This window comes from Watersipora subatra, chromosome 7, assembly GCF_963576615.1.
Source record: "Watersipora subatra chromosome 7, tzWatSuba1.1, whole genome shotgun sequence".
NCBI lineage: Eukaryota > Metazoa > Bryozoa > Gymnolaemata > Cheilostomatida > Watersiporidae > Watersipora > Watersipora subatra.
In genome coordinates this window covers 33,273,432-33,381,445 of record NC_088714.1, presented here as the reverse complement: position 1 = coordinate 33,381,445, position 108,014 = coordinate 33,273,432, and the positions used below count along the sequence as shown (strand labels likewise).

The 108,014-nt window shown below is 35.9% G+C and overlaps 3 protein-coding genes across 5 annotated transcripts; all 3 read right to left on the bottom strand.

Annotated features, from left to right (window-relative positions):
- Positions 1-22,813: 22,813 nt before the first annotated feature.
- LOC137399805 (transcriptional adapter 3-B-like) lies at positions 22,814-57,428 on the bottom strand. 2 transcript variants are annotated; one of them, XM_068086033.1, is made up of 12 exons: positions 57,289-57,428; positions 55,383-55,552; positions 48,813-48,962; positions 43,570-43,683; positions 43,156-43,276; positions 42,837-42,978; positions 42,331-42,443; positions 39,651-39,770; positions 39,274-39,303; positions 32,651-32,780; positions 27,252-27,336; positions 22,814-23,295 (listed from the first exon to the last, which is right to left on the bottom strand). In XM_068086033.1, the coding sequence occupies exons 1-12, from the start codon at positions 57,383-57,385 to the stop codon at positions 23,161-23,163; spliced, it is 1,407 nt and encodes a 468-aa protein (XP_067942134.1). In that variant the 5' UTR covers positions 57,386-57,428; the 3' UTR covers positions 22,814-23,160. The 2 variants fall into 2 exon arrangements, with proteins under 2 accessions (XP_067942134.1, XP_067942135.1); XM_068086034.1 differs by lacking the exon at positions 39,274-39,303.
- A 1,872-nt stretch (positions 57,429-59,300) lies between these two features.
- On the bottom strand, positions 59,301-74,480 carry LOC137399764 (transcriptional adapter 2-beta-like). The gene is made up of 9 exons (XM_068085983.1): positions 74,264-74,480; positions 73,462-73,521; positions 72,401-72,548; positions 69,209-69,524; positions 65,464-65,669; positions 63,997-64,068; positions 63,546-63,774; positions 60,706-60,904; positions 59,301-60,003 (listed from the first exon to the last, which is right to left on the bottom strand). Exons 1-9 carry the CDS (start codon positions 74,351-74,353, stop codon positions 59,878-59,880), a joined length of 1,446 nt encoding a protein of 481 aa, XP_067942084.1. The 5' UTR covers positions 74,354-74,480; the 3' UTR covers positions 59,301-59,877.
- Positions 74,481-81,276: 6,796 nt separating this feature from the next.
- Positions 81,277-91,295, bottom strand: LOC137399985 (paired mesoderm homeobox protein 2A-like). 2 transcript variants are annotated; one of them, XM_068086271.1, is made up of 4 exons: positions 91,187-91,295; positions 86,849-87,126; positions 84,028-84,224; positions 81,277-82,304 (listed from the first exon to the last, which is right to left on the bottom strand). In XM_068086271.1, the coding sequence occupies exons 2-4, from the start codon at positions 87,120-87,122 to the stop codon at positions 82,002-82,004; spliced, it is 774 nt and encodes a 257-aa protein (XP_067942372.1). In that variant the 5' UTR covers positions 87,123-87,126; positions 91,187-91,295; the 3' UTR covers positions 81,277-82,001. The 2 variants fall into 2 exon arrangements, with proteins under 2 accessions (XP_067942372.1, XP_067942373.1); XM_068086272.1 differs by having other exon boundaries at positions 91,191-91,270.
- Positions 91,296-108,014: the final 16,719 nt, after the last annotated feature.

Below are 108,014 nucleotides of genomic sequence, written 5' to 3'. Positions count from 1 at the left end.
CTGAGCTACATAAAGTATTATATGTTTAATCACTTACTTACAAACAATTCTTACATATTCATGTCAACAATGTTGTCAAGGAATCAATTCGCTCTTTTAATCTATAACCTATTTCAAAGGTGCGCACAGCACTGTCACATTGCATAATATGCTATGGAAATGCAGAGGTAATATTTTTGTAAATGTTTGTATGCAGGTTTCTAAAACATCTGAATTTGCAAGAATACGTTTACAACCATACGTAGGTTAGTGTTTTGCCCTTTAAAAGACGCTATAGTAATAGTTTTGCCCGAAGGGAACCAGCTGGCTGATATTGATCACCGTGTAACGTCGCTTGTTTCCTGGTATCATGGTGTTTCAGTGCCTTGTTTGCAAGTCGGTAACATCTCTTTGAACTTTGCCCCCGGCAGCTGTGCTTCCTCAAAGATAATAAAGCTAGGCACTAGTTTTGCAGAATATCTGCCACGCGCAAGTAACTGATACTTGGAGGGTTCCTTTGCATTGGAAATATTAGTTGGTTGGAATATGATGATATTCACAATATTCGCTTCAGCATTTTTCTCTGGCATGATATTTGTATGAACCACTTTGCGTTTGTCAAATAAAATAGTTGTTTTTAATATAAGAGAACCTACTGTTGGCCAGAATAGTCTGTTGTTCAACCAAAAGAACCAGCACAGCACATGTGACACTAACAAAGGAGTGCTTGTTGTAATATGACACTAAGAAGTACTTGATGTATCATGACACCAGCAAAGGAGTATCTGCTGTAGCATGACACTAACATAGGATTAATGCTGTAGCAGGAAAGTAACATAGGAGTACTTACTGTTGCGTGGCACTAACATAGGAGTGAGTACTTGCTGTAGTATGACACTGACCTGGGAGTATACACGCTGTAACATGATACTGACATGGGAGTACATACGTGTACTTGCTGTTACCTACCACTAACACAAGAACACTTGCTGTTGCATAACACTAACATAGGTATACTTGATGTTGTATGACACTAACATAAAAGTACTTGTTGTAGCATGACACTAACATAAGAGTACTTGCTGTAGCATGACACTAACATAAGAGTACTTGCTGTAGCATGACACTAACATAAGAGTACTTGCTGTAGCATGACACTAACATAAGAGTACTTGCTGTTGTATGACACTAACATAGGAGTACTTGTTGTTGTATGACACTGACATAGGAGTACTTGCTGTTGTATGACACTGACATAGGAGTACTTGCTGTTGTATGACACTGACATAGGAGTACTTGCTGTTGCATGACACTGACATAGGAGTACTTGCTGTTGTATGACACTAACACAGGACTAACCAATAAACACTTGATAATTATTAAGTTTGAATGCCCAGCGTTGCCTGAGTAATAAAAAAGTCGTTAGACAGAAAATTTATTTTCAATTAACATTTGCAACATTTACCATTTTAACATTTAAACTTCATTTCCATCAAAAAAGTGTTTTTTGCGCAGTTCAAATGAATTAAAAGAAAAAATAAAACAACTGTGAAAGCTATCAAACCTTTTTCAAACATCTGTAACTTTTGAATTTTATATCATGAAAGAAGTGTTTTGTTGAAATAATTAGGAAAAGAAGTATATACTGTAAAGGTGTTTAAATGTAAATGTGACATTATTAGCAGTATTGGCTAAATATAGCCTGTTTTGATATGATTACAATGAAAAATTATTTGGTACACAACTCTATGATTTTAGTTTGTTTCATGCAGTGTTTGCATCATAAAGCGAAAATATTGTATAGAATGGTATAGAAACCCATAGTAATTGTCTAATCCATTCACCTCCTGGTAAAAATCATCAAAATCATCATCAATAAAAAATAGTAACAAAACATTATGTTAACCTTAGTAACTATAGTTACTTACAATCACTTTAGTGCATTTTGTGGTTGATTTGCAAAAAGGTAACATTACAATGTACTACGTGCAATGTGTACCGTGGGAGTTACCTTCGAGACAGGTGTGTAACATAGACGCTGAATCTAACTTGAATGAATTTAGCTTACTAAACACATTATTAAAGAAAGTTTTAGTACGTATTTTAGAAAAACTTTTAGCTAAAGTTTTGTCACTTATTTGTTTGCGAGTCCATTTTTATTATAATGGATAATATTTATAGCAGCAACTTATATCTCTTTCCAGCGTTGTGGGAGATACTTCGGCGAGTGGCATATCGACATTTTTGTAATTTCATCGTAATCAGTACACCAACTGCCCAATCGTAAAAAATTTGTCCTGACGAAAAAATAAAGAAAAAGCATCGTGTTTCATAGAGTTAGGTGAAAAATATTTTATAACAGGGCATCGTAACTCGTTGGCACAATTTATCAATTAATATGTCATTTAGTGTGTGCAATCGAGAAAAGGGTATACAGTATATGATAAGAGCAATTGAATTGTAAGAACAGTGTAGCTTGGTGGTTAAATGCATGGTAAAAAATTTGTGGTTGCAATCTTCAAGGTTTCAAATCCAGCATGAAGCAAGTTTTTCATTCCAATATTTTAATACCTATAACTGGACAGGCAGACATCTGAACAGACTACGATGACAACAAACTTTGAGGTTTATATATAGACTACAAACGTATTGGTTATTCATTGGTCAATTAGTTTCAAATGGGAAGCTGATTGGTTGAGACACTAACCATGTAATATTACTACCTGTATCATGTCATGGATTTTAACTTTCACCACTCCTAAATTAGAATATTTGTCTTGTTAGATGTTTGACATACAGCATCATTAATACCTAGTAACCAAATGATAGCCCTCTAGCATCAAAACACACAAACCAATTCTCGCCTCCATAACCTTGATTTCTTAGAAGGTTACTTCACTAGTGGCATACAAAGCAGCCAAAGTGATTCAGCGTACGTAAGCCATGTGCACAGCATCATGTTCCTAGAAAAGGTGACAGACGTGATGACAGAACTCCTGTGGGCATCATTAATCAGTCAGCTACATGTAGCAGCCAGATAAGAAAATAGGGACTATTATAGTTTCAAACACAATAGTGCAGGACTTAGATAATGGTAGATAAAATGATTTACACTCATTTTAAAAGATGTAACATATCTTTGTTTTTCTTTTTATTTCAGTTTGGTTAGAGTTTCTTTGTCGCTTGCATTTTGATAAATGGCTTAAGGTTATTCGTGTTCCAAGTTATACGGTTATCCCCAGAAGCAAAATTGCTAGGTAATATGTCTATTTTAGAGATTATCAATATTTCCCCACTTTTCACGCCTTCGATATAAACAGAAAGAAGCTGGGTCTAGCAATACACTACTAACCTATTTTAGTTCTCAGGTAACCAGCTGTATAAAAATAAATACATTGTAAGAATGGTTTAACGTTCAGTATATCTACCCCTGACTCTCTTTGCTCCGCTCCTGTCACAGGAGTGGAGCAAAGGGAATGGTATCACAGTTTTATTGAAATCTTTTTATTACATTACACAGCTTCAACTTAACATAGATGAATTATCAAAAATATAAAATTTACTATTGACCAAAATACTTCAGTAGACAATTTGAAATTATAAAAACTCACAGAGAGAAGACAATGGCCAGTAGTTTCTTGGTTGCTCAAGTATAGTTTAGTTACTCTATATCTTTACAGGCTTGGAAAAAGATCTACCCGAAATTCTAACAAACAAACACTCGGTTTATCCATGAAGGCAGTCTCTATAGAAGAGCCTCACCACCTTTCAGAGTTGCTCGCTCTTGCACGAGCAGGTTTTAGCTTTTCATTAGGAAAAAATAACAAACAAGAAAAAACAGAAAATTTTCAAATGGTAAGTATATAGGGAGGCATACAAGTGTTTGCATTACAACAGTTGCTGTTAGCATGGTTGGAATATTAACTGGAACTCAGTTCTTTGTAGTAGTTATTTCTATTTGCGCAATTTTTAATTTATACTATTGTGTTTATTTTTTTAATTGTTAATATTGTTTCTTGTTAGGGTTAGAAAGATGGATTCACTATACTCACCACATAGTTAGCTTTTAATATAGCGCAGACATATTTAGCTGTCAGATTCCTTTTAATAGCTCCTCAGTCCTTTCAGGGCGAGAGTTCTAACCTTGGGGCTATAATTGTTTTTTATATATTATTATTAGACCTGCAAATTATATATTAACTATTTATATATATATAAATATTATATATATATAACTAACTATATATATACATGTATATATATATATATGTATATATATATATATATATATATGTATATATATATATATATATTAACTATTAACTACTTCTTATCAATCCCATTGCTTTTACCATATATTGTATATTATTTTTGGATTGCACACACTAAATGTGCACAGTGTATTACACAGTGCGCCCCATTATACGATTTTTTCCCTTTGCGATTTGGAGAATGATTTTATTTTTACTTTCACCAAACGACATTTGTTTCGTCGTATGATATCCATAGAAAAAAATTTCAAAATTCAATTTTGGCAGTCTGTGTGCTGATTACGCCAAAAAAACAAAGATGTGTATACGCTATTTGCCAGAATCTCTCTCACAACACATGGAAGAGATACGATGTTCCCTCTCTCTCAATTCAGGATTATTCATTATTAGTTATAGATAAAACGAAACTGGAAACAGATAGGTGATATAATTTTAACCATTTGAAGTTTAGTAAAATACATACTAAAATTTAGCTTTAAGTATGTGTTTAGTAAGCTAAAATAAATTTAAGTTAAATTCAACGTGTATGTTATACGTCTGTCTCAAAAATAAAAACTCCCTACGGTATGAAGTGCACACGATTCATTGTAATGTTACATTTTATTGCAGATCATAACCACTAAATACACTAAATACATTAAAGTTATTATAGATAACCATAGTTACTAAGGTTAACATATTATTTTGTCACTAGTTTTTAATATGTTTGGTACGTAAATAAAATTTTGATTATGGGAGTGTTTGCATTAGATAATTACTATGGGTTTCTATAACCTCTATACAACATTTTGGCCTTACGATGCCAACAATTGAACGAATTAAAATCATATGGCGAGGGTCCACATGTGTAATGATTAATATTACTTTTTGAAAAACCAGTTATTTTAGCATTAAAACCTTTTTTAATTTGTTATTTTTAAATGTGCTTCAATTTCAAAGGTGCCATTACACTCATATTGTCGGTTTCAATTTCAAAGGTGCCATTACACTCATATTGTCGGTTTTGGTAAATCAGTAAAAGCTAAGTGCTAATACATGGAAAATTGTATTATCTGGAGTAAAAATTGTCTCTACCTTCTCTTTCCGTTCGGCAGACAATGTATCAGACAAAGAAAGCCTGATATCTCATTTTTACGTCTGCACCAGTATCGAAAGGTACAAGTATCATTCATCAAAACTTTGAATACAACGAGCTTCCGCTGCAACAGTAACCTTTTTATACAAACACTTCCATATACTCATTGTTTATTTTTTCCTGTAATTTATTTGAACTGCACAAAAAACTTTTTTCATGATATGAAGTTTAAAAGTTCGAATGGTAAATGTTGTATATGTTGAATAAAAATGTTTTCTGCGCAAAAACTTTTTTTATTACTGATCAACACTGGGCATTCACCTAATTATTGTAAAAAGTTTTCATCGCGTGCAGGAAGTAATGTAATTTTGTATGAAGGTGTTGATACTTGCTTGAAGCACTAGCTTGTCAAGAGGAAAAAACTAAACATGTTCATAAACACATTTTTTACATCATGCGTCTTATTCACAATTCTGTAAACTACCTATAAACAATAAGGATATGGTCTGCATCTATGGATGTAAAACAAGACCTTTTTGCAGTAAGTTCATGGATTCTAACTTACGCCAAAGTTTAAATTAGAGTGAATTTATCAAGGCTAAAATAAAGCTCTTATTATTCTCATTTACACTCTCACATCGTGGTGCTTTTATTATGACCTGTATTTATATCTATATTTATGTTTACAGTCATACCTTGATATCTGAGCTTGATGCATTTTGGGACTAAGGTCGAAGGTCAAGTTTCTTGTTTCTCAAAGCAATAGCTCCTTTATAAAATAACTAACTATAAATTAATCTGTTACCATACTATGAGAAAAACTATCTAAAATCAGGATGTTACGTTGGAAAAACGTGCTTCTAATTGTTGTAATTCACAGCCCACACTTACAAAATAACAAATACTTATTTAAAGGTTATGATCTGCAATAAAATGTAGCGCTATTATGTACAGTACTGTATGGAGTTCTTACCTTCGAGACAGACGTATCGGCTAACAGTGGTGAGAAAGAGACTTGGTAGCAATCCGTTGAGTACACTAGACTTTTGTGACACTACGTAACCCGAACTTTAAATTTAACTCCAATGAATTTAGTTTACTAAACACACACTTGAAGTTCAGTTTTAATCTTTTACTAAACTTATCTTTAATTTTCTCTTCATTTTATTTTTTTTATTATTGTTTTCCGGTTTGGCGCTTTTTAACTCGTTTTCACTATAATTTTTAGCTAGCCTTTCAAAAGATTTTTCAAATTAATTCGACGAAAAAGATCGAGCGATACTGTTTTTAAAAGCCGCCTTTTACATACTTGGCCACTTGGTAGCTGCACAGAGAACGGGCTCATATCTCAAAGTAAAAACTTGCTCGAAATTTTGCTCATATATCATTTTTCTTGTTGTTGGAGCACTGGCATGTTGAAATATGATTGTATATATCATGGACTAGTTACATTCTAAATTGTTTTCTTTTTTTAGCAAACTATCTCAATCGATAAATTGGTGACAAGACAGCCGAACAACAAGTAAGTTCAGCAACTATTCTTGGTATTAGTAAAAGTTTAGCTTTTTTTAATTTGAAATACATGCTTTAATACAACGTGCACTATATTATTATTATGATAAAATATCACTTTAATAATATTGTACTGTTATCATTATTGTCAATTTGTATTACTGTTTTCTCTACTTAACCATAAATCAAAATTAAAAACTTACAGATGTTACATCTCATATTAACAATATCAGCCAATAACGTAATGCTTGCCAATAAAGTCTCAGAAAACCATATTGACAATACTTGCTTTTAACCACTGGCCCAGATTATTCGTGTGTATCATTCTTGCTGTTCTTTTAGCATCTACCCCCAACTTCAAACACGCATTTAGTTTTTAGTTGGCAATTTTCTTATTGTAGATCACACACAAAGAAAGAAAACAAGTTACTTTAAGAAAGGAAGTTACTACAGATCTAGATGTAACAAAAGCAGCAACAAATTCGATTAAAAGCTTTCTTCAAAAATTATTATTTGTGAGAAAAAAAACTGCAAAGAAATATTTCCTGCTAAGAATTATTATATGCATGTTAATTTTAGGAAATATATAACTTATAGGATTTCTTCCAAATTTTAGCTAAAATTAGTATGCAGCTAGTGGTTTTTGCATTTTCTGAAATACTCAACTATTGATGCATCACAGGTTTTTTGAGTGCAGTTTTGAAGCGATTTTTCACTGTAGCAATAATTTTGAATAGATAGTATTTGGGAGAATAAATCTGACATTCTGACAAAAAACTGGTTTTGCGTTTGGTTAGAGACACTCATCTAAGAGCACAGAATGCATAACATCAAATCTTGCATAAGATTACTGGCCATTACTGTCTAAAAATTACAACAGTGGGTAGTGGCACTATATTCTTGGAGTTGTCTACCCTGTAAACATGCAAAATAGAACAGAATATTACTGATTACGTTATATATTATGGAAACGTTATAGATTACATCTGGTGTTGAAATGAGATGATGGTTCAAGTTGTACTTAGGCTGAGCTCCAACAAGAGCCAGTTCAAACAGTAGGACTAGGCAAATAGAGATCCACAGTAAACAGGTTATACTAAGCTAGTCAGGCTTTTATTCTCATGAGACCTCAGGCTAACTTACCAGTTGTCGTTGGAACATTTTTCTTTAACACTTTTATTTGATGGTATTCAATGCTATTTACAGTGAGTAGAGTATGCAGGTGTGTTGGTATGAACTCCACAGTTGGAGCAATTACACAATTGAATGGATCATTTACATAATACATGAGAAGACAACAAATAAGCAAATAAATGAATGGTAGACATAGAGGCCCCAGTGACAGAGGCAGGCGGCATAGAGACAGTGGAGACAGAAGCAGCATGTGAATTTTAAATATTATGATGCGTATCAGCCAGCGTAACAACCTACTAAATGTTTTTGGTCTATAAATCAGTTTGAACCTAAAAATATAGACAGATAAAAAAGATGAGTTTTTTCATCAAACGTTGTTGTTGGAAGTTGCTTAGATAAGACTGTATGAAGATGTCTGCAATGCAAAACTTTTGAAGTAAAAGATGACACTCGGTCTGTTTCTAACTTCTGCATCAAAATATATTTCTGAATATCCGAAGCTTTCTCAATAATTACCAAAAGTTTATTTGAACTGCCATTACAAACATGTTTCATATTTTAATAAACACTGCAGTATATGACTTAATAGTTTGTGTCATGTAATTAATTTCTGTAATTAGTCTTGCAATTAGGCCAATTATTGTTTTCTTCTAGTAGTCTTGCTGACTCTTATTTTGTTCTACTTTTCATACTTGCTCGAGTGCAACATACTTCCAGAGCCATGTAGCGGAGAGTCCCGTGACCAAAACCGGAAACATGCCCACTAGTTTCCAAACAAACAAGCCAACTTATATAATCTCTAACAAAGAGACAACAACATTAACAAACAGAAATAATTTCTATTTCCAGTAACTCTAAAATTGTTTGTTTGAAAACTAGCAAGCTTCCATATACACTTCCATTGATTAGTCAACTCCCCGCTACATAGCACTGCCCACTTTGACTTATTATGTTGGGCGTTGAGCTCACACACTTAGCATGTCTGTTAATACAATACATCTTTTAAGTAATTGCTAGTGAGAGCTTCTACCTTGACCAATAAAAAGAACAGATTGTCCAATAACCAAATTGTTAGTTTTTTTCTTACATTAATCTTGTTTACTTTGAGTAGCTTTAGAAATTATCAACAGTAACAAAAAGCAATAAGTGAAAATAAAAAAATCGCTCTCTCGACCTCAAAAGTTGGCCTCTCAAAGACTTGGTAAGATAATGCTTATTATCCATGTTTTTAACTTCTAAAAAGACAGTTTTACTAGCTAATCGTTCATTTATGGGATTCGTCTCCACCTAAACCTTCGTACAAATTCACTATAAACTCCTGTTTGTAAATTCTATAATTTAGATGAGACAGGCAGTGCCCTGCTTCAAGCGCATTGTGAGTAAAAATTGATGAAAAAGCCTGTTATTTATTTTACCAAAGACTGCATTACGACTTGCGTGTGATATGTTTTATTTCTCAAGTACCAGATATCAACGTTGTGATGATTTTAATTTGTTCTTACCAAAATATACACTCAACAATTATATTGCTAATTCTTTTAATCTTTTGTCAAACTAGATTAGATTTAATCATAAACTTATTAGTTTCAGGTCTTGTATAAATTTTTGCTTTTTGTTTATGACACCACGTGGTAATACTATTGTTATTATTGATCTTATTTATTTTATATCTGTTGGCACCATATGTAAAACATGTTTTTGTACAAATGACTATGGAATGCCCAATAAAAGATAAATAAAGATATATATATTCTTATACATATATATATATTCTTATACATATATATATTCTTATACATATACATATATATATATATATACATATATATATATATATATATATATATATATATATATATATATATATATATATATATATATATATATATATATATATACATATATTTCTGCATTCTGGCTATAGCTATTATTAGAATAACTGCAGCTGGACAACAATGCAGACACAATGTCATGGAGTACCGTAATTAGAAGCCTAGCAGCTTACTGCAATTTTCCATTGGCAATGTGCCAGGCTAATAGTTTGAAAGGTACAGTTGTTTGACAAAGTTTTAAAACCTTTACAGTTGTTTTCATTTTTATCTTAATTTACATCAACTACACAAAACACTTCTCTCATGATATGTAGTTTGAAAGTTAGAATAGGAAATGTTGTTATATGTTAAATACAAATCAATTTTCTGTTCAAAGACTTTTTTATTACCGGGGCAAAGCCGGGTGGTACAGCTAGTATAATATATATATATATATATACGTATACATGTTTTTGTATATATATATATATATATATATACATGTATATATATATATACAGTAAAACATGGATAACTTGCCCTCGGATATAGCGAACACATGGTTAACTCAAATGGATTTGCTTGGTCCGTTCCCACGCAATGATAAATGGCTTTATATAACTCGACCTCGGCACCGTTAACTCGAACAGTTTTTTGCCGAATTCACAAACAGTTTCCGTTCAATTTATTTCGAAGGAGTTTCCACTATTCGCAGAGCTGAGACGACTCTGCTTTCTTAACGAAAGCGCTTTTTATACGCGTATAGTGTACATATAATTTCCCCCGTACAGTATAATGGAACCAAAAAAGAAATCGTATAAAAATGATTAATAGGGTCGCTAAGACGTTCGCTTAGTTACGGCCAAGCTATAAACGTTGGAAGGTATTAGCGATAAAAATTTAATAAAGATAGACACAGCATGCAAAAAACATATTGTAACAGTTATTATATGCGGATACATAAAGATAAAATGTCACAAATAGGCTCGTGGCTTGGCGTCCGCTACAACAGACATCCGCTTTACGATGGCATCACCTAAGCAAAGAAAAGCGTAGAAACCTTCTGACAAACTTAAAGTACTCGAGGAAATCGAAGCAGGACAAAAGCTATCAGCATTATCAAAAAGAGAAAATCTTCTAAAAAGTACAGCGTCAACATGGATTAAACAAAAAGAAAGAATAAGATCGTTATGTGACCAAAATTCATCAAGTTCATCAAATTCATCAAGAGATCGTTCAACGTCACACGATGATTTGGATGGTGTATTATTGACTTGGTTTAGACAAGTGCGTAGTGAAGGCATACCTATTGATGGGCCAATTTTGTTAGAAAAGGCTAACAAGTTTTTAAGGACTATAATAACTGTTTAAAATCTATTTCTACAATAGATCATACTGTTGATCTTTGTCAAAAAAATACCTTGTCACAGACTACACTCGATAAGTTTTTTAAATGAAACAACTGATCAGATGTAAAGCATGCTTTTTTGCATTGGTCATAAATGTTTACTTATGTCCAGTTTTCAAAATTATAAGAAAGAATAGATATTTTTCTATTGGGCTGAGATTTGTTTGCAGTTTTAGGTGATGTGACTGGCAAGACGTTTTAAGATTAAAATTGGCAAAATTGATCTCGAGTAAAACATTCAGAAGAAAAAATGTCTTCTGAGCGTTTTAACCGCAATTAGGTTTTGCCAATTTTAATATGAAAAAGTTCTGGCAGTCACATCACCTAAAACAACACACAAATCTCAAGTGTATAAAAATATCTATACTTTCTGATAAATACTTTAAAACTCTACATCAGATGTCCTTTAACTTACAGCAAACAACCTATACTTAAGTTTTATATATACATGTAGTTTGTATATGTATCTACTGATAAATACATTCACTTGTGACTGTGCTCTGATAACTTGAACGCTCTGATAACTCAAACACTTTCACTCGGTCCTGTGAAGTTTGAGTTATCCATGTTTCACTGTATATATAACTTATAAAGATATAACTTATATATATAACTTATATATATAACTTATAAATATATAACTTATATATATATAACTTACATGTATATATAGGTATAACGTTTTCAAATTAGAAGATTGTGAAGTTGCGCTCTCTTACCATAGAAAAAGCAACTCCTGTTTTGAGTATGTTGATTATTGATCTCATTTGCTGACAAAGGCTTTTGTAAGTTTGACACCTAAAAATTTTTTCTTTTGAGATGTCATTTTCCATGTTGCAGCTTTTGCTTGCTTAAATGTTTTTGATAAGATTAGGTCAGCATTTGCCATAACTAAAACATGGAGTAGATATCTTATATAACTCAACGGATTTGATGAACAATACATCCTTAAAACATTTTGAAAAAGTTGAACAAAAACTAGGAAATGTAGCAAAACCGACTATCAATCTATATTAATAGTATACTATAAAAATATATCTATATAATAATAGAACCCACTTTGTCATTGTGTCTGTCTGTTAGTCCGTGTAAACACTGCGTTTCCATAATTTTGTGCTGATTTCATTCAAATTCCACATGCATGTGATTCGTGCTTTCTGACAGGTCGCTAAAATATTCGGCTTCAAAACTCTGTCTGGCTCTGGAGAAACACCCTCTTAAACTCTCATATGTTTAGAGACTTGATAGTGCGCCATCGCATGCATTAAGGGCAACTGTCCATAATGCATGCGTTCGTATTTGATGTCATGAAAATAGTGTAGCAATTTGTGTTGAAGGTCTCTATGTGTACTGCGGGCTATCTGTTTAAAAATGAAAAAATCCCAGAAAATACTGAGCTCGCTGTTATAAAAATCTGCAGCTAAAATATAATATAAAAACTATAGAAACTGATAATTTATAATATAGGCTATTTCTATTTTGATAATAAAAACATTATAATTGAAGTTGTGATATCTTCAACAGAAATATGTTTGGTTGCGGGTTACTATATTAAGAACACAAATCTTTCAACTTTGGCAACATTAACATCAGTAGCTGTTAGAAGGACTCTGGGAGATAAGGAAAGGCAAATGATTGACACTGTTTGCCATGATATAACTTTGCCAAATGTTGTTTAAATATGCTTTTGCACAAAATTTTAGTGGACTTCATCAGAAAGTATCAGATTTTTTCTATCACATGAGATTGAGAGATCTACAAAACTTGATTGCGGTTAACATGCTCAGATCAAGCGGAAGTTTGATTATGACTTCTATAATTGCAAAGAGACCGATAGAATAGAGACGCATAATGTTGAAACTTGAACACAAACAATATCAACTATAGCACCGTTATCAACTATAGCAACGTTATCAACTATAGCAACGTTATCAACTATAGCAACGTTATCAACTATAGCAACGTTATCAACTATAGCACCGTTATCAACTATAGCAACGTTATCAACTATAGCAACGTTATCAACTATAGCAACGTTATCAACTATAGCAACGTTATCAACTATAGCAACGTTATCAACTATAGCACCGTTATCAACTATAGCAACGTTATCAACTATAGCAACGTTATCAACTATAGCAACGTTATCAACTATAGCAACCATAACAACTAGTGATGTCACTGCATGCCTATTTTATTCCGAGTTTTGACCGCAATGAAGTTCTGTCGATTTTAATCTATAAACACCCTGACAATCAGATCAGCTCAAACATCAAAAACAATCGCAAATGATAAAAAATACTGATACTTTCTGATAGAAACTACTAAGATTTTGTGCTAGTTTATCCGTAATTGATCTTTTTTTAATTTCTTTGGCATGATGCAACATGGCATGACGCCGAAGAAATTACATCATGTCTGCTAACTATGCTATTGTTTGATTACTCACGTCAGAAGTGAAGAAGATACTAAGTTGTTCCAAGTTTGTATAGTAATAATATTAGTAATACTAGTAATTATGCTAACGGGCTACTAGAGTGTGATGAAAAGTAATGGGAATTTCAATGAACAGTAATTATGTGCCGAAGTTTGACTGGCCAGCTTAATGACCTCCACTGATACTGCGGGCAGGAATAATATCAATATTTAAATGTGTAGGGGCCATATATAAGGCGAGAGAGTCAGCGTGTTGTCATATCACATCGGGTCGTTCCATCTAGTGACAAATCCTGCTGACATATACCGTATACGGACACATAGACACCTACGGTGAGCTAAAGTGACTTGTGTAAAGATTCGCTTCATGAGATATCACTACGTAACTAAAGGAAAATCTTTTTAATTTTCATTGTTTTAGTTGGTTATTGTCACTGTGTAAACAGATAAACATACGTTAGGTTTTTTAACACTAATTTGTATATATAATTTTTTGTAGCATATATGAATAAGGATTTTTCAAAAAATGATTAGACAATTTAAAGTTAAAATTTTATTAGACCAGATACTTCTTTATCTTTTTACTACATTCGCATTCGCAGGTAAAGTTTAGCATAGCTTTGCTTATGCTAAACTTTACCTACTAGCTTTGCTTATGCTAAACTTTACCTACTAGCTTTGCTTATGCTAAACTTTACCTACTAGCTTTGCTTATGCTAAACTTTACCTACTAGCTTTGCTTTATCAAACTCAAATATGCAACAAGCGATAGCTGGAGAAGTTATGTAATAATTTTTATAGTTCAGATAGAGAGCTACAAGTGCAGTTTGCTAAGAGAAAACTTTCCACCATCATTCCAGCGATGCCATGATGTTCCAGCTAGCTTTCATATTACGTTTATTTCTAGAAATGCTGAAGGCGAAGGCACAGACCGTATTTATCAGCTTCCTACTTCTCACAGTGATTCAAGCGTCTCACGGGCAAAATCGGAGACCCCAGAAGCCTGTTAAACCGTCAGGAGGCTTCGCTAGTCCAGAAGAGGTGGAAAACTATTTAACAGAGCTCCGTCGGTACTATACTGTAGTCAGCAGGCCAAGGTAAAAACAACTTTGCACTCGTTTTTGCAGTTAATTAAATAGAAGTCGAAAAATGCACGAATCCCAAAGCATTCAGAAAGCCAATTACAAATAGCTCAGAATTCAAACTTTGCTATCAAACCTGTGGATACTTTCAGGTTTCAAAAGCATTTTAAGAAATCAATATAAAAAAGATATCATTCTATATTAACTTAAAAACATATGCTAGTCATTTGGTCTATTTATAAAATACAACGTTTAACAGAAAATTTCAAGCCTGAATGTCATCACGATCATTATATCAAGCCAAAGCTTTAAAAATTGTAACTAAATCATCATTCATTGTGATTTTAAAAGCTATTTTTTATTGTCTTGTTTGGTTGACCAATACGTAGCAACAGCAGCATTAAGAATATTTCAGACAGCATGTTAAAATGCTCACACGCTGACTTTCAATTAGGTTTAGCTGAAAAAAGTTAGAAAGCCAATAAGCTTATTGCCTGCCTTGCTTGTTTATCATTCAGTTTTGTAAGCTAAGGAACATCTGGTATGAGCTAATTTTTTTAAGAATCAGATGTAAAGATTTAATAATTTAAAAATGCAATAAAAATCAGTACATGCACCTTAGTCAATTTAACTTACAATGTCCTTGAGGCAGACCACTGCCTGGCTAATCTAAAATAGAGAGTTTATAGACTGAAGTTCAATACTCTATCTCTCAAACTGTTGAAAAATATGTAATCTTGGTTAAATGCTAAAGTTAAATGCTAAGGTTAAATACTAAGATTAAATGCTAAGGTTAAATGCTAAAGTTAAATGCTAAGGTTAAATACTAAGATTAAACGTTAAGATTAAGTGGCCTTCTGCTTTATATGAACCTCATTGTAAGTCATTTTTGTTTTAAATGTAGTCTAACTTCTAGAACGATTCCTTCAGCAGGCAGATGAATATGTTATATTTCAAGGCGTTTACGGTTAATGGCCAATATTGATATTTTCAACTGAGACTATCAGTGTAGTTGGTGTCACTACGCACAAAAATGGTATGAACAGCGCGAACTCACTAAAATCTATAAAAAATTTAAAGACAGAAGTGTTGTTGTTACATGTTTCTTTTGAAGCCAATCAGTGCCATAGACAAAATCGGAGTAGAAATAACTGAATCAATTTGCGATTTCAAGATTTGATACACGATGTTTATCCGTTGCAGCCGACAACAGTTGAAGCTCTTATAAAATTCATTTGCATTTTTGGTTTCCTGCCAAGAAGTCCGTCACATATTAGCTCAAACGCAACCAAATGTGTAAAAATGCTATTTATAATGAGTTGTATTAGAAACACGAGAAAGTTATTGATGCTGGTTTTGCACACCTTGTTTTCTTTGACTCTTGACACGCGGCATGACACACACGTTGTTACTGAATAGCTGCATAGCATTATATAATAACTACCCGCTGAATGTGGAACAAAACAACTAGCGAAAAGAGTACAAAGCTTACACAAACCATAAACAGAACACTGAGATATACGCACAGATAATAATTCTTGCACCAATCACCTTACAGAAACTATGTCTGATGTGTTACAAACTGATCTGCAGCAAAACATTCTTTATCAAAATGTTGCAAAATATGAAAACCTTTTGTCACTAGCATATAAGAAGATATGTTTTTCTTTTTCTACCCATCTACAAGAAATCAAATTGTACAATAGATTTGTTTAAAAACTTACTAATGACCAGTTTGACAAGAATGGTTTTTCATCAATACTATTAGTCATCTAATTCTACTAATACAAAATGCTCCAGTCTTGAAAGAAAATTTTTTTAGTATCATAAATATAAAAATATATATACATAACAAGTCCGATAAAATAGATGTTTGCCTGATTTTATACGAAGTGCTCACATGATCAGAAAAAGCCCTTACAGATTGTCCGTGAAGTTTATTGGCCGTAAGAAGTTTTAAAGGTGCTTTAAATATGAAAGAAATGCGTCACCTCACATTGTCGTTCTATAATGTGTAATTTATTGTAAATTTAATTGCTGATATAAATACATAATATTGAGGATCAAGAGTAACTGCAATTAATCTTGTTGAAAAAAACTTTTGTTGGCAAAAATGTTAGATTTTTATTTCAAAAGTTTCTTAGAAGCTTCAAGAGTTTTTAGAAGCCTTAAAATAAAAACTTGAATGGTGACCTTCAACTTTGACAGTAAAATTACTAAAAGCGAGTAAAGGAGGAATGTGTAATAAACTTATACCATATATATATTATATATATATTTATATATATAAATCTCAAGGTTTATTGTTTGTCTGTCTGTCATCCGTGTGTCCAGTTATAGCAATAAAGTTTTAGGAACGAATAATACACTTTGTACAGAAATTGAACTCGCAACCTCCAGGTCTAGACCACTAAGTAATACAGCTACATTGCTATACAATGGAATAATTGTGCATATCATACTTATTACACCTGTCAATCTTTAAAGCCAACTTGTTAAACACTCATGCTTCAGCTAGCATGCTTAAAGATCCTGATTGCGGAAGCCATTACACAATCTTTGTTCCTAACGCTGGCTTAGGTTATAATAACGGTTCTTATTATAGTAAGATTAACTAGCCTATGTTACTCAAATTCATTGGGTAAAAACTTGGCCAATTAAAAATAAAGTTTCCATGCAAAAACTTTTTTATTACCTGTGCAACACCGGCCATTCAGTAGTATCAGAATATGTCAGGGTTCTCTAAAGCATTAGATATGCTTATTCTCAGCACATGGACACATTGTTATTACGTGATGAGCTACCTCGGAGGTTGCATGTGTTTGACACGTGAAATAATACAGCTACAAGTGAAGAGTGATGATTTAATCACTGTATTTAAATGTATTTAAATGTATTTAAAAGGTTTGGTAAAAGAGCCTCAAATGAGCAAATGCCAGATGAACAAGAAGTAAACAGTGATTACTATTCAGATGATGACAAGTCGAGACATGTGCTTCAGTTCCTGAGAAGATTAGCAGCAACAGAGACTGAGAAGTAACTAGCATGCTTGAGTAAGTAACAACTAAACATACTGTTTGAACATTATTTAAAAGGCCTTAAATATTATTTTATAGTTAATCCATTAAATACTACTTTATAATTAGTATTTAATATATTATTTCAAAGCTGATATTCTAGGTATTATAGCAGAATTATCATTTCAAATAATACTTTAAAGTTGGTATTTGAGATTTAATACTTTAAACATTTGATGATTATACTATTGTAAATACCATTCTAGAGATTATACCTTAAATATTCTTTAGAAAGCATTCTTATGAGTATTTTATGATATAAATTATAAATATTATTTAATTTATTCACATTAACAACAAAAGATTTCTAAGTTAATACTTTGAACATTTTTCTAATTCATATTATAAATAATATTTGAGATTTGTTTTTTGATGTACCCCTTGTTACCATTTACATGGCATCGTGTTGATAGACCATTGCATGGTTGCTGGTAGAGACCTGTAGCCTATTATTAAAAGAAAACTTTACTATAAGAAATGCCCATTTAGCATGATCACTTTGACAGTTGCTTTTGTATATTTTTTGATATCTTTTTAACTTTTCCCTGAAATATTCCAACATTTCACAAAAACTATATTATTAAAAATAAGGCTAATGAATGTATAATAAAAGTATTTCATCAGACAGCAAAATCTTAGCAAAATTATTTTTAGGTTTTCCTTTAGATTATTTTATGCCGAAAGGACTAATAACATGTATTCAATGTTTGGTCAACGTGAATATGGACTAACAATGTAGTTTGGTTGTAGGTGGTCCACTTCAACTGCCTCTGCTCTTCCTGTGACAAACTTAAAGCCATAGCTTTGAGAAGCATGTAATACAGAAAACTGACGATTTCGTACCAAAATGTTCTAACAAGAAAACTCTTATGAAGAATATTAAAAGAAAGTATTTTATTCAACGTTGTATTACGTGTAAAATTTTTGCTAGAAACATTAATTATTATTCTTTATTAAAGAAGAAGTAAATATATACTTACTCTACTCAGACAAATTTATAATTGCATAGCAGTGCAGCAATAAAATGTTATAAAAATAGTACTGAGCATTGCGTTACTCTCAGTATTTGGTGCCATTTGATAATTGCAGCAATGGGTATGCACATGTAACTAAACCTGCCGAGCTATAAGCCATAAGTCAATCTAGTGTAGCTTTTATGTTGCACTTTAAAATTTAGACAAAAATATTATCATTCACAATAATTTACAAAGCAAATTTTTAAAAGCAAATCCACCATATTCCATAATTTTGCGATTTGATCAGAAACTACTATTTAAAAAAGAAGCTAGTTTACACAAAACCTTTGCCATGTGACTTACACTATTAGGCAGCAGTCATCAAAAACTTGTTGTCAGTATAAGACAAGGCCTAATGACTCAAACTCTCTGGCATAGCACGGTTGTCAGCAATCATTTCGAAGGCTGTCATTAAACTGATAAGTCATGTCTGTTCTAACCAGTCATCGAAACTGACCTGGTCTGCACTTGAAGCAGCAGCCCTGCACGAGTCTTATCTATTAGAAGTAGTCTGCTGTATCTCTATATTACGTCTGGTTCATGCACGTTTTACAACCCAAAATAAAGCATACACCGAAACCTAGCAGTTTTTTGTCGCTTATAGTGTGGTTCACCAGCCACGGAGGCTGCAGAGAAACATAAGTTAGAAACCCTCACTTATCAGAAGTTTTAAATAGTACACAAGTGGAGGCATGTGCACTTTGTGAAGGCTGTTCAATGAGGAATCCCTTGTGCACAACAGAAAGAAAAATATATTCACAAAGCGCAGAACATTTTGTATGTCAAACTTTGTTAGTTGATGAGCGATAGTTCTTTGCTTACGAGCAGCGTTGACATGAATCGTCAGCGATGCAGAACTTTGTGAGTTCTAAAGGCTGGTTCAAACTATGTCGGTGTTGTCCTCTCATAGATTACTCGTGGATTACGCAAACACGAAACTGAAGGCATCGTCAAAGTACTACAGATATTTAGGGAAAGATTTCAGCTGTCAAACTTTCCTGACACGACAGCCTCCGCAATGTGTACCATTTCAGTGATGGTGATTGGCTGTCACAAATTGCTCGATCCATATTTTCTTCCATGGCAGTTGCTGCTGGACTAGTATGTCGCCGTTTTCGCGACTGCATTGTATAATGAGAATGCTATGCCATGGACTATTCGCTGATATAAACGCAGATGTGTTTGTGATAGTGTGAACAGTATTATTACAGACGAACACCGAAGTATTGTGTGATTAACATCGACATGCCGCAATATACTGTGAACCAGTTTTAGAGCGTGGTTCCCCATATCGACTGAAAGACCCCGGCAGTAGTCTTATGCAGCGAAGCACTTGCAGCGCTAGGCTCGGTGGCTCGTGTTCACATAAAGCTGCCTCGCTAATGATCGCATAAAAATGGCAGCTCACCATGCAGTTTTGAAAGTGCTGACCTTAGCCTGTACAGTGCTTTTTGGGAAGGTTTTGCCTGCAGATCCTTGCGAAAGTTGAATAGTGCTGAACTCTGAGCATAAGTTTCCGTTTCTCCGCCGATAGCAGTATGATCTTTGCACCAGTGCTTGAGGCGTATATGAGAACCATGCCTTAGTCTTATGCACTGAGATGCGTATTTCATGTGAGCGACGATTTAGATCGCAGGCCACCACTCGCTGGCCTATGAAATCTGAGAAAGTGCCTCTCAATTTGGTCATCAACAAGGATCTGTAACTTGCACTCCTAAATATTTTATAGTTTGTCAGTTTACTCAGCAGTCTTATAACCTATTATAAAGTTTCTTGGCTACAGGTAGAAAACCTGTCTGTGACAATCATAAAGCCTTTCAAATTTCGCTCGCAGCAGCAATATAACATCAAAAACTATATAGCTCATTTCTATGGAGAACAAAGCATTATCAAGGAAACCCACAGATTCTACCATTACAAGTGTCGAAGGCTGGGCTCTTTGATTCAAATGTCATTAACTATAAATCGTGCTGCAACATGTATGTGTCTAGTTTTTGTTATTAACTATTTTACAAATAGCCTTTGATCATAATAATGAGTCTGGTAAAAATTGATTATTGGAACTATACATGTAAGTTCTTGTAATCTTTACTATAATGAGAATGGTGTCTGTCTGTCCATCCGAAACCAAGATTAGAGGTCAGAAAAAAGATTCAGTGTTCGATGTAAGTCGAACTCATGACAAGTGGTTTGATAGACCGACACTCTAGCAAAGTGGTTCTCAACACTGGTTTGGTGAATCAGTCTCAGAGGTTTGGGCCTCTCAAAGGCAAAAGCATAAGTCACTCTGATTTGCATGGTCGTACCTTTATGAAAATATGTAGTTGGTAGTGACTTCATACCTTGTATAGGTTTTGTTCCTTGAAGACAGTGATGGTAATACACAGTTCATTTTTGCGCACCAATAAAACAGTCTTGAATTTGAAGCACCATATTTTATTTTTTAATACAAAAAAGGATCAGTAAAAGCGCATATGGCACTAGTGAGGTTTAGTATGTCTAAAAAGCCAATGAACTACTGCTCAAACACCTGCACCAATCAATTTAGAGTAACTGTGTATATATTTATTCTCTGCGCTTAACCGGCATTCCTGATGATCTCTCACGACACACTAGGCTGCCAGGGTAACGGTATTCTTGATTTGAATGAACCCTTTCTTTAAAATGATGTTTTATTCTAGGACAATTGCGACAGAAAGTGAGAAACAAACAATATTGTTTATATCCACAGCATAAACTATGTTACTTCCAGAAAGCCACAGAACCAGCAACGAAACCTAACATTGCAGTTTTACAGACTGTCTACATGTGGAGGTAGTTCAGGAGGCCCAACATTTTTTGTTTCATTCCAGTATTACAAAATCTAAATTGCAAAGAGTGATGTTATTTTTCCTTTACATATCAATTGCATTATGGGATAGGCCTATGTAAGATCGGATTAATCTTACTGTGGAGTGCTCTTTTGACCAATCAAATTGCACAATGGATTCAGTACTCAGCAATTAATTAGTCTTCGGAACAAATTTTATGACGGAATTCCCTGACAGGCCTACCTTCCATGACTGCGGTTTGTGCCCTGGATACTGTGCGGTATAGAATTCACATATATGACCTCTCAGAATGGTCAACGCAGGTCAACAAATACGATTGTGCAGTAAATTAATTCCTGTTTGATTGGATGTCATACACAAGTACTAGAAAAAAGAGAATTAAGGTATGTAAATGCTTTTCTCTATACAGTCTACTCTAAACCATAGGTACTACAGATGAACCAATAAATGGTGCATAGAAGCAGTGCAAATTATGCACAAAATGTTTTAATACCACAGCTGTTTGGTGTTTTACATAGCAAAATGAAGTCGAGGATTTACTATATTAAAATCAATGTACGATTTTTTTTCCCAAAAGGCAGGCATAGCAAAACCTTTAAAAGTACTACAAAATTTGTGGTAACAAAAATTTGCCTTACATTTTCCTTGGACAAATGAAGCGTATGAAGTTCCATGTCTTTTACAGTACAACTACCAATCGCAAGCGCAGGGTTTTGTCAATTGCTACAATTTCTCGCAACACAAATCCCGCACAGATGTCTGACCCTTGAGCTGTTGCTCTATTGAAACTGCCCTCAACACCCGACAATATATTCTAGGTTAACATTCACATAATAATGTGAATGCAGTTCTCTCAAACCACTTCTTCAAAATAGTCACTTTTAATATGTTTAGCATCATTTATTTATCCTAAAAAATTAATAGTTTGTGAAATTTAAATATACGGAGCATCTTAAGTTTTTATTTTTCATGAGGCTTATTGATTTTAATAATGGAAACATGTATCCGACAGACTTGGCCTATATGATTAATAACAGACCAACAGAGTTCTATGGCAAGGCCATCAATTTGTGAATAAAGCTGAACGTCAGCTTTCATAATAAACTCTATTAAATATAGGCGCGGAAAAGAACTCGGTGAACCTAATCAGTGAGTGAGACTTGTTACTCTATCAGAGCGGATTGTTATTCTCACCATAAGGTACAAGGCATACCATGTTGATCAGAGATACAGAAATCATTAAGCGTGTCTATACAGGAAGGTAATTATATTCAAGAATACTGAAAAAACTAATGGAAACACTACGATTACAAAGACCTGTCAAGCTAGTTTTACTCATAATATGTGGAAATAAACTTCAACAAAATGTCAATGGAAGTTTAATTAATTAATCCATGGCGGATAGGCTTTTATGGCGACAGACAGAATTGAGAGGCTCTCGCGCTGACAAACGTGAATTGCAACGATGAGTAAAGACTACATAGCTTATTTGACACATAAAACAACTATGTACATTATGGAAGAGCACTTAAAGGGAGAGTTGTACAGCTGGTCCTATGGAGTCTATCTGTTTGATGAGAGCATCTCTCTCCTTCAGGGCCTTCATCACCGTGTCCTTTTCTCTTTTTGTTGGAGGCCTCTTCTTTTGCCTTGCTGCCACAACCTACAAGTAAATAACATCAAATAGACATCATGATAAGGTGAAAGTTAATGATAACTGGAGCTGCACAACGATTATAAAAATTAATCGCGATTAACAACTGGTCTGAACCAGTTAATCGTCGATTATTCTTAGAATTAATCTTGCAAAAACCTGCATATTCAAAAACAAATAATACAGCTACATATAAATTAATTATAATTGTGACAATTGTTAGCAGGAGTACATGTTATGTACAATGTACATAAGTTACAATGTAAAATTATTATGAGTATGAAAACAGTCTATGAAAGTCTATAATTAAGTCAGCCAAGAGTTGAGGCAGCACAGTTTATTCACATTATCTGAATAAAGAGATGCCCTCTTCTTACATACAATATTGCCAGCTTTAGAGAATAGCCACTCGCAGGAGACAGTAGTTACTATAGTAGTTATTGTCTGCGACAGCTGGTGATGATTTTTGCGCAGTATGATGAGAATTAGTTCAATTATATCTTAATGATGATGTGCTGTGGTGGTAGGCAAATTCTTTCTGGCATATATTGCACTTCACTTTCTTGTTATGCTTCCAACAACGTACAGAAATGCGCTACCTAGTATGGAAGACATTTGTCTGCTTTCATGTTCCAATAAAGTGTCAATCTTATATTACTGATATTCTAAAGGTGAAATATGAGTGTGATTTTTTTGAAAAATGAAAATACATGTATAATTTACTCAAGAAAGTTTTTAAAAATAAACAAAAAATAGACTGTGAGATACATGTATTAAATACTACTGAAATCGCTTTTGTTGCTACTACCTAGAAACATGTTCGAACAGCTAACAACATGGCCGCTTACGGCTAGATCGGCACTTGCTTGTGCATTGTATAAACAAGTTAAACGTAAGTGACTTACTTTGTGTTTTTATAGTTGAGTGCAAAATAATTGTGGTTGTATATAATTGGTAAAAAAGTGTTGCTTGTCATAATATTTATTTGTTAGTAAATTAAATGGTAGTAACCTGCTATGTTATTATTATATATTGAACAATACAAAGGAACCACATCATGATCACCACCTCAGTTGTATTTAATTTGAAGATTAATTGGCTCAACTCAGTTAATCGTGTATTTGTATTGATCGGCGTTAATCGTTTAATTAACCCGATCATTGTGCAGCTCTAATGATAAGTATATATGGTCTATGGTGACAATATGTTTTATATATTCTTAGAATAATATCATTCATTAATACTGAATGTGTTTTATGGTGCTTGCTTATATATTAATAATGTAATCAATAGAATAGAATACCTTTGGAATACATAATTTTGGATATAGGGTTCAAATCACGCAATTTCGTTCATTTTACAAATCAACTATGGCATGTAATTTATAGCCAGAGAAATACGTCTCCAAATTTTCTGTGCTTCTATCTATATATACATTAGAGACAAGTATCTTAAATAAATATCTATCCATATTGATTATATGAAAATTATTGTTTCATGGGAATCTTAACAACTTGAAAATATTTAAAATAGTAATCTACAATAACACTTTCGATATGTTTATGTCAAACCTACCTTGGTCTGACCTTGTGTGATTAGATGTTAAAATGTTGACAGCTACGGATTTCACTTGCTGACTGCACTATACCTCATCAATGTATATATACCGAAAAATTTAAAACTGGTTGTTTTCATATTTTAGAGCAGCTGAAAATGGAACATTTCATATGCGTTGTTGCGGTTATCTAACTACGGTTCTTACAAATATTTGAGTAACAGAAACAATGCCTAAAGCATTGAATACTGTATATACTCATGTATACATAAGTCGGTCTCATATATAAGTCGATAGGTATTTTCAGACAAAAAATTGCATTATCATAGGTATTACTCATGTATAAGTTGATTCCGCTACTCCAGAATATTCCAGCATATTCTGGAATAATTATATCAAATCGAAACCAATTGTTGCTGTTTCGGAATAAAAACATAACTTATAAAATTCAAAGATTGTGTACTCAATATAATAAATTTGAGTTCTTCGACATCGGGTGTGTGACAAGCGGTATCTATGGAGTTAGGTCTATGTAAATGTATGTGTATTAGACCTTATTTGGCATTTACAGTTGTAAAATTTCACATAATATTTTCGATAACATACTCCTTGTTAAATTTACAGCCTGATGGCAGTACAGCATAACAATGGTGGTTACAATGTTATGATTGAGCTGTTATAAGCTTGTTTAAAATAATATATAACATATTTTTACTAATATTTGATACTGGTAATTCAGTAAAGTAACTTTAGCATTTACATAATGAAGTACCATTATTATGAGCATTTTCTAATGCTTCATACCGTGATGTGTTTATTACATGTGCAATAAGAGAGTTTTCTTTTTATATTTACATTCTATTCGACTCGGCAGCAAAGTGTCCATAAACATTACTCATGTATAAGTCGACCCAAAAAGTTTTCTATAAACCATTTCACAGAAACTGGAATTATACTTATACATGGTTACATACAATACTTTTCATTAGTCAAGCAAGTAGTCAATGACATAAAGATATTGTCATTGACCAACATTAATGCTCATATGTGAGATGGTGAATGATTATCATGTACTTCACAAACCAGCTTCCCTTGACTAATGTAAAGTTAAACCATAACTGTCACGTACAACTGTTATTGTATTTAATAGGTAAATCAGACACGCTGATTCCGATTTTGTACTCAAAATAAAGATTGGTCTACTAACTTTCAGAGTAATGAAGGCTTTTTTACAGCGTTTTAATATCAGTATCGAAAACAACACGATCGGCACAACAAGCTCCGCCCATAAATACGTGACGTAACCTAGCTTTTTAAGAACGAATGTTAAGTAGGGATGGCTTAGACCGATTTAGAATAATAGAGATGGGTGTTTTAAAATCCATTATTATCTAAATTCAGCCTTAAAAATAATCTTAGTCTTTTCTGAAAGGTAGATAAGCTATTTAACATTGCATATTTAAAAAAGCGCGGTAAAAACGCTAGCTTGTGGTAAAACCGCACTTTTTGAGCTCATTTTTCTCGGCGTCCAGCCTATTTAAACATCATGTAACAAGCTACGAGCAATTTTAAATAGTTTATATACCTTTCATAAAAGACAGATTACTTTACAGGCTTAATTTAGATTATAATGGGTTTTAAGACCCCCATCTCTATTATTCTAAATCGGACTAACCATCTCTAACTTCCGTTCCTGAAAAAGCTAGGTTTCATCACATATTTATGGGCGGAGCTTGTAATGCCGATTGTGTTGTTTTCGAGATGGATACCGAAACGCTTTAAAAAAGCCTAAATGACTTTGAAGGTTAGTGGACCAATCTTTATGTTGAGTACAAAATCGGAATCAGCGTGTCTGATTTACCTAGTAAATACGATAAAAGTTGTACGTGACAGTTATGGTTTAACGGTCTCATAATGATTTTTGTAAAATACCATAACCTTTGATGCTGTCAGACCCCTAGCAATGTGTAAGACAGGTTCACTATTACATCTAATTAAAAACAACAGTTCAGACGAGGAATACAGTCATGAGGGCAAATGACTAGCTGCACAATCCATACTATAATAAGTATAATTTATTAGTATAATATTACAGTCCGAAGCAACGGTTGAAAGTTGGAAAAAAAATGCATTGCACAGGAGTCAAAGTTGCGCAACATTAATGATCTGCCGGTATGGCCAATGACCGAACCGTATGCTTGTGAGGGAAATATCGTGCACACAAAAAGGTCAAAAAGTAGTGCTGGAATGGAGAGTCGCTAATAAGGACAGATGAATAGTTAGTAAGGCATGGTGAGTGATGAGTACTTGCAGACGATTGGTCCAGCTAAAACTACCATCCTTGTCTTTGGAAGCTAAAACCCGTCTCATTATAGTTTTTTCCAAGAGAACAGAATAAATTACATCCTACCCTTTTGTACGCCTCCATAACATCAGCATCAACAGTGGCAAGCTTCCTTTTTAGGTCCTGTTTAGCCATCTCATCCTTGGCTAGCCTGCAAGTGTATGTGCAAGCTCTGCATACAACCGAAGGGAGACAACTCTCTGTAATTGGCTGTTGACTCAATGTTTTACACAAATACTCAACCATAGTACAAAAAGTTTTTTGTTAAAAACACTAAAACAGATTGAATTTATCTAAATATGACGATTCCTGAACAACAGTTGTACATCTTCTATATGGCTGTTTAGAGTAAAGCCAATATTTACCAAGCACAGTTTAATAGTCAATTCAGGGCATGAAAACGGGAAGCATGACTGGGTTGAGAACGAAAGAGGCAAAGTCAATGCTAAATATCTTGAGCCGATCAGCCTCAGGACAGCAATATAATATAAAGCGCTTATTGGAAGAAATGGGGGAAAAATAACGAAATCGTCAAATTCTATTAAATGGTTGACAAACATTCTCAAGCTCTTGTATGACAGCTCATTCAGAGTGGACTTTCATATCAATAGACAGTACTCTACATTCATGCCTTAATGACGACACCACATATCGCTATATGTATTCAAATGAAGGAAATCCCTAAGGGAGAAAACGCCCTGGACTTTCATAGTAACAATAAAATATACGATACTGCTATATACTGCAATAACTCTCTAATTCAACTCATTTCAAAGCAGAAAGCGACTCCTACTTCTAAAAGTAAGTTTTCCTTATTAAATAAAAATGAAGAAACTCGAGGGCCACGGACAGAGCGAAGTCGCAAAGGAAGACTACCCACAACTTCCCTGCTTCAGTAATAGAAATGTCAGGAGATTCATACCTACACCGCACACACCTGCATATTCCGAAAAAAAACACTTTACGAGAAAATATAGCAATGGTTCAAGGAAGCCTGAGAGGGAAGAATGGCAATTCATTGACAGATGTTGAAACCCCCGTGGTGTTGGATGAATAAGGCGCCCTTACGTACCCAAGAGGGTACATAAATGGCAGAGAGATTACGTGTACTTTTACAGTAAAAGGTAAATTCTGAACACAACTGGTTTTTCGATATGTCGTTGGTGGCAGAATAAATCTATTGGCCTTTTGTTGGCTAGGAATGAGCTGAATCAATAAAACTAATCATGGTAACCAAGAGACAGCGTGATGCTCAAGATTAGTTATTTGATGCGTGAAATAAGGAAAAATTAATACATTCTTATTTCTTAAAGAAAGCTTTTTATTTATTTCTATTTCTTATTTCTTATTATTTCAAAGAAAGTATATGGTATGCTTCAAAGGTATCAGTTGTCTGCTCAGATGGAAAATTATATGTTGTAATTATATTGTGACCAGTTTTCTATAATGAAATACAATTTACCATAATATCTGCTATACAGTGTAAATGAAAATGTTAAAATGTTGAACTTTGACAAACTTTCCCGTACCGCTAGAACAATGAGACCATAGATGGCGTATAAAAGCTCCTTTGCCGATAGTGTTGCATTACATTTGGTCACTTGAAATTAATTTTAAACATTTCAAAATGTTTCTATAAAATAAATACATTGCAAACTGAAATTATTCTATATCTTAAGGTCTGCCAAAACTCAGCTGATTACAAAAAGCTTAAAAGCAGAAAACTACCAGTAAACAGGTATATCTGAAGAACTATTCTTCACATAGATGCCACAAATGTTTCACAACTGGTTGCCATTACAGATACCGTTTGTATAATCTATAACATGATATAATAATATAATTATTATATAATTTAAATATAGGCCCTAAATATTCAAGTTGTGAACAAAATTAATTCCAAAAGACTGACAGATCTTTATAATATCCTTGACTCTCCTGAAGCTATGCGCTAAACCTGGTGCTAAGGGAGTCCAGGCTAGGCAGTAGGTAGTTGAGAAGAATGTCCACTACGTCACTATATCCCTAAATACAAACACCACTCTTTACGCCAAAGGTGGCAACATAATCAGACCTGTTATTCACCATCCGGTGTACATCATTACTTCCATATCAGGTGATGTTATAAATAGATATACCTTTAGGCGGAAGACTACAATGGTCTAATTTTGAACTAGATGAAACAGAATTTCAGCCTACCGCTTTCCGCTTAATGGCAAGCATTTTTCAACACTGATGATATCAGCGTTTCCACACCATGGAGTGAGGACCGCAAGCGAATGTCGTAGAGCACTACTTGTAGGGCCAACTACCAAGTATCTATCTTCACTATTTGGGAGAATCTTGCATGACAAGAGCCACTAGTAAACTGTAAACCAGTCACATAGGACAGAGTTATTATTATTACTGGCTGATACAAGTTAGCGCATTACCTCCAGATGTAAATTAGCATTGTTATCTTTCATACTCCTTTTAAGCCTGGTTTCCATATCGATTGTGGAGACCCCGGCGGTTTCTTGTGCAGCAAAAGACTTGCGAGGCTAGGTGGCTTCTGTTCACATAAAGTTGCATCGCTAATAATCGCATGAAAAAATGTTCGCTCGCCATGCCATTTCGATAATGCTGACCTTCATATGTACAGTGCATTTCAGGAAGGTTTTGCCTGTGGCTCTTCGCGAAATTTGACAAGCGCTAAACTCTTGCGTTGACCGCCGGCGGTACTCGGCGCGTAGGTTCACATTTCACCGTTAATAGCCTGTGGTGCTGTCGCTTGCGGCGTATATGGGAACCAGGCTAAAGTGACTGCCAACTTTTCCTTGCAAGGCTGAGACAACCAGCAAAATATTGAGCGCGATCCACTGAAGAATGCAGGTGTTTACTCTGTCATGAGAGCTAGCGTATTCAGTAGGAGTGTTCGGCATTATGTCTGCCAGATTCTCATGATTAACTTATTGCTACTAAAGAGAGTTTAGAATTACATCCAAGAGTTTGATTTATAATAAACAAGTCAGTTGCTTTAAAATACTACAGCATAATACAGAATTAAAATTGAATTAAAAGTAAATTATTAGAAAACGTACAACAAAACAGTACAGCTTATGTTACAAGCAACATAATATACTGTAAATTTCTCAGTGTAAACTTCAAGGACAAAACTTCAAGGACAAAACTTCAAGGACAAAACTTCAAGGACAAAACTTCAAGGACAAAACTTCAAGGACAAACAAAGGTTCGACACCTGTGTGTTTGGCAGAGTAGGCCTAATCGTATTAGCGCACTTCGGAGTGTTTCTCATGTCATCCCTAGTATGCTTTGGCCTTTAGTCCCGAGTTTAAATTAAAACGGTATAGTGTCGAAAAACTGCCATATAACCTGAAGATAATAGCTATATAGCATTTATCTTGCTCAATTGCAGCAAACCACTCTTGGTTCGCCCATTTTGATCAGAGCCAGATGAATGACACGCACCAGCGACAGGCCAGTAAATATGCTTTACATGATGTGGAATTCAATCCTTGTAGAAAAAGTAATAGGCTGAGTGGATATTACAGTTTATAATAACTAAATGATGAGACATCCCACCTTCAATTCATATAGTCACAAGCCCGCGGCAGCTCCCACACTGACTGGTCAGTAGTTTAGGTCAACATTAAACAGGGGTCAACATTGAATAAGGGTCGACATTGATCAGGGGTCGGCATTGAACAGGGGTCGACATTGAATAGGGGTTGACATTGATCAGGTGTCGACATTGAACAGGGGTCGACATTGAACAGGGGTCGACATTGAACAGGGGACAACGTTGAACGGTGGACGACATTGAACAGGGGTCGACATTGAACAGGGGTCAACATTAAACAGGGGTCAACATTGAATAGGGAAAAAAGTATTGAACTTGGTTGGGGGACAATGCGCAACAAGTTTTCAAAATTATTAGAGTCTGTCGTGATTAATTTCACAATTTGACAGTGTATCAACTCCGACAATCAATATTGAGCCATCTCAAATCTCATACATCTTAAATGTCGAACAATTCAGAGTTTTCAGAAACAGTTTGAAACATTTTTTTTACTTCGGATACCAAACAAAAATGTGAACCTCAAACATACCTAGATAAGCAAGCTGAAGAAACTCAACGACATGGCTCAGTGGCCAACTGATAATCTCCCTCTCTATCTCTAGTATTCTTCTGTTGCGGACCGACTTGTTCATCTTGGTTTACAAAATACTGTCTAGACTCTAGATTTTTATGTTTGCATAGTGTATAGTGTATGTAATTAGTGATAAAGTAAGAATACATAAAGTTGCTATTGTTGCGTTACCTTAAGGACTGATTAACCAAAGTGTCGACTCGGTAATGCATAGATGTAGGAACATAACTTACTATAACTCAAATTAGGTCATGTTTAAATTGAATAGTATGACATATATTTGATAATTTTTATATTTTTTACTTTCTACTTTTAATTTTCATCTTTCTTTTCGTATTCACCAACAAAACAGCAATGACTTCTAGAAAGTTCTCATGTCATTTGTTTGAGCTGAGTCATTGTGTGAATCAGACATTTGTTCTATTTTATATCCTATGTAGATGAGACAACTCCTATTTTACAACAGCCATATGACTGCATAAACAATTATACATCTGAGCCTAATGACTCGCTTTACATTTAAAAAAAAACTCTGTTGTGAAATGAACACACATTTTTAGGCATAACTAGTGAATTTTTCATGTTAGAAATGCTTGTTAACCATTTGGAGCGGAAATTTAACTTGGCAATGTCTAAAAAGGTCTTCACGTCTTATAGCTTTCTATAGAATGTAGCTAAATCATGTTTTTTACCAATTCACACCAAACAAATAATTTCATTCAGCGCTTCTACTAGTGCAAATCAAAGACCTCCAACATTCATCAGAGTACAGCGCAACAAATGCGGAGAAATGATTGTCAATGAGGAGTATGCATTGCAATGGATGCCTGTCACGCAAGTCCAAAGAATTCCAAAGGGAACTCAAGCTTTAAGCCATTCTGTTGATGTGACATTTAACACTCTAATCAGGTGCTGTCACGTTGTCATGTAAACAGCTCGAGAAACAAGCAATATTCATTTCACCAACGGCTGGCGTCAACATTTAATTCAAACATCAATTCTAAAACATACGTTATTCCATCCGATTCACATACAGAGTTAGTTCATTATTCAATCAGTCAGCAGCGAGCATTGGCAGCAGAGCCAAAACTGTTACATAACAATTGATTAGACCTTGAATTAATACAGACTTGAGGCTACAAGTACTCTGTCTCACAGGACAGCCAAGGAGAGAGAGAGATATGTAGATAGAATGGTGATACCAAGATATCACTTGGCTAATGCTTTTGCAGGTGTCAAAAGCTAACATGTGACATTTTATCAGGGGCTGCCAGAGGGAAGTCGTTGTGACGCACATTACTGCGGAAGACCTACCTGTATAGCTGTTTCGTCATGTTGAGGTTGTGTTGTCCAACGGCCCTTAGTTCCTGTTGCTTCTGCTTCAACTCGGCCAGGATCTCATCGCCGTCCTCGCTGTCAATGGCATCCTCTGGTGACAATATGCCTGTGCATGGAAGGACATATCGGTAGTTTTATGACATGCATAACAAGTACCTGGACAAAAACTGCACAAGGTCACCGATGAGAGAAGACTGGTCGCTCTTCAAGTTACTGCAATCTTCTTGAATGTTTTTTAACAGCCCGAATGATACGAAGGTTCTATCGACTGCAACATTTTTGACACTTCTCATGTATGCACCAAAACTTACTACTATGATGCTCTCTTTAGACAAGGACATTAAAAAGTGGATCACCTTCTCTATGCATTACCATTCATAAAAACTTGCTGTATCGTAGATTAGCTGAAGTTCTCTATGGTAACATTTTTATGTGTAATTTAAATAAAATAGATGTAAAGGCATTGCGTATTCTAAGCTGACTACATAAAATATTATACGGTAATAAATTAACTCTTAACCTAAAATACACATTTCTTATGTAAGAACTGGCCCATTCCCAATTTGGCAATTCTTTTTACTGGATAATTATCTACTAGATCATTTTAACTTGGAAATTTTCTAATCCTTTCCTACACGCTCAGAGGTTTATTAAGCCTTATGCTTCATAGCTACAAGTTTCCTAAAAATTATATTTCACAGCTACAGATTTGTTAAACTTTATGTTTGATGTTTAAAGGTTTGCTAAGTCTAGTGATTCATGGTCACACGTTTGACATTTATTTGAATTTCAAAGGAGAAAGGGTGGGTCGTCACATTGTGGTAGTGAAAAAACACGAAACTGGATGGAGGAGCTGATTGGGAGGAAAACTCTAGATATGTTCTTATTAGTAAAGTAATTATTCCTGCAACTCGTGTTAGAGACTAGCGAACTCTAATACAGCGGTTGCCATAGCAACAATCAGGGTGACCTCGCTGTTTGTTTGTTCAGCGAAGCTCCACCCTACAAAACTGCTATGTTAGATTACAGTTCCCAGATGTAAGCCTACAAATCTCAAAACTGTTGTTATTAACTTTATATAAAACTGTTGTTATTAACTTTATATAAAACTGTTGTTATTAACTTTATATAAAACTGTTGTTATTAACTTTATATAAAACTGTTGTTATTAACTTTATATAAAACTGTTGTTATTAACTTTATATAAAACTGTTGTTATTAATTTTATATAAAATTGTTGTTATTAACTTTATATAAAACTGTTGTTATTAACTTTATATAAAACTGTTGTTATTAACTTTATATAAAACTGTTGTTATTAACTTTATATAAAACTGTTGTTATTAACTTTATATAAAACTGTTGTTATTAACTTTATATAAAACTGTTGTTATTAACTTTATATAAAACTGTTGTTATTAACTTTATATAAAACTGTTGTTATTAACTTTATATAAGATGTAATTGCTGGTGCTCATGGCAGGCTGGAGAAGTACAAAGAGGAACCACAAGCTATTACATAAATAATGAAAGCATCGAATATAAAAAAAACTTTTAAAAAAGCAATATCTGCAGGCAGTTACTTCTGAGGGAAAAACTTTCACATTTTTAAGCTGAGATTTCAGCAGTCTGATAGGCTAAGTTGTAAAGTTCTCCAAGTGTTTTTTTCACAAATGTTGGAAAAGAACATTCTGGAATGAAGAATTTAAATAAATCAGTGAAAAATGGAAAATTTAATACCACAAAATAATGGCTGGTAGTGCTGCTAGGGGGTTAGGATGCTGTAAAAATCCCACTAACTTCATGAAGGTTTCCATAACAATCAGACTGTCATTGTTGACATTGTATACTAAATGTTATTATATTCTTCCAAGCGGAAGATATTTGGGAGAAGATAATTTCCATTTCACATAAACTATACAATCATTTGAATTAGAGGGGTTGCATTACCAAGTTTTGGTTTACATAAAACTACTAAAAGACTTGAAAATTTATCTAATAAAGCACAATAATTCAAACATTCTATTGCTACCTTACGTTATCAATTTAAATTCTCAAAGCTTCTCAAGCAAGCCATGAAGTACAGCCAACAACGTTTACTGGTAACACTTGCGATACATAATAAGCACCAAGTTGTACCTTAAATACAAAAAAGCAAACTAGACATACCAAACAAGTGTGAAAGCGAGAAGAGAGTGTAGGTGGTTAGAAAGGCAAATCAGCCAAAATCAGATAGCCAGGGCATACCAAGCACTGCACTAATTCTATAATATTCCCCGGTGAATCAACTAGGAAACGAGGCTAAAAACAGTAGTCGCACCTTTGTTTGCCTAGTGAGAGCTTTCGCAACCGAATTCGTATCAGGAAATACAATTCCCTATAGGACCCAGAACAATGACAGGTCCTCAGGCTATAGGAGATGTTCAGCTCATGTATAACACTTATTTTTATGCATTTTATAGTTTAAATAAATACACATGACAGACAATGTATAAGGTTGTTCACTTTAGTATGCGAAGGCAAATCTAGATATTACTCACATTTAACTCCATTATAAATTTAGATATTGTGAGCAAGGTGAAATCTATAAAAACAATTACAAAACAAAATATTATGTTTTTCTCTGAAAATGTTGTTTTGGGGTTGAAACGATTTTGTAATAATATGGTGTGCATTTGTAGATCTGTGTGATGACAAGATATTAATTATAGGATGAACTATAGTAGATAATACTAAACGAGATAAGTGTGCTCTTGTACCAAACCAAAGTTGTTTAGTCTCATATTTCTAAGGGATCTCTATTGTCGGGCCTCTTCTCTATGTCGCTATTACTCCATTTAGAATGTCAGCAGAGCTCAAAACAGCCAAATATTTTTATATTAACCATGTTTAAAACGACAAGAATTCTCACTCTCAGGTGATACAAAAATCTGAAAAACTGTCTGATATTTTACTCTGTAGACATTCAGGCTGATACAGCAGAGTCAGCAACCCTAAAACATCGCTGTTAAGGCAGACTGACAGAAGCAAATCACCATTTTGATTTTGCATAAACTGAAGAATGAGAAACTTATTATTCCTTATAACTGCCTCTAATCTCCTATCACTCCTTATAACTGCCTCCAATCTCCTATCACTCCTTATAACTGCCTCCAATCTCCTATCACTCCTTATAACTGCCTCTAATCTCCTATCACTCCTTATAACTGCCTCCAATCTCCTGTCACTCCTTATAACTGCCTCCAATCTCCTATCACTCCTTATAACTGCCTCCAATCTCCTATCACTCCTTATAACTGCCTCCAATCTCCTATCACTCCTTATAACTGCCTCCAATCTCCTATCACTCCTTATAACTGCCTCCAATCTCCTATCACTCCTTATAACTGCCTCCTATCTCCTATCACTCCTTATAACTGCCTCCAATCTCCTATCACTCCTTATAACTGCCTCCAATCTCCTATCACTCCTTATAACTGCCTCCAATCTCCTATCACTCCTTATAACTGCCTCCAATCTCCTATCACTCCTTATAACTGCCTCCAATCTCCTGTCACTCCTTATAACTGCCTCCAATCTCCTATCACTCCTTATAACTGCCTCCAATCTCCTGTCACTCCTTATAACTGCCTCTAATCTCCTATCACTCCTTATAACTGCCTCCAATCTCCTGTCACTCCTTATAACTGCCTCCAATCTCCTATCGCTCCTTATAACTGCCTCTAATCTCTTATCACTCCTTATAACTGCCTCCAATCTCCTATCGCTCCTTATAACTGCCTCTAATCTCTTATCACTCCTTATAACTGCCTCCAATCTCCTATCGCTCCTTATAACTGCCTCTAATCTCTTATCACTCCTTATAACTGCCTCCAATCTCCTATCACTCCTTATAACTGCCTCCAATCTCCTATCACTCCTTATAACTGCCTCCAATCTCCTATCACTCCTTATAACTGCCTCCAATCTCCTATCACTCCTTATAACTGCCTCCAATCTCCTATCACTCCTTATAACTGCCTCCAATCTCCTGTCACTCCTTATAACTGCCTCTAATCTCCTATCACTCCTTATAACTACCTCCAATCTCCTATCACTCCTTATAACTGCCTCCAATCTCCTATCACTCCTTATAACTGCCTCCAATCTCCTATCACTCCTTATAACTGCCTCCAATCTCCTGTCACTCCTTATAACTGCCTCCAATCTCCTATCACTCCTTATAACTGCCTCCAATCTCCTGTCACTCCTTATAACTGCCTCTAATCTCCTATCACTCCTTATAACTGCCTCCAATCTCCTGTCACTCCTTATAACTGCCTCCAATCTCCTATCGCTCCTTATAACTGCCTCTAATCTCTTATCACTCCTTATAACTGCCTCCAATCTCCTATCGCTCCTTATAACTGCCTCTAATCTCTTATCACTCCTTATAACTGCCTCCAATCTCCTATCACTCCTTATAACTGCCTCCAATCTCCTATCACTCCTTATAACTGCCTCCAATCTCCTATCACTCCTTATAACTGCCTCCAATCTCCTATCACTCCTTATAACTGCCTCCAATCTCCTATCATTCCTTATAACTGCCTCCAATCTCCTGTCACTCCTTATAACTGCCTCTAATCTCCTATCACTCCTTATAACTACCTCCAATCTCCTATCACTCCTTATAACTGCCTCCAATCTCCTATCACTCCTTATAACTGCCTCCAATCTCCTATCACTCCTTATAACTGCCTCCAATCTCCTATCACTCCTTATAACTGCCTCCAATCTCCTATCACTCCTTATAACTGCCTCCAATCTCCTATCACTCCTTATAACTGCCTCCAATCTCCTATCACTCCTTATAACTGCCTCCAATCTCCTACCACTCCTTATAACTGCCTCCAATCTCCTGTCACTCCTTATAACTGCCTCCAATCTCTTATCACTCCTTATAACTGCCTCCAATCTCCTGTCACTCCTTATAACTGCCTCTAATCTCCTATCACTCCTTATAACTGCCTCCAATCTCCTGTCACTCCTTATAACTGCCTCTAATCTCCTATCATTCCTTATAACTGCCTCCAATCTCCTATCACTCCTTATAACTGCCTCCAATCTCCTATCACTCCTTATAACTGCCTCCAATCTCCTATCACTCCTTATAACTGCCTCCAATCTCCTATCACTCCTTATAACTGCCTCTAATCTCCTGTCACTCCTTATAACTGCCTCTAATCTCCTGTCACTCCTTATAACTGCCTCCAATCTCCTATCACTCATCAAACCAATAGCCAATAATGAATTTCTTAAAAGGAAGAGGTTTTAATAAAAAACCAAATTAGTCTGTAATATACCCAATTATTTAAAGCTAAGGGACAGTTTTGAGTCAAAAAGCTGTTTTTACACTTTTCTATGGACAAAGCTGTACTCAACATAGACAGTATTTTCGCATATATGACTAGCGATGTGTATGAAGAATAAGACACGAGCCTCGATCAAACAAAAACAACAACCATGATATATATCATCATCCCAGGTCTCTGATCCTATATAAAAACTAAAAGGCCCAAACAGTTGTTCAAATCTGTTCGTAATCAATGAGAAACTTTAATTTCTCTGAACTTCACAGCATAAAAATAAAATGTCGAAACGCAAGCCATCAGATATGCAAAGTCAATTTAGCAATAATTTGCTGCAAGTTTGAGGAAATAGAATTGTGTTGGAGATTTACACAAGAAATGACTTAAATGCAGCTGTATACAATATTACAACATTGCGCAATAATGGTGAGTTTGCTTAGAGTATCAGAAAGACAGTACAGTGGACCCCCGGGTTACGGCATCTCTGTCTTACGGTATTTTCGCTTTACGAGGTGGAACGCAGTTTTTCTGACCCTTGTTACAGCATTTTCTTCGCCATACGACATCAACAAAAATTTCTCTTGAAATTCAAATTTGGTAGTCGGTGTGCTGAAGACGTCGGAATAACAAAGATGCCGAGATGCTACTTGCCGAAATCCCTCCCGCAACGCCTGAAAGAGATACGGTGCTCACTCTCTTAGTTCAGCGTTCTTCATGTTTTGTAAAAACTTGATGTTGAGTGAGTGAAGGGATATTGAATTTAATGTGCATCTTAGTGTTTAATATAATATTTACTGTAAACTTTAAAATACTAAGGTTAATCTACTATTTTGTTGCTAATTTCTAATATGTAGTGTATATATAAAATTGTGATGTTTTTTTTACCAGGGGTGTTGGCATTAGATAATTACTATGGGACTCTATTATAATCCTCTATATGACATTTTCGTCTTCCGAATTAACCAGAATTAATTAATGTCGTATGGCGGGGACAAATGTACTTCTATTATCCTCTCATATCTATAAATCCTGCTGACCTTGCAGCATAAAACACTATTTATAGATTAGACAGCAGTTATGACTGCACGACTGAGTGTCTGCACAGCAGTGTGAGAGCAGAGGTGATAGATAAGTGAGACAGCGAGAGAGAGAGAGAGAAACGGGCAGCGACAGAGAGAAAATGGCAGCATAATAAAATCTAAACAATAATGATTCTACGTCAAGCAATAAATTTACGCAATCACCTACGCTGTGCCAGTCGGGTCTCATACGGCACCCCTATAAACATTAGCACTGATTGTATATCTCGCTCTAATCAATCGACTTAATATCTTCACAAGATGTATCAATCTTTTCAGTACTAAAAAAACAATGCCAAATTACGGAGAACAGGCAAATATCAATTAACAAAGTAAAGCTAAAAAAAATTCACGAATGTTAAGTAATACTCTATATCAAACAGCCTCCTTCAAAAGAAAGAACGCGACACATCAGAGGGAAGGACAGCCAAAGAGGAGAAATGCACCTAAGCAAAGGGTTCAAATACAGGGGCTGGAACATACGGATTAAACAAGAGGGTGACTGGCAATACAGCAAGATAGAATATAGAAGATTAAAAGGTCTACCTAGTTGCTCGAGCTCAGCTCGTATTCGCCGGTCCAGCTGCATGGCATTGGATATGTTTAGCTGTTTGGCAAGCATGCTCGGTGTCACCTGACTTATGCTTTCATCCATGGTTTTCATGCCTACAAAAATGCAGTCATGAGACTGATATGCTACACAATATATGGAACATGTCATGTGTTTGATAACTATGTCTCCTTGATGTGGTTAATCTGCAATTTGGGGTCATCCGCAAGATGAACAAGACATAAACCCGCAATTAAGGCGAGTTTTGTTACTCGCAAGCTTTTATCGAATGTTTCATGCTTGTGAAAGATGAAAAAGGCCCTTGTGAACAATGCTCAAGAAAATGCCGCGCAAGCTATTCCATTTTAAAATTTTAAACGTTTTCCACACTTCAGTCGGTCCTATTTCAAAGGTTCGCTGCTCAGGGAGACAGGAGTGCGTTGCTATGACCTCTGCCGTAGTTCCTTATCTTTCTTTAACAAAGCACCCACGTTGATCCACAACATGCGCATGGTTGCAAGAAAACACTTGTCACAAAGTAACTCAATGTGCGCACAACTCCCAATCTGTATTCGCACAATAGCAATATAGCAACTTTATTTATCATACAAAATGGAATGAATAGGAGCTAGCGGTGAGCTTGTAGAGAGCTTTTGACAACTTCAACTTATAAATTTTCCAACATTCATGTTTGGCAAAAGAGCATGCAAGCTGAACAAATATAATAATAGCAAAAATACAGCATGTTCATATTTAAAAGATATATTTGCAGCAATCGTTATTTCATCATAAAATGTACAGTAAATTCTGGCGTATATGTCAAAAATTTGACACCAGATTTCTAGCTTAAAAATCCATCCTCGACTTATATGGCAATTATATTTCATAACACGAATTCTAGTAAAATTCAATTTCAAAAAATCATTGCAAATCTAAATTACATGCTATGACATATAGGGATTTATTTATAACATAGTAAAATACTAGTAATCCTACTCAACACGAGATGGATCAAACACAAAGTCTCATTCTTCACCATTCAAATTGTTTTGTTCTATTGGCGAGGCGTGCCAATACGATGGTGAAGCATTGTTGTTTGTGCCTTGAGGTCTTCACTAGAACTGTCATCTCTCACTCTTTTGTTAATTGTTGTACGTATTGCCAATGGCACAAAAAACATGGGCATTTTGCTGATGGAGTTTTTGAATGCCATTTCTTCACTACGCATCACCCGCTTCTGATGCGGACTGAATTATTAGCGATAAAACAATTTGAGTCAGAGAAGAGGGTCGACTTACACGGCAGGTACATATCAAAACCAGAACTTTTAAACCAAACTTGAGACCTTGACTTGTATGCCGGGTCAACGTGAACACCGAAATTTACAGTAATTTCAGGTGAAGTTTTCATACACTCAGGGAAGAGCTTAGGTTAGCAAATATTTGAAAAATCTTTTCCTACTTTTACACATTTGTTAACCTGATTCGGTTGTTCATCTTTATGAATTCTTTCTTTTTAAAGTTATTGTTAGTAGTATAGGTGTGGCCTAGTGTTCTAGATTGCATAGGTGTGGCCTAGTGTTCTAGATTGTATAGGTGTGGCCTAGTGGTCTAGATTATATAGGTGTGGCCTAGTGTTCTAGATTGTATAGGTGTGGCCTAGTGTTCTAGATTGTATAGGTGTGGCCTAGTGGTCTAGATTGTATGGGTGTGGCCTAGTGGTCTAGATTGTATAGGTGTGGCCTAGTGTTCTAGATTGTATAGGTGTGGCCTAGTGTTCTAGATTGTATGGGTGTGGCCTAGTGTTCTAGATTGTATGGGTGTGGCCTAGTGGTCTAGATTGTATAGGTGTGGCCTAGTGGTCTAGATTGTATAGGTGTGGCCTAGTGGTCTAGATTGCATGGGTGTGGCCTAGTGGTCTAGATTGTATAGGTGTGGCCTAGTGGTCTAAATTGTATGGGTGTGGCCTAGTGTTCTAGATTGTATAGGTGTGGCCTAGTGTTCTAGATTGTATGGGTGTGGCCTAGTGGTCTAGATTGTATAGGTGTGGCCTAGTGGTCTAGATTGTATAGGTGTGGCCTAGTGGTCTAGATTGTATAGGTGTGGCCTAGTGGTCTAGATTGTATGGGTGTGGCCTAGTGGTCTAGATTGTATAGGTGTGGCCTAGTGGTCTAGATTGTATGGGTGTGGCCTAGTGTTCTAGATTGTATAGGTGTGGCCTAGTGGTCTAGATTGTATAGGTGTGGCCTAGTGTTCTAGATTGTATAGGTGTGGCCTAGTGGTCTAGATTGTATGGGTGTGGCCTAGTGGTCTAGATTGTATAGGTGTGGCCTAGTGGTCTAGATTGCCCACACACAGTTTCTCTTGTCTTAAATAATACCGACTTTAAAATAAGTTTCATTTTAGCGAACCGTCATGAATGGTTACTGCCGCATTCGAAGTTTTGAACAAAGACGAAAAGCTTTTGGAATCGTTGAAGTCTATAATTCCTATTGGTCATAGGATATTTGGAAGAACTCATTCTTCAACAGATAAACATGAGAAAATCTCTTTTGAAAAATCAAATCTTTGTAACTTTCTGAGTTCTAATGCATCAATGCATCGAAGGAAACCAGTAGTTACGTTTTATGTGAGACATAATTAGCAGCCGTAGGGTATGTTATGTATACATGATTACCATCGGTGTCCGTAGGTTCTGCGTCATCGACTGAACCCATAATGTTCTCCTCAAGAAGTGCAGCGACGAGTCTCTGAGTGAGTGGACCAAATGGAGATTCTTCCAAGTCATCCCTGCAAAGAGCCCAATCAAAAAGTTTCAATCAGAGAAAACCTCATATAAAGGACACTTTTTACTTTTTGCTGAATCACTGCAGAGAGTCTCAAATTGCCAATAGCCACATTCTGGACAGAACACTCTTCATCTAGCATCTCTAGTCTATTCTTAGATACAATTATTAGCATCTCTAGTCTATTCTTAGATACAATTATTAGCATCTCTAGTCTATTCTTAGATACAATTATTAGCATCTCTAGACTATTCTTAGATACAATTATTAGCATCTCTAGTCTATTCTTAGATACAATTATTAGCATCTCTAGTCTATTCTTAGATGCAATTATTAGCATCTCTAGTCTATTCTTAGATGCAATGATTAGAGGTACTACTCAATTTAAGACATTCACCCATCAGTTGGACTTGCGTTTCCAGCAGTTGATGCCTTGCTCGACATTTCTTCTACCGAAGAACAAGAAGTCTCACCAGTACTATCTAATCTTCTCTTCTGCCCAGCAACTAACATCTTCCGTTTTTCGTTAAACTTGGCGCCTGTCGAACATGACTAAAGTTACTCTCTATAGCCTAAAGAAGGTACTATCTGAAAATGAGCTGCAATTCAAAATCAGAAAACGGAATTGAAAAGATTTAAAAACATTCTTTATATTATTTAAATTTAATTATATATCGATGCAATAAAACAATAAATGGATGAGTAATGACACTTGCCGTCCTTCCTCTCTTGCTCTGAGTCTTCTGTCTGCCACTTGAGGGAAAAATGCTTGCCTAGGGAGGGTATCTTATAGCAGTCAACATCATCCTCGTGGGATTTCATCAGCTCTTCTAAAGACTACAAAAGATAATTGGTAATTGTCTACTCTCACCAGTTTCTAATAGGAAAGACAACTTTGAATTGACTGAAGTCAAGAGTGAAACCATTTTATAGTAGAATTATACAGAGATGTAGCTTCAAGTAATAAAATATTTATTTCGATGCAAACAAAAAAATTGTCGCCCCCACAAAAGCTGAATCTAGCTGTGGCAAGCACATATGACAATAATGTACCAGTGGTCATGTTTAAGACGATAATAAAGCAGTTGTTGCAAAAAAAAAACATGGATTGTAAGACACAAACTTCCTACCTTTGTATCATCAGGGCTAATATCGCTGCAGTACGGCTCAACTATTGCCCAAAATTTTTCTGGAGCATCGGATTTTGGCTGACGGCCCAGTGCCTCTGCAGCTGGTGGCTTGGTCTGAAGGCATAAAAATGACCTACTAAAGATATAATTGTACACTATAGTTGCTTGTCAATGCTTCTAGCGGATTCAACTTCCAATCAACTACATTACACCCTCAGGATACAAATCTGATCTGTTCCAGGGTTGGCATTGTACGGTGAGAAAATCGTATGTAGAGATATAGAAACTATAATAATTATATAATGCAAACATTCCCTGGTAAAAATCGTTAAAATTTTACATAAGTGCTGTACATATTAAAAATTAGTAACAAAACAGTATTTTAACCTTAGTAACTATAGTTACCTATAGTAACTTAAGTGTATTTAGTGTATTTAGTGAGTGTGATCGGCAATAAAATGAAACCTTACTATGTACGCGTATGCACAGTAAAAGTAGTACATACCGTAGGTAGTTCTTACCTTCAAGACAGGCTTACATATAACATAAACTTTGAATTCACCTCAAATAAGTTTAGCTTACTAAACACACACACTTAAAGCTAAGTTTTAGTATGTATTTTAAACCGTTTTACTGAATTTCAACTTTTTATCACTAAAATTTTATCACTTATCAGTTTTTGTCTGCGCTTTCACTATGACTTTTAGCGAGCCTGTTTAAAACCTTCTTCAACCTAAATCGGCAGGAAAGTCCGAACGATGCTGTTTTTGTAATGAAGTGGACTTGTGTTAGCAGGTTAGTGAAAGTTGTGTGACCTTCTGTTTAAAGAAATCGCAACTCCAACTTTGCTACTGGTTTTAAAGAGAAAATATTACTGTTTTACACACGAGAAATGCTGAACTGAAACAAATCGGTCATCATGCCTTTTTCAAGCGTTGTGAAAATATTTTCAGCGCTTAGCATTAGCGTCTTTGTTATTTTGTTGTACGTCATAAGCACACCCGCTGCCAAACTTGAACTCGGATGAAAATTTAGTTGAATTCGTATGGTGCAATAGGATTAGTATGGTGAAATAGGATTCGTATGGTGAAATAGGATTCGTATGGTGAAATAGGATTCGTATGGTGAAATAGGATTCGTTTGGTGAAATAGGATTCGTATAGTGAAATAGGATTCGTATGGTGAAATAGGATTAGTATGGTGAAATAGGATTCGTATGGTGAAATAGGATTCGTATGGTGAGGTGAAAAAATCATCATGTTCAACTTTGTAATTGAAAAATTGTACATCAGGGTAATCGTATCCTGAGGGTGCACTGTAATAGTGTAGAACAATAGTGTAGAGGGTGCACTGTAATAGTGTAGAACAATAGTGTAAAGGGTGCACTGTAATAGTGTAGAACAATAGTGTAGAGAGTGCACTGTAAAAGTGTAGAACAATAGTGTAGAGGGTGCACTGTAATAGTGTAGAACAATAGCGTAGAGGGTGCACTGTAATAGTGTAGAACAATAGCGTAGAGGGTGCACTGTAATAGTGTAGAACAATAGCGTAGAGGGTGCACTGTAATAGTGTAGAACAATAGCGTAGAGGATACACTGTAATAGTGTAGAACAATAGTGTAAAGGGTGCACTGTAATAGTGTAGAACAATAGTGTAAAGGGTGCACTGTAATAGTGTAGAACAATAGCGTAGAGGGTGCACTGTAATAGTGTAGAACAAAACAGGGTTTTACCGCTCTAATCCTATGATATACATAATATTATTGGGCAGTCCATAATCCATTTTATAAAAGAAATTTTTTACTTACGATGCCACGAAAAAAAAACAAAGAAATAAAAAGAAAGGCGTTGCACTATTTAGTGTCATAAATGTAAAAACAAAACTAACAATAACTAACAACATTACAAATAATAGCCAACAATAACATCTACTCTGTATACTCACACAGTAGCAAACTTGAAAACGAGCAAGGGTGTTTAATTTTGCACAACTGTCACATTATACAGTCTCTCAGACTAGCAATATCATTCACACTCCTTTCCGTCACACATACGGCTATAAAAAGTCAAAACCACCGCGGGTGCTTTCGGCTTCCAGGTTAACTCATCAAAAGAAATACATTAACCTCTACACATAGTATGGCATTTATATCATGTAGGTACGCGTGCTAGCCATTTATATCATGTAGGTACGCGTGCTAGCCATTTATATCATGTAGGTACGGGTGCTAGCCATAAGCGAGTCGTGTAAACACTATTTTGGAGCTAGTGGATTTTCCAAGTGTGTACAAATGTAAGCGGCTAACAATAGCAATGCAAATATTTGTTAACCGAAACATATGATAGAGACGAGAGCGTACGATATGGGCTTCGCTTCTGACTGAAAAATGTTTTCATTGAATTCGTCAACAAAACAAAAACACAAAATTAATTGTAACTGTAATCTAAATAATTGCACCATAAACAGTCTGGAATAAATGCACCATAATCAGTCTAGTAAGCCAACTGTATTTACTTTGGGAAACACTATTTTGCTTTTTACCATTCTCATGATCATATTATACTGGTCATGTGACACTTTGTAGGTTCTCTCCATTAATAGTAAAAGATTAAAAAGAAATTAACCAAGTTTTGATAAGAAACCTACATATCAATACTTCACAGTCAATAGCACAAACAGCCCACCAGGACTTTGATCACAGTTGCATCAATCGCCCTTCATGCAATATATGAGTATATACGTTAGCTCTATGAGAAGTTCTATTCGTCTATAGTTCTACTATCTACTCTCATGTTCCTCTACTGGTACAGTGACTCTAAACTCCATACCCGGCTTGTGCCAATGCCTCGTAATCACTAACAACTAACATTGTACATGTGAACGCAAGCATCTTTTTCTCATGTAATTCCTGCGAATTCAGGCCCAAGTTTAAAAGTATTCTATCTTCTGCTACATTTCCTAAGTGCTATATTTGAAAGCTTTGCACAAATAAAAGTTATGTAAGAGATTATTTAAACCAACATCAAATCATATCCGTTACATCACAAAAGAAATATAAAACACTAAATAATATGTAAAAAATAAACCAAAGGAACAATTTATAAAGATGTTTTAAGGCTTTAAAAAGAGGTTCAGTTCCAGTCTCATCAAGAAATTAACAATTCAATTGCCAATGCTTTTGCATCATAGATGTTTTAAGAATTGACTCAATTCAGTATTTAATTGTAAAACACAACAACTCAATTCTCAATTCTTTAGCTAGCCTAACTTCAATTAATCAGTTTAATTCAATTTACCCAAATAGATCAAATTAATTCTTACCAAAAAATTGACTCCTGGCAAACTACCAAAATGACAATGAACCACAATCACCAACTTAACTACACACATTGGTTCAGCCTCTTGAATATTAACTCTGTTGCTACAGAATCTTTTGCACATTCCAATTGAATTAATTCATGCCCAAAAGGTTTTGCTGACATAGACTCGGTATTTTAGCTGTAAAAGCCAGAGTTTCTGTCACAGAGCTTTGATTTTAAATGTTTTGGAATAAGCAGAAAATTTTGCACAAGAATCGATGCATTAGACAAATAAACATGTTTAATATTTTCTTTGGTTTAGTGAAACCGGCTGCAAAAACAACGCCATATTGTATGCAGTTTGACCAAAACGCAGATGCTTATTCTCTAATAAAACAATACAATCGCCAAAGAGATCACAGGCCAAATTTTGACGATTTTCACTACTTTAAACATGTTTAGATCGTTGTTTACAACTTTTCTTTTCATTCATCCTAAACTGGAAATAAAAATATGCGAAAACCATGATTTTATACAGCGATTTCTGAGTACAAAAAAATTATCCGGTTGGTTGTTTTACTAAAATGATAACCCACTATCCTAAACTTATTGCGGCAACACTTTGGGGGATATGTTAACTCTGATCCATGATCAATGTTTTGTATTGGTACTGAAGCCATTATAAAGGCTTTTAACAAAATGAATGATATACTCGAGCTAAACTTTTAGACCAACTTTTATTCCCAAACTTTTAAACTAAAAACTTTCTGCAGCGAAAGGGTTAAAGCGAGTATTTATAAATATAGAGAAATAAATATAAGCATGACAACATAGGCATAAAAATAAAGATGCGATGTGATTTCATTACCTTTATCAACGACAGCATATTTATTGAAGCATAATCATATTTAGGAAGCAACATGGAAAGTGATACAAATTCTTCAGAAAACGATGTGATAATAATTACTATAAATGTTTACAATGAACGAAAGGATGAAAAAGTAAACTGTAACAATCACCCGAAATATATTAACCCAGAACATGTGTTTGTATTGGTCGGGCGTTAGCACGATCCCCAGGCATTGTTGATTATCTAGAATGCTAGTTTATTATTAGCGCTCTCTGGGTTTAACAGCACCGATTGTCACAAAAAAGCGCAGCCTCAATGGCAGGGAAAGGGATCGACGACCTACGGCTAATTGCTAATTATGACATCATATTGTGGGAACCACAGCCAAGTGTTTTTTTATTGCAGGACATACTTTTGACACCCTGTTTTTCATAGTTCTATTATTCTTTGTGTATTAAATATAGGCTCATTCGGAAGCCAAGACTCTGAAGTACTGAAATATATGATAAAAGTACTGATATAATTGATGTGCTCTAAGGCTTGCTCAAGCAAGCATGTTAGTCAAGTGTCCATCTCTGATAATTAATAAAAAGGTTTTTTGTTGTTACTTCAGCCTAGAGACACACAAATGGAAGAGAAGGATCGGTGATGCATATAATCAGAGGTAAAGGTGGTGATAGAGAACACAACACAACTTATACTAACATACATTTAATAATTGTTAAGGTTTTGTACAACTTTGATTGGAGCCTGTTAAAAATTATAGCCAATTATTTATTTAATCTTGCATCGTCCGTTGCTAAATGTGAACGTTGGAGTAAACAAAGTACAGGTTTGAATGTAGTCTCAACTGCATCAATTGAGGGTTAACCAATACATAGTGCAATTTAGCTTTTCATATTGGACCAACTATATGAATGCACTACTAGTGTGTATAACGTCTAGAGCTCACGTTCAGGCATATCTACACGTAAAAACCCACCTTCAGCGGATGTACAACCCGCCGTCTAGATCCTAATGCATTACAATATTACCTCTCAAGCAAATGCATTTGTGAAGCTAAGAGGACAAGAAGACGCTCTTCAAACACCTACATGTTTCTCTTGTTTGTGCTTTGAGCGAGCCGGGGCCGGAGAATTCGTCTCCGATCTGTTGGGGGTGTCTCTGAGGTTTCGTGCTAGAGCCTTATCTACTACTGGTGTGCTCCGCGCTGACTTTGTACTTTCCGACACCTCTTCATCCAGCTAAATAAATAGAATATTCACATCCGCTTCACAGAAAAACTCTTGCCTTGAATCATTACCATCATGATAGCAAATGTCAACACAAGTTGAAATAAACGGTAAATCAGTTTGCTCAGACTTTGGTTATAAATTTATGAGCAAGCAAATCGTGGAATGAATGTTGGTTTCTAAATGAAGACGACATGACAATCTTGGAAAATCAGGAAGCAGAACTGTAGCAATCTGTGTAATTGTCTTCTCCTATGATCAAGCATAAGCCAATTAGAAGAGAGAATCTATAATATGACATTCTGATAGCAGTGGCATCTGTAAGGTAATACTGAACAGGAATTACGATCTGTATTTACGACATCACGGGCGGAGGAGATTAAGGACAAAAGAAGGAAGGGGATGTTTCCGGTGGAGGGAGATCGGCTGAAAAAAAGGGACCGGAGGCTACGACGAGAGCGGGATTATTCTGGGCGCGTTTCACGGAGGAGGAGCAACTGATGTACGCATAATCAAGTAAGATCATATAGCTTCATATGGTGTCAGAATATATCAAACCTACAAGCGTAATCGTGTAAAACGTTGCTGTTTGTGTGACGGTATTTTACAACGGCGAGCTCGACAAGGCACAGATTCTCTGGAAGCTGTTGCGTTGAGGCAAAGGATCGGATATTTGCTGAGATATCGCAGGAGAAGGCGTACTTTGTGTGAAGCAAAATTTTGCTACCCTGACTCTTAAAGACAATATAGTGAATTATACTGTCACTCTCATATATTTTGGTGTTATCTAACTTGTTCCCTGCTAATCACGATCCATAGTATCTTCTTGATTGTGGTGTGCTGCCAATAAAACTGTATAGAGTATGTCTGCTAGTGGTGAAACCAAGCCTGAAAAGTTTGTAAAGCCCTTGGATTTTTCCTCGGGCAACCTGGCTACCGCTTGGAAAGTTTTTAAAGAGCAGTTTAATATAGGTATATGTGATTGTGAAGAAACTAAGAGAACTCACTGTAGACGAACAGATCGGTCACATGCTTATGGCCATGGGTAGTGACTCGGTACCAGTTTACAATCAGTTCACCTTCGTGCCATCTGACGAAAACAAAAAGAAAACACTGGCCAACTGCATCAAATTTTTTGATGCATATTTTGAGCCTGTTAAAAATGTTATTTTTGAGCGCTCAGTGTTTAATAAGATGACTCAGCAACCTGGCCAATCTCTTCACCAGTTTATAGTTAAACTCCAAGTTCAGAGTGAGAATTGTGACTACGGCGATATGCGAGATGACTTGGTAAGGGATAGAATAGTGGTGGGAGTGCGTGACATCGAGCTTCGCAAGTACCTGATTGATGTGCCTGATCTCACACTAAGGTTATGCATTCAAAAGGCGAAGCAATATGTATCAAATCAGGAGCATGTAGCTGCGATGGCGTCTACGTCTGGTGCTCTGGGTCCCGGTAAAGAAGAGTATGCTGGGAATGTAGACTCGGTACAGCGATATAAACCCAAATCGTCTAAACAAATGACTGACACTGAGGAAAACAAGAGCAGTAACGCAAAGGACCAGCCATGCTCAAAATGTGGAAAGTGGAAGCATTTTGGTGGTCGTTGCCCGGCAGAAAGGTCAAGCTGCAACAAATGCAAAAGAAAAGGTCACCGGGCAAAAATGTGCAAAGGAGCCCAGCAAGTATCTGCACTGGAGGAAAATGACGATGGAGTAGATAGCTTGTTTTTAGGAAGTTACCAATGACTAAGCCGCATAAACTACATTGACACCATTGACACCATCTCGGAAACAGAAAATGCCTGGTACGTAGAGTTACAGATGAACTCAAAAAAAGTGAGATTTAAAGTAGACTCGGGTGCTGCAGTTTCAGCTATTCCAGTTAGTGTCTGCGATGCTCTTGGGTTGAAACTGACACCTACTACTTGAGAATTGTTCGGCGCGGAAAACGCTAAGCTTACAGTACCTGGAGCGGCTATCGTTGAACTATCTCATGAAGGAAGACGCCACAAAGAGAGGGTTTACGTTGTTGAAGGGCTTGCTAGTCCTCTGTTAGGCAAACCGGCCATCAAACAGCTGGGCATTCTCAAAGTGTCTGAAATTGCAGAAGGTTCGTCAACAGGTTGGAAAGAGATGTTTCCGTCATTGTTTTCAGGCTTAGGTACCATGAAATCCAGAGTGCAAATTCAGCTGAAAGAACTCCTTTTGCTCAATCTACTCCTACAAGAATAGCTGCAGCTCGGCGCCGGCTTTTACAAGAAGAGCTCCACCGAATGGAGAGGATTGGAGTTATCCAGAGGATAGAGGAGCCCACAGACTGGTGCGCTCCTTGTATAGTTGTGCCCCAGAAAGATGGGAAGATCAGAGTATGCATAGATTTTACCCGCCTGAATAAAGCAGTAAAAAGGGCTTACCACCCGCTTCCAGCCACTGATGAGACAATAGCCAGTCTGGGTAAGTCACGAGTGTTCTCGAAATTAGATGCAAACAGCGGGTATTGGCAGCTTCGGTTGGATGAAAGTTCGCAGAAACTGACTACTTTTATCACACCGTTTGGTAGGTTTTTCTGCAAGCGTTTGCCGTTTGGCATTTCATCGGCTTCCGAAATATTTCAAAGAGAAATGCAGAAGGCTCTGGAGGGCACTGAAGGTGTTTTATGTCAAATGGATGACATCTTAATCCATACGGAAACTGAAGATGAACACGTCAGTAAAGTGAAAGAAGTGTTATCACATTTGGCTTCTGCAGGCATTACTCTAAATGAAGAAAAGCGTGAGTTCTCTCGGACTCGTATCACCTTTTTGGGTCATGTAATAGACGAATCAGGTATACATGCAGATCCAGGAAAAGTATCAGCCATACAAGATTTCCCTATTCCTAAAAACAGGAAAGGCTTAAAGAGATTCCTTGGTATGGTCAATTATCTTGGTAAGTTTATGTCTACCCTAGCAGATGACACCATCAAGATGAGATCTCTCCTCAAGCTGAAAGATAACGATTGGTATTGGACAGCTGAAATGACCGAAGAGTTTGAGGTGCTGAAGCAAAAGATCTCCTCTTTCCCGGTGCTAGTCCCATTTGATATGGAAGCCGAGACCTGGCTTTCCACTGATGCTTCCTCCTATGGTTTAGGAGCAGCGATTTTCCAGAAAACTGTTGATGGCTTCAAGCCTATAGCATTGGCGTCGCGGGCCCTTACGGACACAGAAAAGCGGTATGCCCAAATAGAAAAGGAGGCTCTGGCCATGTGTTGGGCAGCAGAAAAGTTCTACTACTATCTAGCTGGCCGCGACTTTAAAATCGAAACGGACCACAAACCTCTGGTATCGATTATGGCGGAGAAAGAACTGTTCAAACTCCCCATTCGTGTTCAGAGATTTCGTTTGCACATGATGCGGTTTTCGTATGATGTCACATACATCCCTGGAGAGAAGTTGATAGTTGCCGATGCTTTGAGCAGAGCTCCAGCAGGAACAGAAAAAGTGTCAGAACTGGAGCCCTTACTCATTCAGGAAATGATGGAAGAGCTTCCGATATCTCGAGCCAGAAGAGAGCTGCTCGAAATTGCCCTCTCAACAGACCCTACAGCTAATCAATTAATGAGGTATATTCAAGAGGGTTGGCAAAACTACCGTGATCTGCCTCAATATCTGAAAAAGTACAATTCGTTCAAAGAGGAGTTGACTGTTGTGGGAGGATTGCTGTTTTATTACAACAGATTGTATATTCCCTTGAGTGAACGAGAGAGGGTCCTGCAGGACATTCATAGGGGGCATCTGGGGGAGAACCGCTGCCTCAGAAGAGCCCAGAGTACGATTTGGTGGCCAAGGATGTCTCAGGACATCAGAGAAATGGCTAAGCGCTGCAACACATGCATTCGCTTTAGGAAAGTACCCACTGAGCCATTGATCCCTACTCCTCTCCCAGAGAGACCCTGGTAGCAGCTTGCAATGGATTTCTGCACCGTTGATGAGAGAGGTGATGAGTATTTGGTTATTAGTGACTATTATAGTCGGTTCATGATTGCTGAAAAGTTTCCCCGAGCCACTGCTGCAGAGATGTGCAAAACTGTCAACAAGGTCATATGTACATTAGGGGTACCTCACATTATTGTAACAGACAACGGTCCACAGTTCATTTCTGAAAACTTCGCTCAACTAATGAAAAAATGGGACATTATTCATTGAACCAGTTCCCCTCGAAACCCCCAAGCAAATGGTCATGCAGAGAGAGTGGTGCAAACATTCAAGAAGCTTGTGGCAAAAAACGTTGAGATTTAATCTGCTATTATGTGCTATAATGACAGTCCTTTGCAGAATGGCTATACCCCTGCCAAGCTGCTCATGGGAAGAGGGTTGAATTCAATGGGATATCTCGTCAACAGTCCAGTAGATGTAAAGAAGTTTCGCGCTTATGAAGCTGACTACAGAGGTAGGCAGGCTCATACTTTCAATCAACGGCACAGGGCGGTTGAATGGGACCAAGTGCCTGTCGGAACTCGGGTGGTTCTCAACGACCCCTCAGCCAAACCATTGAGAGCTGTTGTGATGGCGTCCTCTGGCAGAGAAGTTGCGTTGAAGACTGACAATGGAGCCATGCTGCGCAGGAACAGAAAACTAGTGCAAGTTGATAAACCCATTGAGTCGTCCCCATCTGATGAGAGATGTATATCAAGAGAAGATAGCGCTCATCCTACACTGAACACTAGAAGTGAAGCGAGCACCAGTCAGATAACCATGTTACCTAGGAGAGAGAACTCGACAGATACCGGACCTCGGCAGGCGCCTGTGCCAAATGCACCTGCTTCCGCACCTCTGCAGTTACAGACTCCTCAAGTGAATAGGACCGTTGAGCGGTCACCTCCCTCGAAAAGCGGTTGTTCTCCGCAGGCACTGACTGCGGCTCCCACTAGAAAGCGCAAAGAGAGTAAGGGATCAACCGGTCTCAGTCTTCAGTCTCAGCCAGCACTCATCCCCTCTAATACTCATCGTCAGAGTGTACAGACCCATCAGACACGGGTCGGGAGAGTTGTAAAACCTCCAGATAAACTCAACCTGTAATGGGTTATTTTTTGTTTTGTAAATATTGTCTGTCTTTATACTCACTGACTTTCATGTGGCTAACATTGTTATTCTACTAATTTCGAGTTTTGTTCCCCCCATGATGCGGCGACGTCTTTAAAGATTTGCATAAATCTTGAGGGGAAGGTGTAAGGTAATACCGAACAGGAATTACGATCTGTATTTACGACATCACGGGCGGAGGAGATCAAGGACAAAAGAAGGAAGGGGATGTTTCCGGTGGAGGGAGATCGGCTGGAAAAAAGGGAGGACCGGAGGCTACGACGAGAGCGGGATTATTCTGGGGGCGTTTCACGGAGGAGGAGCAACTGACGTACGCATAATCAAGTAAGATCATATAGCTTCATAGCATCTACAAATTCAATGCCACTTAACACAGTCTTCATGTCTGGACACGACAAGGTGACATGAAATCAACTGCAATGTTCATACAGCTGTAGCTGCAAGTAACTTCCCGTAACTAGGTCATTCTTTATATCTAAATCACTTTTCATAACTGAGTCATTTTTCGATGTAAGTCACTGTTCATAACTGGGTCTTAGTGGGTTCACCCGATGACAACCTACGCTGAAATATGACATGCTAGAAACAATGCATCAGAAACTGTGCTGAAAAGGCATTTCATGAAACCGGTTTAATAAAGGACAACATGGGATAGACAACTCCACAAGAAATGTGAGGTTCATTAGTCAATAAATAGTTTAATCGTACCCACATAATGTCAAAGAGTGCATACATAATACCAAACAGTGCCCACACAATGTCAAACATAACCTAGATATTACTAAATAGAACCTACACGCTACTAAATAGCACCTAGTATATTTAGTAGTGTGAAGGTAGTTTGACAATGCATGCATTGCTACATACTACTACATGCATACATACGATTTAGTAATATGTATGTATTCCTACATGCTACTAAATGGTACCTCGACACTACTAAGTGGCGCCTACACTCTACTTTTACGAACAGGCAACTAAATATGACTAAATGCATCTATACGACACAATACAAACTATACAATACCCACCCACCGATATACAATACCTACCAACCGATATACAATACTTACCCACCGATATGCAATACCTACCCACCGATATACAATATCTACCTACCACTATACAATACCTACCCACCGATATACAATACCTACCCACCGATATTCAATACCTACCAACCGATATACAATACCTACCCATCGATATACAATACCTACCCACCGATATACAATACCTACCCACCGATATACAATAACTACCCACCGATATACAATACCTACACATCGCTATACAATACCTACCCACCGATATACAATACCTACAAACCATACCCAATACTGACCATAGAATGTTCACTTTTCTTTGCCTCAACCCACTCAGTCAAGACATCATGCTCTTGTGTCAGCGTAGCCACCCGTTCTGTGACTGATGCTAAGAGAATTTCAAGATCATCTTTTAGGGGTTCCAACTGCTCCAAGTTTAAATTGGATGGGCCTATCTCGGTGTTAGCCACTAAAAGTGAGGTATCATAGTACTCAGTATTATGAGACTAATAAAACTTTAACGAATACTTTATTAGAAACTTTAAACTATTTTAGTTCAAACTTTGAACTTTCCAATTTATTTTGAGTTTGCAGCAAACTGTGCAGCAAAACAGAAAACTGTGAGGCAAGCCTGTGAGCCAAGCATATAGGCAAAAGTATCTAGAGCTTTCAACTAACATGCAAAAACGTAAAGCAAAAACTTTCAAGCTCACAATGTAATTAGTTGCAGAACTCGGTAACTACAGTAGGTAAAAACAAAATCAACTTCTTAATCATATAATGAAGAGGTTGGAGAACTGCAACTTCAAATCAAATACATATCTTTAGAAATGTCAAACAAGCATATGTAATTCATATAACCAGATGTTATCAAAAAATCACACAGCTCGTTTCATGAGTTCCAGAAAAAACTTTTTCTCCTACAACGTAAATTAATTGATTGTTTCACAATCTGTTAGATAGGCAACAAGTTGGGCGTCGTTAAGGCATGGTGATCAAAGGGCGCATTGTATCATAGGGCGCACTGTATCATAGGGCACACTGTATCATAGAGCGCACCGTATCATAGGGCGCACCGTATCATAGGTCACACCATATCATAGGGCGCACTGTATCATAGGGTGCACCATATCATAGGGCGCACCATATCATAGGGCGCACCATATCATAGGGCACACCGGATCATAGGCGAACTGTATCATAGGGGGCACTGTATCATAGGGCACACTGTATCATAGGGCGCATCATATCATAGGGCACACCGTATCATAGGACACACTGTATCATAGGGCACACTGTATCATAGGACATACCATATCATAGGGTGAACCGTATCATAGGGCACACTGTATCATAGGATGCACCGAATCATAGGGCGCACCGCATCATAGGGTGCACCATATCATAGGGCGCACCACATCATAGAGTGCATCATATCATAGTGCGGACTGTATCATAGGGCGAGCTATGTCATAGGGTGCACCAGATCATAGAGCGCAGTCTCTATCACGTGTCTTTTTATGCACTTAATCAATATATTTAATTTTAAAACATATGTAAAAAACGCAAAACAGAGAGCTTAGTCGACTTTATTTGGATAAAATATTCACTCTTTTTCCTCAAACCCTCAGTTTTCGCCCTCGGTATCCGAATTAAATTGCTGACCTATTTTACTGATAAACATTCTGTACATACTTTTCTTCATTATTATCTGAGTTATACTCACTGCCCAGTTGCAGTTGATGCCAGACATTGATGCAGACTTCCTCAAAAGCTTTAACAATAGAGATTGGCTTTACCTCAGCCCATGCGTCGACAATTCACCCACATATGGTGGCGTAACTTGCCCGCTGCTGCCCAAAGTTAAAACTGAGCCTCATAAGCATGTCACTTTACCAATGCCATGTTAGGGGGTCTCTTAAAAATGTAAATAGTAATTAGCAGCACACCTCTGCTGTAAACTTAGCAGGAGGTTCCATTGTTTTAGCAGAAAATGGTCTGCTTAACGGTGACCTTAGGGCCCTTACTAAAAGCATGTAACAGATTTTAGAACTCAGTCCACACACAGGGAGCACCGTATTTAAGGGCAAACAGTGTATTTTTTTAGGCTTTCAAGTAGGAAAAATTCAGTATTATAGAAAGAAAATGCATAAAATAGAAATGATAAAATAACTAAAATTTGTGGCAAGCTTATTATACACTTACAAGAAGTAAATGTTTTGCAGTGTGTAGCATTATCTACAAGAGAGAATTCTGGAAATGTGAGTGGGCAGTCATTGAGCTGTTTCCCACGACCTTTCATGATAATACTGCTCCTTTTCTTGGTTCTTCAAGTATGAAAATCTGAAAACATTAATGATATCAGCTTGTCAGCTAAATGGCATGATATAAAACTTACTCTGTGTGAGGTCTTGACATTGTGTAGTACCTATACATGTACAGCAATAATATGTTTATCAAACACGTTTATCATCCCGTTCCAATGAATAGTTTAGAAAAAAGCTAAACACTAAGAATGTGCAAGTAAATTACATAACTAAAAAACTTTAAGGTTAGGAGTTAGTTTGAATTTAGTCGTCAGTGATTGCATCTCCTTTCTATAGCGAGCCTTGTCTTTATAACTAACCAAGCACATGCCCTAAATGTTTAATTGCGCTGTAGAGGTTTCTGACACACATTTTGACAGCTAGATTCAAGTTGGTTCAAAGCACTTTTTTTAACTTAATCCACATCGACTCAAGAAATCTGTATTAGAAGATGACTGGAAGCATTTTGACGCAAATACTCCAACTGGAGCCTATCCATCTTCAATTAAGATCAATTCCACTTGCTAAATCTACCACCACAACACTTCAATTTAGTGATATAAGATGACAGCATTGTATAAGCTTATAAATAAACCTAAACTTATGTTTGCGAACGCTATACTCGACAAATGAATGGTATCACCAAATGATCTATTTTAGGACAAATGAGACATGATCATGTCAAAAACAACACATTGACAAGCTAAAAATAAAATTTTATGAGTATTTAAACTTTTTTGAAACTTTTCCATTTTAAGTCTTGTGTTGAACATCATATATTGTTAACCAAGACCGCTTAAACCAGACAGATTAGTTACTACGCTGGGTATGTTGTAATTAGTCCATTGCTCTTTTAGATTTCATTGCTAATGCGTAAAAAACATTAGTAGACAAGTCATTGAGTGACAAAATAGTGCCAGATAGTTTCAAAAATTTTATGCGTATATATAAGATTACAGTTCTTTTATAATTCTAGTAACTTAGTTTTTCAATTAAGCAGTATTTAATTCAAAACTTTCCGATATATTAAATGGACACTATTAAATCTACGCAATACAACCGGAAAGTTATCGCAAGATTAGAATTTCCCAAAAGAAAATATATTAACTATAAAATAAATTACTATGCTGGCTAGACAAATTGCACAAGACTGACAAAAAGGTAGCAGGCTAGCAAAAATATTTGAGCCCTTTCATTGTTGTCGCTTTTGGTATTTAATATAAACTGCTAAAATTTGATCTATTAAATAAAATCCATTTTAATTTGACGTTACACACGGCAACACCGTATTGGATCAATAAATGCTTCTTTCATGGTCTTCTGTGTATTCTATGATCAGTTTTGTTTTACGGTTTTGTGAACCACGACCGAGCGTTCGAGAATAACCTTAACATTTAAAAAGCTTTGTTCCTAATATTGATAATCATGTAAGAGAAATGTGCGTTGGGCTATTTGTACGGTACACAGGCTTGTAACGCAATGTTTATCGCCCACAAACGTAGAGTTATCGTCTCTTAAATTAGAACTACGATCATCTGGCTATATCGTTGACATGGATTATTGCTGCATGAAGCGCACTCAAATAAATGTCTACATCTAAATGTGCTATATTAAATGAAACGCTCCAAATTATTGCTCACCATAGTTGCAAAGTCGTGGGCAAACCAAGCAAGATGGTACCGGAAACTAACAAAGATATTTGATTAAACTTATTGCGTGAGACTCAGCTTCATTTGTTAATGTCAGTAAATGAAAGAACAATAAGTAGGCTCTACTTATATCCCTTCTATGGATCAAACTGATGAATCGACAATATGACGTTTAAACCACTTACAAGTGTTTTCACAAATTGAAAGGAATGATCGTAGCCTATCAACTGTCGCAGTGAGAAAACAAACACTTTGTAAAGAATAGAAAATCAAACATATTCTATTGTGAATGCTTGAGAACAAAAATAAAGAAACGAAAACAATTAGCAACCCGCCAACGTTTGCCATAACAATGATACACAGCTTATATCTACAATAGAATTTACATAATATGAGCCAAAAACCTGGTCAATGAACTGCTGTGATGCATCGATTACAAAAAAACGAGACAATCTAATGACCATTACAATAGCGTGACGACCATAAACTCGACAACAACGATTGGTGATAAGAAATTAGGTCTCTGGTCCCAAAGAAAGCAATTCTCAATCTGCAACAGATTTATGAGGTAATATTGGAAAAGTGATGTCTAATTGGTCAGTAGGGGGGCATTAAGACAACGAACCGTAAGCTATTTCCCCAGGTTTAATACTGAATATAAAACAAATATAACTGCATAGACACTGGGAGCTAACTGGCTTTTGAGCTCCATGGCAAAAGCTACCAACTACACAAGCTAGTGAAATCATCTCCACATTGTTTAAAGTATAAAACCATAAGTCTATGAAATCACAAAGACATTGAACTAAAATTCAACAAGTGAGTATATTATGACGAAACTAGTTTTCTAACTGTAACCAGCCACTGTGCTCCAAAAAATTTAATATTGTCCGACGGTGCGTTTTATCAAATTCTGCTGGGAAGCGTAGCTTGACTGGCGTACCATGCTGTCTGTTCACATAATCCTAAAAAAACACAACATAAATTAACTTCAAGCGCATATCTCTACTTTTACCACAATCTAAAAATACAATAAGAGAATAAATGTTACTCAATCGTCACATTTCAGATTGATAGTGCATTTATATCACTACCTAGAAATAGCCTAAAATTATCTCAGGCATAATTTTTACAAGCTTTTATACTCCACCAATTACAGAGTTTAGTGAGTCAAATAGGAAGTTACAAGTTTCAAAACCATGGCAACCAATAAGAAAAAAGATGCTACTAAGGTCTTGCTAAGCGCTTATGTTTATTATTTTCCGGTTCACTTTTTGATTGACAAGACCCCAGCCCTGATGAAAGCAGAATTTCGCACAAACTGATATTCTGAAAGCGCATTGGCTTTGTATTGCACTAAGAGAATTGCGGTGCCAAGCAAACCTTTAGCCAAACGAAAACCAAAAATGTCTAAGCAGAATAATCCCAAAAAGACTCTTCTCTGACTAAAGATAAGATTTGAGGATGCTGTTCATAACAGAGAGAATATTGTAGAGGAAAACTTAGTACTTTTTGTACGAATCTGCCACATTATCCAAATGCAACCAAGTGTTTCCTGCTAAACATTCAAAGCATTCAGCATCATAACCAATGGCTGACAAAATCCATCCTACGGACTGAGTATCAGTGTTACTACGCTGCCACGCTACTTATTATACCACGCTGACCTTGAGTATGCTGGTCTTTATTGTAACATAGCTTGCAGTCTTCATGCCTATTCTTCTGCAGAAGCGCTTTTCATTCTCAGAGAGAATGTCACGGAGATGACAACCATTTGTTGGTGAGCGCAGGTTGTGGAGAGGTTTTTCCGTGAGTACGTCTTTAACTGGTGCCAGTTTTGGAAGAGACACAGGATTACTCCGTTTTCTGAAACAAACTAAGAATATAATTTCTGAGGTGAGTTTCTGCTGCTTTTTAGGGCAGCCTTTTCAGACCAGAGTACCTTTCCCTATAGTGGCGTTCACATAGAGGTAGCAATCGAATAGAGGCTGTATTTTTCAAAATAGTCCACCAGAATTTTGCGAAGATAAATTTAACCTGTTTATCGGCGATGTGAATATTTGCACTATATTTTGCACTCTCCTTCGAGCGGAGTGACATTAACTCTTTCCAATAACTTACCCCTAACTTGTCAACGACCTCTAAATAAATATGTATTGGGAAGCCAAGAAATATATTTACCAATGTTGCATAAAAGCCCATTGCACTCATTAATATGTGTGCTACAGCTTGCAGCCAAAACTGGCTTTTTACGTGCAATAAAAGTGGAGTTATGAGCGTTGATCAATTGTAAGCCGTGTTAAGACAACTGCAAGGATGCTATCAAATAATATGCTATAAATCTGAAAATTTATGAGTTATATAATAATAATCTATCAAATGCTACAAATATATATTCAAGAACACAATTGACATGAACGAACCCTACTTATAATACATGCAGGAACATAAATTAACATTTTTGAAATGAAAATATTTGTATCATTTGCTCGGCCAGTTGCATTCTGTTGTTTTCAATGGAACGAACATCGTCTGACTGTTCAATACCTCCCATAATTTCTTCTGACCTCAACTCCTCTTCTGCACTGCCGAACTAGTTGATATTAACATTGAAACACTTATTTGAGCAGAGCTAAACTTTTACGCATTGCATTTCGCACAAACTTTTAGTCAGATGGGCGCTAAGCAGTCTTTAGCCTAAAACTAGTTGTTCATGTACCATCGTAAATTTAAACTGTTTTCACATACTTTAAAGTATCAATACCGCATTAAACGAAAAACTACAAGCCTGACACAGTTACTAATTATTTCTTTGTGCATTTCAAAGTTTTAATGAAAAGATGAAAAGCTTCAGAGTTGGAAAACGGATTTCGATACAAAGAGAAACAACGGAAGACTTAAATGTTATTGATGTAACCAAGTCATTATTAGTACCATTTTGTGGACACTTCTGCTGATTACTTGCTATTACGGGTTCAAATAAAGGTGGCGTTCAATTACTGGTTTTACAGCATATGCAGTTATAAATCTTCAGCAAAGCAGAAACACTATGTATTATTGTACTTCATTTTTGTTAATTGTTATTGCTTCTTTGATAAGAGGTAAATTAGTCTTTCTATTTAGCACCTTTTCATATTACAAATAAATTTGTTATGCATGTATGTTGATATCAATGACATGGCATACAAGTACATAGAAGTTGTTTACTCAATACTGCACTGACAAGACAACTCCAATATTTAATTTGAGATCTTTTTACATGGGATAAATAATTCTAAAATCCTTATATATACTTTAATAATCTATATACTTTTATAATGCAATTTGATAATTATATACTTTATATCTATAACTAGAAATTCCACTGTCATACAGCCCACGACCAAAGTGATATTGGAAAAAAAGAAAGGGTACTGATGGTTGAGAAATGCAAAATTAGCAGTCAAATGGCACTGCAGTGCAATAGGATAACTGCAATGGTAGCTGTAATGTAATGGGTGTGGGTGTTATTATATACAACAAACAGCAATAATGAAAGGAAAATATTATATGTTTATATCTCTCCCCCTACAATAGGAGAAATGCAATATTGGCCAATATTAGAAGTAAAATGCACTGACATTATTAGAATAATCAATATTATTAATATAGTAATAATATAAAACCAATGCACAATTTTGTTTACATTTAAAAACGTCATAGTTAGCGATATCAAGAAGTTGTGATATTTATATAGATTTTTAGAAAATCTGTACTGCGTAGTCATTGTTCTGTAGTCATCCAAACTTATAATTAAATATCGTAATAATCTCATAAGAATCGTTAGAAAAAATATCGTCATTTCCTTTACTTACACTGCGTTGGACATCAGTTAGAATACCAAAGTACTCAAGTGTCTAAAATGTCGGTTTGAAATCGGCAAAAATGAAACGATTTCAGTACTCCTACGTTAATTACAGAAACCATCGGCAATGCCATAGACTGGTGAAATGTGCACGTTATTTTTTCGCGAAATGCGCACGACTTGATCGTTCTATTCTCTGTCGCCCGGCGTTTCAATTTCCGGTCTTAACTTTTATTAAACCGAGCTTTTCAAGCGTTTTGTGACGATTTTCGTCCTAATAAATCTATCTATTTGTGTATAATCCGATCAGATGGGTAAATTTTAAGAGAATTTCGATAATTTACAAAGACTTGGTAACATATTTAAATAGGCTTATATGTGTTTTGTATCGTTATTATACTTTAACTAATCTACAAAACGATGGTTAAATTTGTTGATGAAATTTCGAGACAAGGGTTCGTCTCATTGTTGATGAATAATTTTCGTAAGTTGTGTGCACATGCATTTATCATAAAAACTCTCATACTTCGCTTCCGCTCGTTTGTTCGTGGGATTATATATACTAACATCTAAACGTAATATTTAATGGTCAAGTAGGTAAGCGGTTAGGTAAGTTAGTGGTGCAAGTAGTTACAGCATTAAAACTTTGAAATTGCAGATTACCTCTTCTCCGGAATGGGACAGTGAGGAGTCATGTCATTGTCTTCTGTTACAGCAGGTAGATTGTTCGGGGTTGAGTGAGATCGTTTAGATATAGGTGTGCTTGGAGAGGTTTTTGGAGTATGCGACTCCGTCGTTGATGAGTTGGACGAAGCAGCTAATTTTTTATCTTTTTTCGCTAAATCTCTATTTCTCTCCCTACGACTAGCCTCTCGCTCAAACTCCTCCGCATCTAAAATGACAACAAGACCACAGGTGCAGAAGTGATTCAAGCGACTACGCCTTGTACCTAAGGCCTATTATAGCCAATACTCAAGGAGTTTTCTAACTTACTTTTAAATGTCACAAGATACATGTAATGGTCTTTGAACTCTATGGCAGTTACAATTAGAACCATATCGGACATAGATTCGAAAGCTCAAAAACAGCACAAATAGTCAATAAAATTGCCTACCTTCTAATGTGGTGATTCCATTTTTCCTATATTTTATAAGCTCTTTTATTCGTGATTTGAGTTGTTTTTCTCCTATAACAGACACGCATAGCAACACTGTAACAGTTCACGCGAAACAGTTGTACAAATTATGGAGATATTGAGTAGAAAATTTGCGCTATCCACAGAGCAAATGAAACCTAGTGCAAACACTAGCGATGTGACATCCAGGGCTTGCAACAGAGTCACAATATCACAGATTAATAAAGGTTTCCTACAGGGCAAATAACACAGGAGTCAACTGCAATGGTAATGTCTTTGGGTGAATGACTTTAGCTGCTAGATATGGATGCTATGAGCAATAATAAAGCCTTGAAGATCTCAGCACGATGAGGTACATGTCTGATCTTCAGACCCCAAAGGCGTATCTCACTAATTTGTAGGAGACTATAGCAGTTTTTGTCTAGAGTGAAATAGCCCAGATTATGTGAAATCAAATCAGGTAGGTCTATTGACAGTGAATGAAAGCATGTGTGTCAGACAGTGTATCTTGCAATCTGTGACCGAATATTTTTATAAATACATGTTTATGGGCTAAGATAATGAAAAACATGCTCCGTTTATGTCATATGTTTTATTGGATTCACTCGTGGCTGAACGTCAAATAAAGTAATGACTTTTGAGTCAGTCGCGTACCATTAAGAGAGTCGTGGAGAAGTTAACTCCAAATTTATGAATACGTATAGCACTAAACTAATACTTGTGATGTAGCCAAATAAATGATAGATATTTTTTATATCTGATCACACATTCCCCTGGTGACCCCCTATAAGGAATCTGAAACAACTCGATATTAATCAAAGAAAAATTACAAAATATCTAATTATATATTTTTGTTCAATTAGAATCGGAAAGCTCATTTAACACGACTACTTTTTACACAGATTAGTGCGCCAACAGTACATAGCTGGTGGCTGAGTAGACCAATTTAGCTTTTTAAAACCTCACAAGTTATTTACCATTATTTAGGTCACTCACAACTATTAAGTGAACTGTTATATTAACTGGTAAGCTAGAATTGCAAATTACATAATTGAATCTTTATCCTGATGGTAATCAATTAAGTACTTGTACTAAGTGATTGGCTATCATTGCTTCTCTAACTGATCAGTGATCTACCTATTTCTGCTGTATACTTGCGGCACTCTAAAACTCTTTTGGATACACCAAATCCCTATGGCCCAATAGAGGTACATGAAAAACAGCCAATCCCATATGCTATATAAATTTGTACACTTCCACCATTGTATAGTTTTTGATACACAACCAATATCATACACTATATTTGTGCAATTCCACCACTGAAGTTCTTTGATACACAACCAATCCCAAACACTATAATTGTGCACTTCCAGCTCCATAAATTTTCTCTGTAGTAGAGCTAATCCTATACACTAGACTTGTACACTCACAGTCTAACAAACTTACTTTGTAAACTGTTGAAGAACCGTTCATGCTCATGTAGAGTCATGAATGGACAAAATCTTTTCATCTTTTCCTGAAAGTCTTTATATTCTCTTACACCCTTTTTCTTGGCACCGGCATGACCTTTCCGAAAAGAAGACGTGTAGATGCTAACTAGGTTATAGTCTCGGGCAACTTTCTTACGCAGCCTCCTCTCTTCAAGACGCAACCTGAGAGGCATAGTGAATATGATGCAGTCATAGTACAAAACAATGACCAAGAGAGAGCAACTACGACTGACAGTAGGACTACGGAATAGTTATCATCTTCAGCCAATCAAAGCAAATTTTGACAAACCTGAAAGGAGGCTTAGCACAGAATATTAATAACTTTATACAGTGCACCAATGGGTTACAACATCCCTTTTTTACAGTTTTTTTCACCTTACGATGTGAAACTGGATGTTCTTTTCGCTCCCTCCATATGGCATTTTTTCCGCTACACGACATCAACAAAAAAGTCTAAAAATTCAAATTTGGCAGTCGGCGTGCTGAAGATGCCAGAATAACGAAGATGCTGATATGCTATTCGCTGAAATCTGCTCACAACGTCTGAAAGAGATACAATGCTCGTTGCAGTTCAGCATTATTCGTTATAAGTTATAGGAAAACGAAATCAGAAACCGGTAATAAAGATTAAGATGGCGAAAAAATTGAAGTTTAGTAAAATTTAAACTAGCTCTCAGCTGTGTGTGCGTGGGTGTGGTAAGCTAAATTCATGTATGTAAATTCAAAGTTTATGTTATGCGTCTATCTCGAAGGTAAGATCTCCATATGGTACGTTCTGTACATAGTAATGTTACATTTCATTGCAGATAATAGCCACTATGCACTAAAGTTACTGTAGGTATGGTACCTAGAGTTACTAAGGTTTATATAATATTTTGTTAATAATTTTTAATATGTACAGTACATAGGGGGTGTTTGCATTAGATAATTACTACAGGTTTCTATATCCTTCTATACAAAAATTTTCACCTTAGGATGCCAACACCGGAATGAATTAATGTCGTAGGGTGAGGTGCACTGTACAGTAATAACTTCCTCATGTTTGAATTATAGAGTTGCCTCCCTTTGTCTGCCCCTTATTACAATGGGAAGCTGAAATGCTGCTGACCACCCATTTTAATGAGTATGCAATACTTCGTATCTGCATACATACTAGAAAATGGAAAAAAATTACTTTGTCTTCATATTTGTAGTGTAGCCAAAAATAGAAATTGTGCATCCAGGGGCAGTTTTCTAGCATTTTATCAATGTTAAAAAAGCAAAAATTTAATATTAAAAATTTCCACTTTGGAGCTATTGCAATAGCGTTACACCGCACCTTGTATTGATAGACAGTAGCATCCGACAAATTTTACCTACAGCGCTGCTCTGGCTCAAGTGTGCCTACCACTGATTAGGCCTGTTGCATGAGAAGAATTGTTGGTAAAGATACCGAATGCTTTATTTTCATACTACACCCATTTCATAAGATTTACGGAAGCGCGATTTTATCACAAGCTAGCGTTGTAATCGCACTTTTTTGAGCTCACTTTTCTCGACGTTCAGCCTATTAACCATCCTGTAACAAGCTACGAGCAATGTTAAATAGCTTATCTACCTTTTTATAAAAGACAGATTATTTTGAAGGCTGAATTTAGATAATAATCGGTTTTAACACACCCATCTCTATCATTCTAAATCAGACTAAACATCCTCAATTTCCGTCTCTAAAAAGCTAGACTACGTCATATATTTATGAGCGGAGCTTGTTGTGACGATTGTCGTTTGTGAGACCGACATTAAAACGCTGTAAAAAAGCCTTCATAACTTTGAAGGTTAGTGAACCAATCTTTATTGTGAGTGCAAAATCGGAATCAATGTGTCTGATTTACCTAGAATAAACGATTAAAGCTATTTGTGACAGTTATGGTTTAAGATCTACTTAAAAGCAGTAACAATATTGAGTTATTGTAAAGAAACCCTACAACAAGACGCCATCCCATCAATTCGTTCATGATCCACTGTGCCATCTAGTGTAAGGTTTCACACACTCACTGATCTAAATACGTAGGATGACAAGCCCATTAAACTGTGGTCATGTTCACAATTGTAGTAGGTTATACGACTAGTTCCTACGACTAGCTATAAATTGAACAGATGCCAAGCCTCAGCGTGGAAACAGATACCAACGCTTCACCAGATCAATTAATTACACCAAAGCACACATATTGACATTACCACCTTACTAACAACACCAACCGTACAATACTAGCTAGCTCAATGATAGCTCCAGCACTGGCTACAAGCCGTAGCGGGAATAAAGAAACTAGCATCCTCCCCATGAACAGCAAGGGATGATTAAGACTCCACCAATGATGGCACAGTCTATGCAACTCAAGTGGCACCTGTACCCATTACCCGGTGTCACCACTATCATCAGTCAATGAGATCACCTACACCTGATACTGCAGACCACTTGTCAAGTGTCACCATGGTCGAGAATTCTTCAGGTGTAGGAGAGTAAACCAAAATACAGCCATGAAAGCACAACTCCTTAAAATGTCACTAGTAATACCAAGTTGCACTCGAACCAAAATGAAAAAAATACAAAGTTCAGTTAATTTTCATTTAAAGATTGAAAAGACAAGGCTCACTGAAGCCAATAGCCTTAAGGATTCTCTCATACCAGCAGCATTTAAAGGAAATATGCTACAGGTGGCAACCGTGAATCTCATTCTGATGCATATGTGAAAGTAGTTATAAGCACTATCTTTATCCATCGTAATATATTCAAATGATAAGATTCTTATAACATTTGCCAGGTATGTATAAAGTAACTGTCATCAAATAACTCCAAACCTCATGTTGTCAAAGTTTCGTCCGTCCTTCCGTGTATATTACAACATCATTTTATTGATCCAATTGAATGGGTTAATACCGCAACAAATACATTTTGATGTCTATTACTACAAAATTTAGGAATTTCTGGTTGTTGCTATTACAGCAAATTGTGTTATGTTACTATGTTATTATGTTACTATTGTAATAAGTTGGGAGTTGGTCAAATTCATTGCTTTTATGACTGCCTTGATTTCTTAATTAATGATAGGGCCTATTTAGACTTTATGTTACGAAAACAAATGTGGAATTTCCATTTTAGCCTGACACTATGTAAACACCCAAAACTGGCAAATATTCTAACTGTATAGACTCATCAGAACTATCGTGTGATCGGCAGTGGTAAGCGGCTGACATTTGAGCGCGTCACTGAGCAGAAATTAGAGATATCTGCTTAAGCTTAAAAATAAAAAATAACAGTTATGGCAAGTCACAAAATACTTCATTTACAAATTTGAAATAATTCGCAATTTTTACTCAAAGTAACAAAATAGGTAAAAGATTTTCAAAGCTTCTAGCAAGCCCTGACATCGATGCAGAGACAGAAGAAAGGCTAATTAGCGGCTACTGCGACTTCAACTGTTAGACAAGCCTACTAGGATAGTTTAAAGCCTGACAACCTAAATCGTTTAAACACTGGGACCTTGCTAAGACCTTTCGAGTTGACAATGGCAACAGCCACCGGCTACATTCAGGCTCGAGTGCATGCGGTAGCAATGGAGGCTAGCTATTGAATATCTGACAACTAGTTAGGCCTGCCATACCCGAGACATTGAGAGTAAGCATGGCACTCATTAGCCAGAGAGATGTTAGTCATGACTCACCTATACATGCTGACTAGAGAGAGTTTGTACGCCATGTCTACCTCCTCGTCGGCGTGGTGTATAATAGCACCTGACAGCATAGACTCTGCATCATTATCCCATTCCCGCTCAAAGTCATCTCTGAGCGGAAGAAATCCAAGTTCCCTAGCTTCAGGTATTGTCAAATTGATAGGAGGGAGCGGAACAGTGAGGGTTGGACTAAGAGGACCTTGAACTGGACCGGTGTGGTCGGTAACCTTATATTTCCTAGATTTAAGCTGCGAACCTGAGCCGATTGTACCAGATATGTAGTGACTGTCGTGGTGTTCCTTCACCTCTACAAAAATATTGTATGCTTTGCAATTGTCGGATATAATCAGCGACCACCTGGTCAGTCTATGGTCGAAGATGAAGCTAGGACAAACAATGAGGCCTCCCAAGGGGCACTCGACCACAAGCCTATGTCCAATGCATAAAATAGAAGGCACTGAACTATCATATCCACAAATGTTACGGAGAATGCTCAGGGTCCCTCCAACTGACAGGCCCCTAGCTGTACTATCACCTAGGAAAATCTAACATGAAGTGGACTATCGACAAACTTTAAATGCATCGTCGAAATGGCAGGGATCTATTCTTATTGTAAATATTATACTTGCAGTCGATATGCCATAGTTTGTTTTCAATCGTAATAGCATAATGTTGTTACTTTTACTATTACATTCTGCTACCGAAAATTCGGTATTACATTGGTGATTGTGAGCGACAATGGTAAGAGGAGTTTTTAAACTAAAACGCGATAGCACCTTTTTTCTCTCACTATTAGTGTACCATGTCATTCTTGGACCAAACCAGATGGCTGCCTGGTCCCAGGAGCATTCCTGAAAACCGTTCATACATTTTAGCTAAATGGCTTACCAGCAAGCGCACCATGTAACAGAGGGTTTCAACTATTGACTCTCTTGTAATGGCAACCTTACACCAGTTTTCTAACAAAGATGCTACATCATCACCTGTTATGGTTGCATTCTGTTGACGCACATTTGTACAGTGCAAATCATTAATTGTCACATCACTGTCCATGCAATAGCTTTTAAATCAAGCTACTTGCAGACATTTCAGCTAACATAGCAAATAGAGAGACTCCTGTCCAAAGATATATAGTTAATTCAACATGTCAAGGGCTAAAGTATCAGATTTGTTAAAGAACAGGGGCTAAAGTATCAGATTTGTTAAAGAACAGGGGCTAAAGTATCAGATTTGTTAAAGAACAGGGGCTAAAGTATCAGATTTGTTAAAGAACAGGGGCTAAAGCATCAGATTTGTTAAAGAACAGGGGCTAAAGCATCAGATTTGTTAAAGAACAGGGACTAAAATATTATATTTGTTGAATAACAGGACCCAAAGCATCAGATTTGCTGAAGAAGAGGAATGCACTGAAACAAGCAGACAGAAGAACATGCAATGCTATAGTCAATCTAATAACATTCTCTACATAATAATAGGGCTTTATTTAAATTCTATCAGGGACCGCTAGAAATGCTACTAGTACCAATTGAGTTAAAGGTTCAAGACAGCCAGTTACCATTTATCAAAGCAAATCATTTGCCACTACTTGGCAGGAAACTGGTTGAAAGGAATGAAGCAAGAGATTGATGAATATGAAGCTATGATGTGTCGGTAGTCACCATGGCGATCACTATTCTCATCACGCCTTCCGTTTCCTGAATTTGTTGAAATTTTATGCGCCGTTACCTTTAACTCGCAAAAAATTTTATTATAATATAGTTCATCATAAGTATTTCATCAGGAATACTGTGAAAAGAAACTGGTCACCTGCTAGCTAACATAACATAAAGAGTTTTTGGTATGATCGAATACTCAACCTATTCTTGTCGAGAGAGCGAGAAAACGGGTATCCTTCTGTCAAAAGTTAAGCCTCCAACACAAAACCAGCAAGTTAAATTACCAAAACTATTCCATTAACCCAAAATGCCATCATGAATGACATAATAGCGAATTTTAACATGATAATCTTTTCCAGTCACCCATAGGAAAAGTGTGTATCAAATTTGTTATGCTTCCGTGACGCATATTCAGCCAATCACATGATCTCAGGTATTTCATGAATGGCACAGCCAATGCGCCAAAAGTATACTTGGAATGACTGATAAGGAATGGACAGCATAAAAAAGGCTAAATGGTTTACGAGGTACGCTGTAGCCATATCTAGTAGGTACACTGTAGCCATATCTAGTAAGTGCACTGTAGCCATATCAAGTAGGTACACTGTAGTCATATCTAGTAGGTACACTGTAGCCATATCGAGTAGGTACATTGTAGCCATATCTAGTAGATACGCTTTATCCATATCTAGTGGGTACGCTTTATCCATATCTAGTAGGTACGCTATAGTTATCTCCAGTAGATATGCTGTAGCCATATCTAGTAGGTACACTGTAGCCATCTCTAGTAGGTACACTGTAGCCATATCTAGTAGGTACACTGTAGCCATATCTAGTAGGTACACTGTAGCCATATCAAGTAGGTACACTGTAGCCATATCTAGTAGGTACACTGTAGCCATATCTAGTAGGTACACTGTAGCCATATCTAGTAGGTACACTGTAGCCATATCTAGTAGGTACGCTTTATCCATATCTAGTAGGTACACTGTAGCCATATCTAGTAGGTACACTGTAGCCATATCTAGTAGGTACACTGCAGCCATATCTAGTAGATACACTGCAGCCATATCTAGTAGATACACTGTAGCCATATCTAGTAGGTACACTGCAGCCATATCTAGTAGGTACACTGCAGCCATATCTAGTAGATACACTGCAGCCATATCTAGTAGATACACTGTAGCCATATCTAGTAGGTACACTGCAGCCATATCTAGTTGGTACACTGTAGCCATATCATGCAGGTTTATTATTGTCCTTTAAACCACCTAGAAGCATTGGAAGACCTTTTCTTGTAGTCTCAAGTTTGGATCTAGCCAAGTAGTTTGTGACTGGCTACAGTGAGCTTAACGTTGCATCAAATGCTTCCGCAAGTTGTCCTTACCAAAGCTATACAACTGCTGTAAATGACTATATGAAATAGGAACTATCCAGATTAAAAATGGCCACAAAAGACCCCATTTAAATTATCCCCATCCACTAATGTGATATTTTACATTTTGGGCCAAGCAACATCTATTCATACCTTCTGAGGATTTATTGTCGAGGCGGTAAGAGATGGCCTCCCAGTTACCTAGACCGTACTGTTCTATACTTTCTAAGAGTGTCAACTCCTCTTTGCCTGTCCAATTTACAGCATCCGTGGTGTGAAATAAAGGCTGGAATCCATCATTCTAGAAAAGCTAGCATATATATGATTGTGATTCCCACAAACGCATTGGCAAGCAATAACAGTGAGGCATGCTTTGCAATTTCAATGGCCAGATAAGGAAGATAAGCAGGTCAATGAATAGCCCAGCCACTAGTATTTCATTACGAGCTAGTTTGCATAATGCTATGGCTTATCCTCTAACGCTACTAGCTACTACATGGTTACGAGCTGGAATAACAATTGCTGGCTGGCATATAGGAGAGCCAGTATAGACTCACTACTGCCAGTCACACACCTGTCTAGCTATTCAAATGGCATTGGTCTTCCTAGGCCCATGGGTTACTGGCAATTAGGTGGAGTAAACCGCCTACACCCACAGACTGCATTAAAGAAAAGCTGGATCTTGTCTATAAGTAACTCTGGGCATGGCTATCATATACAAATGTATAAGTTTGATGAGTCCCTGTCTGAATTATACAGTCTCCATACCATAGCTTCTGGAGACTTCAACTTCAGACAAGACAAACTCACAAACAAATATGAAATTTTATGTCAAGCCAATAGTTTGCCAATGTTTTTGAGCTTTAGCACTAAGCGAATGTCTCGGATCCGTTTAAGGTTCAACACTCATCTTCACTACAATTTGAAAAACAAGCCTAGGATTACAATGTAGCAGTCTGAATGGCTGCTATCTCCAATAAAGCAAGCCAGTCCAAATCATAATCTCCCTCCTTGTGCCTTTGTCATAGGTCATGAGTGAGTGTGTCAAATGTATGGCCAGCCACCGCAGCTGGATAACATCGTAAAGAACTACTGCTTACTAGGCCATGCGTAAAATCTATAGCCGCCACCGCCTATGATAGAGGATGCTGGCTTACACTGAAAGGTTATAACGCAAGGCTTTGCTTCAGTGATAATAGAGCCCTAGTACTAACCAGTGGTTGATATTCATGATCTGCCTTATGCGCTCCAGACTCTGCCCCGCATGAAAAGCACTACAACAAAAAGCGGTTGATCAATATGTTAGTAGTCCTCACAAAGGCTTCAATTAGCGAAAGCAAGATTATGGAAATAGGAGTACTGTTTGCAGCCACAGAATAATGCCAGCTGCAACAACGTATTGGCAACAAGGGTGCAAAGATATTGCGTGCGTCTACCATTTGACGACAAGTAACGCATAACGTAACCATTCAACAAACTGCTGATTACATAGTCGATGTAAAAAGAAACTTGTGAGAAGAGTGCAAATTGAGAAGCATTTGAACAAAATATTGGCATAACAGTTGTTCATCTCAAAATTATTTCACAACTTCTAGTCAAAGTATAGTTGTAATATGATCACTTAGGTAGATCCCAACTGAGAGCAGCATTTGGCACAGTATCTAGTCTTTGTGGGCTAGAATAAGTAAAATCGTTCCAGCATGTGTGATCACTTTGGAGAAAGACATTACCGATCATAGGACTGAATTATGGCACAACGTAGACAGGCGTGTAATCGGTGGCACATATATACCCTAAAGATAACTTAGGAAATATGTACAAAAGCACATCGCAAGCTCGTCGTGATCAAATTCAATAATAAAAATGGCGCTGAAACACTGCGCTTCTTCACTACGGCTATACAACGTCTTGGTGAGTATAGTACTGTTAGTGTATGAAGCAAAAATGTCAGGGCAAGCACGGCACCTAAATAAAAAATTGTTCGTAAGTAGTACTGGCAGCAGAAGTTATTCTTACCTCCAAACAGAGTTCGTAATCGATACAAATGTTACACTTGATTCGCAAACCAGTAATAGAAGTTTGGCAATACACACATACGTAATCCATTGTGCGTTTTGAACGTTTATTTCATCTTAAAACTTGGAGAATAGTCAGCTAGCAGATAACAACGGAAGAGGATTTCGAATTAAATTACAAATGTACTACACTTTTCTTTCTTCGTCGTGACGTTCAAATACCCACAATGCAGCCTAAATAAGCGTGAGTTTCTCGTGAACCAATCAAACATCGGAATCCCGTAAGGCCTGTGGTTAAATAGATCGGCTACACACAAATCGTTAAACGCGCTCTTCCAATTTGATTGGAGCGCAGCAACGTTTGAAACGATAACTCCCATCGAGGACACACTATTCGATGGGCGAAAGAGAGAGGGAGAGGGAGAGGGAGAGAGAGGGAGAATACACATACACACAGCTTAGGTATAAAAACAGATATATTTTTTCATATTATTCTAAAAAGGTGATAGCATGTGATGGTATTATTCGTTGCAAAGCACAACTTAGCTTGTTCCATTCTGGTGTTCTGGTAAACATAGTTTACCTAACCATAGTAAACATAGTAATGTTTCACATTCTGGGATCATCTTCCTTTTAGCGATCCAAGTTCCATAAGTTCAAATTTTTACTCAAGTTATCAAGATACTCAAGATATGATTTTTATGACATACTGTTCAAAATGGTTTACAAAAATCAAGGTTTTCACAAAAAAATGATGTTGGCTAGTTTATCCACACAAAAAACGAGTTTTATGTGGATAAACTAGTTTTTCTCAAAAAACTAAACTTCTTTTTTAAATATGAAAAAAAGCATTTGGTCTGTTAACTTTTAATTATGTTAAACTTTTGTTATCATTAGTGAAACATTAAGAGTTTAACATTGAGAGTCTGCTCTTTTGGTTGCATATTTTAAAACTTTCACAAATAATTGGTTTGGCTGCAGTTATTCAAGTTTATCTTTTGCACCCTTGCAATAGGACCTCCAGGAATTTCCATGTTGAGTTCCTTGGTCGAATGTGAGAATCTAATCAGCTTACTGACTTACTGTACTTCAATCTTCAAACAAAACTGGAGAATTAAAATTTGTCACATGAAGCTCTATATCTTAATTTTAAACCAATTTGAATTGAGTGACCTTTCAAAGATAAAAAATGCTTCAATTTAAAAAAATTGTGATTTCTTGTCTTTGTTTTTTTATTAAGTTTCATGTTGTGTAACAACATTTGGTGTGATGTGTTTGATAGTGTGTAACAGGCTATATGTCTGTGAGCAATTCCTCAAAGATCGAATATGGTATCTGCTTAGCTTACTGCAAGCAAAGGTTGTGCATGTTTTTAAGAGTATTGTGCACAAACAATGGCTTTGTGATTTTAGTCGGACATGTCTGAGTCTAGTGGAAAGGGAACCTCAACAGCTGGAGACATGACCAGTTTCAAAGAGCTATGTAGAATTAGATATCATTTTTGTCACCATCAGTTGCCTTTTTTGGGGATTGAACCTCAACCTGTTGTGTGCAGGTAAGGCGCACTAGACCACTAGACCACAGCTGTTCTCTGAATAAACTATAGGCAACCGGAAGGGACAGATTCTGAATTGTATGACTAAGGGAAAATTGTGCGTGCGAGCAATCCCTCAAAAATCGAATATAATGTCTGCTTAGTTTACTGCAAACAAAGATTGTGGGTGGTTTTTAAAAGCATTGTCACACTAACATTGGCCTTGTGGCCTTGGCTGGACATATCTAAACCCAGTGGCAAGGAAACCTCAATGACTGGAAACATGCATAGTTACAAGAACCAATTGAAGGCTGGATGTCTTTCCAGTAACCTTGTTTAAAAATTGAACCTTGACCTGTTGCTCACAAAATAGGTGTTCTAGACCACAAGCCACAAAAGTTCTCTAACAGGCTATAATTACATATTAAGTGTGACAAGATTTGCTTCTTACGATAAACCTACTAATACAACAGAACTTTAATCAGTAACAGTTCAGTCCAAACTTATGGACCTTAAATCAAATCATATCTACTGCACATTCACCACCAATGCAAACGTGGTCTCCTCTATTTTGAGCTTATAATATACATTTTTTACCGCTGTTTATTCAGTAAAGTCCAATACAGCAGATTTTAAGAGGTTTACCTAAATCTTATCTCCTAGTCAATCAGAGCTAATTTCCAAAGCAGCTCTGCCATCAGTGGTTTTAGGATAGCCCTCAGTCGTTATTCTCTATGGTCGTAACTTGATGTGTCATGAATTAGAGTCATGGACGCAAGTTCAGACTGCCCTCTGTGAGCGAGCTCTCTTTAAATCTCTTTCTGCTCTCATGCTAATCCAGATTTGATGCTGTCTTACTTCTCCTTTCAACTTTGACACTATTCTTTTCTGTTGGCAGTTTAGACCTTGTCAGTTGTTTTTTTATGAGTAGACAACTCCCCGCTTTCATATTTTTGTTGCCCATCATTTCCTACACCTATAGCTTTATAAGGCTGCTATCCTGAAAAGAATTGTGCTCTAATTCACTTCAAAGGTATTTAAATGTAGAAAAAATACCGAACTATGACTGATTAGACAAAGAGAAGATAAATCCAATGCAGGTGACATACATATACATGTGACGGTATCTAATACCGTAATAATATTATACACTAATAAATCCTACTTTGTCATTGTGTGTGCGTGCGTGTATGTGTAAGTGTGTGCGTGTGTGTATGTGTGTGCGTGCGTGTAAGTGCGTTTGTGTGTGCATGCGTGTAAGTGTGTGTGTGTAAGTGTGTGTTTAAATGTGTGTAAGTGCGTGCGTGGTGTAAGTGCCTGTGTGTGTGCGTGCATGTGTGTAAGTGTGTGTGTGTAAGTGTGCGCGCATGTGTCTGTGTGCGTACATCCATGTGCGTGCGCTTGCATGTGTGTGTGTGTGCGTGCGTGCGTGTGTGTGTGTGTATAAACGATACGCATTCCCACATTTTTTGGGGAAAAAATGTGGGAATGACTTTTTTCACACTTCAAATGCATATGCTAAGCGTACTCCACCAGATCACTAAAAATATTTGATTTCAAAACTCTGGTTTCTGAGAACCAGCCCACCTGAGGGCTATCAGTTAGAGAATGAAAGAAATCGCAACTCCAAGCTTACTGCTTGTAATAACAATGACTTTGTTTTAATTTGGTTTCCAATAAATGAATCCAAATAGGTGACTATTTATAACAGCTTATATCTAGTGTAAAAATCATATATGTGTAGCTAGGCATGCACTGTGCTTGTTTAGTTGGTCATTTAGGTGCATGAATACAAAACAGTCTGAGGCTAATCATGTGTTGCTACACACTATAATGGGAATCATTTTTACATAAAAAATAGTCTAAGATATACAACTTGTGAAAATAACAAAGCAGGGAGTTGGAGATTATTTCTACATTTTCAGTTAATCCCATTTAATCTCTGCATCTTAGGAATAGTACTAAATACTAATACAATAATTAATCTAGCTATTCATATTCAATTTTTCCATATTATCTCTTACTGTAATTCTCAATTGTTTTGTCTTGCTGACCCAAAATTAAGAATTATAACTAACAACACTAATATTAGTATGATTTGTACTCTTCACTACCACTGACTCGAGAACAAGTGAGACCGTGTACACTTTATTACTTCTGATAGTATACCACAGCAAAGTAGGTTAGTGTTGTCTTGTATAGGCTCAAGTGGGAAAAACATGAATCAGTTTTGAAGCTCCGAAGAGTTGGCTACATGTAAGGAAAGATCATTATTTTCATCCAACGTACTACATCTACCGTCGTATGTTTCAGTTTATGAATCTTCTGTTACTATAACTTACAATTCGCTATATCGAATCTTCCGCAATACTATTAGATTACCTACTTTATAACGCTTGTTCAACTCACTCAATAATTTCAATTTTTTTTTTGCATTTATTTTCGGCATGAAATGAAAAATATTATTTTGGTTGATGACGACTAATGCCAATAAAAAGCTAAACATACGTACATCTACTCGACCCACCTGGTGAGGAGTTGAAGAAGTAGTACACTGTTAAACTCTAAGGTTCTACATACATTATATAACACAGTTAAAATATCCTTCTTTTGTTTAATCAAAGCTTCAAATTGAGTTTGAACAATATTAGAATTATAAGTTGTAATAAGTTCATCAAGAAGCAATAAAATATTATTGTGTGATACAAGGAGTTGTCTACTCTTTCTTTTCTGTGAGTTGAAATAGAGGAAGAACAGTTTAATATCATATTTGCTAACTTGTATGTATTTGCAACGTATAGCTGCTGAAGAACTGTTTGCCTAGCATTTAATTTACAAATTTTCTTACTCTTTCTTCATAACAAGTATTAACTTTTGTTATTGACTACAAAATTTATCACAAACTACATCTAAAGTTTAATACAGAGTCATTCCATCCTGCAAATATTATATTTCTTTAAAAAACTTCTATGAGCAACTCGTTTCAAACACCAGCAGTGTTAATAATCATATTTTTACTACATTTAATTATTTGTTTTGTACTCACATCATTTAGGTCAAACTTATTTTAGACTTGAATGAAATTTTTATTTTATTGTTTTTCCTTTTAAATTGTTAATTATTTAAGCTAAACATTTTATTAAATGAGGATTATACCAATCAAGCTCTTATTTTTACATAACCAGCCATGAAATTGTTCATTAACTTTGTCTAATATAGACCTGACGGAAGTTTTTAGTCCCTAAGTAGTACTACAAACTCAAAGTACTGTCATGCTTTGAAGATATCTCTTGTAAGCATTGGTATTTGTTTGAGTTCTTGCGAGAGCTTTTTCAATGTAACTGGTGAGATAATTTGAAACACAAAATTGTTAATGTAAGGATGCGTGTGGCACCCAAAATGCATTTAGTTAACAGATCAAGCTAACTTGTATCATTGTTGACCACATATTTTATTTAGTTGTAAAGCATCTTAATAATGATAATTCAGTATTTTATGTTATTTACATTCATCCATAACATAGTAATTAGTTGCTTAATAAGTTTTAAATCAAACTACTGTTAAATTAAAAATGAATATGGTCACAGCATACAGTAAACTAGTTATCACTGTAGCAGTATAAATCTTTATGATATATGTTAAAGATTGCTTCATAGGAGCTGCTTGTGAAACAATCTTCACTATAATGAGAGCCATATCTGTTTGTTTGGGTGTCGGAGGTTTTCTTACAACTTTGGAAAAAAGTTACTCTCAAAGGGATTTGAACTCATGACATTCTGTTTGCCAGCACAACATTCTACCATCTGCATGAGACAACCACCTTGCTGCTTTGTGGAGTAATTGTGCATTTAATTATTACATGTGACGATCTCTCACAGCGCCAAACTGACACGGTATTAGTAAACATAACCCATGTAACACATAACCCATGTAACACATAACCCATGTAACATGTAACACATAACACACGTAACACATAACCGATGTAACACATAACACATGTAACACATAACCCATGTAACACATAACACATGTAACACATAACCCATGTAACACATAACCCATGTAACACATAACACATGTAACACATAACAAATGTAAAACGCATAACACATGTAACACATAACCCATGTAACACATAACCCATGTAACACATAACACATGTAACACATAACCCATGTAACACATAACACATGTAACACATAACCCATGTAACACATAACCCATGTAACACATAACCCATGTAACACATAACGCATATATAACACATAACACATGTAACACATGTAAAACACATATAACACATAACACATGTAACACACATAACACATGTAACACATATAACACATGTAACACATAACCCATGTAACACATAACCCATGTAACACATAACGCATGTATAACACATAACACATGTAACACATAACACATGTAAAACACATAACACATATAACACATAACACATGTAACACACATAACACATGTAACACATAACCCATGTAACACATAACACATGTAACACATAACACGTGTAATAGGACAACCTTGTTTGTACTCCTTTGCGAAACAAAAATCAACAGTATTGCTCTTTATTAATGGCGACTGGCCAGTCTCTCTGAATCAAATGTTTTCCCGATCCATCTTTCTAGTTTTTTGGTCAGAGTCGATTTTTGCTGTTTCATCTTTGTTATAGAAACTTTGTCATGCTGTTTTATACTTTTAGTTATAGTTATACAGTCAAGTTATCACACTTACGTTTACCAACATGTTCAACTATCAATGCTTTCCAAGTTATATTTGCACTTGATATTCAGAAAATTCGAAAATGACAAGCGCTGCCAAACGATGAATTTATTGGAATTGCCTATCAGTGTTTTCTACTTCTATTCAAAGAAACAAAGGTATTTCACCAGCTTATTCACTTATCAGGCCCTTTCTCAGGTCATGATTTAAACGATTAGCTTGCTTTTTACTTTAATTCAATTCATCACAAACTTGATGGTACCTTTATTGGCTAAGGTGTGTAACATATTCAATGTGCTTCTGTTTGTAAGAGTTCTTTTATAAGAACTACTTGTGAGCTCATTCTCAAGTAGTCAGTGAAGGTCATATGCAAAACAAATTTTTATCCTAAGGATGGGCGTCGTACTGGAGATATTGATAGTTTACAGGCTAACTAATTCTTGAGCACGTAGTGTGTTGTTATTATGATTATTTGCTGCTGTATAGTTCTAATGACAATAGTGGTATCAGACTGGCCAAAACTGTAGATGTCTATAGTTGATGTCTGGTGTCTGCTTTGGAAGCTTGAATATTTTTCATGCATGAAATATGAATGAGATAATCTGTCTCACTTTGTCTCCCAAAGGTCTAGATCTAAAATCATTCAGGTTTTGTAACCTGTTATGAATAGTATCTTATGATTTCTGTTGTTTTTCTCTTCTACCATCCATCTCTGTAAGTAATATGACCTGTTGGTGTGCTTATTTTAAAAGCTTCACATTATCCGCTCTAATTCAGTCATAAAGTTTACAATAAAGTCTAAAAAAAACACATTTAAAATAGAACATGATCACAATGTGAGCTATGAAAATATGATTTACGGTAGTCATAATATTCTAACTTTATGTACCCACAGGTTATAAAGCAGTTTCGTTATTGACATTTAGATAGTCTGTTTGGTTTAGAACCATATGATCATTCTAAAACAAAGATTTGTTGAAAAGTAGACAAAACCAAGATTTTTGTGAAATCAAAAGTCTGGATTTCTTTGAAACTACCAAGTAATAAAAGAGGGGTATTTATCTATATAAACATATTTGCAATTTAGAGGTAATGACGCTGTAACTAATGACATGCAAGATAGGCTGTAGAAGCCTCAAGTTTTGGCATAGCATGAAGATCGACTATTTGTTTTTTTAAAAATATGTACATTTTTCAATTTCTACCAAGACAACCATTCAATTGCAGCTAGAACTTTTTGAACAAATTAACAACTAAATATAAAAAATTTATAATTAATGGAGTTGTCTACCTCTTACAACAGAGTGTGTAACTCCCGATTATTTTTAATACCGTAAACACTTCAGTGCTAATAATATTGAGAAATCTATCTAAAATAAACTAATTAAAAGAAGCTATATCACAGAAATGTTAATGATTCTTTCTCATACATATCAGAAATATCATAAGCTGTCAGTAAATGTCACCCTAGGGTGCTCGCCGTCTTCGCTGGTATAGGCATGCTATGGTTCTTGGCTTCTATTGAAGATTGTTTTCCGAAGTTAGAATGAGTTAATGACAATATATCTATATTGCTGGGCTGTTTACTAGGTACAGCTATCTCAGGGGTGTGTGGAGGAGATAAGTCTTCATCGGTAACTATAATTTCATCATTCTCATCATCAACAGTTATAGAAATGTTCGAGTCTAATGTCTGCTCAGTGCCCAACTCATGCTGCTCTCTCTTCTGCTTTCTCCATTTTGCTCGTCTGTTCTTAAACCATACCTATAAGCACGAAATACAATCACTAATATCAACAAAGGTTTTTGACAGAAGCTGACAATCCTAGTAGCAATGACTGCTTCAGCATTGGTTGAAAACCATTGATTTCGTTTTGGTGGCTAAATGTTGGCCTTTCTTCTTTTTTTGTCTTATCATTGTTGTATGGCATGATTTAAAAAACACTGCTATCTGAAATGAAATTATTGCTAATAATGTAATATATATAATACTAATTAGTAGACTGAAATACTCATTACTTATTATTAAGTATTCAGTTTATTTATTATTAATTTGTTTGAGGAAAACTATATTATTATTGAAAAAAATTGCTAATCTAATCAAAAGTATCTTGATAATTTGTGTACAAACTATTTTACACTAACGGTAAGAGGGTAAGAGTTCTGCCGTGTGGATTGACACGTTGAAACCTCAACTAGTTTCAACATGTCGATCCACACGTTGAATATGTCATCCACACATATTAAATTACAAAGGTTTTACATCGATTGTTGTCAAAAAATTAATCAAATCATTTTTTATCGATGAATTAGGTGTGAAAACTTACAATGATCGGGTCTACGCGTCTGTCACGAAACAAACTAGATGGTGTGTAAATAACGGATCATTTTATGCATAAATAGGTATTAGGCGATAGCAAATGAACCTGCTAGTAATTAAGCATCCCACATATTGACCCTCAAACAATTCATAGCTTTTACTAAACAGCTTAACATTTTCGCTAGTTTTTACAATCTTAATGGTTTTCTGACATTTCAGTATTTGGACTAAAATGTTTTCCTATTTTAAAAAGTAGACTTTCTCATAAAAAACCACCTAAAAATAGTCTAAACCCCTCTTTAGCCAATCAAAAAAGCTTCGACCATTCAGCTACACTATCTCCTCTCCCTCGGCTTGTTAGAAGATGGGGATCAAACAGAAAGATGTAATACATTAAATAACTCAGTACATTCGTTAAGCCGATTATGAACAATTTGTTTAATAACTTTAACCATCAATTGCTACTGTTAGAAGGCTTACATTTTTAATGTGGTACAGTGGTAAACTCCTATTAAATTTGGGTAGGTGACAGTGAGGAAAAAATCTTCAACATCAAATGCTTCCAAAGGAATCAAAGGATTAACCTGAGCAATCCAATATTTACGGCCATTACCCTTGTTTATTAAAGGATTGTTTCTGGTTTGTAGGTCTACATGGCGCCTACAAAACCTGAGGTATTTCGCAATTGCTCTTAGCAGTTTTCTTTAGCAGCAAGACATGTTTAACAGAACATTGTAAGCACTCCACGCTGTTTTCACTGCAAAATAAAAGGATGCGGATCTAAACAGAACATGGGTTTTATTGACTATAGATCGAGTTGATTATAATTATTATTTCTACGGTATGATTTTTCTATCACCAAATTCATGCTTAGCGCTCGTGTTAATTTTAGAGAAGTTTTAGTTAAACTGGCTGCTTAAATTAAATAAGATGCAACAATATATACTTTCCTATGAATCCTTGCTTCCTTATCTATGGCCATCTACCCTGAGAAATTTTAAACATTTTAGAAACTATGAAGTCGGTAAAGCGAATGTTGCGTCATCATACCACAGCTATGTTAATACTATAAATACCTATTTAGGTCATAAAAACAAGCAATGAGAATTATTCATTACGTTGGAAGCTTGCCAACTAGTCAATACCATCAAGATTCATCAGGCCTTACCTCCACTCGTTCTTCTTTCAGATCAATTTTGATGGCTAACTCTTCACGAAGTAAAACATCGGGATAGTGTGTCTTCTGGAATGTTCTCTCAAGTTCTTCAAGTTGTTCTTCAGAAAATATCGTTCTATGACGTCTTTTTCTTTTTTGTCCGCTGCGAGATAACTCTGTCGGTAGGTAGGAGCTTAGGTTAGAACAACCTGTAAACATGCCGATAAATGTACCAACGTCTTAAAAGTAGACAGCCAATGATATTGCAAAATTTAGTAATCATTTTGCAAAAGGCATATTAAGAATTTCATAATCTATTACAGGTTGTTATGATTGAGTCTGGTTGCCTACAGCTAATTTTTGATTTGCACAGGTGTGTAAAACATGCCAAGGCGATGTTTGGATGGATGAAATTCCTCGTAGCATAACAACAAGATTAAAATACTATCAATCTTATAGTGTACTTACAAATACCATCTAAAAAGTTATATTTTGGTGTTTGTACTTATTGAAATATATGTGAAAAATATTCTGGAAAGAGACATGTCGGAGATAAATTTTTGCCAAAAAAAACTGTCAAATCTTTCTTTGTGTCTGTCTGTTTGTCCGATGTGATGTTTGAACGTTGAAAAAAGAAGACAGCATCGAACAGGATCTAAACTCGTAAATATATAAACACCAAATTTCACATTGACTTTACTTCTTTCTCCTAAATTGGAGGCCAAATGACTGTTAAACCTTTTTGAGCATTTCATACAGCCCCAAGCTGTTTGCCTGGACATACTAACTTGCTCCCCACATTTTTCAGGTTTGACTTCCTTTCACAATACGTTGTCAATCCCTCATCTCTTTGTCACAATATAGGCATTCATTCAAAAGACCACCATGATAGAAGTTTTTGGCATAAGTTCTAAGGCAAGATGACAGAAATCAAGTGAGCCCTCAAACATTTGCCTTAGTGATTGAAAAGGTTTTTGGACTAGAGAGTATATAGACACGGCTATGTGAATTACCCTTAATCCAACTAAAGGGTTATTTACACAGAGAGCAGTTAAATGCGCATTAGAGGCTTTGGAGCGACTACCGTGTATGACAAACAGGCCTCTAGCAAATATGCATGTGTTTGCATTTCATGTGTGGTCTATAGCTTATCCATATACGTTAACACATTGTCGAGATAGCTAGCTAACCAAGGTTTCCTGTTACGGCCTCATGTGTTAATGTCTCCTACATTTATTCGACTGGCGAACGTGTTCTTTTGTCAAGTCAAAGGTTTTTATTCATTCTAATCTGTTTATTTTTGAGCCATTTAGGGCTTGTTGGTCATAATGGGCTCGGTTATTATAAGAGTCGAAAACCTCTGAATGCTAATGACAACACGTCTGCAAACGAAAAGCGCAGGTGTTATTTGAAGATCGGTATTCACCGAGAGGTCTTATCTCAGCTTTGTAGATCAATACACACCGTAAACTTGTTTTTATGATGCAAATAAAAATAGCTATTTGCAGAAATAGTTAGAGGGAGATTGACTTTAAAATCAATGATTATCAGAGAATGCCAGTTATAAATCCTGAAAGGCTAGATGAAGTATTATTCTATAAAGCAACGCTAATTTGTTATTATTAAAGATTTAATCTCGTTTAATCATTTTATCAAATATTGAACATTGAAGTTTAAATATAAACAATGCAGTTTAAATGCTCATTATGAATAGCTGCTTTGCATGTTGATGACCACAGCAGCGCGTCGCGAGAGACCTTGACCAGCCGCTGTCAGCTTTTTCTAGCCAGCAGCAACATCTCTCCTGGTAGATTCATTATACAATGCTATTGAAATTCATAGTATTGGTTTTGCTACAGAGTAAAATAATTTTGGAACATTTTCAGCTTACAAGTGTGAAACGTGGTACTCATTTTTGGATAAAAATGAAGTAGGAATTATTACTATATACTTTGAAAAAATGTTACTCATTACCCTCAGGACAGCATAAGCAATAAAGACAACATTTGCGTGATTGTGTAAAATTTAGTTACCATTTGAATAGTTTCAAGAATGGACTAATTGTTAAAAAAGTTTGAAAATTCAAACCTTCTTCTCATGAAAAATGCTCATGATTTTATTTGTAAAATGTAAATTTTTATTTACAACGAATCTAGCATGACTTTAGTTATCCTAGCAGTTTGCTCATGTTCTGGAATATTCTGTATTGTAGACTTCTTACCGCTAGTCAACTCAATTAGATAGCTCGATTCATTACTTTGAGCCTCTTGTTTGTGAGTTTGTGTAGAACACAGGCTATTAGTAGTAATATTACTAGCTCTTGGAAGTACCTCGTACAATAACCAAAACCAGATTTTTTCTCTTAAACATGCTCTCTTCCACATTTATGTTACAGGTTTCAAAATTGTGCGTAAACTATGACCAAAATATCCATATTTATCCTTCCACACATATGACAAACATCATTTTCTATTTTGTGACAACAACATATACTACATCCACGTTCGTATGCTTCAGTTTATGAACTTTCTGTTACTACAACCTACAATTCGCTATTCCGACTCCTCCACAATACTATTAGATTATCAACTTCTAAAACACTTTTGTTCAACTCACTCAATAATTCCTGACTTTTGTCTTTTCATTTTTTTTCTTTTGGCGTAATAACGAAATACATATCTTTGTTAATGATGACCGATACCAATAAAAAGTTATAGGCTTACATACATCAGTTTTTGAACCACTCAGCTATTGAGATGTTAAAAGTATTCCAAAGGATTTCATTAGTGTCACTTTGTTCTCATAAACATATAAACTAAAGAAGATATCATACCTGCAGCTGAGATAAAATCTTGTTGCGATGGGAGAGAAAACGCGGCGGAGGAAGTTGGAGGGATGTAAGGAAAATAAGAGGTAACTGGGAGAGGCCGCGGCATAAGAGGCCGCGGAGCTGCCAGTAAGCTTTCGATTGTGTATGCTGCCGCAACGGCAGCAGCTCTAGGAGAAGTAGAGAGATCTGCGGCTGTTCTCTGCTGGGCCATTAACTTTACAAACTCTGCCATGGCATTTGCTGGATACGCACCACAGTACGGCGAAGAGTGCTGCATCTTCCTGCAAGATCAGTGGTATTCGTAAACTTCCTGTTGCTATTATAACCAACATCATTTTTTGACATATCATAAAAATATATAAATATACCAAAGAGTAATTTTAGTATCAACTCTTAAAACACTGCGAGCAATCCCTCCCTTGTCAAGAGTGGTACCTGCTCAGCTAACAGGGAGTAGAGGCTTTTTATTAGGCAGAGGTGGCAATGTTTCCATGAATGGAGACATGTTCAGTTGCAGACAGCGATTTAAGGTTGGATATTATTTCTGTCATCACCAGTGGTTCTTTTTTTGCGAATTTAATCCCAGCCTGTTGTTTGCAGGTCAGGCGCTATAAACCGCAAGGCCCCAGCTGCTCTTATGGAACTAGACTTCATATGCGTGCGTCAAAAATGACTTGCAAAACTTGATAGAGGTTAAAGGTCAAAGTTACAACACTCTTTTTACCCTTACCAGTTGTGATGAGCTAACCAACTCTGCCTATCAGACCTATGGTAAAGCTCTCAAACAGAGGTGATAGAATGCACTCTGCAAAGAGCAGTTCACTTCTTAACACGAAGAGTAAATGTACATATTCTATTCACAAAGGATGTCGATGGTAATGAAAAAATCAGGCTTATAATCTCTAATGTTGTGTCTATGTGGTATATGTCATAGATTATGCACCCAGCCACAGATTTCTTTTAGTCATAAATATAGTAGGAAAAACTGAAGCCAATATTACAACCTATTATCACAACTAATGTTTTTGTCTCGTAGAAATGAATTACTTTTCACTGTTTTGCTTATTTTTTCATTTTCATGTAAATTGCTTCTAATTCAAAAGACTTTTCATATAATTACCTGCTTAAACACTCTTTTCAAGGTTTCATCATTACATAAAAGATAAAGATCCGTTGTATGTTGGTTGTAAAGTAAAATGCTACAGCTTGTTAGAGTTTATGATATTTCAAAGTGTGTTTTTGTTGAACAAAGTTAGACGCATTGACAAAGTGTTGTGTGTTTGCAGTTTTTTCATACTGCAAACACACTCCTACAAGAGTATCTAGTTACAATGAATATGCACAATGTTTGAGTCTTTCTAGCGATAAAACAAGTCGTGTGTTGCCAAGTGTAGCAATCAACTATCGTCAATGTACAATCAACTTTTGCCCCCTTCCTAAATGATAGGGTTGAAGATGACATTATCCTTTTAATGTATTTTGCAAAACAGGCGGATTATTTGTAACCGTATTCGATTTCCAACAGACAGAATTATATGCACCAAAGTGTCACGATAATCTCTGCGCTTTCTATATAATTATGCATGAATCCATCACATTACATCACTCATCGACTTTCAAGATGGCCGCCAGTTGTATGAGCATTATTATAGTCTGGTAAGCCATAGTTACGCAAGTCTGGAGGTTATGTTCCAATTTGAGAGTCACAGCTGTCCGTGATTGTCAGTTATTATTATATATTTTCATCTTCTGGTGCAAACCAATTCATATAAAATTAGCAATCTTTGGTATTCTGGCAATAGCTCACCAGTCTCAAGTGGGATTAAAAGATATAAAGCCTATTACAAATAATCATAAGTCAGTCCTCCTGCACAAAAATTCACTTTGCTACTATAATATAAAATAATAAATTGCTTGTTACAAAAAATTATCGGCATCATAAAAACAATTCGAATAATCTTTTTAATGTTATCAAATATACATCATAATTAAAATAATAAAGATATAATTTATAAGTCACATTCAGTCACAATTCCAAAATGTTAAATTTTAGTAACGCTGTGTGTATTGATTACCTCCATTTAGATAGCAGACAATGGACAAACTAACACCTTTATTGGCCAGAAATGCCTTCAACCCAGCAGTTCTCATAGTATCTATTTATCTACATAATATCAGAGGTCAAGGTCAAATGTAGATGTACTTCTTTGTTGTTTATTATTTTCTATAATGTCTAATTTGTATAATTATGTTGTGTTATATAAATCTACAGGTCCCTTCTACGTAATGAACATTGTTACGTTTCGGGCGTTATCATAGTCAATGCAAATTTTGTTTTTATTCTATTGTGTTTGCGCTATTGTTGCCATAACTGGTCACAACTTTGTTACTTGCTTGTAATATCTTACAACCTTGTGGCAAATTTCCAATTTTGTGTTATTATTGAGTGTTGTTATACACTCAACAGAGAATGGAATATCACATAAAGCATATAGTTTTTTATAATTTTATGAACGAAAAATTCATATCTTTACGAATTGAAAATTACCAGAATAATATAGCTGTGTAAATTAAATCATTTGCATGCTTGCAATAGATAATATACCGTATTAGTGTTAAAAATCACAATCTTATAATAAGAGACGTGTATGTCTGTCTTTCCGAAGCCCGACAGTTGGGACAGAAGTTGGGAAAAAGATTGCATCCTGCTGGATTCAAACTCACACATTCAATTCACCTGCTAGACTTGCCCCCATCTGCACCACTCAAATACCCTTGTGCACTGAGCAGATATTTATTACAGGTACTGCCGCCGGACTGCCTAAGTACTAGTACATAATAAAGGCCTAAAAATAATAATTGAGATGCAATTTAGTAAGCTAAAATTTTCCAAAATAATTCAGAGACAGGGAATTTGACAAAGAGAGCATAGTTAAACAAGTTTGCTCAAGAATAATGTAACCTTTGGTAACCACAGAATGTACTCGATTACAATAGAGTGTCCTGACAGACCACGGCTAAAAGAAGAGAGTTACTCAAGCCGTTAATTCCTGGCAGATTATTCAAAGATTTTGAGATTGAAAGCTATAAAACGCTTGGAGAAGTAAGATTAGAGACCATAAATTCTATTTCACTGTGAAAATTAGCCGTGAATAGAGGATTATTCTAATCCAAAAAACAATTAGCCATAGATTAGCTCTAGATACAATGAGAGAGTGAAGTTTATTCCACGAGCAGTACTCTAAAGAGCTATAATAATTTAGAGATAGTAATTGTCTGTACTCGAACTATTATTGATATTTCTATAATGAAAAATAACATTCTCTCAGGTATTTGGTGGTTGCTATTAACCAATACATATTTTTATCTTAATCCACAAGATGTCATGTGATCTATCGAGCACGTGCAATGGCATACAGAATCATCTTTAGGAATTTATAAAAACAAAATGAGAAATACTGATATCTTAATAGATTTTTGAGAAGTTTTTTTTAAATATCACTAGCGAGATTCAAACCACCAGCTAATCTAATGAATTAATCCATCAGATTAAGTGATTAAGCTATGACCGAGGTGGAAGAGCGCTAATCTATGTCGCACACGCATGCCATTCATCTCAGAGTGAGTAATAGTAAGGCCTGTTGACCTTCTGATCACAACAGTGACAAAATGTAGAGCGATATCCATCTTCGTAAACACAAACTTCAGATGTCAAAACTTTGAAAGATATTGAAATATTTGACAGGTTTTAGAGAAACAATAGTTGAATATGTATAATCCTATCAATTCTTACTAACAACTTTTAGGTGTCCTAATATGGTAAGTTCAAAAATCCCTCTTGACAATTTTCAGGATTCTTAAAAGGTTTTAGTTTAGGGCTGTGAGCGAAGCAGCATTTTCTGTTCAGCGTTCTTCTTGCTATTTTTTAAATTTGTGTTGGATCACAAGCTAGATATTGCTATTAACTAGTTCAAACCATGTGTGTGCATGACTCGTAGCAGAACTGCTGGTGTTTGAATTCTTTAAGATAATCAATCGGCTAAAGCTAAAATAAAATATTAAGAGTTATAGAGATATAGTAAATAACCGCTGTTTATTACAAACTTCCCTCGGTATAAATTCTAATCATTCAACTGTTGAGTTGAACACTTTATTTTATTTTCAAATAGTTCAATGAGTTTTGTCTTTCTCAAAAAATAATTTTCTTATTTGCAATAGAAAAAAACCCAGTTAAGTTAAAACATCCGTATAGAGTTCAACTGGCCAATTTTATTTTGAAAAGTAACTCCAAAACAACAATCAAAAGAAAAAGACTTACAGTTTAGTAAGCAGCAAACTTACCTACTTTCTGTGATTGTACGTGTCAAGGATAAGTAGGAGTGATGATAATTCTGCCTTTAGGGAGCTCTGTATATCTTACGTCCTTCAGGCTTCAAAGGTAGTGGAAAAACTGGTTTTGAAAACTACAACCATCTAGGCATATGTTAATGTCGATATACAGTCAACGCCTTTTTCAGAAAGCTAGTACAGTCAACAACTCTCTCACCCAATTACACGCCTTATATCCTATTGTCATGCGAAGGAATCCAAGCGTGAATGATCACCAGTCCGACATTGAAATAAACAGTCGCATGTTTTTCATAGAGGTGTTGAAATCCATTGCGTTTAGTTGTTGATCTTGTTTACAGGACCTGACTAATTCTTATCCAATGTGATTCAATTACATCATATCTATGATTCCTGTTCATCCAATTCATCTTACACTACTGTGCGTTCGCAGCCAGTGTGTGTCAGTCATCTCCGTGGCGTTCCTGCAGGAAGCTTATAGTGATGTCCCCATATTCGGTAGCAAGTACAATCATCTATAGCACCCTGAATCTGACTACGTCGGGGTTCTCACTGCGTCACAGGTCAAACGTAAAGTTCATGGTTTGGGTCTTCATATTAAATAAGGTTTCCATTACTTGTGAGCATATAATGGGCAAAAGAAGCTGCTAAGCTGAATTTATGGTAGGTACCAAATACTCTATAAATGATGTTTGGATAGAAAGGCTTCCAATCTATCATATACTAACAGCAATCATGTCTTTGTGTTTGCTACAAAACTCAACACTGATAATTTCGAATAGTGCCTATACAATATAATTGTAAAGCCATGTTCACCAGATGTAGCCTTTTCGAGGCACAACTAATACAACAAGCCCAAAAAATAATGCAATACACAGCATGTAAGTTTTTTGTAATCCTTGGTATCTTTTTGTAAATAAACATGAAAACTGTGAATTTTTTGCGGTAACTGTAGGAAAGACATGTAAAATTTTCAAAGCTTTTAATGACCTATTTTGAAAAGTACTGTCAATATTCATAGAAGACCAAATTCTACACAAAGTTTGCAAAAAAACAGCAGTACAAATACAGCAAAATCTTTATTGCTTTGTTTTTTTTTCACACATGAATTATTTGAAAGTGTGAACCAAATCTGACAGCTAAAGAGACATCACTGTTTTACAAGGCTTGATAAAGAGTGAGACTGGGTAAAACAAAACTAACACTTGAAGCTACTCTATGTTTCACCTCTGAACAAGTCCAAATGAGAAGAGTGAAGCGTCAACAAAACACGTGACTGCCCAAATTTTCAAGGGTATCCTACATGCAGCTTTTAGAATTGTCAACAAACTTATTGCAAGAATGAAGACATCGCGCTTTGAGGACTTCTACGGCCACTAGATAAATGAGTTTAAGTTTGACAACTGCACCAGTGTATGAACAATATTGTTACTTGGGATCAACAACTAGAACTTGCCAAGCTATGATAGCTTGTGAGCCAACTATAACATCTAATGTTCTAATGTTGTAGTTGGTGAGGCAGATGCAGTTGTAAAGCTTCTAGCTATCTGCATCTCATTACATTCTGCTATTCACATTGTACCATTTCATTTTCTTGAAATCGCACTTTAGAAATTTTTTGTAAACTGGATTTTTTGAAATTAAATTGGCAATAATGAGGTGAAACAATCACCTTTTTGTAGGTAACTGCTAATTACTGTCTCACAAAGCCGAGTCTTTGGGATTCGCACAGTTTTGTGTATTTAACAACCTCCAAATTCAAAGTTCAATGTTTTTCGGGCTAATGAAAAGACTTCAGAAACCATTTGAAAATTCAATGTTAACATGTAACCATGGTTATCAACTGAAAATAGTTTAGCGTAACCGACGTCGTAAACAAAAACTTCTGGGAGCTTAGATGGATACTTTGTAATAGTCTGATCGATATAGACTACAGCTACAGTTTATTTCATCTAGTGAGAAGCTAACTATTAAATATTCTGATTGTTATTGTTTTTCATTATCACTGTAACCTCATTATTATTATTATTACTGTAACCTCATTATTATTATTCTATTGCTACTTATAATCTTTTGATTTGGTTTCATCTTAATTTTATTTCACTGGCCAATGCTGACAAAATCAAACAAGCCTGCGTGAAAAAATACTAATAAATAAATAAAATAATAATATAGGAATTCAAGAGTATTTAAAAAAGAAGTTATTATGATATAAAGATGTTCAAGACATAGGGTATATATGTCTGGTGTGTTCGGTGGTTCTAGTTTGCTGGTTGTAGCTATGAACGCCTTAATAAACTGGGCCTGAATGTGTCTGAGAAGTTTAACCCTATTAATCAGTGGTAGTCACCATCCTCTGTCACTCTCTCTCAGTTATCTTATTATTCCTACATGGCGCGAGTGAACCGCTATACAGGAAATTGAAAAACCCTTCAGCGATTAAATCTGATACATTATATAATCAACTGTACTTATAATCTTATCTTATTAACGTTTTCCATCTCTTCAATTCGTTCCTACTTTTTGCCATAACTAAAGAGCATTAACGCTCAAAGTCGATCACTATCTATTAATACGCGTGGATTACGAGTAATAGCGTCTGTTGTCAAGTGTGAGATACAGAGATTACTCCCTGTATCTGATTCAGTTTTTTCGCAATTAAAAATTAACGTTCATAGCTCTGTTTTGCAAAAAGTGGAAATGAGATTGATTACAAAGTTCCAGGGAGTGATTAATATTTTTTACCATCTGATAAGGTTTGTTTCACAGCTGCGGTGTGAACAGGAATGATCAGATTGTTCTGCAGTTTTTCATAAACTGTCTCTAAAAATATTAACTTATCATCTTCTCTGAATCTTCTCCATATTGCGGTAAACAAATGAAACCTAGAAAGGGAAAGACGTTTATCTGAGTGACCTTCATGGTTGGTATGGTTAGGTCTCAGCCTAGATGGTCTATTTTTGCTTAAAAATGTCGTCGGGATTCATACTTTTATGAGTTGAACAATAGAGTGAGATCACGGAAGAAAACATCCGTCCATAGAGTTATGCTTTCCTACAACTTCGGAGTTAAAGAGTTTTATTGTTTATGGTTTCAACGTTGGTATGGTTTGAAATGGTTTTATCTATAGAATCTGGTTTTAATTTTAAGCATTTTCTTCCTGACTGGAATATTTGGCATCTCTATACAACATACATGTAGATCTATTGGAGAGCATAGCTGGCTAGTGTATTGGTGTTCATTGAGAATTCAGTGTAAGAATGTAGCCCAGGAAAACATAGAGCGCAATAAGAAAAATTAAATAAATTAACTACATTTATGTTGTCACATCACAAGCATGTCACTCTTACTTGTGTTTCCCTGGTGTGTTAGCCTTAGACTATCTATTAAAGAGAGCTATTTCCAACAGCAACTGCTTTGTATGTTGCAGTTTTTTTCATTTTTTTCATCCCAGTAATAGCACCTCTTCAGCCTGTTAATGAGAGTGTTCTCTCCCAGCTAGCTCAAAAAACATGGAGTCTACCAGTGCAACATTTTGCCTCGAGCTAATACTTAATATATTGAAAAATTCTTTCAGCCAACTTTATATCCAACCCATATACAAACATAGCCTGTATTGCTTAGACTAATACAGACTAGGCCATGTCAGAACATTAATAATTGAGTGCTGTACAGTGCTGTATATTAAACACCCTATATTTTCTTGCACACATACTCGTAGGGTACAATATGATACAATGTACACAGTATACACAAGAGAGTAAAATATGGTGCCTGCAATAGGCTATAATATGATATTAATATAATATAATAATATTATAATACAATATAAATACAAAATATATATAATATATAATAATATAACATAATATTAATAATAACAAACAAAAATTACGGTACAATACTCTGGTGGGAAACTGACGCGCGCACATCGTCTGTCATGAGGGTTATCAATCAGTAAAAGTTGTCATTTTTCGGGAGACACGGCCGCATCAAACAATCGTCCTGACCTCAGACATCGTCCGGACAGTTGGAAGTTTGAAGAAGTTAAGTCTAATGAAGCGAGAGTCGACTATACTTCGGACAGGCACAGCGGTATCAAACAATCATCCGGACCCCAGTTGTTGTCCGGACAATTGGAAGTCCGGGAAAGTAAATTACGAAGAAGCTGCATTCGACTGTGCACTATTTATACCATTTGTAATCTAGCCAAAAGTTTAATGAATTTGTTTGTCAAAAATGTTTTTGCATTATGAAACTTGCAGTTGCATCTTATGACATTTAATTGTCTGAAACAACAATTATGGTTAGTTTAAGTTAGTTTAAGTGTATTTAAATTGAATTGAAGAAAATCAATAAATTATGACCCTGGATAAAGTCAAGAATATTTCTGATACGTCCAAAGTGCCTAGCATCTCCAAACTAAACCATTACCTATTCAACGTTCTCATTAGAAATCAATTTTGGTACCACAAGTAAGCCAAAAATGTGCTTGACTTACTTGTGATATCTAATAGCAACTTTTGGGTTGGCGCATCGGTCAGTTTTAGGATCTCTATCTGTATGGCTGCAGGCTAAATCTTACCTCATTTGAGATGAAGGTCTTTGTTAGGTTGGCAACAGATTTTACATTTCATTTGGCTCAAGAGGTTGGTTACATGAGATGGGGGCGTGTGCAATGGCTACGCAGCAAACAAAACAACTGTAACAATGAAAGAGAATGCTAGTCTGAACTAGAGCCTATCTGTGAACCTAAGCATGTTGCCAAACATATTTGGGATTGTCTATGAAAGGAACATATGGCAATAGTTAAATGAATAATTTTGTATTTTTTTACTGCCAATAGATCAATTTAAAAAGCCGTAATAATAAAATTCTTCTACTAATAAATGCTTAGATATACCATATTACTCATATGCGAAAGACTAAAAACCAATAACCTTTTTAATTCTTGCACAGCTTCTATTACTGCAAACTGTCATATGTTGAAATTTTGCCCACAAAATAAGCAAATCATCATTGCGCATTCGCATTCCAGTTTTTTTAATGTTTCTCCGAAATGAGATTTTTGGGGTTGTTGAGACTAGTGAGTAACAATAAACAACTACTGCCATCAATTTTAACAGTAAATGTTTTCACGTCTGTTTAAATAAGCAAATCATCAGTTGCTGAAAATAAACATCACCTAAATCAAACAATATTTGGCAACTTTCCTCAGCAGTTTAGAGGAGAGTAAACAAGAACAGCAAAATTATAGTACCCTTATTACTCCCCCTTTTTCACTCTTATTACACCCCTTTTTCACCCTTATTACACTCCTTTTTCTATTTCCTTTTCTCTCTATGTCTAAGATGTATCTCTCCATATTTCTCTCTTACTCTCCCTTTCTTTCTCTCACCTTTTTGAACCTTTTCTTCTCTTCAACTTTTCTCTTCTCTATCTTTTACTTCCTTTCACTGCCCTTTTTTACCTCATGTCATCACCTTTCTTTTCTTACCTTAACTGCTATCAAATATCTCAACAGACTCTGACAAACCCTAGATCTAGTTCTTTTTCTTTGCCTTAAAACAGGATAGTCACTAACCAATCTTAAATATAGACTTCTCAGTTTATTCCATATTATATAATATATATATAATAATATAAAAATCAATAGTAAAGAATTCACCCTCAACACAAGCCAAGTAGCTCAATGTCTACTCTGCTTTACTGTCAGCAGAAGCTAAACTGTGTATAGGTTAGAAAACATTTTTCTATATGTTAAAAATTTCTAGTGTGACATCTTCATCACTACCTATATGTTGTACATATTCATGTGCCAATGTCTTGCTACAAATATAAGCCGTGTAACTCAATATTTCATTCATCAATAGATGAAGTTTAATGTAGAGTTTAAGCATTCTACCCCATTTCATCAAGGTCACCAGTAGACGATACAAACATATATACCCCATTTCATCAAAGTCACCAGTAGACGGTACAAACATATATACCCCATTTCATCAAGGTCACCAGCAGACGATACAAACATATATACCCCATTTCATCAAGGTCACCAGCAGACGATACAAACATATATACCCCATTTCATCAAGGTCACCAGCAGACGATACAAACATATATACCCCATTTCATCAAGGTCACCAGCAGACGATACAAACATATATACCCCATTTCATCAAGGTCACCAGCAGACGATACAAACATATATACCCCATTTCATCAAAGTCACCAGTAGACGGTACAAACATATATACCCCATTTCATCAAGGTCACCAGTAGACGATACAAACATATATAGACAAATGTTTAAGACCTTTCGATATACTTGAATAAAACAGGAAATTATTGTTATTAAATATTTCTAGCATACATTTTCCTTTTTTTGGAATTGCTTGGACGCGATATTATGAAACATTTCCCCTTCCAAAATTGACATACTCTATCGATATGGTTCAACTTTTGCTCGTTTTAGTGCTTATTTATAGAAAGCATTAATAAAACATGTCAAGGCAGGCATGCAAAGCAAAGTTTACTTTAGATTATGCGGATTGACTTGGCAGGCGTAGTACTTTAGGAATAAATAGCTATCAACGACAATAGCCACATTTGATCTTAGACAGACAACCATTTATATAATTATCAATGTCTAACTAAACACTGTTCATAAATGTGCCAAAATATAAGCTCTTTTAAGTTGTATGTCAAACAATTGATGTGACAGTATTATCAGTTAGGCCACTTTAAATCTTTTGACTAATCATCAAAGAGTATCTCTTGAGAAGTCTTCCCGCATTATCGACAAAGCTATCTGAGATGACTATGTTTTGAATTCAGGTTTCCACCAGCCTCCCCGAATTTATATTCTATATATTAAACCTGTAGATATTTCTGTAATGCACACACATGGTATTAGTATATTATGTTTATTGTGTTGTTTTTAAGCTGCTTTGATTCATTTTTATATTTATTACCTTGAGCACTGTTTTTATTTGAAAGCTGTTCAGCTTTGGTGTCTATCGATTTCATCCACAATATCTGTAATACAATTATAGCAGGGTGCTTAGAGAATACAGAAGTCTTTAGAGGTCCTAAGATTAAACTCTTAAGGTGGTTATCCCTGGTCAGTGAAGCTACAGCAACTTCCGAGCTCAATGCTGCACAGCATGAGTAACCCTTTACATCAGTTGAAAGTTGAGATTAACGACTAGGTAATCTGGTTGCTACCATAAAATCGCTGTAAGTATTGTGTTGTTATGGCTTTCAGCGGCAATCGATTGATGCAAGATCTAAGCTTGGCTCACCCGCAATTCACAACTTCACTCAACAAATGTAGGAGAGCAGTGTAAGCAGATCCTAGATTATTGGAAATTCTCACAGTGATCATAGCTCATAGAATCACTGCTTGCTATTGTACGGAAGTCTAGAGACAAGACTTTAGTACAGCTAAAAATGTTAACAGTTCGCCATTAAATTTTCCAATCTTTTGTTTCCTGTTTGCATAAACTTCGCAAAGATCACATGTCTTCTTATTCCCACTACTTGCAAACCTCCAATAAGTGAGAAATTCTAAATCATGTCTTTCTGTGATCCATCTGCTTGATCAAACAACGTCATAAAACAACTAAAAGTGTAGCATACTCTACGCTAAGTTGAAAATTTCGAGTGAATCTGACTTTAGGCTTACACTCGTAATACTAAGTTTACTTTACAGTGATAGCGTAGCTACACCCCCCCCCCCGTATGATAGCGTAGCTACACACCCCCTGTATGATAGCATAGCTACACACCCCCATATGATAGCGTAGCTACACATCCCCGTATGATAGCGTAGCTACACATCCTCGTATGATAGAGTAGCTACACATCCCCGTATGATAGGGTAGCTACACACCCCGCCCCCCTCTGTATGATAGGGTAGCTACACACCCTCCCTCTGTATGATAACGTAGTTACACACCCCCGTATGATAGCGTAGCTAAGTACCCTCGTATGATAGCGTAGCTACACACCCCCGTATGATAGCGTAGCTACACACCCCCTATGATAGCGTAGCTACACACCCCCTATGATAGCGTAGCTACACACCCCCGTATGATAGCGTAGCTACACACCCCCGTATGATAGCGTAGCTACACACCCCCGTATGATAGCGTAGCTACACACCCCCGTATGATAGCGTAGCTACACACCCCCGTATGATAGCGTAGCTACACACCCCCGTATGATAGCGTAGCTACACACCCCCGTATGATAGCGTAGCTACACACCCCCGTATGATAGCGTAGCTACACACCCCCGTATGATAGCGTAGCTACACACCCCCGTATGATAGCGTAGCTACACACCCCCGTATGATAGCGTAGCTACACACCCCCGTATGATAGCGTAGCTACACACCCCCGTATGATAGCGTAGCTACACACCCCCGTATGATAGCGTAGCTACACACCCCCATATGATAGCGTAGCTACACACCCCCGTATGATAGCGTAGCTACACACCCCCATATGATAGCGTAGCTACACACCCCCGTATGATAGCGTAGCTACACACCCCCGTATGATAGCGTAGCTACACACCCCCATATGATAGCGTAGCTACACACCCCCATATGATAGCGTAGCTACACACCCCCATATGATAGCGTAGCTAAGCACCCTCGTATGATAGCGTAGCTACACACCCCCGTATGGTAGCGTAGCTACACATCCTCGTATGATAGCGTAGCTACACACCCCCGTATGATAGCGTAGCTACACACCCTCGTATAATAGCGTAGCTACACACCCCCGTATGATAGCGTAGCTACACATCCCCGTATGATAGCGTAGCTACACATCCTCGTATGATAGAGTAGCTACACATCCCCGTATGATAGCGTAGCTACACACCCCCGTATGATAGCGTAGCTACACACCATCGTATGATAGCGTAGTTACACACCCCCTGTATGATAGCGTAGCTACACACCCCCGTATGATAGGGTAGCTACACACCCCGCCCCCTCTGTATGATAGGGTAGCTACACACCCTCCCTCTGTATGATAGCGTAGTTACACACCCCCGTATGATAGCGTAGCTACACATCCTCGTATGATAGCGTAGCTACACACCCCTGTATGATGGCGTAGCTACACACCCCCATAGGGCACTACAATTCTATCATGGAAAAAGCCATGCTACTCTTATTATGCTTGTGATTCAGTGTCGCTTTTTTGGAAGCAAAATAGCTGTGTGATGTGACATCTTCCTGCTATGCTCATAGCCTTAGCAACCCATTGCGAGCACTTATACGCGCGCATAAGTTTGTTTAAAACCTTAGTCCACGGCGCCGCACAGTCATTTCTCTATTATAGCTTCTTTTAGAAACATAATTAGCTCGTCGGTCCAGCGTAGCTCTTTGGCACCGGTACGTCCATTCGTCTTTATACTATCACTATATGGAAACCTAGTATAAGCTGCCAAAGTTTAACTGTATCAGATGAACAACAACAAGCGCCTTGACAACACTTGCAGCTACAGTGTATAATATATAATTGCATGTCTGTAATTGCAGACTTATGTTTATCCTTTACTATTGCGTATTGCAGCTGTTCTAAGGATCTACATGTAGGTTATATATTTACATGTAGGTTATATATTTACACGTAGGTTATATATTTACATGTAGGTATATACATGTATTTACATGTAGGTTATATATTTACATGTAGGTTATATATTTACATGTAGGCTATATATTTACATGTAGGTTATATATTTACATGTAGGTTATATATTTATACTTAGGTTATATATCTACAAGTAGGTTATATATTTCACTGTTTGTTCTCGTGTCATATTAGAGGTCATTAGAAGGTCATTTTGTTACGCTGCCATTCAACTACTACATAAAAACAGTTTTGTTTAAAGTTAATAAATAAAATAAAACTGTTTAGGCCAACAATTCTTTTCTTTTTTTGCCAGTTTTAGATACAATCGCCAAAAAATTTATACCTAATCATTCCAATTTTTAGCATTCTTCAGTCTTATAAATAGCGCTTACATCTTATGAAATATATTTGCTTTTGCTGATCATAAATCATTGCTATGATTATTGGAATTCGAGCATCAATTTTATGAAAGGGTTCAATGAGTTATTACATGAATTTAACTTTTAGCCTACTGTAGTTTACGCATAAGGTAAAATGTGACATCAATAAGTTTTGGTCTTTGCATCTCTTAAACTTATGCCATCACAACACAATGAACAGACCTAGCTTAATGTCACACTTGTTACACGGTTTCACAGACTTTAAACGATTTTTAGTTGTTGTAAATTAGTCTTCATTGGGTCGTGTCAAAGTTTCACTTTGTTACAACCAATAAGCTGTACTTTTGAACTTGTTTCACTCTAACTCAGCTGAATAGAAGAATTCGTAACCCTTTTTAACATTGTTATAGGACACACGCAATTTAGCTTTGGTGAGAGAGCAATTGGAGCCCAGATGCATACTGGACTCTGTTACCAAGACTTTGCTATAAAGTTGAAAAGTAGTAAGATGTTTACTTGATCAAATCCGGATACGTCTGCTGGTGAAATCCTTGAATTACTAAAAAGAATCGTACAAGTAGGTAAGCCTAATCTAGAATTTTTTATGTAGACAGTTGAGGTTTCATGAAGCTGCCTGCATCATTGCACAGCTATCATGCATTTTATGACCCAGGTTCATTTTAAATGCCATAGTACAAATTCAAAAAAACCAGGTGTTCTAACTGTTCCGTTTTTTTCCTTTCAATGGCTTAGCAATTACAGCTGTGGCTATCGTTGCCTGATCAGCGACGGGCGAGATCTCAACAATAGGATTCTCTCTGATCAACTCGGACTGAGATCCTAAAACAAGAACTCTATGATCGACTAAGGCTGTGATTTCAAAGCTAAGCATTTGTGCTCAACTAAAACTGTGATCCCAAAATAGTAAACCTCCCATTCTGTGTATTCTAATAATCTTATTCTCAATAGAGTTTGGTGCTTGGAGTTTAGGATGACTTTAGACTTAATATTGTCAGATTAGATAAAAGCTTGTTTAAATGTTTCAATTCCTTTATTTTTAGTGCTAAGTGAACTAGAAAGCTCTATTAATAGAGTTGTGATAGCAGAAAAAGCTCTATTAATAGAGTTGTGATAGCAGAAAAAGCTCTCTTAATGGTGTAGAGGCTGTGGAAGTCTCTGACAATGTTGCAAAGGCCCAATAGCTGTATTGATAGCCTGTAATATTAAGATATTAAAATGACTATATCGGTAAGCTTGTGATATACGAATTAATCTATTGATAATGTGTAAGTTGTGATCTTCAGGTTATCTATTGTTATTGTTGTTATAGGTCAATAACTCTATTTTATCAGTATTATAGCTTTACCAGTTTAATTGATTTTAAATAATATTTTTTTCTTTTTTATGGCAGTGTTGTGTTACATGTTTTTTCTATATTAACTATCTTTTAGACATAATTATATTGTCTTTTTTTTATAAACCAATGCAATTCAGTTCTACATTTCCTATAATTATTACACGGCCATATTAAAAACCAATGTGGGAAGTGAGCATAAACAGGCGCTAAGTCACCGGATGCCGCCAGATATTACATAAGAGCACATCTAAATGCAGCTAATACCTCTATCGAATTGACTCCTAATAGCTAATCTTTTCTAATGATGAATTTAACACCTTAAATGTAACATGTTTGCATTGAGAGGCTCTCGCTATGCTAAAGATCACAGATAACTGCTAAAGAGACTATTGTTATTTATGGAAGGGATAATAGCATGACAGAAGACCTCCAGACAGATTAGTGAATGCTTATGGAGACGAATTCATCTAACATATCTCGTATTTATACTCTACATTGTCAAATGATGAGAGAAGGTGTTGAGGATACATGAAAGGGTCTGCATAAGTTAGAGGTGTTTAATTAGTCTATAACAGGTATCAGCTTGACTGCTCTCTGTCCGCTCTAGTGTCTTTCCTTAAAATTCGATGAAATCTTTAAAAAATCAGTCATACCAGGCCTAAATATGATTCCTATCACCCAAAATGATTAAAAGAATGTTAATGTTTCTGCTATATAATCTTGATTTAAGCTGTGATGAAAAGTAGATCTTCCAGTTGGTTTTGATCTAAAGATTTCTTTGTCTAAATATGAGACAATAAGTTTAATTATTTACTATAATAAAAACTTTATATAATAACTATAATAATCTTGATTTACATTGCGTTGAAGAGTAGGCCTTCCAGTTAGTTTGGACCTAAATATTTCTGTACCTGAATCTGAGAGAATAACTTTAAAAGGTAGTTCTACTTTTACAACTTGATGTCATTGTCTACCGCTGGTTGCCTATAGCTTGTCGGTGCTAATCATCCATGTTTACAGTCTAAAAGTATTAGACAATGACACCTATATTTACCGGCCATAAATATGTGGCTTTGCATAGAATTAAATACTCTCATGTAATTCTCTCGAAAAGACGTTATGCAATGTGTGATGTTTTTCTTTGCATTTTGTTAGTACGCAAGAATTTATAGTTGGGTCTTAAGTAAAATTCTAGAAATAAAAAATATGCTTCTTCTAATAATATCAGTGAACAAAAACTCAATGAACAAAACAAAAACGAATACTGTTTATGGCGGTGGACACCGCTCAAATCGACTGTCTCCAAATGCCGCTGTCAATATGTTTGCAAAAACGGAGGAGATTTGTCTGCGTGCAAATAAAGGGCGTGCTTTTTAGGAGTAGATAAAGTTTTCGTCCAATTACATTTACAGATTTGATAGAGTAAAAAATCTCACAATTGAACATGGCTTACTAGTGGAGTTATCCACAGCATACGTGGGTATTAGTGGATGAGTAATAGAAAGAACATGATAAATAAGAGTGGTTGGCCACCTGCAACCATCAAAATATACTTAGTATAAAATATACTTTCTATAAAAATAAATGTAGAACAGTATGAACCACAACAATATTATCAGCGGTCCGTATAAGAGGAAATATTAACAATGGATAAACATGATTAACGTAAATAAAATAAATGTTTTTATCTACTGCTCTTTGTTAGAGTACAATACTCCTCAAGACTTGTAAACATAGCCGCTGAGCAAATGTCTTTTGTAAAACTCACCCAGTATATTTGACCTTCAGTGATGTAAGCTATTTCTCTTCTTTTCATTGACTTCTCATTTTATCTCATTTTATGTAGGCCTGATGCACTTACCTGATGCACTTACCCGATGCACTTACCCGATGCACTTACCCGATGCACTTACCCGATGCACTTACCCGATGCACTTACCCGATGCACTTACCCGATGCACTTACCCAATGCACTTACCGTATTTTCTAATGGAGTTCAAAAAGATATGAAGTAGACTCAGCTCTAAGGTCAACTCTGGAATATTTAATAATCAGTAGGAATCTGCAGGTAGCTCAACAAAAAACTGAAGCATGTTTGTCGAAACAAACCGTTTCTGAGATGAAATTATTATTCAGGTATGATTTTTAAATGTTTAACTTTAAATATCATTTATAAAATATTATTAACTTTTTAAATTTCAAGTTCAAAGTTTAGTTCAACTGCATTATTAACCAATAAATGACTTCTTTAAAACTAGATAAATAGTCATTTACGAGTTAGAATCTGCTTTACATTTTGTATTCTGTTTGGGCTTATGCCATCAGCGGTACAAACTATTCCGTGTGATATCGCTCAAGTAATGTTGACAGTAGTCTGAAGACTATGAACAGGTGGTTTGTCACTTTGCATCCTATTACGTCTCACATATTCTCAAGCACGCCAATCTTTAAATACCAACAAGGATAAAATTACACAACACTCTTTTTCAAGCGTTTAAGAGGTTTAGAATAAATAATTGAGAGATAAGAATCAATCAAGAAGCGCTAATATTATAATAGGATAAGAAGTGGCCTATTGATCACTGCAGTGAGTTTATACCCAGCGTTCATTATTGACGAAACCGTGCGCTTATAAAAGTTTAATCGTATAAATAATGAGAAGTCTTAAAAAGAGATCGCTAAATCATCAATCGAGTCCTTAGCTAATACAAACATTTGTTGAACCTCATTAATCCTATCATTTGCATGTGACCGGCGCATGCAATATCGACCACAACACTTGCTCTGAACAACATGTTTTACTTAGAACACTGAACTTTTAAAAAAGGCGCCTACAAGTTTATGTGAACCTGAGAAAACAACCAAAGATTTTTAGTCAAAAATTGTTATTTAGAGTTGCATAATCACAATCATTAGCCACTTTTCAATTGATTAAACTAAATGAAAATTTGTTAATTCTGACTAAAAATGCTCATTAGAGATATCTTTTAATTGATATATTATTCCAGAACCTGATTTGAATTAACTCTTAACCGGGTTTACATGTTTAAAGTCCTCAAGAGTTTGCAAGCGTGCATAAATATTTTACATACATGTTTGCTGTATATGTTTTAGCAAACATCTGTTTTGTTTTAATTTGAGGTTGTCCGAACCAAATCCTTAATGCACTTCACGAAGCTTGATAATCTCCTTTTTTGTTTCCAAGTTGGTCAAGAAATTTCTGAAATTGTTCGAGATAGGTTAAGAAATGTTGTTGATTTATAGGTTGGCTCGCTCATTAGTTAGCTGATATTTTTTGTACAGCTCTCAAGATGTAAGAAAAGATAGCCATTTTATTACTAGTACACAGTAACACCGAATGACTCGAGGTCATCATTGGGTGTAGAAGTTTGTGTCCTAATCCGCAATTGCACTCTAAGCCATGATATGACCCATACAAGTAGTGGTATCCTGACGTAGACAGAACCGTTGTCAAGCCATCTTGTCTTTCCCTTATGCAATTGAGCTAAAGTTTTGGGCTTAGCAGCAGACTCTCCTGCACCTGGGATCCGATTAATGTCATTGAAGTGGAAAGCCTTTCTAAATGTATTCCACTGACAACTTAACAACTATGGGTGTAATCACCACTTCTTTGCATGATTATTGTAATTAGCCCATGGATTAGTTCTAATCCATTGTGATAATCCAAAGAGAATTTTTATTCACACAATTTTTATTATAAAGGTCTAGTAATCTCGATACGTACAGGTCAGGATGAAGCTGGACTTTGTCATCAGATCTCGTTTAACAACTCCACAACAAACAGATATTTTAACATTGTACACTGGCAGCCATATTTATTCATCACTCTTCAACGTATATTCTTTTGTCTATCTGTAATGTTTAGTTAAAATATCTTTCCATTTTTACAAAGTAGTAGAAAATAAGAAAATGGAAAACATGGCCATTTTTATTCACAGAAACATTTTTGCCCTGAGACACATTTTAGATCTTCTAAGACATTGTTAACACTTTTGGTACAGGCAGCGTATATATACTTATCTGTTAAAACAATATAGCATATCGACATGTATCATGTCTCCGACACTGGATCCTTTTATATTATGCAGCATGGTGTTATCTTCAGTAAATATATATATATATATATATATATATAATAGCCAATTAAAGCATTAAATTAACTTGTTGCCAATATCATCAGAGTCTGAGAGTTATGAACACAATTCCAACATTACTTCAATGCTTTATATAGCATTCTTTGTAAATTATCCAAAATGAATGTTAATTAACGCGCTGAACCCAAAAGCTATAAATTTAGTTTTGGCCATCTTTGCAACAGTTCAGAGTGGGCAAGGATTTCCGAGATGTTCAAGTCTTTGTCGGTATCATTTTTGTGTAAGAGCACTTCATAGCGGTTGTTATTTTAGCAGACAAAAGCACTGATGAATTTTTTTTAAAGCAACTTGTGATTAATTTAAGAAAAAACCTTCAAAGTTGCTTATGTTTGGCTCACTATGAGATATATTTTGACTATATAATATACGTACATAAATGTGAGAAAACTAAAATTAATGGTTCCATTTCTGAACACTTCTATCTATCTATATATATATTTCTCAAAGTATGTCTGTCGTATGTGTGTAGGTTTTCCGGCTATAGCTATTATTAGAACAGCTGAGCTGGACAACAATGCAGACTCAAAGTCATGGCTTACCGCCATTGGAAGCCTAACCTTATTAACTAGCTTAGTGGAATTTTCCATTAGCAATATGCCAGGCTACTAGCTTGAAAGGTAGTTGTTTGACAAAGTTTTAAAACTTTTACAGTTGTTTTTATTTTTCTCTTAATTTATTTCAACTACACCACACACTTCTCTCATGATATGTAGTTTAAAAGTTAGAATGGCAAATGTTGTTATATATTAAATACAAATCAATTTTTTGTCCAAATACTCTTCTATTACACGGGCAACACCGGGTGGTACTGCTAGTTTATATATATATTTCTCAAAGTATCTCCGTATGTATGTGTGGCATTCCGGCTATAGGTATTATAACCTTGGAATAAACAATTCGTACTGAAGAGGATTTGATCTTGAACACTATTGTTCACCAATCCGACACCCTACCCAACAGGCCACAGAGATTGAGTTCTTTGAAATCAGATATAAATCGTTACATGGGAGCACATACCCAATGGCTTTCCATCCATGTAGGGTGATTGCGTAAGTAAGTGATTGTTGTTAGTTAGCTTTCTAAAATTTTCCATTGGCAATTTTCCAGGCTAGTAGCAAGTGGCAGGCAACTTTCATTATTTCTCATTGTTTATAAGCTGATTTTCAATGCCCGGGCATTAAAAATGTTCTATCACTACAGATCACGGATCATTTTACAAGCAGGCAGCCTTATGCTGTCAACTTGGTCTAGTTT

Coding starts and splice junctions, on each gene's coding strand:
- LOC137399985 (XM_068086271.1), bottom strand. CDS start 87,122: ATGCAGCACTCTTCGCCGTACTGTGGTGCGTATCCAGCAAATGCCATG. Junction 84,225..86,848: donor AGATTTTATCTCAGCTGCAG/GTATGATATCTT, acceptor GCATGTTTACAG/GTTGTTCTAACCTAAGCTCC. Junction 82,305..84,027: donor TGAAAGAAGAACGAGTGGAG/GTAAGGCCTGAT, acceptor TCGTGCTTATAG/GTATGGTTTAAGAACAGACG.
- LOC137399805 (XM_068086033.1), bottom strand. CDS start 57,385: ATGAAAGGTCGTGGGAAACAGCTCAATGACTGCCCACTCACATTTCCA. Junction 55,553..57,288: donor CTGCAAAACATTTACTTCTT/GTAAGTGTATAA, acceptor CCTCACTTTTAG/TGGCTAACACCGAGATAGGC. Junction 43,684..48,812: donor AGCACAAACAAGAGAAACAT/GTAGGTGTTTGA, acceptor TTATGCCTTCAG/ACCAAGCCACCAGCTGCAGA.
- LOC137399764 (XM_068085983.1), bottom strand. CDS start 74,353: ATGGATTACGTATGTGTGTATTGCCAAACTTCTATTACTGGTTTGCGA. Junction 73,522..74,263: donor ATTACGAACTCTGTTTGGAG/GTAAGAATAACT, acceptor TTTTTGTTGTAG/TGCTTTTCATGCGGGGCAGA. Junction 63,775..63,996: donor TGGAATCACCACATTAGAAG/GTAGGCAATTTT, acceptor TTGTCATTTTAG/ATGCGGAGGAGTTTGAGCGA.